At 43.1% G+C, this 144,179-nt stretch overlaps 1 protein-coding gene across 4 annotated transcripts; it reads right to left on the minus strand.

The window, feature by feature from the left end:
- Positions 1-1,873: 1,873 nt before the first annotated feature.
- Positions 1,874-82,221, minus strand: GATB (glutamyl-tRNA amidotransferase subunit B). 4 transcript variants are annotated; one of them, XM_080676529.1, is made up of 13 exons: positions 81,985-82,214; positions 79,922-80,072; positions 51,548-51,661; positions 48,953-49,151; positions 48,409-48,531; positions 38,275-38,388; positions 35,841-35,925; positions 35,115-35,159; positions 32,581-32,770; positions 21,188-21,321; positions 12,250-12,328; positions 5,817-5,951; positions 1,874-4,491 (listed from the first exon to the last, which is right to left on the minus strand). In XM_080676529.1, the coding sequence occupies exons 1-13, from the start codon at positions 82,158-82,160 to the stop codon at positions 4,363-4,365; spliced, it is 1,674 nt and encodes a 557-aa protein (XP_080532655.1). In that variant the 5' UTR covers positions 82,161-82,214; the 3' UTR covers positions 1,874-4,362. The 4 variants fall into 4 exon arrangements, with proteins under 4 accessions (XP_080532655.1, XP_080532656.1, XP_080532657.1 ...); XM_080676530.1 differs by lacking the exon at positions 38,275-38,388 and having other exon boundaries at positions 81,985-82,221; XM_080676531.1 differs by lacking the exon at positions 51,548-51,661 and having other exon boundaries at positions 2,208-4,491; positions 81,985-82,199.
- Between the last annotated feature and the right edge of the window lie 61,958 nt (positions 82,222-144,179).

Below are 144,179 nucleotides of genomic sequence, written 5' to 3' on the forward strand. Positions count from 1 at the left end.
AATTAATAGCTGAAGAATAAACTCTGTTTCATGTACTCACAACTGTAAACCCACTTTTGCCCACCCTGTGCTTTGGAAAATGCTTTGCTGTTTTGGGGTTGGCACTGCGTCTGTCACCTGGAGAGAGGATGTGTTCAGTTCGTCTAGGGCCTTCAGGACACCTCTTCCAGAGCAAGTGGCTTTCACTGTGGTAACGTGGTTGCCAGGAGGGCGTCCCATTAGGAACAGAATCTGGAAGCAGGGTGTGTGCTCAGTTGCCTGTCCCATCGGGGCAGCCCATGGTGCCCGACTGTGAGTGGTTTCGGAGGTCTCTGCATCAGCTTGGTTGCAGTGGTGTGTGGGTTGGTTTCCAGACCTGTGTAGGGGTTTGCGATACATTCTGAATCGGATCAGTGTGTCTAGGTTGCTTTCATGAGGGAAGGGCTGCCCCAGCAGGGGTGAGGAATGCCACTGGTGTGATGTTAAATGTCCACAGCATCCCCTCCAGTTCTCATTTAAGGGCAGTTCAATTTAATTGCTAATTACCTGCCCTGTGTTTACTGAACTGGCAGGCATGCTTGCTATTTTTATGAAACAGCTTACTGTAGGAAGGCTATTATTGAATGTGCCACTTCCAGTCCTTGGCCCAACCCAGTGTAATTCGTGGCTTGCTGCAAATCTCAGCTGGCTTTGCAGTACTGGCTCTTCCTGGAAACAGCGGTCCTCTGGTCGCTGATGCCACATCAGCTTTAAGTCGCTAAGTAGATATTCTCAGGCCCCTTCCTGCTGCTGCCATCATTCTATAAATCACACAACACGAATTCCCCACCAAATAACAGCTTAAAACAGAACACTGTCAAGCCAGTTTACACTCCATCCTTAAATCACATCACTGAGGAAATATTTAAAGAGAATGGAGTAGACTTTTCATTTTTTTTTTATTTGGATGACCATCATAAACCTAATGCTTTTTTAAGAAAGAGCGCCTGGAAGAAGAAGCCTTGTTTTCAGGATAATTTTGCCTCAGTAAATCCTCTCCACATCCCAGCATTTATTGGGCCATTACTTGTTCTGAAGACAGATTATCCAGGCAGCTCATTAACTGGATAAGCGGGTTTTAGTGAAAGATTTTCGGTGAGGTCCTGTAGGGAAAACACAGGCACGCGGCGGGAGGAAGCCTTCAGTTCTTCGGCCTCTGCACTTGGGATCTGAAATGAATAGTGATTTTAGGTGGGGACTGACCCTTACTGTCCCGTTGGGTCATTGTGAGTTTTGTTCCTGTTTTACATGTGAGCTGACCTAACTCGCTGTCACTCACACAAGTAGCAAGGCTGCCCTCGCAGGTTCTGCCAGCACGAGTTCGGTATGACCTACAGGCGCCTTCGGGGGCACTTAGGTTTCCTATGTCATTGCAGAGCCTGGCAAGAGTGATGGAAGCTCTTAGGCCAGATTATAAATTTTGTGGAGCTGAGACTGCAGAAGTCTGTGCTGCTTAGCGCATCAGCGGACTTTTCACTGGCACAAGTCTACACAAGGCCCACCTATAACTAGCCCCTTTTTGCCCTGGAGACATTTTAAAAGAGGGAATTTGGTACTGACGATGTTACTTAATTGATTTCTGCTAAGTTGTTTGACGAAGGCAGGCAGTGAGATTGGATTTCAGTCAGATGCTTTGCATCTCACAATCGGGGGTCAGCTGTCTTCTTAAACAATCCCCGAGTGCATTTGTCTCCAATCTGCTGAAGAAGCATGGCGGCCGTTTCCACACTGCTTCTGTAATGTGTAACATGGCCTTTCAGAGATTTAGTGTTTTTTTCCCAAACAGTCACCTTGCAGAATCCTTGAAATGATGCAGCTAAATGCAACAGAAATGAAAAATACAACAAATTGTGGGTGGTGGCCATAACCTGTATATTGAATTAACCAGCTAACTCAAAGCCCCAGGAGGATGTGTTACTTTCAAAAAATTTCATGGCCTTCTTACAATCTTCTTATTGTAAAGATTAGCAATAATTACAAAAAAGATGGGTGGTGTATGAAGCTCAGGTAATGCATCCTTAACTTGGCATAAATAATGATCAATGTGGTTTTTCCTGGGCTGCTTACACCTTGACAGGTAGGAACAGTTCACCTTGATACACAGGACTGCAGTCAGGAAACTCCTTCCTAGACGAAGAGATCCAGAGTTTATAAGCCGAGTAAGTGGGCACCAACTTCTCATACAAAGGTGCCCCACAAAAAATTTATTTCGTTTTATAAATGAATGAACTTTTACTAAGTACTTATTCTGTGCCGGGGAGCATGGTGAGAGTCCTGAGGCTGACATTCCTCCCCTCCCACCACAACCAACCAAGCAACCTCCTCCAGCAACACAACACATGGCCTGCACCTGGCCAGGCTGACCTGGGGGACAGCCTGTTTTCTAGCACATTCCCCTCCCAGCTTACAGGTGTGTGGATTCTAATGACAGATGGTAATGGCTTCACCTGTGGCACCAACTCATACATTTTAATGAGATTTGCCCCTAAATAGCAAACAAACAGACTAAATCATACTCTTGCAAAGTAGTATTGTATTTAAAACTGTATTTCACTGAGGCCTATTAGGAGCAGAGCCAGATTTCTTAGGGTACTATGTGAGCGTATCTTCGGAATATCTAGTCCGGTTCCTGTAAGGTATCTTACACAGGAAGTAAGGTATCTGAGTTGTGGTTTGATTTTCCTTTTTCTCATAAGCAGTTATAACCACATAACAGTCTGATTTTTAGGATTTCAGCAGTGGGATTTCAGGACCAGTCAGCTTGGTGAAGCTCGAGCGAGCTGACGACGGCATGTTTCTCTGAGAATGCTCAGTCCATAATACAGTGTACACTTGACATAACAGTTTAAACCAGCCCTTGATTTCCAATGGTCTGAAAAGCTCCTCCAGTGCATTCTGTCAAGTTTGATGACTAAGAAGCCAGGCTTTGCAAAATAATGATCCTGCCAGATTCCAACCTCACAATGCCCTTGCCTGTTTGGCATTAATTCTGAGACTTGTGGGGAGAGAGAGAATGGACTTGCCTTTCTCTCTTGAAAAGAGGTTCAATGAGAATACTTTACTTATAGGCCCAGTGGTAGTCAGTATTGGGACAGAATGTGGGACACATGGCTTCCTGGGTGGTAAAACATATTCTAATTTTAAATCAGCCAGAGGGTCGCTTCCCTCATTACCTAGTTAGGAAGTCCTGCGTCTGCAACCATTCCCTGCTAAACTGGTGATGGGGGAAGGTCCACTTTTCTCCAGCCACTATGGGAGCACCGTTCATGCCGGAGATGTTTATACTTTTCTCTGTAGGCTAAAGAATTCAGGGTAAAAGTAGGGCTTCCAAAATGTTTCCTCTCCCATTTATGTCACAATTTGACATGTGCTTTTAAAAACCACCACTTACAAAACTGGTCTTTAAGCACTGTGAGTCAGAGGTAAAAAGGCATAAAATGGACAAAGGGGCGTCCCAGTGCGATGGACAGAAAGAGTGTTACTGTCACGAGAACAGCGGCAAAGTCACCTGACTTCACAGAGATACTGTTAACGGCACCACAATTACCATTAAAGGTCAAAATTTTGATTTGCCAGTTTATAATCTTATTCTTTCCAGGCAAAACAGATCAATTTAATGTTACAACTTATTATTTCTCTTTTTATCTCTTTTGGCCTGAGGGGGGCAGGGGAATTGTAAACTGCGCAATCTTTAAAGAGTATGTTAATTTTTAATGTGATATTTCAGTACATATTTTATTCATTAAATTTATTTGAAAACTTCTGTTGTTTATTTTACCAAAAAAGAAAAAATCCATTTATTCTCAGAGCATGGCCTTCTAGGGCGTTGAACGGGCACCACTTCTACTCAGTGAATGGGTGACTAACATTCTCCTTCCCTGCCCTCACGAGACCAATCTAAACACACTGTCTACACTGTCAATGGATTTATCTTGCTGTTTTCCCCTTTCCTCTTATTAACCTCTTTTTAGGTCTAAAATACTTTACCCAGATTCTGGTCTCTTTCAATCACTGCTGGCCCTTAGGATGTGCTCAGAAATATTTGCTGAGAGAACTGCGTAATGAACTTTTTCTTAGGAAGGTAACAGTATCAGAAACAGCATGTTTCATTAAGCTCAGAATTATTAAGCACTAGAATGTGCTAGCTCTTAACCACCTTTGCAGCTATGATGGAGCCGTTTTGATGTCAATGATGTAAACAGGTGAGGCTGCTGGTCTGTGGAGGTGGCACCCGAGGCCCAGGGATTGCCAGCGCGTCGAGCTCACTCGCGGACTTTAGGTTCCAAGGCTCTGGTTCTGTGTCGTGGCTCCACTATCTCCCTCAGGCCGAGGGACTGAAATATCTCATGACGACAGCTGCTTCTCCAGCATCTCCTTTATCACAGTCGGGTCTGCTCGACTGAGAGTCGCTTTTCGGACCAAGCCAATCAGTTTATTTATAGCTCTGGGGTTTCCCTTCTTCAGATCCATTACCTTTCAAGACAGAAATTGTTTTAGAGGAGAAAATATAGACTCATACCTAAACATCTTAAATTAAGGTTTATATTTACTGAAATTTAAATTGCTTCTTTTTGATGAGAGAAGGAAGGGGGTGTATGAAGATCTGAGGCGTTTTCTAGGCTCCTGTCAGAGATCCTGCCACTCTGTCACCCAACTGGAAGGGACAGAGGACTGTGCTGCATCATACTGACCAGGGCGAGGCGCCTCTCTGGGCCTCCAGTGGAGGTCAGCAGGCACTGACATGCAGGTCTCCTTCTCCCTGGAAGGTTTAAACTCCTGTTTACTAGAAAACAAAGCCACGGAATGGCGACTCTCCCTGAGCATGTGAAGGGGGGGGGAGGGGGTACTGCACCGTGGTGCCAGGGCCACCGGCTCCACCCTCCTGCTCTGCAGGCCTGGATGGGCAATAACGCCTGTGAGTATCTGCACTCAGTGCTGTGGAATGAGTCTAAAACTAAAAGTGTAACTTTTAGGTCACTACGGCTAAGGCAGGAGGAGAGAGGTTCCCAAGACCCAGTGCAAGCTCATTTCCTTGTCAAGAGCACTTTCCAGAGCTGAGTGTCCCTGGCAAGCTGATGGGTAGGTGGCTGTTATTCTGAAAGAGGTACTAGTCATTTCCCCCCCTCCCCCCCCCCCCCCCCCCGCTGAAAAATATCTCTAGACAATATGATTAGACTTGGGGAGGGAGGGATGCTACTCATTGTAGCTTTTCTATTTTGTTACATACTCAGAACACAAAATGACTTGGTTTTCAGCTATGTTCCTGTTAAGGATTTCCTCCATAATTTACAAATATTTTCTTCCCACCTGTTAATGGCATGAAGCTAACGTGTTTTCCTAGCGTCTTCCCCCTCTGCAGCCACCCCTGCTGGTGTATTACTGAGGACCTCCTCATTAAGCAGGGCAGACAAAGCATGTTCAGAAGCCACATGCCTGGGAGGGCCATGTGCCCAGGAGGTCAAAACTTGGGTAGTGAGTCTGAGATCTACCCTTCCAACTGAAACGCCATGAAATTAAACTGCGGGGTGGATCTTCCTTTTCCCTGAGAAAAGCTGTATTTTTCTAATATTCACCTGCTTTCATCCCTTGACCTTACTCATCCCCTTAGCTCATCCCTTGAGCTGAAAACTGACATAAATACTTAGGGAATTACTGGTGAACTGGACCAGCCACTATTAGGAAGCGCCTCTGGGCTGCTGTTACAGGGAGCTGTGGACAGGCTCTTGGCCGTGTCCTCAGGCTGGCCCCTCCCTCCAGCTGCACGTACAGATCCTCCTCACCCTGTGGGTGGTAATTACCACTTGAGGATGTTTCTCAATCGTGGCCTGGCAGAGCTGTTCCAGGGCCTCTTGATCCTGCATCAGTTCAAGCCCCTTTTCTGAAACAATCTGTGCTGGAGTCTTCCCTCCACTCCTCCATAGTTCCTCAAACACCTGCAGGCCAGAAGCGGGGAGAGAAGTCAGCAAGCAGATGCAATGAATTCCCAGCTGCGGGCATGGCCCACACGGTGACCTGCCTCTCCTGACACATCTGGGAGGAAGCTGCTTTGTGGCGGATGCAGACACTCCTGGAGTCTCCCCATGCTGAGCTGCTCCCTCGAAGCAGAGCAGGAGGCCGCACTGCAGAGACAGGTACTCCCCAGCAGCTGACTCAGCCACCAGCAGGGAGGGGTTAGAGGAGGTGTGAGATGGTTACGCACAGGCTCCTGCTGACAGGAGCAGGAGGGCCAGGCCCAGCTGTCTCCTGTCCATTGAATTAACTGAAATCAGTGTGGTGAAGGATGGGGCTTCACAGGAGGCAAGAGTTAACCACTGCTCTTAGATGAGGTTCAGAAAACCCAGCCTGCTCAGAAACATAATTTTAGGGGAGCAAGAAAGTGGCCCCATAATGAAGATACAAAATGAAAAATAACTAAAAACAGAAATCATAATCCACAGGGACCTGGCCCCAAATCTGGCTAGGATGATCAATAGTTAATGTTTGTATTTTTCTACTTATCAAAGTTGGAAAAAGGAAAATATTTTTTAAAAGGCATTTCCGGGGGGCAGTTTTCCTCATTCCTCTCATTTTTCTAGTGAGAGCTGGAAGGGGTGGTGTCCCATGTGTCTCATGTGGCACCTCCTTAATCTTGGCCTGCAGTTAGCATTGACCACACCCAAGACCACTTGGGCCAAGGACGAACCATCCTCCCAGAAAAATAGCTGGTCAGTAATTAGCCCATAGGACTTGGGTCAAGAGGCAGATAGGTAACAGCTGTGCTTGCCTTCTCCCACACTCACATCAAAATTACAACTAAATTCTAGAACAATTATCACTGAAAACCACCTGAGGACAAGCTACAAAAAAGTCCTGTAGAGAGGCTGCATTGAAAATGGTAGGAGTGGTGGAGAGGTGGAATGGGCAGGTCCCCATATCCATGGTGTTGAGATTAAAAATCAGGAAGATTATCTCTGCTACAGAGGCCCCCCTGAGGAGCAAGGGGTCTCAGCTCAGGGCAGTGGTCGGCAAACTCATTAGTCAACAGAGCCAAATGTCAACAGTACAGCTGATTGAAATTTCTTTTGAGAGCCAAATTTTTTAAACTTCTTCTAACGCCACTTCTTCAAAATAGACTCGCACAGGCTGTGGTATTTTGTGGAAGAGCCACACTCAAGGGGCCAAACAGCTGCATGTGGCCCGTGAGCCGCAGTTTGCCGACCACTGGCCCAGGGCACCAGTACTGGGAAGAGAAGTCCCCACAATATTTTTTATATGTGAAAAACCAACAGGGATTGCATGGGAGTGAGACGGAGGGCTGCTGGAGACCCAGCATTCCTCTTTTGAGGATCCACGCACAGACTCATTTGCTTCCAAACTCACTTGCTCTGGGCTTCAGCACAGCGGCAGCAGCTTGAAAAGCACCAGGGATATAGGGTGAGGAGTTAAACTGATTGGCTTCAGGGCTGGCGGCAGCTCTCTCTGGAGACAGACGTGCTGGCAGAAGCTGCTGCTCCTCTGTGGAGCTCTTCTCCCATCCTGCCAGCCTGGTACAGGTGGGTGCCAAATCTGAGCTCTCCATCAAACTGGCTAACACCATTTCACCCTGCCCTGGTGTTATGTCCTTCCCACCCAACTTGCTTGCCCGACCTGAGCCACTTCTAGTGGTTCCTCCACACAAGTGGCCTGCCTTAGCTCATGCTATGGACTTTCCTAAAATATCTCAAAGGTCCACAAACCCCAAACAAGCAGAAGCCAGCCTGGCATACTCTGTACCTCTTGCTAAGTGCCTCCAAGCCTGGCACAAGTGACGACCAGTCTCAACCTGCACTGTAACTCCTGTCAGGTGGCCCCAAGCCTGGTATAGGCCACGGCCAGTCTTGGCTTGGAACACAGCCTCAACTAAGCAGACACATGCCCAACACAAGTGGTGGCTGGCCTCAGCACACACGGTGGTGCCCACCAAAGGGCTCAAGCCCAGCACAGGGGCAGCCAGGCTGGGTTGCAGCAGAGCGTCCAAGCCCAGCACAAGCGGCCAACCACAGGTCACTTTGTAGCCCCAAGCCTGGCAGAAGCATTGGCTGACCCTGGCCTGCACCAGAGCCAACACACCCAGTGGTTGACTTCAGACCACATGAGAGCACCACCCAACCGGCTCCACAAATGACACACTTGAAAGGCAGGCCTGGCTGGTACCAGAACCCTGCTAAAGCAACTTCTCCATGGGGTCAACGTCCACACAATAGCCTCCAAAGAGACAAAGCAATCTTGAGAAAGAACAAAGTTGGAGGTATCACGTTACCTGACTTTAGGGCTATGGTGGTCAAGGCAGTGTGGTGCTGGTATGGGGACAGATGTGTGGATTGATGGGGAAGAGTGGAGAGCCCAGAGGTAAGCACATATCTATATCATCAACTGAACTCTAACGGAAGGCAGGGGTGTATAGAGGGGTAAAGACAGTCTCTTAGGTGGATGGTGTGTTGAGAAAGCTGGACAGATATTTGCAGGAAAGTGAGGCTGGACCCATTCTTACTCTATATACAGGAATGAACTCAGAATGGACTGGGACTTGGGTGTAAGACATGAGACCATGGAGCTCCTGGAGGAAAACATAGGCAGTAAATCCTTTGACATTACTCTTAGCAATATTTTTTTTTAGGTATGTCTTCTCAGGCAAGGGAAACAAAAGAAAAGAAAAATAAATGGGACTACATAAACTGGGACTACATAAACTAAAAAGTTTTTGTGTAGAGGAGGAAGCCATCAACAGAACGAGGGGGCAAGCTACTGAATAATAAAAGACATTTGCCAACTCATATACACAGACAACAGTATAGTGATTACCAGAGGGAAGGGGGAATAAATGGTGATGGAAGGAGACTTGACTTGGGGTGATGAACATACAATACAATATACAGATGATGTATTATAGAACTGTGCACCTGAAATCTGTATAATTTTATTAACTAACTAGAGGCCTGGTGCATGAAATTTATGCACGGGTGTGGTCCCTAGACCTGGCCGGCGATCAGGAGGTAAAAGACATAAAATATTTGTATGCATGACATGTAACACTGTCTACAAAGGTTTTTGTTGATTTTTGTTTAGACACAAGGAAATGACAAAATGAAGGATAACAATCTTGATAATCTCAATAGATATATGAAAAGCACTTGACAAGATACAACATCCATTTATGACAAAACTCTCAAAATGGGTTCAGAAGGAAAGTACCACAACACAATATATGCCACATGACAAACAATAGCTAACAACTGAACACTTTCCCTCTAGGATCAGGAACAAGACAAGGATGCTCACTCTTGCCATTTCTATTCACATAGTACTGGAAGTCCTTGCCAGAGCAATTAGGCAAGAAAAAACAAAAGGGATCCAAATTGGGAAGGAAGTGAAACTCATTATTTGTGGATGACATGATTTTATATGTGGATAACCCTGAAGACCATAAAAAAACTATTAGAAGTAATAAATTTGCAGGATACAAAATCAATATGAAAAAATCTGTTGCATTTCTCTCTACTAACAATAAACTATCAGAAAGAGAAATGAGGAAAACATCCCATTTACCATAACTAAAAAAAAAAAAAAAAAAAGATACCTAGGAATAAGCTTAACCAAGGATGTGGAAGACCTATACACTAAAAACTGAAATACAATTGTGAAAGAAATGGAAGAAAACACAAGGAAATGGAAAGATATTCCGTGTTCACGGACTAGAAAAATTAACATTGTTAAAATGTCCATGTTACCTAAAGGAATCTACAGAGTCAATGAAATCCTTATCAAAATCCGAATGTCATTTTTCACAGAAATAGAACAAAAAATCCTGAAATTTGTATGGTACCACAAAAGACTCTAATAGCCAAAGCAATCCTAAGAAGAAAAAAACAAAACCGGATAAATCACATTCCCCAATTTTAAACTATTATAAAGCTATAGAAAAAAAAAGTTAAGGTAATAGAGGAAAATATAGAGATTTTTCAAATTCTAGCACCTTGAAATAACTACCATTAATACTGGATGAATACCATTCCCATGCATATACACCAGAAGGATGGATTCTTCATAAAAAATATCATTTATTTCATCAGAAATTCAGAAAACAAGTAAAATAAAGCAAAACCACCAAGGCAATCCTATATAATAAAAGGCTATTATGCAAATAGACCGAACGGCGGAACAACTAAAACAACCAAAACAACTGAACAACCAAATAAGTGGTCACTATGATGTGTGCTGACCACCAGGGGTGTATGCTGAACACGGTGGGTGTTGGCCACGGCGGGATGATGGAGCAGATGAGCAGGGGTGCCAGACCAAAGTGGGGCACCAGTCGCTGTCATCGGGGCGAGCCTCTGGTAGTTACTGAAAATTCTTTGCTCCTATACACCGAGGTCCTGCCCGGTGCTCACACCTGCTGCCAGTGCCAGCCCCGCTCGCCCCTGCAGCCGGCACTGGAGCCGCCGCTCACACCTGCTGCTGGTGCCCAGCACCAATCCCAATCACTCAGCGCCATCAGCAGGTGTGAGCAGCGGCTGCCGGCCTGATCCCCCTAAGGGCTTCTCCACCTCCCCCTGCTCCTGAGGGGTGATCGGGGCAGTAGCTGCCGTTCGCACCAGCTGATGGCGCCAGCCCCGCTAGCACCCGCTGCTGGCGCCAGCTTCAATTGCTCCATGCTATCAGCGGGTGCGAGCGGGGCCAGCACCTTCAGTGCATGGGAGTGAGGCAGCGGGAGCAGGGCTGCCAGTAGACAGGGGACCAGGGGCCATGGGGGGAGGGGCCGGGAGGGGTCACAGAGAATGGGCAGAAACCTGCCCTTGTGCCTACCGCAACCTCGCAACCCACAATTCCTTTCAAGGTGCACGAATTCGTGCACTGGGCCCCTAGTGATTAAATAAGGGAGATTTCCTTATGCAGCACACAATTCACACCTTTCTAATCAGACTTTCATTTCACTTTGCCTCCCAGAAGCCAGGATTCACCCCACCTCCTTTTTTACATGCTCCAAGTTTATTTAGAATCCAAAAGTGTCTCTATATTCGAACCCAGCTGTCAGCACCTTCCAGCATGTTCCTTGTCATCCCACTGAGCCTATAATATTCACTGCACTGGGTTTGTTTTGTTTCCTTTTCTTCTATGTGGAGGGCAAAATGAGTGGAAAGGGGAAGATTTCACCCGTCATTTCAAATGCTACAATTCATCTGCTCTTTAATGCACATACATATATTTTCTGCCCTCCAGCCATCTAATCTTTCCGCTCTAGCTGAGCATTCCCATAAATATTTGTATTCCTCTGACTTCCCAGCAACCACAATCCTTTCCTGAAGGTGGCCAGGGCCCTGCAGTGTCAGCCTCACTTGGTGGGGAAACAGCCTTTATCAGTTCCTGTCTCCAGGTTCACCCCGAATGGGCAGATGTATGCTAATTAGGTGCCTCCTAATTAGCCAAAAGCAGACACTTTCCAAAGCCTCACTCTGTAATCTGCCACCACTGTTGATGTGTGTAACTATTAAATGCAAAAGGCACCATTAAAATAACAGTAGTTTCTGGCTGCCTCATTGACAGCTTCAGATATCTGAAGTGGAGATCAGGTGGCTGCCTTGGTGTTCTTGACCATTCTGGGTACTTATTTGAGTTTTCAGAATTGCAGGAATCTTTCACTCACCTGAGATTGTTAGATGGAGGCGGAGATGAGGCACCAGGCCACTGATGATGATGATGCTATTGTTCTGCGTTTTCACACACTCTGGGCATGTGTGTAAAATTTTCTCTGAGCGTGAGGCAGTCTGTCTGACCTCACCCTCCTTGTTGAATGACTGGCTTTCAAGGGCAACCACGAGTCCCTGGTTGAAATGAGTCCCTAATCTGGGCGGCTGTGGAGGCTGTGAGAGGGAGCACCAGAGGCTGCCGGAGCCTCCACAGCCCAGGGCAAGTTCCACAGTCAGAAACCCCCAGGAACTTCAGGGCCCCAGCCTTTTATATAAGCAAACTTTGGGAAACATTCTAAGCAAGTCAAACAATAAGTATTCCCCTGGTTAGCAAAGATGAAAGCAAATCACCTGCCTAGCTCAGACTGGCTTTATTTTATTTGCTAAATAAAATATTTCTACCTTTCAGCATTCAAATAGCACTTACAAGCATTTACTACTTCAACTATGAAATTCACTGAGTAACGGCAGAAAACTTCTGCTTGGACAGCAGAGCAGGGAGAAGCTTTAGGAAGTGGGGACATACCTTTTTAGCTGCTGCTGAAGAAATTGCTTTCTGGTCCAGTAGGTTGAGAAGCTCGGCCAGTGCAGAAGGTGTGACAGGACTAGTAGCCCCCAAAAGGAGAGAAAAGAAATGCACATTTCATGTTAGCATATCCATTTACAGTTAACTCATAACTGCAAGACTTGATTTTATAGGTTTACATAATTAACCTCCTATCCAGGAAGGAAAACAACAAGCCATTTGGGCTTTATTTTATTTACTTTGTATTTTAAGATATAACAATTTTTTGTGACTAGCGTTGTTTTTCTTTGTTTTACCACCCAACAATAACAGCTGTTTGGCAGAAGTTGTAGCAACAGACAATTGCTCAGCTTAATTTGTCAAAGAAAGGAGGTGGCTGCAAAATTCATGAACCATCATGAGGAAAGAAAAAACAAAAAACCACCCTAGTAATTAAGTATTTTCAACAGAAGATCAGTCTAAAAATTACTTCAAACAAAACAGCTAACAAAGCCACATTTTGAGAGTTTCTGTGGAAATATAAATTATTTTTGATTATGAGAGCTTTTCTTTAAGGGCATGCAAAGACTACCCACCACTTCTTTAGCTATCCTCACGGGCATCTTCTTAAACTGTTCTCTCCTGAAGTCGCAAGAGCTTTCTGGACACACAGGGCTTAGAATTCATTATCTATACTTCTAGGACATGACTTATTTACCAAGATGCTGTGATACAAAAGGCCAAGGAGCAAACACATAAGTGTCATTAATTCACACTCAGGGGTAGGAGTTGGGGTGAGGGGGTGAGTGCCGAGATTACTGAAAAGACAAAACTGAATTACAGATTTCTTTTAAAATATATGGTTTTGCTACTTCCAAACACATGCAGTAACTAGGACAATTAAACCTGTCTATCTGAGGTCATTAGGGGCTAGTTTTAAATAGGTGGGACAGCTTATAAACAGCACGGTAGCCTGTCCGGGTAAATGAAAGCTTCTGAAATGCTTAACACCACTTGAAAATACCTTCTGTTTGAGTCTCGGTTGTCATCATTTGCTATTAATTTCTTTGCAAGCTCTTAGATAATAAAAAGGAAACTGCCGTTTAGCCTCTGCCAATTTCCATGAATTTCAGACCAAGTGAATGCAAGTTAACCTGATGTGCCTTACTGTGCAGTCTGATGCAAGTATAGTGAAACCTCATTAGGCTTGTTCACTGAAAACAGCTAACACATGGAGGCAGACATCAGCCTTAAAGTGTTTGTTTATCCCAAAGTACATATGGATAAAGGTGACCCCAAGTGGAAATTAGGTTTGGAGAGTGTCTGATGTTATTAGTTGGCATCTGGAACATCTGTGAAGCCCCCTGATTAAATCTCAACAGGAAGAGGAGCAGAGGACTGGGAAATAAGCTTTTGCCAACCTCCCACCCTTACTGACTGGTCATACAGAATCAGGTTTCTGGGATGCTCTGCAATCCTAGAAAATACAACAACCAATTAGACTGTGTAGAACCACAATCAGCACCGAGGTGGAACTGGATTTCTAGAGCAGTGGTCCTCAACCTTCCGGACCTCGCAGACCACCAGTGGTCTGTGGACCACCGGTTGGCGACTGCTATTCTAGAGCATGCAAAAAAAAAAAAAAAAGGGTCCCTACTCCCATATGAGTCCAGGATATAAGGGATGCTGGGACAGAGAAGGACAGAAACAGAACATAACTAAAAATACTTTGCCTTTCACCTAATGAACTTAATTCATTAGGTAAGTGATAAATTTATACTATAAAACATCTCCACTGACCTAACAGCACTTTGGATTTCTCAATCGCCTTTTTACACCCGCAATGCTTGACACATAGTAGGTCAATAATATGTGTCATAGAATTCTTCCCCACAACCGGGGTAATCTGGTATACTGCGTATACCAATTCCAGATATACCAGGGCTAACCTCGAGTAAGAGGATGACAAAGATCAGTTCCTGTCTTACCCTTAAGGACCCCACTCATCAGATAAATAAATAAACCATCAGTATGGAACATAATGACAACAGAAGCACAACTACTTAACTTGCTGCTGTCAGATAATACCAGTTTCTGGACAGTAAATGCATCTCAGGCAAGAATTAGCTGACACTGAAGGCTTAAGCTTTCTGTGCTTGCTTCCAATCCCCCAAGGCCAGGATATCTACAGAGCCGAGGACATGGGGTATGTCACCTCTCTCAACTTCATCCAGAACTTTGGAGCTCTTTTAGGATCACAAATCCATCACCAGCTTGGATTGTGGCAACAGATTCCTGACACCTCTCAACCATGATCCGGCCAAACTGTACTTGAGAAATGTGCTGACCATCTCAATCCCAAAGCTCATTTTAGGTCCAAAGTCCACCTTCTGCAGATGCAAAAGCTCCTGGAGGAAGACATGGGACTTGGACATCCAGGGGCCCTTGCTGCTCAATAGTCCTTTTATCTCTCTAACTTCATAGCAACCAGACTGTTCTCACAGTCTCCTTCCCACGACCCTCTTGGCAAAGACCCTCTACTCCCACTTCATAAGGACACCAGCTGATGCAAGATTCATCATTTTCAAGGGTGCTCTCCTCCTATTTCATCAAACAAACCCCCTCGGCCCATACTCTTAATCCCATCACCCTCCATTCCTAAGATTCAGACTCACTCAAATACTTCCTCCCTCTCTCTTGTGGCTTTAATGCTGAGATATTCCCTAACATGAAAATGCCTTTTGCCCAGCCAGTGAGGCTCAGTGGTTGAGCGTTGACCCATGAACCAGGAAGTCACGGTTCAATTCCTGGTCAGGGCACATACCCAGGTTGTGGCCTCAGACCCCCAGGTAGGGGGCACACAGCAGGCAGCCAATCAATGATTCTCATTATTGATGTTTCTATCTCTCTCCCTATCCCTTCCTCTCTGAAATCAATAAAAAATATATTTTAATTTAATAACCAGTCCTAGCTCACAGGCTATAAACTGGGCTCCCAATCCCCACAACCCCCATTATTAATGCCATCCACATATCACGCCACTGGACTAATCTTCCTGTCATTATCAGTCCCTTCTCGGCCTGAAACATTCCCTGGTTCCTTAGAGCGTAAGGAAGTACTGCCATAGCTGTCCTGGGAGTTCAGGTACTCTACTGGGCTGGACAACTGGGCTTTACCAAGAAATGCTTGCTCAGGGAATATGTCATTTCCACTTTCTTAACAAAATCCAACCTGTTATTAACAGTAATTTAGAATGAGATATTAACAACAACAACAAAAAAACTTTAAAAGTAATATACCCTAAGTAATTAAAAAGCCATGTGTAAAAAGAGCTTTTCTGGTTGGACCCTTTAAATACCATGGGCCTTAGATATCCCCTAAGAACACTGAGGTCTTCAAAGATAGATGCTAATTTACAAAATCTGTCCCTGCCACCTTATCTCTAGAGCGTTCCTTGCAGGTGTTATCATGAGACTATTGTGAGCATAGCAGTACTGCTGTTCTAAGTGTTGGGAACATTCACCCTAGTGGCTAAGGTTGTTCATTAGTGTTTGTCCCAAGGGCAGACTGGCAAACCAGACCAGCTAGCAGGTCTTTGAAAGGTATAGGAAGAGAGCTGTTTCAGCTGGGTCTGGGCTCCTCAATGTTTGTTTTCATACAAAATAAAACAGAACTGTTGTTTAGCTTCCTCTTTACCTGATTTTAGAACAACCAAATATAGTGGACCCTTGAACAATGCCTGGTTTAGGGTGCCGATTGCAAGTGCATCTAAAATCCACTTAACTAATAACCCAACTTCCCCAAAACTTAATAGCCTATTGTTGAGTGGAAGCCTTATCAATAACATGAACAGTCGGTTGGCACATATTTTATACGCTATACATATTCTTATAATAAAGTAAGCTAAATAGGATGTTATTAAGAAAATCATAAGGAAAAGAAAATACATTTACAGTATTTATTGAAAGAAATCTGTGTATAACTGGACCAGCACAGTTCAAATCTGGGTTGTTCAAGGGTCAACTGTATACTTTTATTTCTAATTGGGTACCCTTTCAGTTCTTAAAACTCTAGCACTTATGAATTGTTTGGATAAATACCAGGAGCTCCAACTTCACTAAACAGGCTCATTTATCAACCTCAGTTCCTTTTGAAGCTACCAACACATTAAGCAAACCCCTAATTTCACAGACCAACATAAAAAGAAACTGATCTGAAAGTCAGGGGATGTGGCTTCCAGTTTTAGCAGGTTGCAATGTAACCTTATGGATTAGGGCCTCCATTTCCCCATGTGCTAAATGAAGGAGCCGGACCAGAGGATATCTAAGGTCTCCACCAGGACTAAAATTCAGGGAGCATAGCCAACAATATAGAGACCATAAATTCACAGCTAAGATTTGCATTTTCTCCAAAAGCTCACACCACATCTTCTTGCAGCCCTTCTGGTGTCCCCTGGCTGACACCATCTCCCTCCTCTCTGCTCCCACTGCACTGTGCAGATGTCTAAAACAGGAAGCACCCCATTCGGCTTTGAACTAAAATATTCCCCAGGAGAAGGAAAGCTTCCTGAGGGCCCAGATGGGTCCTGTTTCTCTCACCACACACTGCAGAGATCCATGTGGAGTTTTCCTGTGAGTTCCCACACCCTACATATTCTGCTTCTGCTCCAATGATACAGTTAACTGTACTTTTCTGACATTTCTCACCCTCTGCTCCTACCAGCTATGCTCCTCCCTGGTCCAAAAACATGCCAGTTTGTTTCCATTCCCACACCTTGGCTCCCCACTGGTGTCATGCAGCCCCTCTTCCTCACCAAATCCTGTCCATCCTTTAAGGCAGGGGTGGGGAATGTCCAGCCCACGGGCCGTATAAGGTCCTGTGATATCATCTGGTCTGGCCCTGTCCAGGCAGCAGCAGGCGGGACTCATAGTTCAATGAATCTAGGAGCTTTTTTCATAGCAGCATAAATTTATATTAAGTAGATTATATTAAGAGAATGATGTTAATAAATAGCCCAATGGCCCTCGGCAGAAGAAAAGGTTCCTCACCCCTGCTTTAAGACAAAAAGGCAACAGAGGGATACGTGTGGAGGAGACTGAGGGTGGCCAATGCTTTGGCGCCTAATACACCTAGATGGCAAAGAGAAGGGAGCTATCACTGAGGGTCCACTCTGTGCCAGGAACTGTGCACTTTCTTCTCAAAACCCTTGGGGGCAGGTATGGTCTTTTTCTTTTACAGTGAGGAAACAGGGGCAGGGAGGGGAGCTCCTTTAGGATCACTGCTGACAAGTAGCTCAGGAGGGAAGTGCACTGACCCCACATTAATACATGCATATACACATGTGAGCAAAAGGCTGGACCTCAAGTTGGCATTGCAGAGAGTTCACGTCTTTGAGCAAACACCTTTTGGAATTGTATACCAATATATGCCCATCTTTCCACTGCACTTCTTCTCCACAGCAATGGATACTGAGACAATGACACACCCACCAAGACCGGGCTCCACTGGGACCGGGACCTTGCCAGGGTCCTGCCGTCTGCCTCTGTGTCCCTAATGAACTCTCCACATTTAAACCTGCTGCTCATTCTTTCCTTCTTGAAACTTTCCTTTTTGGGAGCATCTGTGACACTAGCTCTCCCCTGGCTTTTCCCCTTCTTTGCTGCCCACGCTTCTCAGTTCAAGTCCAGAGAATCTCAGACTTCTCATTGGCCACCTCCCTGACAGTTCTCATCTGCCCCCACAACTTCATGTACCTTCTCTATGCTGCTCAGTCCACGTTCCACTTACACCTAAAAGTGCCACGCTCAGACTTATTCAAGACTTTTCCACATGCTGCTCCCTGTGCCTGAACACTTTTACCCCTGGACTTTGCCTGACTAACCCTACTCATCCTTGCTCAGGTCTTGGCTTAGCTGTTAGTTTCCCTTCTCAGATCATCTAACTCACTGCTCTGTAATCACCAGCTTCTAGCCCATCAGCTCTGAAAGCAGGGAATGCGTCTGTCATGCTGACTAGTCTTCCCAGGCTTAACAGAGCCTAAGTTAACATGTGTTGAATAGTGAATGCATGAGACTGCACAGATTTATACCTCCCATATATCTGTCAGCAGCAGATCCATATGTCTGACTGCCTGTTCGTTATCCTCATGAGGCAGATGTCTGTTCTTCACCAGGTTAGGGAAGTTTTCAGTTATTATTTCTTTAAATAAATTCTTGATCCCTTGTTCTCTCTTCTCCTTCTGGTACCCCTATAATGCAGATGTAGTTACACTCCATGTTGTCCCAAAGGTCCCTTAAGCTCTCCTCATTTTTTAAAGTTATTTTATCCTTTTGCTGACTTGATAGGATGTTTTCCTCTACTGTGTCTTCCAAATAGCTGATTCAGACCTCTGCTTCATTCAACCTGTTTATTCCTTCTATTGTATTCTTCATTTCAGATATTGTATTCTTCATTTCTGACTTGTTTTTTATAACAGTTTCTATGTCCTTTTTCATGTTGTTGTATTTCTAAGTTCTTTGAGCATCCTTATAATCTTTTTTTAAAATTCTGTACCTGAAAAATTGTTTGCCTCCATTTCATTTAGCTCATTTTGCTGGAGATTTATCCTATTCTTTCATTTGGGGCATGTTTCTTTTCTCCTCATTTTGGCTGACTCTTTGTGGTTGTTTCTATATGTTAGGTAGATCTGCTATGACTCCCACTCTTGGTAGGATGGACGTAAGTAGTAGGTGTCCTGTGGGACCCTGTGGCACAATCTCTTTGATCACTTCAACTGGGTGCTCCAGGAACGTCCCTTGTATGTTTTATGCAGGCCCTCCTGTGTAATGGAGCCTGCTGTTGTGAGTCTTTGATTGCTAATGGCCCATGAGTTGGGCCAACCCTCAGGCTGGCTGACTGTGAGGACTGACCTGTACCATAGTGTATGAGCTGTTGTGCAGGTGCTGACCACAGGAAGCAGAATTCACCTTAGCAGCGTCTGGTGCCTGCCGAGATCTCCCTTGGATATGCCACTTGTGAAGCTTATTGGATCCTGCTCTGATGCTGTCTTAAGCTAGCCACTGGGTATATTGTTCTGGGACCTCTTGGGAGGGACTTTGGTGCAGGCCAATGTCAGACGCTGTTGTGACTGACCATGGGCAACCAGACTGAACTACAAAGTGATCCACAATTTGTGACTGCCTCTGCTGGGCCTGGGTATGTGTGGGAAGGATCAAGCTGTGCAAAGGCTGGCTTTTACAGCACCAGGCCCAGGGGCCCATCAGCAGAAGTCCCATTGTACCCTAAGACCCACCTCAATCTGCCTCCACCTGCTGGCTGCCTATGAGGCTCAGTTACTGAAATAGCCTCTGGTGGTACTCAAGTTGCATGAGGTAGGTTCTCAGCGAGTCATCAAGTAGGGGTAAGTGGTATTCACCAGATTGAGGTTCAAACTCGGTGCCAGTAATGGGTTTGAGGCCACTCAGGAAAGGTCCCTAGGTATACCAAGTTAAGTGTGCCACCTACTGGGTACTCGCACATCTTTGTAGTGGGGTGGGGTCTCGGAAACCAGGGTAAGGCCAGCAGAGTTTATCAGTCCCATGATTCAGCCAGGTGAAGGGAGGGCTTCCCATTGGTCGAGGGAAGAGTCCCTGTCCTAGAACTACATGGCTCAATCTGTCCAGATTCTGCCAAGAGCCCGATCTCAGCAGGGTGGGGCTGCTGGGAGTTGGAAGGATGGGGCTAGTGTATCTCTCATGAGGGGAAGGTGCCTATCAGGCTTGGGGGAAGAGAGCCACACAACTCGGTCTGTCCTAGATTCTGCCTAGATCTTGGCAGGGCGGAACCATGAGTCAGGCAGATAAGGCTGCTGGGAGCCTGGAGAGTGGGGCTAGGGGATCTCCTGTGAGGGGGAGGTGCTAGTCAGTTTCATGGAAAAGAGGGAGGAATGGCACCCTTTCAAAGCCACATCACTCAGTTACCGACACTCCCTGAGACTGCCCAGATCTCTACACCCAGGCCCAGGCAGCTGACTCCTCAGCAGAGTGCAAGCTCCACAGGGTGGGGCAACAGGTTGAGGGTGAGGCTATTCATTCCCCTAAGCTGATGCTGTAAGGAGGGGAGTATTCCACCCAAGAAAGATGGTGTGTGTGGTGTGGGAGAATAACCCAGCAAAGGAATCCTAGAGGCTATTCCTTCAGCTCTCTCCCCAGAGCCACAAACACCAGTCTCTCCTCACATAACTCTAGTCCACTCTGCCCTCACTCTTCTGGAGCCCAAGGTTGAGTGGCTGCAAATGAGATTTTGTGCATTGGCCCTTTAAGAGAGCACTTGTGTCTCTAGAAGACTGTCTCTATTTCTCCCCAGCGGACAAAATCCCTGCTGATTTTCACAGTCAGATATTATGTGGGTGCCTCTTCCTGGCTTTGGAGCCTGGACTGGGGTTGATACCCCATGCTTCTCAGTGAGAATTTTTGCAGCTGAGATATCCCTCCAGAATCTCAGCCACTGCCTGTGGGAGCAGGGCCAGCTCTTTTCACACCTCTGCTCTTCCTACCAGTCTCAATGTGGCTTCTGTAAATCCTTGGCTATAAGACTTCTCTTCAGCTAGTCTTCAGTTGGTTATTTTGGCTGACTATTCTATATTTTAGTTGTAATTCAGTTTGGTCCAGGAAGGAGGTGAGTGTAACATCCACCTACTCTGCTACCATCTTGATCTCCCACTATCTGTCTTCTTACAGTTCTGTAGCCCCTCAAACTTGCAAACTCCTTGTTCTATTCATCCACAGTACAGAGCACATTGTGGACAGTCAGAGTTTTCATAAGAAAAGCTTTAGAATTTGGAATTCCCAGGGGATGTCTGTGTCTTGTCAGGAGATATTGAGGGGAACAGGAAGAGTAAAACACTGGTCCTGCCCTATTTCAACTGCTCCTGGACAAGAGTTCATCTCAAAACAAGAAGAAATCCCTAGACCCCACTCACCTCTCACTGACAGCAAGGTTCTGTTGCTTTAAAAAACCCAGGAAAGTGTTGAGGACCCAACTAGTCACTTTTTTGGGCTCTGCCCTAGTTTCTTTCATCACATTTTGGAAGAACTCCAGTAGGCCAACTTCATTCTGTAAAGAAAAAAAAAAAAATTGTATGAAACCTCCCAAAAAGTGAAAGATCAGCATTCTGAAGACAAATCAAACTGCCACCTTCTGCATCCTCTGAGGCAACTTCCTAAATATGGAGATGTCACCAGAAAATCCTGATCACTTTCAGTAAATAGCAAGTATTCTGCTACTGTCACCCTGCATTTATATAGCATTTTCTTGAAGGAATTAACATACTTCACAGCCCTCACTTTAGGGACCGGAGGAAAGTGAAATCCCTCATCCTCCAAACTTGCTTGCCCTCTCAGTGTCAGTCTTGTGAACTCTGTATCCTTGATCCTTGGGCCCACAATGTTCGGCCTGAGTTTACTGTCATGACTTTTTCCAGTCCTTTCCTCTGCTGGAAGTCCCAGTGATTGCTAGAATAACAAGGTACGAAAAGCAAATCAAGAAGAAACAAACAGAATATTCTGCCTTTGAGAAACCAAAAGTGGACTGTATCCATCTTACATCACCCCAAGAGGTGATAGAAGTGGTTTTCAAAATGAGGAAGAACACAGGTACATGTGACCCACTTAGACCACATAACCATTGGAGGGAGCAGCAGCTTCTACGTCTTCTGAACCAAGATAGGCCCAGCTGACCCTGCCTGTCATCCTGCTCCGTGAAAGCAATCAGCTGGGTTGACTCATCAAGAAGTCTTGTTTGAAGAAGACTCTACTGTCCCCCCCACCCGCCCCTTCTGGACCGTCAACTCCATGAGTGAGGGGCCATGCTGTCCTGTTCACTCTGTAACTAGAGCTAAGTGAGTGCTGGGCCATGGCAGCTACTTGGTAAGTACTGGTGGATGGAATCAATGTCTCCCATCACCATGTGTATTTTTTCAAAATCAGATGTGAACATTCATTCTTTAGCATACCAATTCTTTAAATATTAGAATTGCCACCACTATGCATGGAATAATCCAAGGCACATATCAAGTTATACACCATGGCTAACTTCCAGCTCAGATCAATTTGGCAGGACCAAGAAACCGGGCTAAGTCCACCCCTTGTTTTTAGTAAGAAAAATAAAAACATATCCCACTCGCACAGGGGAGGCTGAAGTTTCCAAATGCAGAGGAGCCACATTTTAAGTACTAGATTTCCCCAACCTGCTGAAATTCAAATCAAACCACTCTTTCCTTGAAATATATCTTTTCAACTTCATACTACTAAGGCTCTCACCCTCACCTCTTTCACAGAACCTTCATTAAACAAAAGAACTTTCTGGAAAAAATTAGATACTAGGAAGAAGCAAGACATAGTAACAAAAGTGCTCTAGAAATTTAGTTATTGCAGATGCTGTAATATACACACAGGGACAGCTGCTAAGGTAGAAATTCCATAACAAAAAAAAAAAAATCTATGTGACCTTTGTAACAGATAAATTCTCTGGTGGTAAGCCAACTGAATAATCCCATAATCATCTCTTGAATATCTTTTCAAGCCAATGCTGTTATTCTGCTCATGCTAAAACAGGGCAGAGGCCACCTCAACAGCCAACGCTTGACTACAGATAAAGGCAAAAGCAGGCAGCATGAAGAGGAAGTTCTGCTTAACTTATGGAAAAGTATTCAAACCTCCACAATGCTACACAAATCGCTGGGGAAGTAGAAAAGCGCTTCCCAGCCCAAATCAGTTGGGTAGAACTCTCTTTGTTCTCTCCCAGACGGGCTGGCTGCTGGGGAAAAGAGCTGTCAGGAGAACTCTCTGCTTTGCCAAAGTAAGGTTTTCTAAATTCACCTAGAAATATTGTCCTTAAACTTGCAGGCTTGGCTGAGTTGCTGGGACGTGATGAATATCCCTTCCTCTCCCCTTGGGTGGTTTTTTTATTGGATGGATAACATAGCAAATCAGATTTCTGTTTGTCTTTTTGTATCAGTGCTATGATGAAGCCTCTCCAAGCTGAAACTGTACTCCACTGGGGAGTCCATGGTTTCAGCACATAATCGGAAATGCACGTGAAAATCTGCGATCATGACCGGGTGAGCTACAGACAGAGGGCTGAAGAACAATGGATCAATAAAAAGTGACATATGGGTCCCTGCTCTGGTTCTTTAGATCAGAAGCCAGCTTTTCTGAAAAAAAAAAAAAAAAAAAAAAAAGCACAAAAACAAAAACAAAAAACAACCAAAAAATCACACCAATATTCTAGGTAACATCTTCTTAGTTTTTCTGTGAGATAGGCAAATGCTAAGCCTGGCACAAATCTCAGAAGTCCCTGGTGAATGTGGCAGTGTGGCCATCTGGTTTTCTCAGAAAAACAGTGGGCCAGTAATTCCCTTACATAAGAACTGTATTAAGAGCAAGGCAGAAAGGCCACTGCATTAGGGGACTCATAAGGTCCTTTTCAAAGGCAACAAGCAAGCCTTCAACTCGGCACTACTCTCTCCTCCATCAGGCAGAGCTAAACTTCATGACACAGTGCGTCAGGTCTCCTGGCCAACTGTCCTTCAGAGATAGCTAAAGCAGCAGGAACAACTGGTCCTGTCTTTTGGATAATACCAGACTGCCTTTACAGCTCTGTGCCGGGAAGCATCCTTTTCACATTTTAATCAAATTTCCAAAGCATTCAATTACACCAGAGCCAATGCCAGGTCAGCTCTTAGACACTAGCGGGAACCCTCCACTTTAATGGGCCTATCAGCTGGTCAATGCTGGTGTGAGGCAAGGCAGGGGATCAATCACCCCGCCCTCACTGCCAGCTCTAGGAAGGAACCCCGATTTACCCTTGCAGCAGGCCCTGGAAGCAATGTGTCCCAACGCTGTCTTTTACATTCTGCCTTCAGAAATGATAAAATGTCAGAAGACCATCCAGTTGGAATAAGATGAAAGCTGATTTCTCAACTGCCACACCCAGTGAACCTGATGACAGGACTATATTTAGAAGTTGGATGAAACCAGATAAAGACAGCTGCCCAGCAGCAGATTCAGAGAAGAAAGCCCACAAAGTAAAAGTTGAGGAACAGCTGGTTATGTGGCTGGATGACCTGGCAGCACAGCGACCCCAGATTAGCAGTTCCGACCAGTTAAAAGGCTCTCAGAAGTATTTCTAGAAGACTTGGGAGACATGGAGATCAGCAGCCAGACCAGTGGGGAGATGCACATAGCTGTTGCTAGTGATAATAATAATTATTAATAATAATACATTTTAACAGCAATAATAGGTGTCAGGCACTGTTTATATTAACTCATTTAATTCCAACAACGACCCTACGAGGCAAGTAGCAGAATTCTTTTTTACAAATGGGGACACTGAGGCACTAACTTGCCAGAGGTCACACAGCATGAAAGCGGTAGAGCTGGGATTTCAACATCCATGCTCTACTGTCTCTGGTGAAGGAAAAGGCATGTCCTTGCCTTCCTGGGGACTGAGACCGAGCACCAGTGCTAGGCACAATGTGAAGCGACTTGCTCTTCAAAAGAATGAACTTTCCCCACCACTTCCATTATTTTGATACCTGCCAGCTGTTTAAAGGTTCTTAACATATTAAGAATGTTACAAAGGCCCTTGGCAATTAGCTTAGAAAATGGGAAGTTCACGTTCTGCCTTTGCCAATATATGACCACGTGGCACTCTTTGCTTTGGCATGAAGCACACCTGTTCCCAGATCACAGAGGAAGACAGTGTCCCCCACCCCAAGGCAGCCAGAGCTTCCCCAGCCTCTTTTCTGCATCCCCTCCACACCCTCTCCTGAGAGAAGTTACAGAGAGTACATCCAAACAAAGACAATGCCCTATTCTGAAATACCTCCCCACATTACAAAATAAATTCCATTTCGCTCCCATAGTTTTGATATTAAGTGTATTGTACATAATGGAATTCTAACTCCTTTACTATGGGTAACTCATATGTGGGTTTATACCTAAGTGGACAGATTGCGCCTGTGGTGGGAGCGGCTTATTGTACAGGATGCCCCACTTCTATGGACTGAGCAACAGTGGCTTCAACTGGTCAGGGCTCTCACATGGCAAGATGTATCATTCTGTGGAGGTGCAAACACGAAGTGCATAGGCCATTTGGCAGGGTGTTGGGATGAGCAGCCACTGAGCATTTCTGGAGATATCCAGCATGTACATATCAGTGGGGGCTCTGTGGTTCCTCATTTCCTTGTGAATCTGGCTATTCTTACAATGTGAGAAAAACAGAACACAGACCCACCAACTCTGTGAAGAATGGCCCAGGAAATAACACGTTAGTGTTGGGATGGAAATGGAAATTAGGTAAGGGGTCAGACAGAGTGGTGGTTCCAGGGCAGGAAGCAGAAGTCATGGCTAGATTAAGGACTGCAATGTACAGTGGGGTGGCAACTTGAATCTGTGCTGTGAACGAATCCACCCTCTGCTTTTCATGAAAATAAGAAGTGACTGCAGACATCTTTCAGCGAATGAACAGAAAAGAAACAAAACAAAACAAAACAAAAAACAAACAAAAAACTCATCCAGGAGTCTTCAGTGGGGAAAAACAAAAGGTAGTCAATTGGTGGTGTGAGGCTGGCTTAGGAGATACCATTTTCCACGTGAGTATGTAAGGAGGAAGCCAGAATCCTGAATTATCACTGCCACTTTCAAGAATATAGTGATCTCTAGTTCTGAAACTGACCCAGGAACAGGGTATGCCCTCTAGTCCAGGGGTCCTCAAACTTTTTAAACAGGTGGCCAGTTCACTGTCCCTCAGACCGTTGGAGGGCTGTACTATAGTTAAAAAAAAACCAAAAAACTATGAACAAATTCCTATGCACACTGCGGGCCCTGGATAAGTCGGCTGCTAAGCAGGACAGGCAGCGGCACCCAGCGGGCCGGATAAATGTCCTCGGTGGGCCGCATGTGGCCCAGAGCCGTAGTTTGAGGACGCCTGCTAGTCTGTCTTAAGGAATACACAGCTAGGGAGTTCTATAGTCCTCTTTTGGTCCCCACAATCTCCACCCCTGAATCATGTTCCCAGCAGGGCTTAAGGACCCCTAAAATCTGAGCAAAAAGTCTGATCCCAATATTTCACTTGTGCTCTGTTCCCAGAGAAGCTAGAATATACATATCTGAGTTCAACTCAGACCCTGGGTTCTATTCAGAGAGTGTTCTCACCTATAGCTGGCTCAGCCTAATGTGAAAATAAGTTTAAATTCTCTGAGATGCATCAACTCTAAAAGAGATGTTGAGGGAAACCAACTTGGAAATAAGACTTGCCCTTGTATAATCAAAATCTATGTAATTCAGGAAATAAAAATTGACAGCAGACAGGCATAATTAGATGACTATATCTGCAAGAATGGGACACAAAACCATGTTGTCAAGCAATCAATTCTGACTGTAATCACATTACAATGTCCTTAAAGTCACTGTTGCCCAACGGGCCCACATGGAGGGAGTCTGTGCTACTTAACAGCAGCCTTCTATTAATTGCCCCCTAAGGAAATTATCGCACCAACAGGAAATCAGGCTTCAGGATGGATTAAAGACAGAGCACCTGAGTTCCTGAGGTTGGGCACTCAGGACCTTCATTCCTCCCTGCACTTTGCCCCAGTGAGCAGTCCTTGAGGGTCAAGTGTCTTTGAGCTGAGGTCCTTATCTCTGAAATGAACTGCTGGTTTTGCAGGAGTGAAGTTAGAAGATGCATCTTTTAAAAAATATATAAATATTTTTTATTGATTTTATAGAGGAAGGAAGAGGAAGAGAGACATAGAAACATCAATTATGAGAGAGAACCACTGATCGGCTGCCTTGTGCATGCCCACACTGAGCATCGAATCCACAACCTGGGCATATGCCCTGACTGGGAATCGAACCGTGACCTCCTGGTTCATAGGTCGATGCTCAACCACTGAGCCATGCTGGCTGTGTGGAAGATACATCTTTTTATTCAACTTTACCAGAAAAAAATATTGGTTATTTTTCACAGTGCGTAGACTGTGAAAGCACCCAAAGCTGGCAAGCACTGGATGTGATGTTATAAGATGAAGAATTAAATCAATTTAGAAAATTGCACGGTGGTGAAATATGGTGGGTGACAATGTTGAGCAAATGGAGTTTCCTTCCAGGAGTTAGAGGGTGAGTATTTGCTCCTCTGTAAGTTTAGGCGGTCTAAAACCAGTCAATATGGTTTCAGATGCTTTTTCAAACTATTAGCTTTAAAGTAGTAATGCCTATGGGATATATAGATATTTACCAAGGGAAATTATTTTATAGGCAATTTATCCAGAAAGAAAACCAGGACATTTCAAGCTTACTAGAGACTCAAAACAAAACTCTTGGAAAACAATCCATTTAACAATCAACCATAGTCATGCTATCACTGCTGTTTCTTTGTCCTTTGGAGACACCTTAACCTTTTCTATGAGGTCAGAAACAAAGGATTATGACTTTAAATAGGGAATAACCAGCTGGAGAAAATGAAGTTGTTCAAAGACTCTTGCACATCTTGAGGCTGCATACAAGGACAGGCAGACATGTGTGGCAGCACAGGCCCCCGATGTGAACGGCCCCATCACATTTTTCTATAGCCTCCCTGGGCCATGCTGGGCTTTTCTTAGCATCTGTCCTGCATGGTTCTCAGTGTGTTAGCATCATTCTTTGCTCTGGCAGCAGCATATCCTTGGGAGTCTGCTTGGCTGTAATTAGACTTTTTTTTTTTTTTTTACATTCAGTGAGGTTCTGCTGTGTCTATCATCTTCGGGGGTAAGCAAGTCATACCCTTCCTCTTTCAGCTCCATTTACCTCTGCAAACCCCCCCCCAGCTCCCAGTGTCAGACAGGAGACCTGGAATCAAGATTGTTTGTCTCTTAGTTGGTGTTTTAATATACTGCCCTGTAGGACTACCCAGGAGTTAAAAGCAACATGGAAAATATAAAAGCTCTCGGTTGACAACAGCAAGGGAATGTGACGAGTATAGCAGGCTCTCAAAAAACACACTTGGGGATGTTATACCATTCCTCCCATAACAGAGAAGACTGAAATTTTTCTGCCTATCAATTTCATTCACAGCCAGTCACCCTGTGAGCTTATATCATTCCTCACATGTGCCGAGCTGCGTAACATGAGGCTCTAGGCAAGATCATCCCACAAAATCCACAAGCCCCATGCACTTGGCCCTACGTGGGCCCTTCTTGACGATACAGTCAGAAGGAGCCAAGTACCTAATGCAGAAAGTTTAGAAAACAAATAGAGCTGCAGAGGAAAGCTTGCATTTCTATTCTGACTTAAGTTTTCTACTTGAAAAGTGGACATAATTTCTGCTTTTCTTTGGAGTTGACTAATTTTCACTAAATTTAGTAGACAGCACTTTCTATTTATTATCTTGAAAAATAAGAGGGGTGGCCAAAGTTTGAAATGAACTGATATTTTATGACTGTGCTTCATGAAGCTTTGGTGGAACGGACACAGTATTAATGTTGACAAGAGTAAAATTTCTACTTTCTCTATTAAGCGATCCAAACCAGCAAACAACTTGAAACATTATCTCTATTTGCATGTGGCACATTACACATATAGGCAGGCAGTAGAGCTTACAAATGGAGAGCCTGGGCCCTGAAGTCAGCCTGGTCTGACGCTGGCTCTCCCATAGGCTTGGGAAAGTTACTTAATGCTTTATACAGAGCCACGGAGGTTATGTCTCCTCACTTGTAGAATGGGTAGAACAACTCTATGCACCTAAGAGGGATGTTGTAGGATAGATTAAAAAGTGGGCCGCTATAAATTGCAGATTGGGCTGTAAGTGAACAGCCTACTTTATGTGCAGCTTAGGCAGATGACTGCAATTGGCTTGCATTTGCTGAGTCAGGTAAGGCAGAGTTTAGGAAGAGATGACCCCATAGAGATCACCCTGGGATTATTTGCCAAGAAAAATGCACATGCATATAATCTTGATCATTCTATTAATTACACTTGGATATACTGACTCAGAAAAAGGCTTGCTATGCTATTAGAACTTTCCTTTTCTAATACCTGAATCTCAGCTTCCACATTTCTGTTCCCAAGTCCTACACATGAGGTCAGAAATCAAGGCAGTTTGACCTAAGTTAGGCAAGCAAGGTTAGCTAACTAGGGTAAAGTTTCTGGCAGAGCAAGATACTAATTTTCCCTCCAGCCACCTAAAATGTTAAGACAGGTTTCTGCTGGGAGGGGAATATCAGGAGGCTTTAAAGGAGAAAATCAGAATGTAGACTTGATTTCATGTCCCAATGAAACCAGTTCAAAAAATGAGTCAGAGAGACCAAGTGACTTGTACCTGTCTCAGGTGGCATGAAGTGGCAATCCAGGTCTCCTCACCAGAGTTCAGTGACACAGGTATCATGCCACAATTTGCTGGTTGTCAAAAGGGTGGCTTATATATCTAACCTTTGAAAACAGGTGCTTTTACCAGAAACACTACTTCTCCCGAAACTTTCATGAGCCCTGTCCTAATATCCCATGCATTTGCTCATCCATCCTCCCCTCACTGAACTAATATCCACTGAGTGCCTACTATGTGCAGCCATTGGCTGGAGGCTGAGATACAATACTGGAGTTCTATAAATATCAAGGATAAGTTAACCATAAATAATTCAGTGCTTATTTCACAATAAAATAACAAGATAAATTAAAGATTAGAGTTAAATTCTGAAGTTATTATTTGTGGGTAAGGCATGTGTGTGTGTGGGGGCAGGTATGTGCTCAATGCTTAATTTAATAAGCAATGCGAAGGCACGGAGCATGCAGCTAAAGCTCTGTAAAGCACACCTCCACCACTGCTATTTACTTAATGAATACTCCTGGGCACTCTTTAAATTGAAAGATGGTTCATTAGATTTGTGCATCTGCCCTTCTCAGCAATCTGTTGTGTTTCTGATGAAGGCAGAGAAAAACACGAACACATCACTGACGGATATGTTATGAATAACTCAGCTTCCAATGATTACAAAGTCATAAAGAGCTCAGGATGCCTAATTTGTCTGAATCATTCTCTTCCCATTCCTATCAAGTTCTCTTCTTCCCCATCTTGAAGATTTCAAGTACTAGCCCTTAAAAAACCCTAATCACCTCATGCTATTTTCAAGCTATAAAAATATGCATATTTTTAAGATATCAAAAAATGAGTCCCTTGATAAATGGCTCAAAAATCATCTTCTTCTTGAGGTTTTCCCCTTTTGTCCTAATCAAGGCAATCACCACCTCCTCCGGACTCCTTCCCACATTATATATTATATTATGTAATCTGGCCCCGGGGGTGGGTACCTGTAGTGTGTGCCTATAAATAAGCTCTTGGAAAGCAAAGAAAACATCTTTTTTTTGAAACTTTGTCCCTGGCTCAGTACTTGCTACATAGGAGATGCTAATAAAGTGTTGAACTGAATAGATCAAAGGTAAGTTTCCCTAAAGGGGACTTACACTATGAAAACAGACTTGCCACCCCTCAGCAAACATTTACTCAAGGACTCCTGGGTTCTCGTACCAGGAAGGACACATGAGGGGAGGCAGGGACACAAACAGGAGTGTGACAATGTCCCTGCCCTCGGAGAACACATAGCATGCTTCTCAGAGGCGGAGGGTAACAATCCTATGGAGGTGCTTTCTGGAGGGAGCATCTTTTCAGACAGTGCCTCAGAGAATGAGCCATATCTCGAGAGGAGATGCAGAAAGGTCCTTTCACTTCTCTCATGAAAAAGCTGATATCCACTAACAATTTCTACCATTCTACTTAGTGGATTCTTCTCCGAAATCAGTCTCGGAAAAAACATGGCCAAGTAACCCAGGTTCGTCATTCACTACCGCCATTGGTGGCCTCTGTCCACCTGGCAGGACGCCAAGTGATGAGAGGTAACTGATGTCTGCAGGTTGAGTAGCCTTGGCCCTGGTCCTCCAATCCCCTACAAAATTTGGCAATATGTCAGAAAATGCAGGATGGAAATTTAGCATTTAGTTTTTATTCTGGAATTTAGTTTTTTTTCTGGAAAGTCAAGTGATTGAGATGGTGGGGAAGATGTGAAAGACTGAATCTCAGTTCTGTTAAATCAACTCAGGAAAAATACAAGTGAAAGTTGTTCTGTATGAGATGCTGACTAACAGATTCACACACAGATGTGGCTTTAGGCACTGTTGGTGTGCTCATCTATGCTGAGGAACAGGGAGGGTAAGGATGCAACTGTCCTTGCCTTCAAGGTGCTGAACAAGACACACCAATAAATAATCAAAATACAGTGATGTAGATGCCACAGAGGTAGGAGTAAAATATACAGGCAGCCTATAGGAGACAATGCTCAACTCTGCCTAAGGAATGAAAAAAAAAAAGATCATGCCTAGTCATTGTTGGTAGTAAAAAAAGGAGTTTTCACATGACACTGTAAATACTTGTCAAATTAACTGATTTATAGAAAATAAAGAGAAAATCATTCATTCAACCAACATTCAATTGCCTACCTTGCACCAGAAATGGCTGGTTGCTGTTACTGAACTGTATAAATTTACATAGAAATGTGTATACCCTAACATCCCCAGATATTTATTATTGGTCAATTAAATTGCAAAAATCCAGAATTTCAATAGATTCTGCTGCCCCAAAAGGTAAGTGTGTGGCATACACCTGGTCCCTAAAAGCAGCAGCAATAGAATGCTCTGCTTCCTCCCCAGCACACAAGAAGACAACTGTGACAGAACGCTATATTCACTGGTGCCGGATCACTTTCATGTTGCCATGACGAAGAAGACTGCAAAGCCCCAAGCAGCCTTGAAAAGGATGGGAAAATCCCTACACAGACTTCAATGGTGTCAGATTCTCTCATGCCTCTTTCAGACGCATCCTCAAGCCTCAAAGGACCGATATTTTTAGTCAGAGTTTGCAGCATGTCGTGTAGAATAAATGTTTTCTTCTACACTTGGTAAAACAACTGGCTGGGTTTTGAGAACTAACTTCCTGCCAGGCCCTGTCATGGTTCAATACTGCTGGAAACTCTATACATAGATTTCCTCTTGTCCTACAGACACAGGGGAAAATGCTCGTCCATAACATCTGGATGTTCTTCAAGAAGCCTCCACTGCTGCTCTGAGCAGCCGCTCCTTTCTACACAGGAGACATGAGATACGAGATTATGCTTCCGGTTTTATGAGGTGCATTTATCATTAAGGGGAGTGAACGAAGGCTATCATGCCTGTTCTGCCCAGGAGCATCTTTCATACAACGGAGGCAATCGGCCCGCTCCATCAGAGCCCACGGTATAGCCTTACCCCAACTGCTGAGCTGGGCTTATTTAAGCCTCTGATCAATACCTACCAGTAAGGCGAGGCTGTGTTCTGGCAGCATCCCATACTGCTGGACGAGCTTCTCCCGTGTCACACTGGGGAGCTCGGGGAGCTGCTCTCGAAGCTGGTCAATATTGATCACTTGCTGTGGGTCTGCACCAGCAGGCAGAGACGCTGAATCGTAGAGCAGCAGGGGAGGCAGGTTGGGCTCGGGAATAAACCTAGGCAGAAAGGAGACAGGGCCTGATGCTGATGTATTTAGTTTGATAAGAAAAACCCAACTATTCATAGGAAAGTTTCTGTATAGAGAGGCCATGTCACCTGCAAATATTTTCTAATATCTTACAATATCAACATTAACCCTTTGTTTCCTGGGAACCAGTCTGTGTACATGTGTAAACCACACCTAGAAACACCAACCCTGCTGATTCCTATGCTTAGGAACTAGTGACAAGTGAAAGAGGCACAGCACCGTTCATGCCATGCTGTGATGTATACTTGTGGATAAAGTATCTATATATATAAAAGCCTAATATGTAAAGTGTCCCCTTGGGAGTTTGACCGACTGGGAGTTCCATCGCTCCCTATGACGTGCGATGACCACCAGGGGATGGCATGGAATGAAGGAAGGCCCTGACTGGCAGCATGGAAGGGAGGCCCCGGCTAGCAGTTGGCAGCCTCTAGGGACCCTACCCGTGCACGAATTTCGTGCACTGAGCTTCCAGTATATTCATGAAGACATAAGAGCAAATGAGAATAACTTATTAAGGAGAAAGATGATTTCCCCCCCTTTTAAAATTTCCACTACTTTTAGTAGTATTTGTGTTAATTAATGAAAAGCCAAAGAATAAGGAAGTATTTTCTTGAGAAGCAGAAGCAATGAATGGATTTTGCCTAAATGAAATGTAGAAGCTAGAGGGGAGAGAGGGGAGGAGGGGTGAGTTAAGTACAGACAGGTTTTTAGGACAGTGAAACTATGTATGACACTGTAAGGGTGGATACATGTCATTATACATTTGTCCAAACCCACAGAATGTCCAACATAAAGAGTGAACTCTAATGTAAACTATGAATTTTAGTTAATAATAAGGTATCAATTTCAGTTCATTGATTGTAACAAATGTACCACATTCCACATATATGCAGGAGAAAACTATGGGGAAAAGGACAAGTATATGGTATGTGGTACATACCATGGAACATACCATGGAACTCTGTAATTCCATTCAATTCTGCAATAAACCTAAGACTGTTGTAAAAATTGTTAATTTTTTTTAAAATGTGGAAGCTGCACCACTGCATAAATCCCTCTGTTTTATTCCAGCATCGATCATTTTCTCTCTGCATATACCTGTCAAAGGACTTATGCAGATGCAGGAAACGCAGAACTAATGGTGACTCCGAGGTAACCGATTGAAGTGCAAGCAACCCATCACCTTGATGCCAGATCTGTGCTATGAATCAATCCGACTTCTGAAGGTAAGAGGGACTCCCATCTATTAACCTGGAGACTGAGCTGAAGCCACTAACTAAACTCTAAGTCTATTCCATGCTCGGTCAGAAAGCAGCAGAAACAGAGTGGGGGCAACACTGGAGGACAAACGTTCTTGAGAAGAACTGACTGAACCCAGAAGGTCACAGTAATTAAAGCCATCCCCACTGTGACAGACACCATGAGAGGCGTCCTTGAGGTGAAGTTCACTCTAAGGGTTTATGAGCTGCTTCTTTCCCACATGATGCCACACTTGTCCCTCACTGACAGCAGTAGCTGCTCTTACATCTTTCTGCACATAATGAAGGAGAGGTGGGCTACCCTCAACAACTTTGATGTGTAAAACTTCAACCTTTGCAATCAGCTAAACTCTGTGGGGAAATAAATGAAAGGCTTGAGTTAGCTTAAGCGTATCTTTATTTCTTGCTTTATTTCTGAATCTCATATTAAGTCCAACTTATCAATTAAATAGCATCACCTGAAGATTGAAGGGAAATGCCAGGAACATATACATCTCTTTTTTCATTTCTTCTCAAGGAATTTCAGTGTCTTACCGAACTAGTTACTGAATGTAGGAATAAGAAGAGGCTAGGCCCCATCCTCAACTGCCATCCTCTTGGTTCAATGAGCAGGGGTGGAGAATGTCCAGCCCTCAAGGGCCATACAAGGGCCGGGAAATCATTTGGCCTGGCCCTGTCAAGGCACAAGGGGTGAGTTAATTAAAGGTTTGACCAAATATAGCAAGCTAATTTTTAAGTTGGTAATTTTGTATGGCCTGTGAATGATGTTTAAATACCCAAATGGCCCTTGGCAGAAAAAAGGTTCCCCACCCCTGAATTATAGCAACTCTCACACAGAAGTGAGTGAACAAGCATCTTCCAACAGTTGAATCCTATCTAACAAGGCACTCCAATTAAGAATCTATTCTTTCTCTCAGTATACACTAAAATAGGAAGTCTGGATTTTCCATCAGGCAACAATAACAAAAAGTGGTTCCTAAAAATTGTTAGTGGATTTGAAATATGCCCCTAACCCCGAATACATAAAACGGTTTTGATAAGGGGAGTAATCACCTGTAGTCTTGCTTTCCTTCTTTGTCTCTCATTGGCACGGTGCACCTACGATAGTTAAGAAAATGTGAAATGAATATTGCATGCGGCACTGGCTGGCTCATACACAGAGAGGGGATTCCCTGCCAATGATGGGCACAGGCAGATTCAAGCTCTTCAGCTTTCCTTGGGAGACATATTATGAATACATTAAAAATAATATTAAAAAAAAATGTTTAGAATGCTAATTAAAAAAAAGAAATTGCTTCAATGCTTCCAGCTTTTAACCAGCTCTAAGTCTAGGCTTTTGCGCTTTGTTTAATCTTCTGCTAAAAGTATAAGACTGCAAAATTTCTGATTTAGTAAATTAAAGTCATGTTATCTAAAAAAAAAAAGGAAGCTCTACGACCAGCTCTAAACTTTCTTCTACCTCTAGCTTAAATTGGTAGAGCTTTCGTCTGACAGAATTTGAGGAAATAAAAATGCTTACCACAAAGCAGGTAACCTGGAAGCAAGGGAAGGCCAGAACCTAGAACTAAGCACTATGTAACTGCTTCAGTTTAAACCTTTTACCAGCCCTGCAGGGTGTATTATAACCTCGTAGGACACAGTATTTTCCTAACTTTACTAATGAAGAAATAGAACTGCAGAGAACCTAAGCACCTTCTTCACAGTCACATGGCTTATTTGTGGTGAGCCCAGACTGGAGTCCCACCCAGCTGCACTCAAGATGCTTTCAAGCAGACTCACCCCAGCTTGTAATCAAAGGAGCGAGTTTCATTCAGAATTTCTCCTCCATTCTCAAGTTCTTGGATTTGCCTCTGAATTTCATAGTCTAAGAAAAACACAGTAATTTAGTAACATATTTTTTATTCCTTTCATCCAGCCAAGCAATATTTAAAAAAACTTATAAAATCTTTAACAAAAAACAGTCAGCAGAATCATCCTAATAAAAGAGTAATATGCAAATTAACCACCACTCTGATACACCCACAAGCCACGCCCACCAGCCAATCAGGAACGAGTATGCAAATTACCCAACCAAGATGGCTACAGCTACGGAGTGAGCAGGAGGCTTGGGTTTCCCCGGCAATGGAGGAAGCCAAGCTTTCCACACACCCTGGCAGGCCTAGGTCTCCACTCAAGGCTACAAAGTTTCAATTATAGAAGATAAATAAATCCCAACAGAAATGGCTGCCGCCACGGAGCAAGCAGAAGGCTTGGCTTCGCTACAGGCTACAAAGTTTCAATTGTAGAAGATAAATAAATTCCAGATACCAGTGCTTCCGATTGGGTCGCCGGGGGGTGTGGCTGGCCTGCAAACCACCACAGGCCCCTCGCCCAGGCCACCCCATGCCCCAATGGACCCCCCACCCTGATCTGGGACACCCTTCAGGGCAAACCAGCCGGCCCCCACCTGTGCACCAGGCCTCTATCCTATCTAATAAAAGAGTAATGTGCAAAGTTACCGTCACTCCAACACACAAGATGGCTGCCCCCATGTGGTCAAAGATGGCTGCCCCCATGTGGACACAAGATGGCCACCACAAGATGGCCAGCAGGGGAGGGTAGTTGGGAGGGACCAGGCCTGCAAGGGAGGGCAGTTAGGGGCGATCAAGCCTGCAGGGGAGAGCAATTAGGGGTGACCAGGCCGGCAGAGGAGGGAAGTTGGGGGCGACCAGGCCTGCAAGGAAGGGCAGTTGGGGGGAACCCAGGCCTGCCGGGGAGAGCAGTTGGGGGGGACCAGGCCTGCAGGGGAGGGCATTTAGGGGCAAACAGGCTGGCAGGGGAGCTGTTAGGCATCAATCAGGCTGGCAGGGGAGTAGTTAGGGGGTGATCAGGCTGGCAGGCAGAAGCGGTTAGGGGCAATCAGGAAGGCAGGCAGGTGAGCAGTTGGGAGCCAGCAGTCCTGGATTGTGAGAGGGATGTCCGACTGCCCGTTTAGGCCCGATCCACATAGGATCGGGCCTAAACGGGCAGTCGGACATCCCTTGAGGGGTCCCAGATTGGAGAGGGTGCAGGCTGGGCTGAGGGACACCCTCCCCCCGTGCATGAATTTCGTGCACCGGGCCTCTAGTATATAATAATTCTTCCTTTGTGCAACTCCCTCTTTATCCACAGTTTCATTCTCTGGTTTCAGATACCTGAATTCAACCACAGACTAAGGTTAAATTTACCCAGTCTCAATGTGTGCTCCTGACATCCAACCATCAACATCATGACCCAGGATGACTCAAAGCAGAGGATTCTCCTTCTGATATATCCTCAGAAGGTCAACAGTAGCCTAAGACTACATCACAGTGCCTACATCATTCACCTCCTTCACTGTACTAGGCATTGTATCATCTCACATGATCACGAGTCAAGGGCGCGTACAGTACTGTATAAGATATTTTAAGAAAGACAGACAGACTGACACCACATCCACATAACTTATCATAGTATAGTGTTATAATTATTCTGTTTTAGTATTACTTATTATATTGTTAATCTCTTACTGTGCCTAATCTATAAATTAAATTTGATCATAGGTATATAGAGAAAAAAAATAATATCTATAGGGTTGGTACTATCCACAGCTACAGGCATCCATGGGGAGTCTTGGAATATACCCTCTGTGGATAAAGGGGGGACTACTGTACACTATATTTTCTTCTTGTTGCCATCATAGAATTATGGTGCTTAAAAGGGTCTTTTATTAAACTCTACTCTCTCCCTTTTTGAGAAAACTTGGGTTCAGAGAGATTAAGTGACCCAGTGCAGGTTACACAACTTAGTAGAAGAAGGGCTGGGGCCACTATCTAAGCCCAGTGACCACAGATCTAGAACTGCTGCCTATCAAGAGTTCTTTCCTGGAATCCCAATGCCACACAAGAAGGCCCAGGCTAGGCAAGCAAATGAAGAAAGACCAAGTGGGTAGAGAAGCCTAGCATACATCCAGCACCAAGGCCCCATGGTGTGAGTGAGGTCATCTCAGACTCCTTGTTTCAGCTGGGCTGCCAGCTTCCACAGTCACATCAAGGAGCTGAGGCAGGACAGCAGCAAAACCACCCAGCGCATAAGTGCAAAAAACCGTGGAAACTGAAAGTTACTGTACAAGCCACTAAGGTTTGGGGTAGCTTGTTACACAGCAATAGATAATGGACACAGAGAGGTACAATTAGGAGTAACAGCTGACATTCACCTATTGCTTTGGCCAAGAACCTGGCACTGTTGAGATTCTTCACTTCAGTTCGAACACCCAAAGGCTCCCCAGGGTGATGCACAGATATATTGGCATCCACCCTCAACTGGCCCTCTGAAAAAGAGAAAAAAAAAAGACAATTCTTTAGAAATTATCGGAGGCAACATGGTCTTTTAAAGGCAGGAGTGTCCAGGCAAGCAATATCGAACTCTACTTGCTCTTTAGTGATAGCAACCTAACCTTAGAGAAGGAACGTTGGTTCTGAAGTACACGACTGGCATTTCTGTCTGCTTAAGAGAATCCTGGCCTCAAAGCATCTCAAGTGTGTGCATGTATGTGTATGTATTTGTGTGCACTTGTGCACACGCAGAGAGAGGAGAAATTCTGGATACACCAGCTGGGTACATCTCATTCCTTTTGTGCCAAGTAAGAAAAACAACACTGTTAAAATGGATATTTACTCAGCAGTTTTATTTTCAAGCTTTTTTTAAAGTGTCAGAGCTGGGTTGTCAGGAAGGCCTCAGAAATGACTATCTGATAACCCTACACACTCTCCAAAGGAATAGGAATTTACAACAGTGATTCTGGGAGATTAATAAGAGAGTCCTTGAGAATTTATAGCTCAAGGGCGAGAGCAGAACTTAGGCATTCTCCTCCAGCACTGTAACAATCCCCTTCTTCCACAGACAGGACTCTGTATCCTCTCTGGCTTCTGTAAGGATCTACTGCAGCGGACAGAGCTGTCCTGACGTGGCGTCTGTTGTGAGACTCAGAGGGAGGCGTCCCCAGCCTGGGAGGACCTTCTCTGACCCCGAAAGCCCCTTTAGATTAGGAGCAATCACCCTTAAGGAAGCAGGTGCTTTGTGGAGAGGACTAAGAGGCTCTTGAGGAGGAGAGGGAGGCAAAGTTCCAAGACAAATAGGGAAGTGAAGTTAAGAAACACTTAGGTCTTATATCCTATAAAGTAAAGCTCAAATTCTGTTTCCCAATTTCACTTAAAATATTTAAAATGGGACAGAATTAGAAGACAAAATGCTGAAGTTTATTTTTCAATTTAAAAACCTGCCTACGAAAATAAATCTGTCAAATCTAAGTGTTCTGATAGGCTAAATAAATTAATTTCCCCAGATTCCATAGCAAATGCATATTAAAATAATAAAATGGTGTAAACAAATTCCATGCCAAGAAAGGAGACCCTAGGCACTGGTCTCTGCCACTGCCCCAGTGCTGGGCTGTGGGGCTCACTCTCCAAGCTGGAGACCGAGGGCAGGCTGCTGCCTGCCCTGCTCTTCACTCATTCCCACAGGAAAGGGAAGAGGTTCACCTTCCTTGCTAATGCAACTCCCCCCCATGCTGACAGTCAGGGGAAAGGTGCCTTTCAGCTTGGAAATTACTCTATGTCTCCAGTCTGGACATCTCAAGACTTTTACAAAATCCTGTAGCTCCTTTTGGACAATTTGTGCTTACCCAAAACTCAAAAAATCCCAACTATTCCTGAGATCATCAGACTCTCAGTCTGGGGACCCTGAAGTCATCTTCTGCTTTTGTTTCCTTTGTCCATTATATCCAAACTGATAACTAGATCCTATCAGTTCTTCCCTCAAAATATTCCTCATACGTGTCACTACCTCTCCATTTCCACTGTTGCCACCCTCGCCTAAGGCCTCAGAACTTCAAGCCCAGATGACACAATCGCATCTTGATTTTTAATACAGCAACCAACCCCTCAACTCCTCCTTGTCCAGCCACCCGGGTGCGGCTCTGACTTTCATCTTTCCACAAGGTCATGTTCAGCATTCCCTTTGTTTGCTCAAGTGCACAGCCAGCTTCTATTGGATTGACTCGTCTCCTCTGCTTGGTATTCAAGAGCCCTCATCTGGTCTTGGTTGAAACTACCCACATTGTCCCACTAGGCATTCCATGAGAAAGCTCTCCTCCAATCAGGGGAGCTCTCTTTATACAAGTCCCTGTCTGCACCTCTGGCTCCCATGCACTCTCTTCATCAGTGTGACTGTCCCTTCTCAAACTCTGCTCATCCTTCAAGGTCCCACTTGAGTGCTAACACCTTTTCCTCCTTAAAACCCCTTATCAATAAGCTGGCCTCTACTGCTGGCTCCCCTGCATTATTAGAACGTACATAACCAATACTACAGGATCTAGCACATGTCTACAGCCTATTTTGAATTAATCTTATCTTTAAGACCAAAATGGCAGGCCTTTGAAAAATGGGCCTAGCTTTTATATATCCCCACTACTCTTGCCTTCCCCAAGGACATCACTCTTTCCGTCACCTCCTCCTCACATCAGTCATTAACCTCCCTTTCTCAGCACTACTTCTGATATATACATATGTAATATTTCTCATTAAAAAAACAAAACCCAAAACCAAAGCCCTACTTTCCTGAACCCAATTCTCCCTCCATCATTCAGCTACCGTTTCTCTACTTTCCTATTCAACAAATCGTCGCAAACAGTTTTGTTTTTTGCACATATTGTCTCCATGCTCTCACCTCCCATTTACTTCTAAACCCAATTCATCTTGGCTTCTATCCCTTCCCCTAGGAAAATGCCTACACAACATCACCAACAACCTCCTTCTGCCAAATCCAGTGGACAGAGGACATGTTCTCTCTTCCCCTGATGGGATACCTCAGCCACACATGACATACTGATTAATCCTTCCTTCCTGAAATATCGTCCTCTCTCAGCTCCTGCGGCCTTAAGCTCTCTTGGTTTCCCTCCGATCTCTCTAGGGCAGTGGTGGGCAAACTCATTAGTCAACAGAGCGGCAAACCACGGCTCTCGCGGTTTGCCGACCACTGCCCTAGGAGACTCCATTTCCACTTATTCGCTGGTGCTTTCTTTCCCATTCAAACTTAGGACTGTCTTCTTTCCTTATACTCGTGCTGTAGGGGTATATGTTTTATATATCATCTATTGCTGATGACTTCTAAATTGATCTCCTCAGCCCAGACCTCTACTCGGGGCTCCTCATTGATATCCAACGTCTACTTGACACCTCCACTTGGAGTTCTCATAGGTATTTCAATTTCTAAAACTAAATCCTGACTTGACCCCCCACCCCACAAAGCCATTCTTGTCTTCATCTTTGTAATTTCAATAAATAGCACCACCACCGAGCTCCTCAGCCTTCCTAAAAGGCATCTTTGATTTCTTCTTATCCCTTGACTTCCATACCAGCCTGTTAACAAATCCTCTTATTTCTAAAAACCATCTTGAATCTATCTGTCTTGATCTTTCCATCTTCACTGATACCAGCCCTGTCCACAAAGTATCATCTTCCATCTGAACAATGACAAGAGCTTTTTACCTGGTCTTGCTTCCTCTTACCCTTCTGAGTCTACTTTCCAAAGCAGACAGAGTGGTTTTTCTAAAATGTTACATAGACTAAGTCATTCCCTTACTTCAAAGTCCTTCGAGGGCATCCCACTGCACTTGGAATGAAACCCAAATAACTTCCTGCCATTATCAGTAATCTAGCCCAAGCCTCACTTGATGCCACATTTGCCTGCTCATTATGCTTTCCCTGCAGTGGCTGTTAACTATGCTAACTCTGAACATATCCTGAGATTTTTCTCATGCAGGGACTTTGCCTTAGCTTTCTCCTAGAATGCTCATTCCCTCCCTCTATGCTGCCTGGGCCTGGGGTCATTCTTCAGGACTCAAATAAATGCTGCCTCCCCTGAGGCCTTCAATTTCCTTGACACCCTATTTATTTCCTTCATGCACTTATCACTATAACTGTTTTTGCTTTATTTGTTAATGAATTTTCCTCCCTCATGAACATAAGCTTGTGAATATCCTTTGCATGGCTATATTCAGAACCCAGATCTGGGTCTGGAACATAGTAACTGTTCAATAAATTAATACCTTATTGAACAAGCCACAACTCTGGTGTTTTCCTGAGCAATGAGTAAGTGGACTGGTTACTGTCTCATAGCAGGTTCCTATTCTGAAGTTCCATCTAAGTAAGACTAAACTACAGCTGGAATAATCTGAAAGGCCCAAATAGCTCAAAGAAAAACTTCCAAAGTATGCTGAGCTCTACTCAACCAAATTTCAATACTTGAGAGACAACTTTGTTGGAACTCAGGGAACCCTGAATTGGACCTCACTTGCTTTTAAGAATGAAACCATCTTTCACAATTTAGAACTCTTATTTGGAAATGGAATAAAAGCATGAATTTCAGTCTCTCCCAGAGATGACCATGCTATAGAAAAATCTGAGAGGAATCACTTAGTATCCTGCAGTGTTGAAAGAGCGTTCCCTAGCCTGGATTCAAATATGGCATAAACATTAACAAAAGACAGTCTATCCAACGAAGACAAAATACCTTTTAAACAAATTAAGTTAAATCGCCTCAAATGCACAAAAGCCTTACCAGTCAGGTTCTGCAACACCAAAGGAGGGCCTTTATTCACATATCATGAGAATGCTATCAAGCTCAATTTCTACCCTCTAGAAGTAGAGATTTGTAACAGAAAAACCAAAGAACTACACCACTGAGCACAGTGATATGGTACAGTTACATTATTTTTTCCTGAAACACATTCGCACATCAGAAATATAACATCAGGACAGAAAGCTGTTTCTGTAAGCAGCAGGGGCCTGAGGATTTAGTGAGAAGTCTATTAAACTATCTCATTCTGATCACTGAATACTCTCCAGAACTTAAATAACAAGGTTCGACAATGAGAAAAAGTGACATTTCACAAAGTGTATTCATCTAAAATGAGCGGTGATTCTGTAAAAGTAACACTACTTACTATTGTTAAAAATACCTACGATAGCGAGCACAGGTTATTTATCGGGGCCTGTGATAAGTTTTATACACATAATCACATTCATTCCCTACAATCTAGTTCAATGACAAAGTCACTTAGACACCCTTTAGGCATTTCAAACTTAATATCAAAATGATTTTCTCCCACAAAAGTATTCCTCTCCCAATCGTCCCTGTCTCAGTAAATCATCTCCCTATCTCAGGGACACCATCCAGCTACCCCAACTATCTGAAGACTTGGATGGTTTCTTTGTTCTTTGGTTTCTTCCTTTCCCTTTCCATACACAATTATTTGGGGACTCATTTTCTAAGTGTGGAAAGTGAGGTTCAGAGAAATCAAATACCGTGCTCAGGTTCCTACAGCTAGAAGTGGTAGGACAGGACTCCATCCCAGATCTGGGACCTTAGTGCCATCAGCAGCCATGGTACCCATGCTCTGTTATACTATCTTTCGAAGTTATCTATGGCAATTATGATAGACTAGAGGCCCGGTGCATGAATTCATACACCTTGGCCTGGCCTGTGGGATTGGGCCGAAACTGCCTCTCTGACATCCCCCGAGGGGTCCCTGATTGCAAAAGGGTGCAGTCCAGGCTGAGGGACCCCACTGGTGCATGATCGGGGCCAGGGAGGGATGCAGGAGGTTGGCCAGCTGGGGAGGGACCACGGGAGGGCTCCAGGGTGTTTCCGGCCTGTCTCGCTCAGTCCCGATTGGCTGGACCCCAGCAGCAAGCTAACTTACCGGTAGGAGCATCTGCCCCCTGGTGGTCAGTGCACATCATAGTCACTGGTCGACCAGTCGACTATCTGCCCCCTTGTGGTTAGTGCATGTCCTAGCAAGCGGTTGAGCAGCCTTAGTATATCATTAGCATATTATGCTTTGATTTGTTGACCGGACAACTGGACACTTAGCATATTAGGCTTTTATAATATAGGATAGCTATCTATCGTGATTGCCACTAGGAGGCAGTGTGATCAGTGAGTGATTAAAGAAAAGGTTCCTGGAGTCAGACACACCTGGGCTCAAATCCTAGCTCAGTCACTTCTTGTGAGCTTTGGGCAAATAACCCAACCTCCTTAAGCCTCACTTTCCTCACCTGTACAACAGGCATAAAAACATCTCTCAGGAATTGTCATAAAGTTTAAATGAGATAAATGAATTTTAAAAATGCTTAGTGAACCAATGAGCACATGCCACATGTTCAAACTGAACATTATTATTGCCACTGAAACATTTTGTATGTCTACATAGGTACACATCAACTCAACAGACTGTTTTAAAGATCTCACAGTGGCAGACATCCTGAGAAGGAAATGACTTTTGGAACCCAGGCTGAGCTGGTCTATGCTCATCAGCAAAACAATCAGGAACTCATTGAATCACAGCCTAGAGGAATTTAAGAGTCATTCCCAAAGCACCCTGGGGATCCACTGGTCCTCCCCAGAATGGCCCTCCCCAGAATGGCCCTCAGTTCCTAGGCTGCAGTCTCCAGTGCCAACACAGTGGTCCCACGGTGGTGGGAGTAAAAGGGTCAGGGCTGACCCCTTGAGACACTACAGATTTTGAGACCCTCCCCACAGCACTTTGGGACCACCACAGCCACTCTGCTGCTATGCTACGGGCAAAACTTTGGCTTTGTTTTTAAAAGCAACAAAAAATATCACACCAAATGCCATTTAATGAATCCTCTCAGCTGTCACTGTCACTGAATTGATGTGTTCTTACCGATATGGTTTATCTTTTGGCAAGGACCCAGATGGGCTTAATTCTCAGCTAACAGGTGGCCTGTTTATTATTCCATAAGTTTGGTAGAAATCAGTTATTTTAAAGAAGAATGGAATAATAAAAACTTTTTAAAAAGCAACAGAGAATCAACACTTAGTGCATGAATGAATAACCATCCAACCTGCCCATATTTCACTTATGTTCTGTGGGTAAAAGCAGCATGAGCCATAAATCTAAAATGGAGAGTTTTATTATTCTAAAACAAAGCCTTGTTTCTCTAAAGCAAACTTGCAGGCAGCTAACCTTTAAGGCACTCACTCATGTGGCTAGTGTTTTTCCAATCATTAGCCTAAGGAAGATAGCAAATAGGCAAGTTCTGTCTTCAGGTTCAACTTGTACCAGGGCTCTGAAGTAACAATTTATTGCTTGTAAGATGTCCTATGTGACAAATGTGGCATTACAAATTAAGAAGTCTTTTTGTAGAATACAACTATATTGCATGACATGAAAAGGTTGGTAAATAGCATCACAAACTGGCAGGGAGACGAATCATCACCATTAGAGGTATTTATGGGCACCCACTGTGACCATTCGTGTTGGCTGATGTTACATGTCAACTTGACTGGGTCATGGGGTGCCCAGATATTTGATTAAACATTATTCTGGTTGTGTCTGCAAGGGTGCTTCTGGATGAGATTACCATTTGAATCCACAGACTGAGTAGACTGCTTCCCCACTGTGAATGGGCACCATTCAATTCATGGGAGGCCTAAATAGAACAAAAGGCAGAGTGGGGGGATTCAGTCTCTCTGCCTGACTGCCTTTGAGCTGGGATATTGGTCTCTTGCCTTTGGACTTGGGCTCAGACTGGAAATTACACCATCAGCTCTCCGGTCCTCAGGCCTGCGGACCTGAACTGGACTGCGCTATCCGCTCCCCTGGAGCTTGCACTCTTGCAGGAGCTCTCCCACCACTTCCTGACTAGATCTTGGAACTTTTCAGCCTCCGTGATCATATAAGCCAGTTCCTTACAATAAATGTCATTAGATGCAAACATACATGCATAACATATACACATTCCACTGGTCCTGTTTCTCTGGAGAATCCTACTACACCACTGTAGTGATCTCAGATGAACAACTGTACGTGCAGAATCTGTATCCTCTCTCTACTCTGTCAGCGAGTGCTCTGTGGGTGGCAGAAGATTTTTAAAAAGCCCCTGGGAACAGAAAATAGGGAGAAAACCACGGGAGAGACTAGCTTTCAGGGACTTCCGGACCAGCAAAGCAGCACTAGAAAGGGGCCAAGGCAGCGAGCCGTGAAGAAACTGAACTTGACAGGTACTTGTAATCTTATGTCAAATGTACAAATACTTAAAATGCATAGTTTGTTTGGTCCCAAGGATTCAAGTGGGTTTTCTTGTTTACCTTAATTTCCTACTATATTTCTATTGAATTTAAGATTTTATCTCAAAGTTAAAGTTTAGTGAACTTTTTTGGCTTATCCTATCCTATCTAATAAAAGAGTAATATGCAAATTAACCATACCTCCACCATACCCACAGGCCACGCCCACAAGCCAATCAGGAGCGAATATGCAAATAAACCCAACCAAGATGGCTACGGCCACAGAGAGCAGGAGGGAGGCTTGGGTTTCCCCGGCAATGGAGGAAGCCAAGCTTTTCGCCTGCCCTTGCAGGCCTAGGCCTCCACTCAAGGCTACAAAGTTTCAATGATAGAAGATACATAAACCCAAACAGAAATGGTGGCAGCCACCGAGCTGGAAAGAGCAGGAGGCTAGGGTTGCCCCTGGCAATGGAGGAAGCTAAGCTTTCCACACACCCTGGCAGGCCCAGGCCTCCGCTTAAGGCTACAAAGTTTCAATTATAGAAGATACATAAATCCCAAGAGAAATGACTGCCGCCATGGAGCAAGCAGAAGGCTTGGCTCCGCTCCAGGCTACAAAGTTTCAACTGTAGAAGATAAATAAACCCCAGATACCAGGGCCTCTGTTTGGGTCACCAGGGGGCGTGGCCGGCCTGCAAACCACCAGAGGCCCCTTGCCCAGGCCGCTCCACGCCCCAAGGGAACCCCCACCCTGATCCGGGACACCCTTCAGGGCAAAATAGCTGGCCCCCACCCGTGCACCAGGCTTCTATCCTATCTAATAAAAGAGTAATATGCAGATTGACCATCACTCCAACACACAAGATGGCTGCCCCCATGTGGTCAAAGATCCTGCCTCCATGTGGACACAAGATGGCCACCACAAGATGGCCAGCAAGGGAGGGCAGTTGTGAGGGGATAAGGCCTGCAAGGGAGGGCAGTTGTGGGCGATCGGGCCAGCAGGGGAGGGCAGTTGGGAGGGGCAAGGCCTGCAAGGGAGGGCAGTTGGGGGCAATCAAGCCTGCAGGGGAGGACAGTTAGGGGTGACCAAGCCGGCAGAGGAGGGAAGTTGGGGGCGACCAAGCCTGCAGGGAAAGGCAGTTGGGAGGGACCAAGGCCTGCAGGGGAGAGCAGTTAGGGGTAACCAGGCCTGCAGGGGAGGGCAGTCGGGGGGGACCCAGGCCTGCAGGGGAGGGCAGTTGGGGGGGACCCAGGCCTGCAGGGGAGAGCAGTTGGGGGCGACCAGGCCTGCAGGGGAGGGCAGTTAGGGGTGACCAGGCCTGCAGGAGGGGGGCAGTTAGGGGTGACCAAGCCTGCAGGGGAGGGCAGTTAGGGGTGACCAGGCCTGCAGGAGGGGGGCAGTTAGGGGTGACCAGGCCTGCAGGGGAGGGCAGTTTGGGGAAAACAGGCTGGCAGGGGAGCAGTTAGGCATCTATCAGGCTGGCAGGGGAGTGGTTAGGGGGTGATCAGGCTGGCAGGCAGAAGTGGTTAGGGGCAATCAGGAAGGCAGGCAGGTGAGCAGTTGGGAGTCAGCAGTCCTGGATTGTGAGAAGGATGTCCGACTGCCCATTTAGGCCCGATCCCAGTGGGCAGTCGGACATCCCTCGAGGGGTCCTAGATTGGAGAGGGTGCAGGCTGGGCTGAGGGACACCCCCCGCCCACCCCCCCCGCCCCCCCGCCACCCCGTGCATGAATTTTGTGTACTGTGCCTCTAGTAGTTTATATAATTTGGCTTCAGCTGCACATGGATGAAAATTCTCCAAAAGAAGGAAAAGAAAGACCAAAAGGAAGGGCATCAACTAACAATGAAGTGCCACCCACACAGCTCTCACAAACTGAGTTATTCTGGATAAACAGTGTCCTCTCACTGAGAAAGGTGAAACCATTCAAACACATTATTTCATCAACCCTCACAACATTCTGATGCACGAAGCCAGACAGAGCATCTACTCCTGCAACTCCTAATCTCACAAGCTTGGGCCCAGGGCCTCTGTACCCTTGTTGTTAGTGTGTTTATTCTGGTTAAGGGCTGAGAAAAGAATCCAAGGAAAATTCTAAAAACAACAACACATAAACAATTAGGAATGTATAAAGCTGAAAAAAAGATGTAAACTACCTCAAAGCAGCTGATGCAGAGAATAAAACTTAAGTGCAAAGAGACCCGAGAAGCAGAAAGGGAGGAGGTGTAGAAGGAGGGACACTGCTTGTGAGCTTGTACCTGCCATGTTTGCCTGGCTGGTCCCCAGGGCTTGAAGTATCAGCTGCAGCTCCCTGACAGCTGTTGCTGCCTCTTCTCCACAGGACATATCAGGCTCCAGGACCACTTCCAGAAGGCCAATTCCTACCAAACAAGAGGCAGAGTCAACCTGACTGAGCTCTCCAATCTGACCAGCAGATAAATTAGGCTGAAATCTTTGGAAAACCATGCATCACTAAAGGACTCTCAAAGTAGGTCCTAGCCTCAGAATTACTTCTCTTTTCCCTCACTTTTTAATCTTTAACTTTGGATCATTTCTTTTAAAGTCAGCTTAAGATATCAAGCTGTTGGGTCTGATGAGGCAGCTACGTTTGTCTCATGTTAGGGGTGGGTTGTTAGCAAGCCCAATAGTAATCACAGTTCTCTGAGCAGCTGGGCCAGTACCAATGCGGATATTCTGATCTCCACTGTCAGGCTTCTGGGCCTGCGTCCTCAATTTGTTTGGGGAAACTGGAGGGGAGAGGGGAGGCTGAGAGGAAAACTAATGGAGAATCTCTAAGCCTACCCGCCCTGTTCAAGTCAATGAGCGTCTGGGACCGCAGGTCATCGTGAAGGCTCTTGCCACTGTCTTGCTCCAGCTGGATCTGCTTGATCCTCACTGTCTTGTTGATCACCTGACTCCGCTTCTTCCCCACACAGACACTGTACGCCAAGCTGCCCTTCACAGCGATCGGGAGCCTCTGCTGGGTAATTTGGTAGCCTGCCTGCACACAAACAGGAATTATATAGTCACCAGTCCACAAATAAAAGCCCAGGGTCCAGTTCACTATTCCTTTTAAGGTCACAAACCTAAAGACTTACCTAAAAATACAACATAACAAAACAAAACCAAAAAAAACAAAAAGGAGAAGAAAAATTATTTTATGCCTTTCAGCCATAATTTAGCCTGGCCTCTTCTGGCTTTTCCTATCCCCCTTTACCCTCCCTGGATATCCCCTGCCCCAAATAATGGTGCAATAAACGACCCGAATCCTGTCTTCCCTACTGAAGTACCATTTGGGGGAATAACAGTAATCTCATTGTCAGAGGCCTCTAAGGGAATGTATTGTGTCCACTTACTTCATTAGCCTAACCCTACATCTGATTACTGCTCCTGACAGACCCTCCTTACTGGGAAGTGCGCCTAAGCTTTTTGCTATCTACTTTCAGCACGGTTGACAGCAGTTGCTAGTATGCATAAGCTTGTTTTGTTCCTGTTCTTTAAGCTAACCAATTGTGCCAGCTGCCCCCCCTTGACCCAACTTTCCTTATTCTTCTAGCCAGAAAATGCTCATATGCAGTTAATGGAAAGTACGCGGTACTAAAATGCTGATGGATATCACAAGGACTTCCTCACCTCCCTCTAAGTAGAGAGGAAGAACTGCTTTCAAATACACACATGCATCGACACACGCTAGAGACAGCAGGTCAATAGGGAGAACTGGAGAAGAACAGAGAGCAACAGCTGAAGCATCTGCTTCAGCTTGCTGGGGTCCCTGATACTGTGTTCTCAGTTCGGTACACCTCTTGATCCTCTCAACAATCCTAGCAAGAGGTACAGGGCACAGAAGGAATTAAGGGCCTTGTCCCAAGTCATCGAGCTAGTAAGCATCAATGTTAGGATTTGAACTTGGAAGGTCAGGCTCCACAGTCTGTGCTCCTAGCCACCCAGCCAGCGTTTTCCAAACTTTAGCTGCTTCGGAATCACCTGGCAGGCTGGTCAAAACACAGACTAGCTCCACCTGAAGAGTTTCTGACTGCAGGTTTGTGATGGCAGGTTTGGGATGGTACCTGAGAATTTATATTTCTAACAAGTTCCTAGGAAATGCTGATGCTAGTGGTCTGGGGAACCACACTTTCAGAATCACTGCTTTAGGCCAACTCATTCTCTGTGCAAAAAGGAAGTCTCAATTTATAAAAATTAAACTCTGAGTAGGGCTGCCAAATAAAATGCAGGATGCTTAAATTCAAATTAGAATAATTTAAATAAACTGCTTATTCGGATAAAGAATTTTTTTAGTGTATGTCCCATGTAATATTTGACAACACTAACTCTGGATCATCTGAGCTGCCTGGGCCAGAAAGAATAGAAAGACGCACATAATCAAAACTTCTCATTTTAGTCCCATAGTACTAAGTCCCCCACCTTAACCAAACTGGTTATCACTCTTAAAAGGTGTAAAAATGCCAGTTCATGCTCTCCATTCTCTGAAAAAGGAGGATCTGCTAAAAGGCTGCAACCAGAGGGTCCAAGCAGCAGCTGGAGAATTCAGGTTCTAGTTGTATTTTTTATTTAATTCTCCCCTCGCTCTCACCCACTAAAAACCAGCTCACCCCAGTCTCCAGTTCAAGGAGAATGGGAAGCAATATCCTCACCCCCATTTTTTTTTCTTTTTTTTAATCTGAAGAAGGGCCATATACTTAGTATCAGAGGCTCCAATCAAATGAAACATGATTTGGGGAAACTCATTCAACACTGCAGTTTTGGTTCTGTTCAATGTTATAAAAAAAAACTGGCTCCAGTTCACACTGGCTTCTCTAAAAGAAAAACACTTCCTAATTTTAAGGAAAAAGCAGGTTAACATTGGCTTTACTGCTCAACCGATTCCTGTTGTGAGTCTAGGCTGCAGGTGCATGGTTCTGCTTACTACCGTCCACTTACTTGCTCCTTGTGAGATGACAGAAATGTCTCCAAAGGTGACGGTCCTATTATTGGGAACATCAACTTGAAAGAGGGAAGCTCTCGCTGTGTCTACAGAGCTACAGTACGCATTTACCGCATTTACCGTTACATCAGCCCCAGAGTTAGCTTTTGTCCTAACAGGCAATTAGCGCCAAACACCACGGCTGGGCTGAGCCTGGGAACACTGGCTTCTTCTACTCCCCATTCAATTATGAGCGAGCCACCAGAAGCATGAGGGTAAGCAAGGAGTCAGCAATCAGGACAATTGCATCCAATCTAGTAAACATCAGGGGGCACCTGCCTTCATCAGGTCGGGCAGAACTTCCTGCTGTGATGGACAGACCTCTGATGGGAAACATGTGAGGCACAGCCCTCCTCCCCAGCTCCAACCCCCCCAGCTCTGAGAACTTACAGAGGGCGATCACAAAGCATACTTACAGGGAGGTCTGCATAGAAGTAGTGCTTCCTGTCAAACAAGGACTTCTTGTTTATGTGGCAGTTCAGTGCCAGGCCTGTCATTACTGCCGCCTCTACGCACCTCCTGTTGAGAACCTATGGAAACACGACACACAGCTCCAGTCTGAACAAATGCTTCTCCCACACACTGACATCCTCCCTGAATATTCAATTTGGCCCTTCAACAGGCATTCTCTCTGGTTCTCTGAGTGGGCAGCTCCAGTTCATAAGCTGACTCTGTTAGTCTGGAACCGTGAAAACTTTATATATAAAAGAAAATGCATGCGGCAGTGGGTTCCACTGGGCAGGTAATGAACTGCCACCTCGGGATCCTTTCCTCTATTCCTGGCATCAAAGTTAACAGGAGGGTCCCAGAAAAGCTCAGCAGAGTGGTTACTACATGGAATAAATTTAACCTCACTCCCTCTGCAAGCAGAGCAAGGAGCCGGTCAGAATGCACGAGAAGCACTGATTCCTGGGAGAAGGACCCAAGAAGCAGCTCACCAAACAACCTGCATGAGGTTGAAACACGCTTTGACAGATGAACTCTGGAAATTACAGGACTACAGCCATTTCCTCAAGGGCTGGGAAAGGGGCATACCTGCCTCCAGTCCAGGTCTGGCCAACTGTGCCCTACACCCCGACTCTCTCCGAATTGCTGGTCCCCACAGGGTCTCTTAGAGCTCAGGGCCTCTGGATCAGCCCTGCCACACCTACAGGTGTGGACGGCCAAGAAATGGCAATTTCCTAGCCCCAAAGGACATGAACAGCTTTTAAGAACTTTGGAGGAGGGAGGGATGGAATAATACAGACAATTAGAGAGAAGGAGAAGGAGCACTAAGTTCTGGAGCCAGGCCCACATCCCACCTGTGCTACGTGGATATACTGCTGAGACCAGAAGCTATTTCCTCATCTCTAAAACAGAGATTTCATGTGAGCTCGTGGAGTGGCTAGAGTAACAGCCAGAACATCTACTCTACAGTAGGAATTCAATTTTAGTTCGTTTTCCCCATTGTACTTTGGGGAAATTTTTGAGGACACTGTGCTTGCTGATGAAACATTTCTATTTTTATTAGAATATTTATCATGTGCTTTAGTATCTGTAGTATACTCTTATGCATATAGGGCTTCCCAGTTCAGCATTTTCACATCCAGCATTGTATTCCAGCCTCACAGCAACCCTTGTAAAGAAGGAACTTATATTATTCCAATATTTCAGAAAAAGAAAAACTAAGACCCAGAGATACCAAGAGACTCACCCAAAATCACAGAGTTGGCAAATGGTAAAGCTAGCTCTAAAATCCACCTGTGCCCTTGCCTAGAGGGTGACAAACAATTCCTGTGTTTTGGGGACTGCCTCTCCAGGCTTGGACAATGAGTGAGGCTCCCTGACACAGGCATAACTTGATCAAACACAGACTTGAAAACCAAATCTGTACAATGAAACTAAGAGACATCTCTACTTACAGCAATATACAACTCCCACATGCCTTTTCTCCCGGAAGCCAGGTAACAGAATGGAGTCAGTCATCTCATAGCCTCTATTTGGAGTTCTGCACTCTGGGCCAAATCATATTGCCAGCTCTGCACTAATAATGGTTTCACGAGAAGATGTGTGAGTGTGGGGAACAGGATGCTCTAATTATTAATGTTTTCACTTGCTGTTTGGCATTTTACTGAACAGTTGTTACTGTAATACAAATATAACTGGTAGACACTGCTGCCAAGTTCAGGCCTGATGATTCCGGTCAAGGCACACAAGACTGCGAAGCTGCCTCAGGCCCTAGCGTGAGCTCGCTTGTAAACTGCCTATCTCGTTAGTCTGTACCAGTTCTTGCCTTAGTACTCCCACTATATTTCCAACTACTGCCTCCTCTCTCATCTCTGTCCAGTCTGCCCCTTTGGGGCGAACCTGCTTCCTCCTAGGAAAGAAGAAAACCTGGGTTTGTTTTGCTTGTCTATTTCTAGGCACACATTGCCAATAAACACTCTGTGCCTGGCAGGGACTAGGAGAGAGAGCAGAGTTGGGGGTGACCATGGACTCTTGCTGTGCCTACGTGCAACTGAGTACACAGGCACATGATAAACCATTAATTTCCAAAGAATAAGAATGCAGTAAAACACACAAACACTGCAGTGATATTGAATATACTTTAATCTGATTTTGATGATTTAGAAGTCTTGAAGTACTTCAGGGTCAGAATTACAAGCATCAATCATCACCACACTACAGTTGCACAGAGGGGCTAGTAAATAGAGAGTGCCAGTTAAAAGAATGCCAACCAAAAATAATTTATTATGATCTTAGTCAAGCTGCTTATGACAGATGGAGGTCTAGGTCAGCATGTTCTGAGGATAGGATGCAGAATTGGGAAATTCAACTTAGGCTGTTTTTATTCTACAACATTTCTTAAATGTCTAAAAAATATTAGGCTTCAAGGATACAGAAGTAAAGAGGGCTCTGTCACTGGCCTTAATAAATCTGCAGTGGGAACAGGAACCTGCCAGCATCTCTAACATCCTTCTCAAGTTCACCATCCACACAAGGATGATTCTGCTAAAATGCAAATCTTATAGCATTCTGTTGCCTAAAATCACTCAACAGCCCCCAATGTCTACATGATAAAGGCCAAGCTCTTACATGATCCTGCCTGCATTTTCACTTTCATCTCCAATCACACCCCTACACACCCACACATATGGTCCAGTTCCCCTATATCAGTGGTCGGCAAACTCATTAGTCAACAGAGCCAAATATCAACAGTACAACAATTGAAATTTCTTTTGAGAGCCAATTTTTTAAAACTTAAACTTCTTCTAACGCCACTTCTTCAAAATAGACTCGCTCAGGCCGTGGTATTTTGTGGAAGAGCCACACTCACGGGGCCAAAGAGCACAAACCATGCTGACCCTCCCTATTCTTAATCCATTTAAGATCTACTGAGATGTCACCAAATCTCTGAAACTTTCCTTATATTCTTCTCAGCTACTGCTCTGACCTTCCACACCCTTCCATTTGTGTTTGCATCACGGTCCATTGAATTGGTTTACATATATTTCCATTACACTAAGTTTCATGAGAATGGGAATTGTCTGTTCATCCTGTATCCCTGAAGCCCAATACAGAACTAAAAAATAGTGGTGCTCAATTAATAGGTGTGAAACTCAAATGAGGAGGGAGGTGATGGATATTAACGGAAGTTTTTGGAGAGGCAGCGATACCTGAATCTCCTTAAGGTATTACCTGCCACAAAGGTCTTACCTGCCTCAAACTTGTTTCTGGAAGTGCCCTGAAGCAACAACCAATCATGTATGATGTGATTAAAGAGGTGACTTGAAAATTCAAGACTAACTAGTCCTGAAGAAAGCATGGTCCAGAATTGTCTTTGCAATTGAAATAAGGTGACTACAAGGATCTCGGGATTAGCCACAACAGCCTTCATGTGGAAGGAAAGCAATGAACCTTGTAACTCACACAACACACCTTTCTCAACTGAGCCTTAGGAGACTTTGCTCTGGCTGCAGGAACACGTATTTATCATGCTCATGCACTGCACTGTGTCAGCAGGTGTGCCATGCACATCATATACCTTTTGCCATTTAATCCTAGGGCAGGCACTATTATGATCCTCATCTTATAGATAGTGACGGGAATTATAGAGATTAATTCATTTGGCCAAGGTGACACTTATAATAAGAGGCAGAGCCAGGAAGTAAGAGCCCCAGAACCCAGGCTAGTACATTCCATCTTAAATCTTCAAAGAATAAAGAGTGCTAGTGTAAGCTTTCAAGACTACTAACACCTGGCCATAACTCAGGAGCAGCAACACAAACCAAACCCTACAGGAGAAAAGTTAAGGTAGATATTGTTTCTAACATTTTTTTCTTGCCAGTTTCTATCTCTATAGGTTTGTTTTCAGATGGTGAGCACCTAGAGGGCAAACACTATGTTCTTTTAACTTTGCAGAACACTCAACATACAGTCTCTGGCATGTGGAGGTTTGATAATGAGTGGACCTACAGGCTTTCTCCATTAGCAGGGGAATGTTTTATTGCTAGACTTCTGAAATCCCTAGACACAAACACTCATGAAATGCCTTATCAAATAAGTAAATGGCTTCAAGGATACAGAAAGAGGCCAGTTCTTTTATTTAATCAGAAGATAAGGAAGGTATGATAGGTAGAGGCAGGAGATGAGATAGTCAATAAATTTCATGACTACAGAGACAGACTAGGCAGATCATGGTCAAAAAAGGATATGAGGGTGGATGTCCCATCACTACCCTAGTCTAGTCCTCCTCCACTCCCACTTACTCTGCTAAGCACTGTCTCCCCAGCCAGACTGAGCTCCCTGAGGGCAGTCATTTTATCTTATTATTCTTTGCCCCATTATCTACATCTGATTAACTGAGGTAATGGATAATTTATCATTCCCTTTATCAACATTCATAAGCTATGAAATGAAAGCAAAATTGTTCTATAATATATATGTGTCAGGAAAAAGAAACCACTTAGTATGTAAAATAGGACACATTTAATGCAGAGACTTTACACTGGTGATAGAAGAGCTGAGATGTCAGAGGGCACAGGAAGGCCACTTAGGAGATTCTCAACAGCAGGAAGCCAGTCCTACCCCAGGGCTAAGGACGAGGCACTCGGAGAACACTGAACACATGGTAGATTTGACTCCTACTAGCTGGAGCCCTGGTAGAGGCCCACCCACTACCAGAGATGTTATCAGAAGAGAAGAGGGAAGGAGTAAGACCCTGTAGCTGCTTTCCTCCCACCTCCAGTCTTTCATCAGATCCTGCTCTTGGCCTCACCAGTCAGAAGCCAGGTAACTAGAAACTGGAGGTGGAGGTAGAGAATGCACAGATGCAATAGGGACCAGAGCATTCTGAGCCCATAAAGATGTCAAAAAATAAAAAGATAAATACCGGTAAGCGATTGTCTTACTCTGTAAAATTCAAACTGAATGTAATCAGCTACGCAAAAAAGCATGGAAATAGAGCTGCAGAGAGACAATTTGGGCCTCCTCCCACTGAGTGTATGATCAGACAGTGGAGAAAACAGAAAGAACAACTTCTTAAGATGCCAAAGAAGAAGGCCTTAAGAGGAAAACCAGCAAAATGGGCAAACTTGGAGCAGAGGCTTAAGACTTGGATTATGGAGCAGCACCAGAGTGGCTTATGTGTGTCAACCAAGCTTACTCAATGTCAGGCAAGAATGTATGCAATGAAATGAACATTGTTGATTTTATAGGAAAGGCAAAATGGTGCTTCAATTTCATGAGGAGAAAAGGGCTGGCCATGAAAACATGAACAAAGTTAGCTCAGAAAATGCCACCAGTTTATGAGGATGATCTCACATACACAGACAGTGACTCAGAAGACAGCAGTGATACAACAGAAGTTGGAGAAATTGATATGTCTGGAACTAATAGTGATGAAGAAGAGAGCAGGGATGCAACAGAGGCTGAATAAAGTGATATGCTGCATAAATCATAGTACTGGTATATAAACATTACCTGTGGTAATTACTAAATAAAAATGTGTTCTGTTTTATGTTTAAAATATTGATTTCTTAATTTTGGGTTGGAAAAGTGGGGGGGGGCATCTTATACACAGAAAAATACAGTATGTCAAATTCTACTAATTACAAATAAACCTATTCACTAAAGCCAGTCTCTGGAACCTATAACAGGAAATAGTTTGTGATGTACTTCAAAGGAATAAAACTACATGTCTCTCAAAATAGTCTGTAATTCACACCATTTCTCACCTCTTCCTAGTTTACCCTCAACTCGTGAGCTTATGATGCTATGACACCCAGAGTTAGTCCAACTGGTATCAGTACCTCCTTTAAAAACTGTGACAGTATGATAAGACTACTGTGCTCACTGAGAATCCAGTCAGCAATTCCTCTGGAGCATTAAAACAAAAACTATAAGTTGATGTTTTGCAAAAAGCCCAAAAGGAATTATTCTGTGAAACTAATGCTACATATGACAAATCTGATGACTGAGATATAATATGATAAATGCCTTAATTTATGAAGAGAAGGTAATTAAGATTTACTAAGTAAAAATAAGGCAGTAAAATGGGCCTTTATGTTACTGTTAACCATAAATATGTCTCAAAGCATGCACTCCCTCTAATTCATATTCAAAGCAAAAGTTGCCACACAGATAAATTTTCATTATGGTAGAGAAAAGTGTTCCCCCATTTCCTCACCCCCCACATCCCTTTTCACCACTGAGCTCTTTATTCATCAGCCAAAACAAATACAAATACTCTTGAGCTATGATAATTAAGCTTGCTAAAACTGGTCCGTTAATTTTTCTAAAGTGGAATTTTACCATCAAAAGTTACTAGTTTTATGGAAATATTAAATATTTACATAAATATACCCACATAAATATGTATGCTCTTTATGCCTAAACATGGGCATTGCCTAGGGGAAAAGGAGAAAGAGAATGTTATATGTTCTCTTGTTTAAACCCCTTTTTCACAATGGAGAAAAACATAAATATACATTTCACAGGAAACAATTTGTGTTCAAAAGAAGAGTGTCATTCGTGCTGTCCTTGAGCTGCAGTGCTCCTCTCCATTCCCAGTCCTATCGCACCATTTCCACTACCCAGGCTAATCAGGATCAAGGGCAAGGATATTTCCTTGCTCCTAAGTATCAGAGACCCATTCTTCTCATTTGGGATTCCGCTCTCCTCCTGTGTCTGCCTACCTCCTGGGCAGTGGTCGGCAAACTCATTAGTCAACAGAGCCAAATATCAACAGTACAACGATTGAAATTTCTTTTGAGAGCCAAATTTTTTAAACTTCTTCTAACGCCACTTCTTCAAAATAGACTCGCCCAGGCCGTGGTATTTTGTGGCAGAGCCACACTCTAGGGGCCAAAGAGCCACATGTGGCTCGCAAGCCGCAGTTTGCTGACCACGAGCCTATGGCACTGGAACAATCTCTCTTGTTTTTCCAGGGACCATTGGAATACTGAGATCTGGCATTCATCTCTGGGCTTGAAAGAAAAAAGAAAAGCCCTTGACCTTGGCAGTGCTAGGCCTGCCTCTGTGCTAGGTGAAAAGAGTTCTCACATGACACAGACTGATTTGCTTAGACTTCACTTTGGGGTTGGAGGCCAATGGCCCAACTACTAGAGCGTTCATTTGAGGAGCCTCATACTCAGCCAGTTAGCCAAGTTAGATAAGAAAGTTTGAGTTGCTGGCAGCCAGTAAAAAACAAGATTGGTTGTGCAGGTTAACTGGTCTCTATTCCTTTTTCCTACAACATTCCCAACAGTTACTAATTTGGCATTACTCATTGGCAATTAACCTGATCACCAAGAAGACCTCTACTATTTGACAAACTGGGTCAAAATTGAATCAGAAAGACCTGAGTTGAAATCTCATCTCTATTACTTGTTAGCTGTGTGACCTTGCACAAATTACCTAACCTCTCTCGGCCTCAATTTCTTTATCTGTTAGGTAAAAAAACACACCTTATTTTTCAGGATTGTTCTGTGAATTAAATAAAATTACTCAACAGACTAGTATTTAGTAAATACTAGTTGCAGAATGGAAGTGTTATTAAATGCAAGATGCCCATCTCAATCGAATCTTACATAAGCAAGCTTTTCTAGGAGACAAGGGAATCCGATGTGGAAAGGTCCGTCAGTCTGGATTTACAACCCAAAGGCACAACAGATGCTAAAATTACGCACTATGTCAACATAATATTTCCCCATTAAATGATAACTAACACCTTTTGTGATCATTAGTGTGTTATCTCCAGTGGAATAGGGATCATATTTGTTAATGTCTCAGGAAGTTTATATTATTGCATTTTCCATGTTATAGTAAAGCAAAATTTTCCTGGATAACAATGTATGCTTGCCTGTGGCTGACAAAAGCCCCCATTCTCAAGTGAAAGAAATGACCTTCTAACAAGTTGACAGTTATAAAACAGTTAACTTGAGTCAATGTTCACCCCCATCTCACTGTTGCCCCCACATATCTATGACTTCCTTGTTTTCTAAGACAGCAGTTACTTTTGAAATTCAACTAGCGTCTGTGGAGAAGAGATGTATAAAGACATGAAATAGACATAGGGATCAAGTTTTTAGAAAAATCAGTTCTTTTGAATACTTTTTGAATAAAACTTTGGGATGGATTCAGGATTGTTAAAACTTGGAACATTTGTTTTTCTCTTGTTTAGTTTTTTTTTTTTTTTTTAATAAATCTTTATTCAGATTATTACAATTATTTCTCCTTTTTCCCCCCATAGCTCCCCTCCACCCATTTCCCACCCCACCTTCTGCCCTTACCTCCCCCTCACTGTCCTCATCCAAAGGTGTATGATTTTTGTCCAGTCTCTTCCTGAACCCCCCATACCCCTTTCCCCCTGAGAATTATCAGTCCACTCCCTTTCTATGCCCCTGATTCTATTATATTCACCAGATTATTCTGTCCCTCAGGTTTTTAATTCACTTGATTTTTAGGTTCACTTGTTGATAGATATGTATTTGTTGTTCATAATTTTTATCTTTACTTTTTTCTTCTTCCTCTTCTTTAAGAATATCTTTCAGCATTTCATATAATACTGGTTTGGTGGTGATGAACTCCTTTAGCTTTTTCTTGTCTGTGAAACTCTTTATCTGCCCTTCAATTCTGAATGATAGCTTTGCTGGGTAGAGTAATCTTGGTTGTAGGTTCTTGCTATTCATCACATTGAAAATTTCTTGCCACTCCCGTCTGGCCTGCATAGTTTCTGTTGAAAAGTCAGCTGACAATCGTATGGGTGCTCCCTTGTAGGTAACTAACTGTTTTTCTCTTGCTGCTTTTAATATTCTCTCTTTGTCTTTTGCTCTTGGCATTTTAATTATGATGTGTCTTGGTGTGGTCCTCTTTGGATTCCTTTTGTTTGGGGTTCTGTGGGCTTCCTGGACTTGTAAGTCTATTTCTTTCACCAGGTGGGAGAAGTTTTCAGTCATTATTTCTTCAAATAGGTTTTCAGTATCTTGCTCTCTCTCTTCTTCTGGCACCCCCATAATTCTGATGTTGGTATGCTTGAAGTTGTCCCAGAGTCTTCTTACATTATCTTCAACTTTTTGGATTTTTTTTTTGCTTTTTGCTTTTTCGGTTGAGTGTTTTTTGCTTCTTTGTAATTCAATTCTTTGACTTGATTTTTGTGTTCCTCTTGTCTGTTTTTGGGTCTCTGTATAATATTTTTTATTTCAGTCAGTGTATGTTTAATTTCTAGTTGGTCCTTTTTCATATCTTCGAGGGTCTCGTTATATTTATCGGCCTTTTCTAGGATATTCTTAAAAAGCCTTATAACCGTGGTTTTGAATTCTATATCCAGTCGTTTGTTTTCCTCCATTTCTTTCGTTTGTGGTCTGATTCTTTGACGCCGCATTTTCACTGCTTCCCTGAGTTGGTAAGGTAGATTTGTGTGCTAGGTTTCCAATATGGCCCAGTGGGTCTGCCTCCCCAGTTAACTTGAGGTGGACACTCTTGGTGCACCCCTTTGTGGACTGTGTGTACAGCCTTGTTGTAATTAAGTCTTGATTGTTGTTGGTATCACTGGGAAGAATTGACCTCCAGGCCAGTTGGCTGTAAGGATCAGCTGTGTCTATGCTGGGAGAAGTTCGGTGCTGGAGACAGCCTTATAGGATTAGACTTGCCAAATTGCAATAGCCTCTGTGCTCAGCTTGGATGGGGTGGAGTCTCAGTCTTGGCTTCCCTGTCAGCCTTGCCCTTGCGCGCACTTGCGTGCCTTCAGACCTCTGCCTTCCCGGCTCCCGAGTCTCCGCCCGAGAGTCCAGACTCCCCCCACAAGAGCGTGGGTCCCCAGGGGCTCGCCTGGAACTGGGGTTCACTGCAGTCAGAACTGGGGCTCAGTGCGGTCAGGCGCCTCTGACTCCCTTCCACTAGGGAAAGCCTGTGGCAACCTCCGCAGCCTTTGTGCGCACTGGCACGTGTGCGCTTTCAGTCCTCCGCCTTCCCCGGCTCCCGAGTCTCTGCCCGAGAGTCCAGACTCCCCCCACAAGAGCGTGAGTCCCCAGGGGCTCGCCTGGAACTGGGGTTCACTGCAGTCAGAACTGGGGCTCAGTGCATTCAGGAGCCTCTGACTCCCTTCCACTAGGGAAAGCCTGTGGCAACCTCTGCAGCCTTTGTGCGCACTGGCGCGTGCGCGCTTTCAGTCCTCCGCCTTCCCCGGCTCCCGAGTCTCCACCCGAGAGTCCAGACTCCCCCCACAAGAGCGTGAGTCCCCAGGGGCTCGCCTGGAACTGGGGTTCACTGCAGTCAGAACTGGGGCTCAGTGCGGTCAGGCGCCTCTGATTCCCTTCCACTAGGGAAAGCCTGTGGCAACCTCCGCAGCCTTTGTGCGCACTGGCGCGTGCGTGCTTTCAGTCCTCCGCCTTCCCCGGCTCCCGAGTCTCCACCCGAGAGTCCAGACTCCCCCCACAAGAGCGTGAGTCCCCAGGGGCTCGCCTGGAACTGGGGTTCACTGCAGTCAGAACTGGGGCTCAGTGCATTCAGGAGCCTCTGACTCCCTTCCACTAGGGAAAGCCTGTGGCAACCTCCGCAGCCTTTGTGCGCACTGGCGTGCGCACGCTCTCAGTCCTCCGCCTTCCCCGGCTCCCGAGTCTCTGCCCGAGAGTCCAGACTCCCCCCGTAAGAGCGTGGGTCCCCAGGGGTTTGCCCGGAACTGGGGTTCAGTGCGGTCGGGGGCTTCTTTCCCCCTTCCGCCAGAGAAAGTCAGCCAGGCTCTCAGCCGCCCTTCCTCTCTGCGCGCACAAAGACCCTTTGCCGTACCTCCAATTCTATGTGAGCTTTTCTATTTCCTTCTAGTTGTAGAATTTTCACTCAGCCAGCTTTCCTGTGGTTCTGGATGGTGTCTGTTCTGTCTTTTAGTTGTAGTTTTGAAATTGTTGTGCAAGGCAGCAGTTTAGGTGTTTGCCTATGCCGCCATCTTGGTTTCTTGTTTACAGTTTTTAAGAAAAGTATATTAATATTAAAAAAGCTAAACCATACAAATCTAAAATTCATTTTAGATTGCCAAGTCTTTCCTAACCAATCCTAAAATTCAACTAATAGGGTTCTACACTTGGAGAGATTTAAGGGAATGACAAACTATTTCATATTACTGAAACCTCAAGAATAATCAATGAAAGAGATAAGAAACATTAATTTCATGAGTGAAAAGCTCTAATGATCCCAAATAAGAGCTTTCATCTTTATATAAAAGATCAGAAGCAACTGACTTGAACCAGAGGACCTCTAAGAAATGCTAGCTAGGTACTCACTATTGGTACAGATAGCGAATTTGGTGGGACAAGCCTGTGAATGTCAGAAGCAAATTTCTAGAGACACATGCCATTCTGTCTAAAGTACTCCTACTATGTTCATCAGTTCCAGGAATGTCCCGAGGACAGCCTTTTAAAGAGTCTATCAGGAAACAGATATTTAGGAAGAAAAACCTACCTTTTTTTTACCCCCCCACAAACACATACAATTTATTTCAAGGAATCAGCTTACATGATTGTGGAGTCTAGCAAGTCTGAAGTCTATGTGGCAAGCTGGAAACTAGGACAGAAGCTGCTCTTGAGATTTTGAGGCAGAATTTCTTCAGAAAAACCTATCTTGAATTTTACATATCTAATAGGAATCCTATATAATAACAGCCTATTATGCAAATTGTCCTGTCGACCAGGAGTCTGACCAGGAGTTTGACCAGAGGGCCGGGCTGGCTGGCCAAACGCCCATGGCCCCTCCCCCTGGCTGGCAGCGGTGACAGGCAGCCGGGGAAAGGGAGGCCCTGGCTGGCAGCTGCTAGGGACCCTACCCGTGCATGAATTTCGTGCACTGGGCCTCTAGTATATCCAGTAAGAAACTTCACAGCAAACCACGAAATCATGGACGTTAAAAGGAAAAATAAAAAAACCAAGCCAAACACTCACAGGGCAAAAGCCCTGTATATAATATATATATATATATATATATATATATATATATATATATATATATATATTAAAGAACATGAAAGGAAGATTTGTTCTTTTACCTGGTAGAAAAATAATTTTCCCCAATGATATCTTTTCTACTTAAAAATATTTTTATTTTCCCCTAAAGTTGTCTATTTTGTTTTCTGTTAATGCTTTCATTCTGTTGTCTTACCCTCTACATGTAATTTCTCAATGTGTGCTTCTTTGAAAGACTTCTATGACTGAGAACTTCATATTATTGTTACTCATGCTGTTGTGATATGTGTCATTTTAAGTTATTTCAGGTGAGTGTTACACAAGTAACACTCCCTGCCCAACCCTATTGGTCACTATGAAATGGAAATAGCTTGATTTATCTTTTAATGATGCTAAGTCAAGAATATGACTTTCATCATAATAATAAATACCATTTATGCGCCACTTGAGAGTTTATGAAGTGCTTGAATATATATTTCACTTCTTTGCATAAATGTAGCAATGGAAGAGAACAAGCAAGAAGACAGATAAGAGAACTTACTGGCGTGATGACGTAAACAAAGGTTATGAGTGACTACAGGCATCTTGAACATTTACAACCAGCTATAAAGGAAAAATTCCCTGTTGTGTTTTGTTGGAAATGAACAATTAGCACATATTGCAGAAGGAAATGCAATCTGGTGCTTTAAGCTAACAACGGGAACCAGACAAGTCTTACTTCTTTTTTTAACTAGGCCCTGAGCTCCCTGTGTTCTTGGGCAAATCAATAGGCCCACAGTTTCTTCTATCAATTGGGGTTGGAGCCCCTGACCTTGCTCACTGGGGTGGCCTATGAGTTGGCAAACATCACTGAAAATTCAAGACACTATTGATAATCACATATTACTGCCTGTCTGCATCTCCTAAGAAAGCTGCAGAGTATGACAAATTGATTGATTGACTGATTGATTGATTGATTATGCTTCTTGCTTTTATACTTGTGAAAGGATATTCATGCATCAAAATCTGGAATACAATACTTTAAAGGCTCCAGAGGAAACTAATGTCTTTTGATTCTCCCTTATGCTCCTTGCCCCAACTCCAGGCCTATAATAAGGATGTAACCAGTGGTGGAAAGCTGGGAAACATGAAAGCTCGAAACAAGAACCCTCTGCCTCAAGTAACAGAATGCTCTGCAGAGGGGCCCAGCCTGATTACACTAACTATGCCAATATCACCAAGCCTACGCTTGTCATTTCTGGGATGCCAATGGCAAAATGACTTCTTAACTTTGCCAAGATTTTAAAGAGCTAAGGAAAAAAAATTCTCCAAGATGCTGCAGTGGAGAGAACAGCCAACTCCTCCCCCCATACTAAATGTGAAGCTGAAAATACATATCAAAGTGACGACGTAAGAAAGGCCTATACCAATGGCCTCAGAGGACAAGTATATACTTGTGGTGTGGAGAAAGAATCCCACAGAATCCACTTAAAAAAAAAAAAGTGTCTCACCTCTACTCGCAGACACAGTAAAACTGGTATTCAAGGGCACAACTGGGCATTCTCCATCCTCCTGCCCCCATGGCTGGACTTTGCTCTTGACTCCATATTGTTTTGTCTCCCAATGAGAAGTGGCTTTTCTGACTAGTGACTTTGAGAAAAGGAACATGTGGGCCAGTATCTTCTGGCTGAGCATTTTTATTATAGCCTCTAGTACAAATTATCAGAACAAAGTCTGCATGAGCGCCTTCTGATCAGCATGCCCGCAGAGATGGTACATGCTGGTCTACTCTGGCCACATGATAAGCTTTTTCCAAGTGGAAGGCTTACAGTTTTGGGTAGCTGAGTTCAACTCAGGTAGAAAGCACTAGAAGCTATTTGCTATTTATCAAGTTGCAGTTTTAAATCAAGCCATTATTGATAATAAAGTTGATAAGTTCATCTCCATCTGTCTGATTTCTCAATTAGTTCCGACTCAAAAGGGGAAGGAAGTATTATTTTCATACTTCCTTTCTAGCACTCATAAACCAAAACTAGAAACCCCACAGCATCACCAATGACTCCACAAAAAAGAAGAAACCCAAGAGGGCCAGCTGCCATGGCCGGGCATGCATTTCCTGTGAGGATACAGCTTTTACAGGTCTGCTGCAGTTCTGTATGTTCTGAAACTGTCTGTGGAAGAAAAATGAATGGTGCCCAGCTGCATGATTTGAGGCTGCATTTTTATTATAGGCATCTAGTATAAATCACCAGAACAAAGCCTTTATGAGCTGCCTGAATGTCAGAGACAAACACAGTGTTAGGCAATTTTTTTAACTACTACATATTTATATCAACAAAAGATCCCTAAGCTTTCATCCTCCTAGGCATCTTTGGCCATGGCCATGTGTTTATATTTTATTTTCTACACATTCCCACCTCACTTTCTAGCATTTCAGACTTTTGGGAGCAGTAGTGTACCACATCTATTTTAAAGAGTTGAGAGTTCTAAGTATAGCACTGTCTCCTCTAACAATGGCTCGTTGTTGTGCTCAATCGCATCCAAGCACATATTTTGAGGGGAAAACAAACCTGCATGAGGGGATGTGGAAATGTGAGAAAAGCCCTTTCCAAACACAACACTGAAGGTTTCTTGCTCAGAAATGAATCTCTAGGGAGAGGAAATGCTGCCTTGAGACGTTCCCTCACCAGGAAGGAGCACAGGGCCAGGTGAGAGAGATGCTCTGCAGGCCCATGGGAGTCACTGGGAAGAAGGCAGAAGAGGTCCCTCAGTTCCCCATAGGTTCTTCCACCACAGGTGCTCCTCTCAGTTCAACACTATTGTTTTTTGTTGTTCCTTGACAGGACCGAGATGGTATCATCATTTCCACACAAAGTAAAGGGAATGATTCATGAAGGATGAAATTGGGGGCGGGGGGGGGGGGCGAGAAATGATAACCTTTCAAGGCCATGGGTGAGAGTGTGCAACTCTGCACAAGTTAGGGGAATTTGGAAAGAGCTCAATCACGAGAGGCAAGATGAACCGAGATACGTACAGATCTCAGCCTCAATCAGTGTGCAGAAGTGCAATACACAAAAAATCACCATAGAAGAACTGCAATCAGAAGAGAGGGATATCCTGGTGGCAGAGGAAAGGAAGTCAGAGAGATGTAAACATGCCTCTCCTGGCCCATTCTGAATCTCTGGGTCATGACCATTCATAATCTTGGCCACAGTCCCAACTATGTTGTCACATTCTCTGTTCCTTTTTATAACATTTCAATCTTAATAAAGTCTCAGCCCAGACTAAGTTAAAACAAGACTCTAGAATTGACTGTCTTAAGTTTACTCTCAGGAGGGATTGGGGTTCAATTTTATTAACTCTTTGGTCCAAGAACCCCAAAGCTAAGAGATAAAGATGAAAAAAATGGCCCTGGCTTTGACCTAGGGCAGTGGTCAGCAAACTGCGGCTCGTGAGTTCACGGTTTGCCACTCTGTTGACTAATGAGTTTGCCGACCACTGTCATATACTCCCCTTTACCTCTTTGCACACAATGTGCCACAATTGCCTAATCCTCACAGCTTCCAACTACTCGGTAACATTTAGTCTAGTCCAGTGGTCGGCAAACTCATTAGTCAACAGAGCGGCAAACCGCGGCTTGCGAGCCATGTGGCTCGCAAGCCGCGATTTGCCGACCACTGACCTAGGGCATCTGGCAAAGGCCAATGTAAAAGCTCTTTGGAGAGACTTGCTTTCAACCCAGCCACAAGATTCCCACTAATGAATCCCTGTCAAATATGGCTTCATAATCCAAAATTACAAAATACACAAGAAGATCGCATATCATTAGCCAGAATCAGCAGACACACAAAAAAGCAGAACAGAGAGCCCAAGAACTTCAGGCAATAGAATTATTAAACACAGACTATAAAATAAGTAGATTCAAAATTGTTAAGGAAATAAAGAACTAAATACATGAAAAAGGATGAAGATATTTTTAAAAATACAGAAAAGATTTACAACAGAAAAATAGGATTTCTATAAATGAAAGGTACTCTCAGTGAAATAAAAAAACTCAGTGGGTAAAGAGCAGAGTAGACTTAATGAAGAGAGAATTAGTGAACGGGAAGAAAGTGCAGAGAAGACTTTTCAGAATGAAGCATAGAGAAAAAAAAATCTTAAAAGAATTTTCCATTAGCTAAGAAATGCCCACAGGCAGAGCTGCTCTTTTAATAGTGGGTCTGGGGAAATCCAGTGCCTGGTGCTCTGAACTGGAGGCTAATTAGGTTACATCTCCTTTTGCCCATCTCTTTTTCTGAATCAGCACTTTTCCCTCTCCCCAGGTTTAGATCTCTCACCTAGTAGATCCTATATAATAAAAGCCTAGGTGGCATCACGCCCTTGCGCAATGTTGCCACAAGATGGCCGCCCTCACGTAGTCACAAGATGGCCACGACAAGATGGCCATCACAAGATGACCACCGCAAGATGGCTGCCACAAGATGGCTGGCAGGGGAGGGCAGTTGTTGATGATTAGGCCGGCAAGGGAGGGCAGTTGGGAGCAAACAGGCCTGCAGGGGAGGGCATTAGGGGCCATTGAGCCGGCAGGGGAGGGCAGTTGAGTGTGACCAGGCTGGCAGGGGAGGGCAGTTGGGGGTGATTAGGCCTGTAGGGGAGGGCAGTTGGAGGGGACCAGGTCTGCAGGGGAGAGCAGCTGGGAGCAACCGGGCCAGCAGGGGAGGACAGTTAGGGGCAACCAGGCTGTCAGGGGAGGGCAGTTGGGGGCGACCAGACTGGCAGGGGAGGGTAGTTGGGGGCCATCAGGCTGGCAGGGGAGGGCAGTTGGGGGCGAGATCAGGCCAGCAGGGGAGGGCAGTTGGGAGCGATCGGGCCGGCAGGGGAGCGGTTAGGGGGTGATCAGGCTGGTAGGAAGAAGCAGTTAGGGGCAATCAGGCAGGCAGGCAAGCAGTTAGGAGCCAGCAGTCCCGGATTGTGAGAGGGATGTCTGACTGCAGGTTTAGGGAAAATCCCGTAGGCAGTCGGACATCCCCCAAGGGGTCCCAGATTGGAGAGGGTGCAGGCCGGGCTGAGGGATCCCCCACCCTCGTGCACGAATTTAATGCACCAGGCCTCTAGTATTGTAATAAACAGCACACACAATCAGTGTCAATACTGAATAGCCAATGCCTCTGTGTGTGTATAAGCATGTGAATGTACACCTATAAACAAACAGGGGTGGGCAAAAGTAGAATTACACTTGTGAGTACATGAAACATAGAGTTCATTCTTGTATTACTATTAATTACTGTATTATTTATTTGTATTACAACTGTAAACTTAATTTTGCCCACGCCTGTGTTATATATACATTTAGGTATTAATGTTCTGAAATATATACAAACACATATACATGCAACTATGGTGAAAACATAGACTGGAAGCTGAGCATTAAACTGGGAGTGAGGAACCCAAATTCTCAATCTAACTGGGACTATAAGTAATTGTATGACCGTTGTCAAATTACAATAGCTATCCTCTCATCTGTTATTTAAAAGGACTAAACTAAATTATTTCCAGGATCTCTTCCTACTGTATCGGATATGGTTTCTAACTTCAAGAAGCTAAACAGCTTTCATACCATCTATGTACTTTATTTTGTAGGACAGGTCTCTACTAAGAGCCTTGTTCTTATTTACATTAACAAATGTGATAATCTGACTTTCTGGGCCAGAGCAGATAGAAATAATAATTGAGTAGTGAAAAATGAGCAAGGGATTCCTAGAATCAAATATACTGACAATAGCTTTAAAAAGGAGAAGAGAGATAGATGAGGAAACTTTAAAAGAATGGCCATCATTAGCCATTTACTGTAGGATCAGATAGCTTTCCACACCTCAATCACCCTTGAAGGCACCATTATATTACAACACTAAACCACACTGATGTTGCTGATAACCTTGAGTAATTAAGAAAAGATTAGCTTATGTTCAATATACTCTATTTAAAAAGCAGGCAAGTATAAAATGTATTTTAGAAAGATTCCTGTAAAGAGATTAAAAAATATCAAAAGTGTTTCAGACTCCTGGAAAATTCTTTCAGATGGACTCCCCATATGTGCATATGTAAGTATGTGCAATTACATAGAGAAATATTTATTAAGGGTGTTACATACATGTTTTTATGCAAAGTACTGTCAAGTGGCCCAGAAAAGATCCAGGAATTGCTTTTTAGAACTTTATAACCAAACACAGAAATTGTGAAATTGCTATAAACATCATACATGAAGGATGGTCCATCAACTATATAAAGCAAACATATAGGGTCCCCCTAAAATGTATACACACACTTTGAATTATTACAAAGGTAGTGTTTATTAAAATACATTTCATTTTCAAAATTGAAATAGCTATAAGCTATTAAAGTGTGTATACATTTTTTTTGGATGCCCTGAAGTGTTATAATTAATATAGTTTGGGGGAGATAAGGACACATATGTAATACTTTAATCAATAAATAAATTTTAAAAAATATATAGCTAGTTTTCATGTGGGAAATTTTGTATGTAAGTCTGGCAGAGAGGTGGGGGGAGTGAAGATGGTTGTGAAGAGGGAGGCCTTCAAGAATTCACTGAAAGCTGGAAAAAGATTGTGACAGGGAAGGAGTCAGACACTTCCTACATGAGGGGAGGGGAAGCCATGCTGCCTACTGAATGTGAAAGTTCATCATTGTCATGAGTCATTGAGTTCATGGGAAACATCCAGTTAATGACATCATAAGGCAAGTCTGGATCATCAGAGAGTTTAAGAGCTGAGAGGGAACCTTCCCACATTTGTGTGTATGAGCTCACAGACTCAGCTCTTTTAAAGAGGCAAAACCCATCACCCCTGGACACTCTACAAATGAATTAAGAACAACATAAAAGCACCTTGGAGAGTAACTGGCAAGACTAAAGTCTGAGAACACAAAATAATTATAAGTTCTACAGGTTACATTAAAGCAAATCATTGAAATGGAAAAAAACTTAATAGAAAACTGTCATATTTGTCTTCTTAAATAACAAAACATTATCTAAGTGTGAATAGACCAGTGGTTCTCAACCTTTCTAATGCCGCGACCCTTTAATACAGTTCCTCATGTTGTGGTGACCCCCAACCATAAAATTATTTTCGTTGCTACTTCATAACTGTAATTTTGCTACTGTTATGAACCGTAATGTAAATATCTATGTTTTCCGATGGTCTTAGGCAACCTTGCTAGGGTTCTCAACCTGTGGGTCGCGACCCACAGGTTGAGAACCGCTGCTGTAGAGCCTAAGACCATGGGAAAACACAGATATTTACATTACGGTTCATAACAGTAGCAAAATTACAGTTATGAAGTAGCAACGAAAATAATTTTATGGTTGGGGGTCACCACAACATGAGGAACTGTATTAAAGGGTCGCGGCATTAGAAAGGTTGAGAACCACTGGAATAGACAGGTAAATATAAATCTTATCATAATGTATACATTAAATACTTTTTCCTATTGCTGTTTTCTTGAATTTCTATTCTGCGTAGAAGCTTTGAGTTAAAAATAACTTTTATAATAACATTTAGAATTAAGGGTCAGGAAAGCGTTTCAGCCTGATGTTCTCTAGAACCAAGTCAAGTATTTCTAAATCTATTAGGTCCTTCAAAACAAAAGTTATTAACGATATCTTCTCTGTTCAGAGCTAGAATATTGCAGATTTACCTAGCTTTAAATAAATCTGTCAAAAGAAATTTTAAAAATAAATTAATCGCAAAGTACTTTACAAAAGCATTCACATTATTATTTAAGGGACAAGATCCCTGATGGTACAATCCACAGAACACATCTCCAGCATGAAGCATGCTGTTTGTTAGTTCCCAGAGGGCAGGCATCACATCAGATTTATTCACATCGCATTTTCCCGTCTATTCCCCTTCTTCTTGCTAATAGTGCTATATACTCTTGTGAATAAAAGAAAGTTTTATACAATGCGGTAAACAATGTTTCAGTTTCCATTCCACAGCTGCCAGGGCCAATTCCAAACACCTTTGATATGGAAAGCCCTGAATACTTTTTAAGACAGGCTGATCCTAAGACAAGAGGAGAATATTCTAGTTTATGTATGTGGAAAACAGCTTTTAGAGCCCTTTCCCCAGGAAATAAGCAGCATTCATAATTAGTAGAGGGTTCTGTGTTACGTGTAGATAAGAGCTACCAGACAAGCAAAACAAGGGCAGAGTCACTAGTTTCTAATTAATCGCATTGTGGCACAGCCTGACATGATCAGAAGTTACCTACTGACCACAGGTGAACCACCTATCAGTGGGCATCGGCAACCATGTTCTCTTTGCTTTCTCCTGCACTGGGATTGGCACCAACAAGGGGCAAGGATTTCAAATAATGAAGCTTGTGTGTGTGTGTGTGTGTGTGTGTGTGTGTGTGTGTGTGTGTGTGTGTGCGCAATGCATAAATTTCAAACAAACTGGATGCCTTGCTAAAACTGCAACATTACTGGAAACATTGGCAAATTATGACACAAATAGACTTGTAAATCCCATGACATTTTATCAAACAGATATATTTTCTTCCTATTTCACATCCATATACCAAGTATTGTAAGTAGAGAAATTAAAATGACATGACAAATAGGAAATAACTAAGTCTAAGCAAATAGCCGAGGATCTTGTCTATACCTGTATAGACAACTAATTATTTAATAAATTAAAGAAAACTGTGTATCAGAGTAAGAGATTCTTGTTTTATTTTAAACTAGGGCAAAATAATGAGTGAGGCTGAATCCCTGCCATAAAAACAAAGAATGCTGTCCTTAGTTTAGCTGTAATCCTGCCTATAAGCAGGGAAATGGGCTGAATGACCTTTTCAGTCTGAAGATTTATGATGGGATTCCATATAATTCTAAAACTAAAGGTAAAATAAGAAGATAAAATGCCTGTGGTCCTAAGAAATATTCAGAAGAAGTGCCACAAATCAGAATGGGGGGTGGAGATGGGGGATAAAAATGAGTATTACATCTAGAAACATAGACATTTATATATGCACTAGGGGCCCAGTGCATGAATTTGTGCACCTTGAAAGGAACTGTTGGCCGCGGTGGGCACAGGGGCGGGTTTAGGTCCATCCTCTGCGCCCCCACATGGCCCCTCCTGCCACAGACCCCGGTCCCCTATCTGCCGGCAGCCCCGCTCCCCACCGCCGCTGATGGCGCCGGCCCCGCTCACACCTGCCGCTGCCGTGGAGTGATTGGGGCCGGCACCAGCAGTGGGTGCGAGTGGGGCCAGCACCGTCAGCTGGTGTGAGAGGCGGCTGCTGGCCCCAATTGCCCCTTAGGAGCAGGGGGAGGTGGAGAAGCCCTGAGGGGTGACTGGGACCGGCAGCCGCCACTTGCACCTGCTGACAGCACCAAGCAATTGGGGCTGGCGCCAGGCGCCATCAGCAGGTACGAGCGGTGGCTCCGGCGCTGGCAGCGGGTGCAAGTGGGGCCGGCGCAGGCAGCGGGTGCAAGCGCCAGGCAGGACGGCAGCGCGTGGGAGCAAAGAATTTTCAGTAACCACCAGAGGCTCGCCCCGATGACAGTGACCGGCACCCTGCCTTGGTCTGGAGCCCCTGCTCACCTGCTCCACCATCCCACTGCGGCCGCCGGCTGCCATGTTCCGCGCTCTGCCACCTATTGCCAATGCCCGCCATGTTCTGCACGTGCCCCCTGGTGGTCAGCGCACGTCATAGCAACCAGTTGTTCCACCATTCGGTCTATTTGCATATTAGGGTTTTATACATATAAATTTACAAATAAACACACATAGCCAAGCTCAAAAGCAAAAGAGGAAATCTCTGAAGCTCACAGCAATTGGCTTCAGGAGGCAGGACCTGCAAAGAGGTTAAGACTGTGAACTTGGAAGCCAGACCACACACACCTCAGAGACAATGTAGGTTCAGTTCCACAGCACCGCAACAAAGCGAGCAAATAATATCTTTGCTGGTGAAGGATATTGCCTTCAATTTGTGAAAAACAACAAAAACCCTGCAACATCTGTGAAGCTTAATAAAGTGAAGCACAATAAAACGACGTATGCCTGTACTGGGTTTGTCCAGCCTCACCACTTACTTTCTAATTGGGATGATAGGAACTGTGCCTCACAGAGTTGTTATGAGGTTAAAATAAGTGAATACATATAAGGAAAGCACCTGAACAGTGCCTGGCACATAACAAGCTCTCAGTAAATATTAGTTGATTTTGCTGCTATCATTACTGTTAATCAGGCTGAAGGGACACCAGATGATGTTAATTTAAAGCACCTTAGGAAAAGAAGTCAAGCTGTGAGCCCATTGGGGTAGGCAGGTGGGAACCACAAACTCCCGGGACAGTCAGAATATCTCCCACCAGCTGCAGGAGCCAACCTGGAGAAGGCTGCCCACCTCAAGCATGGGTGAAAAGAGACTTGAAAAATCAGAGCCCCTGGCCCTGCACTTGGCTTGGGTGTGGGCTTGGATGTTGGCACTATCCAATCTGTGTGACAGCCGGGGATGAAGAAATTAACATAGAACCTTTTGTTCAATAAAGCCTAGTGGGCCCTGGCAGCGGCCACCATGAATTCATGCCACAGAGACACCTCCACAGTCCAGGGGAGAGTCTTCAAGTGGAAAAATCACACTGAGCTCTGGGCCAAATAAATAAAAACAAATCCACACCTGGACATATTCTGGGTAAAACTATCAGAGAAAAAAACCAGATTACCTACAAAGGATGCAGACTTCTCATCAGCAGTAATAGATGCCTGAGGACAATGGAATCATGTCTTCGAAGTGCTGAGGGAAATACTGTCAACTTAGAATTCTATACCATCACTCAAGAGCTAGAGAGAAAGAGAAACGATTGGGGGCACAAGAAAACGAAGCAAGGGCATCACCAAAGACCCAGAAGCAAGAGATACTAATATAGGCAGGAAAAAGTGCCAAAAAGGAGAGTAAGATGTAAGAAATAGTGTTTGCTAGAAAAGGAAGAAATCAGATGAGAGCTTCCTCAACCCTCCACAATCCAACCTAAAAAGTTGCCTTTACCAGTGGGCAGAGGGGCACACCTTCCCTCAGGTTACAGTGGGAGAGCTGTCTGTGCTCTGGAGACATTCCCTCTCTTTCCCTCCCGCCCCCTCCCCTCCTCTCCTCTTCCCTTGTAACTTACACAAGAGATCATTTGTATAAGTTACAAGGTGAGATATTTTGCAATACTTTTATATCTTACTCTGTCTCATAAGGATTTACTCATGCTTGCTACTTTACAATATTTCTATTTAAGAAAGAAATACACTGCCCCTCAGTGCATCTCCGAGATAAGCTGAATTACACTTTAAGTCCAAAAAGTTGGGTCACTTCACCCTCAGGGGAAATGGGAAACTTCACCCTCAGGGGAAAAGGGAAACGCAAGACATGCATGAGCTTGGGTGTAAATGATCTATAACAGTGGTCAGCAAACTCATTAGTCAACAGAGCGGCAAACCGCGGCTCACGAGCCGCATGTGGCTCGCAAGCCGCAGTTTGCCGACCACTGATCTAGAATGTGGATGAACTTATTCCTCCTAAGAACAGGGTAGGGTAAGCAGATGGGTGCATCTGTCACTGTTTGGACTCTGGGAAGAAAAAAGACAAGTTTCACCTGCAGAAGGCTGAGGAACCAGTTGAGGTAGTATTTGATGATTAATATTATCTTCATACTAGAGGCCTGATGCACGAAGATTCGTGCAAGAATGGGCCTTCCTTCCCCTGGCTGCCGGCACCGCCTTCACTCCGGCCAGAGCTGCCTTTCCGCCTTCCCACACTGCCCAGAGGCCCAGAGCAGCTGGGGTGGTGCGGAACGCCTGCGTTGTCACCATGGCGACGACGCAAGCATCCCACACTGCCCCTGGCTGTTCGGCGCCTGCGTATGCAAATTAACCCACCATCTTTGTTGGGTTAATTTGCCTACTCACTCCTGACTGGCTGGTGGGCATCGCGAAGGTATGGTCAATTTGCATCTTACTCTTTTATTAGTGTAAAGTTTTTTAAAACTTTGTTGAAAACACCGTTGACTCCTGAGAGTTCTAAACCTTTCACTCATTGCTTTGTTTAAAAAAAAAAAGTAAAACGCAAAAAGAAATAATAGCTAAAAAAAGAAAACAAAAACCATCCGACCAATTTAGGATTTAAAAAGAATTGGCCTCCCCTCATATGGCCAAAAATGTTCCAAAAGTATAGTCTTACAATCCTTTTTTCTTGCTTTATCAATATAGACCATGACTTCCAGTTATGGTAGAAAAGAATTTAGTTCTTTCATTTTTCAATATCCCAGTTATATCAGTTTTTGTTAAATCAGTAGTTGGTGCCTTTATTATTATTATTATTAGTTTATGTAAGTATGTTTCTCTGCTGAACTGTTGAGTATACTATGGCTACGTTTCCTTTCTTAAACATTTAGTTTTTCTTGGAGTTAACAGGTCTCTTTCATTTGCTTCACTTTTTATTACCTATTGCTTATTCTTCTCAAAGACTCTATATGTAAAATCTCTTTTCCACACAAACATTAGGTATCTGCTGTTCCCAGTCCACCTCTCTTTTTTCTTAAATCCTCTCTGTTCTGGAGTCCTCCATCCTCCCTTTCCATCGGGCCCTCTGTGCCTGCTGCAGAGCTGGCAGTCTGGAACCTCTCCATTACTCCAGCAGCTTCCCAGGACAATGGAAATTTTTGGAGAATCTGCCTGTCTGAAAATACCATTATTTTACTGTCACACTTGATTTATAGTGCTGGGTACCTAGGTTAGAATGACTTTTTTTTTTTTTCCTAAGATTTTTTTAAGGCACTGTTCCCTTCTCTTCGAACTTTAAGCGTTGCTTTTAAAAAGTCCAACGCCTTTCTGATTCCTCATCCTTTGCACATGACCTTTTGTAGGGAGCAGCTATAGGGTAAAGCCTTGGATTGACCTGTGGCAGAGCCACATACAAGTCCCAGCTTGGAAGGCAGAGCCCTCCTAGCACAATTAAGCTTGATCTTATAGTCCTCCCTTTTTCCTAGGTAGCTAATGGGCTGTGGGAGGTGCAACAAGTGCTGCCAAAACAAGGCTTCACTAATGAAATAGATTTGAAACTTGAAAGAACATTGTAAATATGTTGACCACTCCCCTTGTTTTGCTTTGTGTGATCTGACAATAAAATAAAGCTTCAGTTTACAGGCTGTGTCACTGTTTCCTCATCCAGGCACAGTTACCCTACCTAGATTAAATGTATCTGTCTTCTTTAATCCTTCACTGGTCCTCCTCAGGTTCACCCCTGGCCATGCTGGACACAGTTCAACCTTTTATTTATTCTCTGTAAGTTTTAGTATCTAATCTTTACCCCTGGCATTCCTACACTTTGGGATGATGTGCCTGGCCTGGGAGACTATTTTTACTCCTTGCTCTGGGTTGTTGGCAGGCCCTTTCCCTTTGGAGACATGTCCTTCAGTTCTGGGAAATTAATCCGTGTTATTTGTTTAATAGTTTTCTCTTGTCTATTTTCTCTCTTCTGGAACTCTTATTAATCAAATGTTGGACAAAATGAGATTGATCCTCTCATTTTCTCCCCCCCCCCCACATTGTCTAATTCCTTGTATGTGTATTATACTTTTTTACTGAGAAACCTCTGCCCCTGACCTCCAATTCTTCCCTAGGGACATGTCCTTTCCAAACAAGTTTCTGCAGATTCCTGCTTGGGAGAGGAGGAGAGATAGCAGTTCCAGGTCACTTGAGGTCCTCAAACAGGGTAGGTAAGACTGAGTAGCCCGCAGAGTTCAGTAAGTGTCTGACCCCAGTGCCTTTTGCCTACCTGAGGTCTTCAGGAGGAGTGTGTCGCCAGCTGACTTTCTCCCTACCTAAACTATACATTTCTGTGGAGGTGTATAGCTGCAGAAGGTCAGGGAGAGGACCTTAGGTCTAACTGCTCTGTGTGCTGACTGAATTGACCCCTTTGTTTTCACCTCCCTCTGCAGTTCCCATCCTGACCCTTTCTGAAGCTGCATAGGACACACATCTCATTTCTCACTAGTGTCTCTTTCTGCAGGCTTTCTGTCCCTTTCTTCTGGAAGAGTGAAGCCTGCTCTGCTACTCAGATCCTTCTCCATCTACCATCTCCCATGCACTTTGGTCTTCTCTACTATTCTCTTGGAGGTTTATAACTTTTAAATTATTTTACCATTATTTCCGTAGGATTTCTTTGGGGTGGACAGAGAGGCAGATTAAATGTATATGTTCAATATGCCATATTAATCAAATGCCTCTTTAACTGCCCTTTCTTCATTGGCTCATCAGCATTTTAAGAAAATTATTTTACTGCAGTAAGAACATGTAACATAAAATCTTCCCTCTTAAAACACATTTTTAAGTATATAATACAGTACTGTAGACTGTAACTCACTTAAACATTTAAATATTCTCAAGCCTCTTCCATATTAAGGAAATCAGGACTAATAAAAATTTTCCCTTGATGCCATGTCTTCTTGCACCTACTGCATTCTCTTTTCCTTCATAGCCAAACTTCTTTAAAGAGTTGTCTCACCTCTTCTTTCACTCTCACCTCTTTTTCAACACTCGCCAATTTTCCAATCTATTGCCACTACCTTCTATCCCCATCACTCCACTGAACTCATGTATTTGTAGCTGAAAAACTGCATCTTTTCAGACAAAAATAATCTCTCCATAGACAAATACTCTAAGCTGGAGGGAGGAGCAGACAGACACCCTATACTTGTCTTCCCCCAGTGACCCAACATCAAATGAAGATGACCTTCAATACTGTTTGCAGGGACAAAAAGCACAAGTAAGGAAAATGTTCTGAGATAAACTGCCCCAATACAACGAAAGCCTGGAAGAGCAGGCACATTGGAGGCACTGCTCACAACCTGCCACTCTGGGCAGTGACCCTAAGAAAAGTAAACCTCTGTGCCGACATGCCTTCCAGCACTCAGTTCAACCAGCGTCCACTTGGATTTAAATGTGAGAGTATGGAATTCACCTACGATAATCCTCCCACCCCTCTTCACCACCATATATCCATATTCTCTAAGGATGACAGGAAACGCCACCTCCGAAACCCTATGTTCTAGACAGACTATGAGCCATTTATTAGCACCAATAGTCACAATGTTCCTTCCATCCTAGAGTTGGTTGAAATTCAGCAAATTCTATGAAAGTATATGCTAAAATTTTGCTGATGAGTACGCTAGACCCAGTCATTCCTTGGGCTTAAGTGAAAATAAGTAGATAAATGAGTAGTTAATGTATACTGTGGTTGAATTTTTTTCCCATTTTGACCACTTCTTAATTTTCAACAACCACAATCATTACTGACTTTATACTGTAATATCATGTGATATATATGCTGCTGTTTCCTTTAACTGAAGTTTCCGGAAGCCAATTCCAGCATGTCAGCAGGGCTGAATCATCTGGAAATGGCTGAGGGCATTTCCCCAAACCTGAAAAGGAGGCATAAATGATTGCTTGCTGCCAGACAGCTGAGGGCATTTCAATCTACATGTTATTGCCTCCTGCTGGCCAAACACCTGAACAGCCTTAGGCAGTTCCCTCAATCTGACAATGGATTCTGTGTACTAAACCCTGGCTTTTGATATGTATATCTACCTTGCTTTAGGACAATTTGTGTTAATAAAAAGCAAGGGGTCCAGAGAGACAGAAGAACTTGGTTCCTTTAGCTAAGTCTTCTCTGGCCCCCCATAATGCCTTCCAAAATTATGTTTCATCTCTGGACTCTTGATTAATTTACACACAGCACCTTCTCCAGATTCCTAAAACCCTTCTAGATGCTGGATCAAGACCCCCGGCATGAAGTCCTCTTCTTTCATTTATCTGCCTAACTCTTACCTGGCCTCTCAGATACCACCTCTTCCAACACCCTTTCTTAACCAACTATACCCTACTCTAATTTCTCATAATAGTCCTTCTCTTACTGATTACCTGTCCCATGCTCTGCCTATTACCCTCCCAGGAGTAATCACACAGCACTCTACTTGTTTATAAGACACACTTCCCCAAATAGTCTTTGAACTCAAAAGCAAGGATCATTGCTCATCTTTATTTTCCAGTTTATAGCACAGTGTCTGGTATTTAGTAGACATTCTAAAATGCATGTGAAATGAGTGAATAAATGGATGAATAAACAAGCTATTTAGACTTAAAAAAATTATAGAGATGGGTCTTTAGAAAACATTTAGTCCATCCTATTTCATCCAAAATTCCCTAAGCAAATATTTCTTAAGAGCTGTGCCAAGATATTAAAACAAAGAAATCATGATCTATGTTCAATAAAACATAAACACTTTCTAATGTAAAGAGTATTAGATAAAAATCTTACTGGCAAAGTTCCAGGCAGAGATGCATCAAAAAAAGATACTGAAGAATTTGGAGGTGCTGCAAAGTGGACTTGAGATCCAGAGAAGAGTTTCGAGTTGGAGGAAATCTGGGCATGAATTTCCAAACCCACCACGGCTGCCCACTGGTGTTCACTAAAGAGAAAGATATAATGGTTAAGCAATAGTTAGATCTGTCACCATACATAAATTTCTATGAGCCTAAGCCACAAATGTTAATTTCCTATTTGTTTTTAACTTATTAACATTATATTTCCTTACATTTAAAAATGTGTCATCTTGTGTTAGTGATTAAATCAAAAGCAATTCATGATAAACACCTACAAGAATAGCAAAATAAAATTCATTTACATCGTGGCATAGAGTTCACTGTACAAACAGTAGGCCACAGAGAAAGGAACAATTTGACATCTTAATTTAGAAATGGGTATCAGGTAGCGTCTGCTTGGCTGACTTCAGTGAAAAGCAGCCTTTTCTAAATTAACTGTTCTTTATGAATTAATCACTCAGCAAATGAAGAAAGCTGACCTTGTACACATTTTTAGAGTTAACATAGGGATTCTACTACTAGAGAAATAATGGTAAATAGCTGCACATCTCATTATTTAAAAAGAGAAATTCTGTATTTTTCAATTCCTTTTTATAACAATGGCTCACAAGTAAAATGATCAGTGACATGGATGTAATCGATCACTACTAAATAATACTCCTGGAAATTTTGTGCACAGGAAAACATTAAACCATCAGATTTGGCTCCCCCCCCCCCCCCCCCCCCGCCAAATCACTTTCAGTTACCCAGATCTAGGTTCAAGTTCTTTTGCTTATTTGCTTATGCTTGACTGCTATAAAATCTAAGAAGCTGTTAAAAGCTATAATTTCTCTTATCTGGCCACCCCTCTGTTGGATCTTTGAATGTTCCATATACAGGTCTCTCCAGGTTCTTTAAGTGTCCCTCTGAAACCCAATTTGCAGATAGTCTATTCACCATACTCTTCTCATATTTTGTCTGTTCCTATCCTGCTCTTTTCCCAAGCAATTTTCTATTATTATCTAGATTTTTGTTTACATGTTTTGGATTTTGTTTCAATCATTCCAACATATGAAGTTCTGTAAATAAAATACTGTGAGATTAATTCCTTCTTTTTACAATTTGGAAGCATCGCCTATAATTGAGAGGAATTAAATGAAGACTTCGTTAGAAATTCTGCATTTCCCTAAAACATTATTCAAAGTATTTTTTCGGTTTCATTACGTGAGAGAAAAAAACAACAACTTTCCATTCACAGTGAGGTGATCTAACAGAAATCAATCTTCTGGACACTTTCCCCTCTGTTCCTCCAACTGAGAAGCACAAGCAATGCCAACCTAACTATCTCATAGGGTTAACAGAATATTAGACATGTGCCTTATATTTACGTATTTAAAAAGAAACTGTTTTAAGTCTTATGTAGTCAAGAATTAACAGCTGTTCAGGGGCTATCTAGCAAAATAAAGCTCTCTACACAACCAAAGCGAAGATTTCGTGTATTGGCTGCATCCTCTTGTGTCTAGACATACATGTGCACCATGAAAGGCCTCCACAGAAGGTGGTGCTTCCTGACTGCGGACATGAAGCCACCACTATCCAGCGCTTGTAGGTAAAGGCTCCCTTTCTACCTTTAGAACACTGCCGGCCCAGAGTAATGCTCAATGTCAGCTAAATAAGATCCCGCTTCTAGCGTCACAGGCCCCACTGCTGGGACGATTAGTAAGGTGACTGAATCCACTCTTCTGTCTGTGGAGCTTTCGACTTAAGAATTAACACCTGCGACTTTACACTTGCGAATCCCCCCAATACACCGTCTATCTATTTGAGGAGAGCGGTTTCTGTGCGGAGGCGGGGCTCACAGAGGACAAATTTTGTGCTTTCAAGGCTGCAAGTTACAGCCCAACGCCCTCCCAGTCAACAGAATGTCCAAACTGACTGCTGAGCGGAGTGGCCATCATCTTCCCAGCCCCACAGTTGCACCTCACACTGGATTGGGCAGTATGGTATGAAATCGTATACCCTTTCCTCGGCTTCTGGGCCGTGACGAGGGGCTGCTGAGCCACTGAGCTCTGTCCCCTTTTTCCGCTGGACCTGGACCCAGTCGGAGCCCCTCTTCCGTGGCGAGGACCGCGGTCAATGTTGGCTAAAATCCAACGTCTTGCAGGACAGCACCAGCGCAGCACGGGCGCCGCCATTGCCCCTCAGCCGTCCGTCAGTTGACGCGGTCGCCCTCTGCCGCGAGGGTCTCTGGGAAGTGTAGTTCTGGAAACGTGTAAAACTCTATAGGCTCCAACGGGAAGACTTCTATTCCCGGCGAGCACTGCGAATCGAAGGCTGCTGGCACCCTGGCGGGGAGGGGAGGGGAGGGAAAGAGAAATAGAGGAGAGCGAGTGAGGGTTTCCGGGTCAGAAGGGGTGACTCCTAGCGGGGAGTTGGAGAGGTTTGTGACTGGGAGCATGTGTAAGAGTTTGAGTGAGAGCAGGTGGTGGGGAGGATCCAAGGCTGAGAAACATGGCCGGGATTCTATACCACAGTTAACGTTTCCAATTGAAGTCAATGACCTTGACTTATCTCGAAGACTTCCTGAACCCCCAAGCCCGCTCAATTATTTTCTCTGTCTACTGTCCCACTTCACACACCAATTTGTACATTAATGCAACAAATACTTATTTGCGAGTCTCCTCAATACCAGGCACACTTCTTAGGCACTGGGGATGCAGCAGTGAACAAGACAGTATGCTCATGGAGCTTACATACTTGGGAGGGAAGACATACAGAAAAGTTAACAAAAACTGGATACTTTCATGCAGGTGAAAAGTGTTAATATTTAAGCCGAGTTGCTTGGAGACAAACAGACCTAGGTTGAGCCTTCTAGTGCATTTTAACTTACAGGCATAACTCGTTTTATTGCATTTTGCTCCACTGTACTTCACAGGTGTTGCATTTTTTTATAAAATGGAACTCAAGACCCTCCAAGAGTAAAAAGATGATGGCTCACTGAAATACTGTACTTTATTATGGTGGTCTGGAACCCAAACCCACAATATTTCTGAGGTGTGCCTATACTTGCTTTATTATGGTGGTCTGGAACTAAACCTGCGATGTCTCCAGGGTATGCCTGTATTCTCCTTTATATTCTTGGCCAGTATTCGAAACAGTCTTCTTATATGAGAGGAAGCCTTGATAGCAGATGCCATCATTCCAGTGGACTTCCTTTATTTTTCCTGCTTGAAAACTCATACCCCTCGTTGAAACTATCATTGATTTCCTGCATTTGCACACACAACTTAGAATAGTCATTCAGCTATTCTCTATTATGTCTCCCTATTTTAATTCACCACATAGTACTTATGAAGATCTGATGTTTATGGAGAATTTGTCTTATTCAACACAGTATTACCAGAGTACAAAATAGGCCCCTCACAAATATTTGTTGAATGAAGGAGGGCAGTGTGGATAATGCATTTGACAAAGGATGGCATGGATGTCCTCTTTTTAGGAGGGAGGTGATGAAATAGTGTCGTGGTGGAGGCAAAGAGAAATTGACCTATGTGAGACAGCTTTAGAAAGTATGAGTGAAGGATTTGGTGATGGGTTGGATATGATGGTGGAAGCTAACACCTAGATTTCTGGCTTGTACAACTGGATGAGTGATAGAGCTAGTCACTGAGATAAGGGAACTAGAAGAGAAGAGCGTTTGCAGAAAAATATGAGTTTGGTTGCCTTAGAGACTTACAAGAGGAGAAGTGAAGTAGGCATCTTTGGTGCCTAACTGAATATGGAAAAGGGGAAAAGTCACATAGTCTGCATACTTCACACTGATAGATTTTCAGTTATTGATCAATAAGTAATCTATGAATTAGACAGCTATTACCTACAACTATTCCCATTAATACTCCGTACAAATATGATATGAAATTTAATTCATTTATGTAGCCAATTTCAGTTACTCTCCTTAAAATTGTCATTATTTACTTTTTCTATCCATTTTATTTTTTCACCCACTACCATTGATCCAAATTGCTACACCAGAAGTATTTTCACATGATCAAAAAAGAAAACGAGAGACATGACAGAGATTGCAAAGTAGAATTAGAGATTTGTTCTGAAGTTTATCTCTAATTATTCTTCTATCATGTTCAGATCACTCTTTAGACCCTTCAATAGTTTCTCTCCTCTGAGTTTCTATATTTCCCACCTTTACTCTAGAATAGCTTGGTTTCTCTTTTTCATGTGGCTCCTCAGGTCTTTCTGGCCCAGACTTGGGGTCAGGAGAGTTCCACCTCTGATAGGCCTGCAGAGGAGAGGGAACCCGGTATCTCAGAAGTGAGCATGGGCATCCTTTAGCCAAAAGGAAAGGGATCACCTTGCTACCTTACCATTGCTAATCAGCATGCTTAGGAGGCAATTCACTCCCTAACAAGAAGAGCTGGGGATGTTTTTGAAAAACCCTGTAAGAGATAGCAGCACACCTGATGCAAATCCTAATTTTATGGGCAAAATGCACTATAATGGAAACATCTTATGCAGTGATAGCATATCACTTCAAAGACTACCACCCCACCACTAGAGGGAGAGAAAATCCTATGCATGAAAGTGGATTTGATTCCTTTTACAAATGGAAACCTTCCCGTTCCTTGCATATTGCACAGCCTTTTCAAAATCCCAGAAGAGCTAATGGCTCTATTCTCCCCTCTAGGTTACCTGTCATTTTCCGGAATGCCCACTGGTTTCCTTGTGCTTGATCTAGTGTCTAGGAGTGCATTGTTTTCTAAGCATCCCTCCTCTCTTTCTCCTTAGCTCATCAGGTGCTGCCACTGAGCCTCCTACCATGGGACCATTTCTTGCCTTCCTCCTGCATGCCAAATCAGATATCTGTCAGAACTCTTACTGACAGACAGCTTTCTACCTGAGAGAGCTATTTTGGTTCCACCAAAAAGGTAGCTGTCATCTGGAAGACACAGAGATTTTCATTTTCAAGAAGCTCGAAGAGGTAGCAGGACAGGGTTTCAAGCAAAAAACATTTTCTTAGGGAGAGTTTCTCAGCTTTTATTTTATTCATGTAATCGACATCGTACAAATAAATTTAGAACAAGTTGTTGTTGTTTTTTTAAAAAGAGATGTAAACCAGAGCTGAATTTCAAGTTGTTACTTATAAAGTATACCTCAAGTAGTTAGAAAGTATATCTAAAACACTATGCTTGGTTTTATTTAGTATTCTTCAGAGAGCCTTTGAATATCAGAGTTGGAACGCATTGGCTTGCCTCTCTGTGTTTGACTTAAAATCCCCAGGTATCTAAAGGAACACATTGACTTCTGAACACAAATCATTTGCCCCCAAATCTAAGTTGTGTTTAATTGTCGTCACTTTCTTTCTCATCCTTTCACTGGTTTGGGAATGGGGGTATGGTGTGAAAACATGGGATTCTAGGGCTTATAACATCCTCAGTAACCTGAGTATAATGTGAAGGAATGATGTAAGTGGTTCTAAGTTTTCTTTTTTAAAAAAATGAAGTAAACAATTTTAATACAAACATTAAAATTTCAAGTAAAATTAAAAGATCATTTCTATTATTTTTTTAATAATGTGTCATGGCAGTGTGTCTAAAAATCTATTAATATACAACTTTGAATCTTAAAATTAATGTATTCTTTAATAAACTATTTTTGTCCTGTGGCAACAAAGGCTTTAAAGATGGTTAGCAGACTAATAAACAGAATGCCCCTTGCAGTCTAACAGAGCTGGATGTGAATGCTTATCATAGTATTTCTTTTTAAAAAAAATATTTTTATTGATTTTAGAGAGGAAGTGAGAGGGAAGGATAGATAGAAACATCAATGATGAGGGGGAATCATTGATCGGCTGCCTCCTGCATGCCCCCTACTGGAGATCGAGCACAACCCGAGCATGTGCCCTTGACCTGAATCAAACCTGGGACCCATCAGTCTATAGGCCTACGCTCTATCCATTGAGCCAAACCAGCTAGGGCCATCGTAGTATTTCTTAACACAATTGTGAGTTTGGTCCCTCTGTGGGACTGGTAGTTTCTTTCTGTTTTATAGCTGTAGCACCCAGCCTGCTGTCTTGACATTTTATGACATGTAGGGAGGGAGGGAGGGTAGCTGGGTCAGTATAAATTCTCTTTAAAAAAGGAGGGGAAAAAAACCTCACTTAAGGTGATGTACATATGAGAAAAAGTGACAGCAAAAATTTTCACATAGGAAGAAGTGGTACTAGAGGAAGTCCTATTTTTGAAAAAGTCCTATTTTCTGAAAACATAAAGTTCCTTCTTAGAAAAGCCACATTTAAGACCAAGTTAAGTGCCATTATGGGAAGAAGAAAGACAGGGAATATGTGCATGCCGGGCAGCCGAGAGAACAGGATTCATTTCCTTTTATTTAACCATTAAGTCTTGATTCTGATAAAATACTGATGTGGAGGGAACAATTCCTTTCTCTAGAAGATTGCTTTGAGGCAAAGAAATCTATAACTTTTTCTTCCTTTCCAGGGCAAGGAATAGGACAGCCCTGTCCAATGTCTTTGTAGAGATGAAGTGCCATCTGGGGGAGATAGGCCAGTGCACTGCTGCCATTAGGTTTGCCCAGCCCATAAACTGTAATCTCTCCATGTCTAGCTTCTTCGGTCTGGTCTCAAGTAATGGTTTGCTGTTTTCCCAGATCCTTTCTTTTCTAGAAATCTGCATAGTCCTGGAAGCAAACCAGAATTATGTGTCAGAAATAAGTTCTACTTCTACACATCCCTGTGACTCACCACTTATTTGAAAGAAGATACTCCTCAGTCAAAAGAAGTGAGTCCCAGAACATGTTAAGCTTTGTGTCTCTGTAAGCTATGTTTAGCATGTGGTCAGATCCTTTCTATGCACTAAGAAGCTCTAACATTTGTATTAGGGAATTGGGGATTTGGCCTTGAAAGTTAAGGAGCTTTTAACACACACACACACACACACACACACACACACACACACACACACACTTCTAAGCAGGATCTTATTTCAGAATAGTACACAAATAATGATCGAGAGCTTTTAGATGCTGTTTTTGTATGTCAGATGGTTCTGTTGGTTTTAAGTTTAAAGATTTTGAGGAGCAAAAAGTCTGATATTAAAGACCTAGGCCACCAAGAACCATGGGCTTTGATGACACCTTTCCCTCACTGAATGAACAATGAACTCCTACTTGATAAGTGAGGGGACAATATATCAGAATCCACCAGGTGGTCCAGAGAGAACAGAAAGGTGTATCTTACACATCATGCCAGGTAATCCATGTCCTTACCTGTGAGTTTCTGAACTGGGATCTTCCCTTGAACCAAGAATGGATGGGCTGCACAAAGCTATAAAGGCTGAAATCTCATGGGTGGCAGAGCCTTCAGGGCTCACTACCATTTAACGTATGGCTGTTGAGAGGAAATTTTTCCATAAAGAGGTGCCAGGTTGAATCAAAAATCAAGCAGCTCAATTCAAACACATTGGCAATTAAACATTACAACTACTGAGATAAATGCAAAGAGAGAGACAGAAAGAAGTTCCCAGTGACTTATGAATACTCATGTTAGAGGGAAAGACCAGCACAGACATTATTCATGTCTCCTTGGAGTCTGACTCTAGATTCTAATTCAATAAGATTTGGTAACTTGACCCAACAGTGATTTCAAGTTGATGTTGATTTTACACTTAGACCAGCTTTGCTACTAAAAGGCATTTTCACTTCTCTCACATGTAATAAAAATGAAAATAAATGATGTTAAGAGTGGGACTGAATACCGTGTTTTTCAAAAGCCAAAAGTAAGATTACATAAAATGCCACCCTAGCAAGTAAGAGCCCATCTAGCCTAATATCCTATCTGTGTTCATTCTCTAAAGCTGTTATCATTTTTTTTTTTTTGCCATAGTACATTGGTATCAGTGGGAAACATTTTGCAGTGATTCAGAAACCATGACTCTTAACATTTTGTATAGATTCATTAAGTAAATGCAATATGTTTTGTTTGCCACACCCAAATTCACATCATCTGATGAAATGTTCTCACAATTTATGAGGGTCAGTTTGACATTTCACAATCTCTCAGTTTAGTGTCCTTAGTAGATGTCAACATGAAGAATCTTGAGTTTAGGAAAGAAAATATCTGTCTTGCTTAGTTTTCTAGACCAGCAACCAATTTAGATGCCTGGGGCCTTTCTCTTGGGATCTATGACAAGAGAACATTAGCTGCTGTGTAACAACCTCTCTTATAAAAATTCTGTTTACTGTAGCTCACTTCCCCAAGGAAGACCAAAAATATTTTGCCATCAGTCTACATTGTTTATTATCTCCTTCTGGAAATGTCAACTAGACTTATCCTTATGCCCTTGTGTTCTCTTTACCCAACAGAGATCTAAGGTGTTACTTATTTCAAAGTGATAATATCCCTTTGCACTGGTTCTGTTGGGCAATGGATCATATGAACTGCGCTCTCACTGTGTAAGTTAGTTGTTGTCCATGGAGTTGAAAAATATAACTGAGTATGTGTGTGTTTTGTTGGATTTCTATGACTCAAATACTGTGTTTACTCTTTCTTTTTTCAAAAAATGCTATTACTTATTTTCAGTTGTCAAGAAACAGCAGGCTTGGAAGTGGTCATTTTTACTCTATCTGGAATGTAATGTGGCAGGACAGGCCAAATTATGGAAAATTAATTAGTTTCTGTTATAAGACTCACGTATCTGAGGTCCTGTTCTGCCTCCAGTTCTGTCTATAGCTAAAGTCTGCTCCTTTTCAAGGGGATTCTTAGCAGACAACCACCCAAAGGTTATTTTTCTATAGCAAAAACCAGATAAGACATAGAATTTAATCTTTGTTAATTAAGATAGAGGCAGAAAGGATCACTTCACTTCCTATATTTTTAAACCACATACTCTTGAAAGATCAGTTAACATTTACTGTCTGAGGCCTCACATTGCCCGATAGTACTTCTACATTATACTACCTGTGCCTTTTGATATAAGATAAAAACTATAATATTCCCCAGGTATGTGGTCTCACATAAGTCTTATCTACATCAAGAACTCCTCTCTGTTATCCCCTGGTATAAAATCAACTAATAAGTTCAATTGAACAAATATATATAGGCCTGACATTTTCATAATTTTATTTTTTTCATAGATTTATAGTTGAACATGCTTTTCTTTCAAGGTAAACATTTGCCCCCCCCCACCCCAAATTTCCTTGCTTTTCTTTTTTATATGCTTTTAAATGGAAGGCTTTTGTTTCAAAGATTCATTTTGGTGTCAGATAACTTCTTACATTACACCTAGAGAAACCACAAAAATCCAAAGACCAAATGTGTATTTTTATTTTATTTTACTTACTTTTATTTTTCAAAGCTTTTTAAAAATTGATTTCAGGGAGGAAGAGGGAGAGAGAGATAGAAACATCAGTGATGAGAGAGAATCTGTGATTAGCTGCCTCCTGCATGGCCCACACTGGGGATTGAGCCCGCAACCTGAGCAACCCTGACTGGGAATCGAACTGTGACCTCCTGGTTCATAGGTTGACACTCAACCACTGAGCCATGCTAGCCAAGCTCAAGTGTGTATTTTTAAAGGTAAACAACATTTTTTGCTGATTTCAGAATATTAGTGATTTTATTTTCCCTACGACAGAACAGGGCAACCATAATAATAAAAAAAAATCTTCAATTAACATTGACTTACATTCAAAATAAAGCACAGATGTAGAAGAATTGGTTTAAAGAGTTATTGAGCAACATAAAACTTACAGTAAGCCAAGATATAACTAACTCCTGTGTTATCTGGGGTCTATAATTAAATTTTAAAAAATCAAACCACTTAAAAAATAGCCTTCTGTATTGAATTCTAGTGTGATGCTGCTTTTTGTAGAATCATTTCTATAAAATGTGAGTGTAGTTATAGATTGCAAGTGACTCAAAGATGTTACAATATGAAAGAAAATGACACTCTGGAGTCTTTGTTCAGGGCTGTTTGGGGCTCTTTTAGAATGCTCAGTTTACTCAGAGGACTGCTTTTAATCGTCCGAAGCAAAAGGAATTTCATAAATTAAAACTGTTGGCCAGATGGAATTTCCTGATTAATTTTTTAGTGTTTGGTGTTAAACATAATAATAAAAAGAAGAGTTCTGAGAGTAAACCCAATTAACATTTCATAAAATTTATTGCTCTAGATATGGTTTACCCTTTATTTTTATGGTTTCCGCCCACCATCTTCCCGGAGAACCTGACTAGCTTGAGAAACAGAGCATTGCCCAGTTGTTCCTTCCTTTTCTCCTTAGCTCAGCTTCCTTTTGTTTGTTCTCCATCCATTCACTAGTCCTTACTAGGCTTCAGACACCATTCCAGGGCTTACTTTATCCTGTTCTTTATGGATATTCATGGGAAGAATAAATCACTGCCGCTAGAATGTACAGGAGACTCTTAATTCCATTTGTGATCATAGACTAGCTAATCATGTTATGAAAACTAGTTTTTGTGATGTTGAAGCAAAGGTGGATGTTCTTAATATACTTTCTTTTCTTTTTAAAAAAACATTTTCAGCTTCATTGCTGTGTAATTAACGAGTAGATTATAAGATTTTTAAAGTGTACAACATGACTATTTGATCTATGTATACATTGTAAAAAAATCACACCATCACTTTAATTAACACACCCATTACCTCTTTGGGGGAGGGCAGGGAAGAACATTTAAGTTCTATTCTCATAGCAAATTTCAATAATACAATAGAGTGTTATCAGCTATGGTTCTACGTTAGATGCTCAGATTTATTTATTTTATAACTCAAAGTTTGTACCCTTTTACCAACCTCTCCCTACTTCCCCCCCTGGCAATCACTTTTCTACTCTGTTTTTATGAGTTTTGCTTTTTTTTTTTTAATTTAGATTCCACATTTAAGTGGTACCGTGCAGTGCTTGTCTTTCTCTGAATGGCTTACTTACTTAGCATAATGCCCTCAAGATTCACCTGTATTGTCATAGATCACAGGATTTTCTTGTTTTAAAGGCTGAATATATTCCATTATATATATATATATATATATATATATATATACACACACACACACACATATATATATATATATATATATATATATATATATATATATATATAACATTTTCTTTATCCATTAATTCATCAATGGGCACTTGGTTGATTCCATGCCATAGCTATTGTGAATAATGCTGCAATGCACATGTGAGTACAGATATTTTCAAGGTAATGATCTTGGGGTTGTTTTTCTTTGTCAGATATATCCAGAAGTAAGATGACTGGATCATATGGTAGTTCTATTTTTAATTTCTTGAGGAACTTCCATTTTCCTACAGTTTTTGGATGTCCCCATTTGCATTCAAGATAAATATATTCATTTGGATATGATGGTATTGCGACAAACGTTTGGAAAGAGACCTTGTCCTATTAGACTGAGATTTTTGAGGACAAGAACCATATCTTTTATGTATCATGTCCCTTCCATTTTCAAAAGTAGGCTAATCATACTGGCTACCATCTACCCACTGCTTCTGGGAATTATTTACCCTTCCCACTCACCCCATCTACGTGATTGCCAAGTGGAGTTAGGACTCCATGCCAGGTCTGGCTCCATAGTTTAGGGGATCTGGTGCAAAATTAAAATGCAGAATCCCTTGTTCAAAATGTTTTAAGAATTTCTAGATGGCCACAGCAGAGCATTAAGCCAAGCATGCCATCCTTCGAAGCATAGGTCTCCGTGTGACAGCACAGGTTGTATGCCCATGAAGTTGGGCCTGCTCTACACACACACACACACACACACACACACACACAGAGAGAGAGAGAGAGAGAGAGAGAGAGAGAGAGAGAGAGAGAGAGAGAGAGAGAGAGAGCGCCATGGCTTATTGGGTCCTGGGCGGGGGGGAGACTATTTGACTCACATGAGATCAATTAGAACCCTTTTCTGGTTTATGTATTTGTACCAGAACTAAGAAAAGAAGCTTTTCCAACTGGGTAAAACTAGGGCCTATCAGCAATCTTGTTTCCAGCCATGTGAAGAAAGCAATCAACGTGCTCAACAATCCCTCCATTGAATCTCAGACATGTGCAAGGAGTTTTGTTCATGCCCCCAATATCATCTAAGGTCCTGAGAGCCTCCTAGTATTCCTGCACCCTTGCAAGTTACCCTCCAATCGCCTAGAGGCTGGACCAGATGACCTTGTGAGCATTTTCAGGATCTGTAATTCTCTGAGTATATAATCAGGTTCTGTAAGACAGACTTTATCTATAACTGTAATGTGTAGGAACACAGAAGAGTGCATAATTACTTATTTCAATTAGTCAAGGTGTAAAGAACAGTCATTTGCTTAGTCCTTGATAGTGTAGTGACCACTGAAATTTAAAAAAACCTGTTTCTTTAAGGTGGCCATCAGCCAAGCAATTTTTTAGCAAGGTGATTCTGAGAGCTTCCTTAGGGGGAAAATTTAGGTCCAAGCAAAGAAGACCTCATACTCCAGGACACCTCCATCTATCTCCATAGTTTCAGTCACTTTCTCCGTTTCCCATAGTACAACTCCAAACAATTTTCTCAAAGAGGATTCAGAAAACACCGGTAAATGAATAGAGATTGGCTCCTGGCAGACCTCTTAACTGGCGTTCTTCTGGGAGCTAGTTTTAAAGCATAACTTTAGGGGCAAAGCACAGTCAGTTTCCATGGACTGGGGTCTGGGCTTTGGTATTTTCTGAGTTTTTTTGTTTGTTTGTGTTTTTAATTATCACATTAGTCAGACTCTTCAAGGGAAGAAACAAGGATCAGGATTAAATAAAGGTCATAACTGAAGTTTAAATTGAACAAGTAGTTACTTCCTAAATATACACAGAAATTTAGGGAAAACTTAGCTGGATTTATTGTGCTATCTCAACTATTTTTAAATAAAAAATGTATATAGATTAGAATCTGTCCCAATGAGAAATAAGTAATGCCTCAAATTCATGAAAAAAAGAACAGTTTGTCACAGAATAATATTTAAGCAAGTTATCATTCCTAGGAAGACTCTTTTGTTTAGGTCAACTCTTTGTAAGTTTATAGATGAAGATGCTAGGTCCCAGGCTGGTGAAAACTCATATCTGCACAGTGTGTACCAAGATCCACCCAGACCTCTTTTTCCCTAACTCGGGCTGGGTTAATATCCAGAGCCCGGCTCTGCCCTGCCTCGGAAGTGAGAAATTGATATGTGTCATAATGATGACTTGCTCTTACATTAATATTTTTAGTTCTTCAAATTGAATAAAATTTAGCTTTTAATCTCCTATGTAAAAACAGAATAAAGCTAAGGTGAGAGCCATACGACTTAGAAGGGAAAGAAAGCCTACGGAGACAATCCCTAAGGGAAGGTCTTCTACAAATGTCCCGAAGATTAGGTCCATATGTCTTTCTGGAACTTCTGCCAAGATAGTCACAGGATCAAAATTACTTCTTCATGGCCATTATGCAGTGTCACATCTTACAGAGCCAGAGGAATACATTCCAGACATGCAGGATACACATCCCTTCAGCTTCTGTCTCAAGCAGGCTGTCAGCTAACTCCACAGCACAAATCACCACGGGCAGCCGGAGCCTTAGAACTGGTCCTGCTAACCTGTTCCTTACTGTCCTAATGCAGGGGAGCCAGGCCCCCGTTCTGCATGTTGCCTTCCCCATGCAGCCACTCCCAGACTAGAACAAACAGGGTAAGAGAGGGAGCAGGAAAGAGAGGGAAGAGGTTTTGCCAGGCAGAGGAGAGGAAATAAGTCATATATCCAAGAACTCTGTAGCACATAAATTTCGACTTGTGCTGCCAGTCCTATGACTGGCCAGAAAGCACACTCCAAATGCCACGCCTCCTCAATGTTCTCCTCTCTCTCTCTTCCTCCCTATGGTCTGTCCTCCACAGCTGAATGCTTCTGAGTGCTTCCACTCTTAGAAACAGTATGATTGCTGTCAAACCACAGCTTCAACTTTTCAGAAAAGCTCTTGAGCTTTCATTTCTGTAACCGAGACCAGCAATCTGTCATGTATAGTGTCATTTCCAACTGACTGTTGGAAATCTCCACCTGGATGCCCTGCCAACACCTTGAAATCAACATGTCCACAAGCCCAGCATCTTCCTTCCTGAATGCAGTGTTCCTTTCCTGAACGTTTTCCTGTTAATAATAAACCACTCTCAGTGATTCCGGCTACCGACATTGAAATTACACGTGAATCTTGCCTCTCCTGTACTGTCACACATGTTTGGTGATTGCCAGGTTTCTAGCCTTGGTGACTAAGCAGAGATGTTGCCTCCATAGAAGAATAAGCTGGTGTGTGGGACAGGATATTAAGTGCATCCTGGGACACATTGAGTTTGAGATGTCAGACATCTGAGTATATGTATTACAGTCTGGAAAATAACAGTCTGAAAAACAAAGTCTAGCCTGGGCATCATAAGAAGATAAGACCATGAGAGTGATGGAGCTACCAGAAAGGGGTAGAACTTGGCCTCTGATCTTTTATTCCTGAGAGCACACATGAGGTTCCTGGATCAGAGGCAGAGATACTATAACTGCATGGGTTGCTCACAACCCTGCCCTTTCAGGATGATGTTATGAAAGCCAACTGTCACCCTCTGTGTGCAAAAGGGCTTTTGCATTATAGCAGAGGAACTCAGAATTATGAATCTGAAACCTGTCACAAAATTTTCTCAAATATTTTCCTCTGAACATGTTATTGTTTTAGGCTTTACATTTAGGTTTATGATACATTCTAAGTTATTTTTTTAATGGTTCAAGTTATGGATAAAATTTCTCTTTTTAAAAGTGGATATTCAATTATTCCAGCACCATTTATGGAAAAGACTACCATTTCTCTACTGCGTTGCCTTTGCAACATTGTAAAACAATCAGTTGTTCATGTATATGTATTTCTATTACTGGACTCTCCACTTTGTTCTGTTTATTTCTATGTCTGTGTTTACTCCAGTACAATACTGTGTTGATTATTATAGCTTTATAATAAATCTTGAAATTGGTTAGTGTTGTCCAATTTTGTTCTTCTTTTTCAAAGTTGTTTGGCTATTTGATTTCATATAAATTTTAGAATCAATTTGTCAGTTTCTACAAAAAATAATTGCTGGTATTTTGATTGAAATTTCATTGAAATTAATTTGAGGAAAGCTGATATGTTAACAATATTGAGTCTTATTTAGTTTATTTAGCTCTTCTTTAATTTCTCTCAGCAATGTTAATTTTCAGTGTACATGTATGGCATAATTTTGTCAGATTTATGCCTAAGTACATTAGATTTTTGATGCTATTATAAATAGTATTATTTTAAAATTTTAATTTCTGATTGTCTCTAGTATATAGAAAAACAACTTATTTTTTGCTTATTATTTTCCATTCTTTTATCTGTTTCCTCTAGCATTCACCTTTATATTCAGAAAACAATCTTACTGAAAATCACTTATTAGCTTTTTTGTAGATTTCAATAGATTTTTCTACATCAATAATTATGTTGTATGCAAATAAAATCAGTTTTATTTTTAAATCCAGATGCATTTTTTTCTTGCATTATTTACTAACTAGAACTTCTGGGACAAGTTCGAATAGAAGTCATGAGAATGTACATTCTTGCTTTGTTCTTAATCTTAAAAGGCATATGCTCTTCTAAATTGGGATTCTATTACCAAGAGAAAAGGGGAAAATGGTAGGTAATGCCATTTCTGTCCTAGCTCCTAAGAGAAACAATATTTTCTAAGATGAAAACCAGATTTCACTTTTTGGGTCTGATTCTCCTACTTCTCGACCTTTGTTTCAGGATGTTATTTACACAAAGTAGAAACAAAAGCAAGTCAACAAAAGCAGAGCAGGGCCGGGTGCAAGCCCCTTGGGCATGTTATTCACTCTCTCCTATATTATTCTCCTTTATTTCACTCCAGAAATAAAGGACAATAATATCTTTTATAGCTCATGATTGTTGTGATGATCAAATGAGGGCATGTAAAGGAACACTACTAGAAAGATATATAGTACTATGTGAATGTGAAAGATTATAACTCTCAGAAAGGAGCACAGAATGTCCTAATAAACCCTCAACTAGAACTTGTTGCTATTTTTGACCAGAAAAAAAATGAAATAAAGCAAGAATAGAAAAAGCAAGAATGAGGTAAGATACTGTTCAAGTTGAGCAGAAAGGAAGGTCATGGAGAAAGCTCTGGGCAGTGGAAGGAGCAGAGGCCTCTGAGACAGACAGAGTTCACACCCTGATTTCAGAACTTATTGGGCCATTCAAAATGTGGAAAATGCCTACCTTGTAGTGTTGCTGTGAGAAACAGACTCACAGAAATAAAAATAAAGCCCCTGGAACATAGCTGGTATTCAATAAATGACAGCAATTAACAGTGGTTAGGGGTTTGCTGCCTCTGGGGCCAGGTTATCTGGGTTCTATCACCCTACCATTTACTAGTATGAGTTGTATGATTTGGGACAAATTATTCAGCCTCTCTGGGCCTGTTTCCTCATCTGTAATGGGATGGTAACGGTAGCTACTATATAGGGCAAGCATGACAAACTCTCGGCCTGCATGCTGCATGCGGCCCACAATGAATATTTTTGCCGCCCAGCCAATATAACAGTATGTAAGAAATGTTTTAATAAAAATTTTGTAACTTAATTTTTACACTATCCCGTTATACATAATCCCATATAATAAAAGGGTAATATGCAAATAGACCAAATGGCAGAACAATTGAACAACAAAGCGTAATATGCTAATGATATGTATGCTAAGGCTGCTCAACCACTTGCTATGACATGCACTGACCACCAGGGGGCAGATGCTCCAACCAGTAGGTTAGCTTGCTGCTGGGGTCCAGCCGATTGATGGGGACTGAGCGAGATGGGCCGGACATGCCCTAGAGACCTTCCGTGGTCCCTCCCTGGCCCAATTGTGCACCGGTGAGGTCCCTCAGCCTGGCCTGTGCCCTCTTGCAATCCAGGACCCTCGGGACATGTTGGAGAGCCGGTTTCAGCCTGATCCCACAGGCCACTCCCCTTGGGAAGGCGCCAAATGCAGGTCTCATGGCTGGTGAGCGCTGCTATGGCAGCACAAGCCTCTCCTGATTAGGACTGATTGGGCACAAGCCCACAGCAGGCACAGTGGGGCCGGGATGAGCAGGAGCGGCAGGTAGGAGCTGCAGGCGGAGTTGGACTGCAGGTTTCGGCCCCATCCCTGCAGGCCACCCAGAGGGACCCCACCCGTGCACGAATTTGTGCACCAGGCCTCTAGTTAATAACAAACTATAACATTCACTAATGACTGATTACTATAATAGTGTTGCGTTCATTTCCCTTACATGCCTTACACGCAGGCGCACCATTTCTCTCCACTAATACTAGCAGCGAATATTTTAGCAGTCGATTGCCACATCATTAGTCTTGGACTGACTTGTTTGGTGTGCACAACAGGAAATACTTTGCTTTCAGAGAACACGAAAAATAGGTTTATTTGCATTACCCTTATTAATTTGTGCAGTTATTCAGTGTCTGGTAAGTTAATGTTCAAGAAAAAATATTAATTTTTATTAAAATGTTCTGTTATTTTGTGTTAACGATTACTCATTTATTTCAGCCCTTTGTATTCAGTATGTCTCTATCAAAATAAACTTATGTTTCTATGAAAATTGAAGCTTTTGTTTTTTTTTGTGGCCCACATAAACTTAAACCTTGTTTATTTGGCCCATGTTAGCCTTTGAGTTTGACATGCTTGATATAGGGTGTTTATGAATAATAAATAGGTTAGTCAATAGGAAATGTATACAATGAAGCCCTGATACATAATCACTGCTCAATAAATATTAGCTGTTATTATTGTTATTAGCTACCAAACAACAAAGCAACTGTTTCAGTCATGCATTGGGTCATCATTCAGAGTCCGAAGTCACAGATGTAATTTAATTTCTGTGTTAATAAATTTGCGCATTAGAAATAAATAGAGACAACTTGTCCTGGTACCAGGTGGCTAATTATTTAAAGGGCCTCCAGCCTTGTGTCCCAGGTACCCTATGTCCTTAAACCAGGAGCAATAACATTTGAAGAAATCCTCATGTAAGGGCTCTGGGCCAAGTCCTGATACTATCCTGAAAAATAGAAGCCCTAAATTGGGAAACAACAAGGGAAGAAGGTTGAACTCTCCTACCTGATTCATGAGCATCCCTGAAAAGCTCAAATATCATGGCCTTTCCATTTAATGCAAGAACTGAGAACTTACAGAACTTATTGAACTTTACCCACCTGTACCAGTTGCCTACCTGAACCAATGACTAGATTGACTGTAGTGAGCTTCCAAGACACTCACCAGCCCTGACTTTACCCCGGCTTGCCTTTGACTCTGAGTTGCCTCTACCCTGGGACTGCCAGCTTCATACTCTGGCATGGTTCCAAATATAAGCATGGCAGCATTGCCCAAGTGCTCAATGAATATTTGTTAAATGAATAATCAGTGTGGGGGATAATATAGCAAATATGTCTGTGTGTGCATCATCCCATATTTATGACACATGAAGATAATATGTAACTTATATTACCTAGTGTTTGCTGTGCTCCCCTAGTCTTATGTCTTACCTTGTAGTGGTTTAATGTTTGTGTCTCCTCTAAAAGCCTATAAACCTCTTCAAGGAAGGGGACTTATTTTTCTTACCTGTAATAATTGAGGCATGGATGAATAAATGAATTATCCATTCAACAAATACTTGTTGAGCTCTGAGCAATGATCTGGAGATATAGCAGTTCTCAAGACAGAGGAGGTCTGTGATCTCTCATGGAGCTTACATTTTAGAGGAGACAATCTATAAATGAGAATGAACAAGGTAATTTCAGAAAGTGGATGCGATAACCCTTCTTAAATCCCATCAGTTCAATTATTTATTTCTTTTGCATTTTCCCGCAAGGAAAATGTAGAGAGTAATTTGGCCCTGAGTGCCTTCTCTGTGCAACAGATTAGTGCAGAGGGAAGAAGTATAGACTGAAAAGATTTCTCTAGATTAGTAAACTGTAATGATCTAGTCCTCCAAAATGAGACAAGCAGCAGCCTTGCTCAAGTGTTTTAGCGTGGCCTGCAATTGGCTAATCAGAGGCTGGAGGTGACATGCCACGAAACCACGCAGGCTTTTGACTGATAGACTCACCGAAGGTTCAGCAGCAAATCCGTGCTCTGTAATTGGAAGTTTAAAGGCACAAATCTCAGGTCACTTAAATAAAAAGCTTAATATTCCTTCTACCTTCTCCCTCTTCTAAAGATTGAAGGAAAACATTTCTGTCAGAAATAATCTGATGTTGGTCTATCACTCCCAGTGAAGTGGAAATTGGCAGCTATTCACAATGAAGCCCTTACCCCACAGCAATTTTAACTTATAAGTGTATGTAAGAAGAATTCTTTCTTAAAAACATGATAAAGGTATTGGGAAATACTACTCTACTGTCTAAATGATAAAAGGAAAACAAATTCAATTAGCCTAGACCAAATTTCACCCTTTGATACACACAGGTAACTCCTGCCAAGATAATTCTACAAAAGCCAGACCTGTATTTGGGTCTCAGAATAATGTGTGTTTTTCCAAGAGCAGAAGTTAACTTTTAGGGTGTGCACATGCATTCTGTGTCCATATGCAGTGTTTGTACATATGTGCAGAGTTTTAGTGTCTCTATCCACTACCTTGAAAAAAAAAGGTGTTGAGAACTGAATGACTGGGTAGAAATTAGTGCCAAGAGGATGAGTATTCACTTTTCTTCTTCTTAAAATATCTTCACTTGTCACTTTCAGAAAAGCTTATGTTATAGGAGTGTGTATTTGCATGGAGATCCACTTCTGTCTGACCCTCTGTGATTAGTACCCAGGTGGCCAAGAAATGGGATAAGTAGGAAATGGGGCCATGAAACAGAAATGCCACCAACCAGGGTACATTCTGCCAGTGCTTCTCTCCCCAGCATTCCCTGGTTTCCTTTCTGATCCTTGTTTGGCAGATGGCTGAGCCGAGGAGGGGGCAGAAGGAAAATAAGAAGGGCTGCTATTTTTCTTCCATAGCTATATCCGTCATGGTTAAAATTAAGCTGCAGCATCTTAGGATGAAAAGCATTGACATTTGTGCGGATGGGTGTACCTTTAAGTTTGTATTAAGTCAAATTCTATAATATGATAAAAATAAATTACATATTTCATTCGAGGCATCCCTGAAAATAGTGAGAATAAATTATTCCAAAGAGATTACTCTGTAGAAAAGAGCTATTATCCAATTTCTACTCTTGCCCTTAATGTTTCACTTAGATTTATATTCATAATGTTATCAGAACACATTAAACCAAGCGAGATACTTACCAAGAATGTGGGTTATTATTTACTCTCCTTATATACCTCCACATGCATTTTTGAAGGCAAAGGAAGCACATGCATACAAATAGACAGACAGACACACGAACATGATGCTTCATCTCCTATGGTGCAGTTGTTTTTGACAGGCTAATTTCTAGTGGGTGCCCAGTCATTTGGTTTCACAGCTTAGCTATTCATTGTCAGACAGGGTGTCTGTGTTTCCCCCATGCACTTCCAGTTTGCAGAACAGTGCCAGACTGGCGTGTTGTCTTGTGACTTGATAACAGATTCCACTAGTAGTGCATCCAGTGGTACTGTAACATCCAGTCCCTCTCTGCTGGGGGGAATCTGGCAATTGGTGCCAGCCTGAAGAGCTGCAAGAATTGGGGTGCACATGTGCCAGGTCATGCATAAAAGGGTAACAGTGAATCTACATTGTCTATATCCATAGGGAATTGCAAAAGGGGAGCTTTGAAACTAGAAATATGAGGAGGGCACAGTGTGTGAAGACTTTTCTGCTATCTGCCATCCTCACTCTGTGAAATCAGGGGTGAAACAAAATCGCCATTGTTCCACTAGGTTGGGTCCATGCCTAGTTCTTGTGCTCCATTTAGCCCTCAACACATTGCTACTTCTCAGTGATTATCATTATCATTATTAATGATGGTAATAATTGACAGCATGGTAAATAACTGGAAAAGAACTGGTTTCCTGAAGAAAAAAAAATAAGTCATGTAATAATGGCTCTTTTACACAGTAATAAATAGCACATTTGTGTCATCGTATTTTAAATTATGTCTTTGTTTGCCGAGGCTGGAGGGCATAGGGTGCAGTTTTGAAATCCAATAAATGAACAAATGAATTCGCATTAGGAAAAGGGTACATGTTAATCAAAACCAGGCATTTGAACATTGGGTCCTTAATTGCATGTAAAATTTCTGTTTTGCCTCTTTCTTCTAGTATCGCTTATTCCTGGGTTTGCAGAGCTGGCCTCACCCATCTGAAGAGGAGAATGTTGCTTACTGGGTGCTGAGATTTTACATTAGGCCGCATAAAATAGCTCTTTCTGAAAGAAATAGAGGTAATGCTTAAAATGCAAATATACCAGAAGTGAGGACTGGATAGGACCTAGGAATGCAAATATACTAGAAGTGAAGACTGGTTAGGACATGGGAAGCTCCATACTCACCCAGTTCCTCTCCCTGACTTTGATCAGTCAATGTAGGAGAAAACAGACTTGGATAACCAATCTCTGAAAAATAGAACATTAACATTTTTTTTTTTCTGCAAGACTTGCCAAAGATCTTGCTCAATACTAGTCTGATATGTGTTTCTTCCTACCTAAATCTAAAACATTTTCCTTCAAGGTAAATATATTTATCTTTGTAAATAATTTCAATTAAACTGGAATTAGAACAAAATAACATTTCCTGCAATGTGAAACAATAGCTCAAGCTTTTTCACCTCTCCTGTTTATGTGATTTACAATGAGATATAATATTGGAATGCAAACTCAAATATGATCTATGGAGCTTAAAATGCATTTCTTTTAGAAATGGTGTGGCATGAACGTATTTGTGCAACCAAACTCATTTGTTTTGAAAGATGGCAGAGTAGATTTTACCTAGAAAACCCCTTGGAATTCCAAACACACATTCTCTGAGGTATCCATATATTTACGGAATCTGGTAGAAGAAGATAGGAATCCATTTCAACTAAGAAAGCCTCTCATGAAATATTAGCTTGGTAGATAAAGTGTCAACTTGGTGGAAGTAATAATAAAGATGATCATATCTCATTGAGAAACAGAATGAGCAACATTTCACTCCCTTTTGTTCCACAACATCAGTGACCAGCAGTACTGCATCTACAGATTGTGAATTTTCATTGCTCCCTGATGCCTCATTTCCTAGGGATCCTTTACTTAGGGCCCAAAGCAACTCAGACACACTTGGAGAATCATCGTTCTGTCTCCTGTTTCAAGCTTTGTCATGGATTCCTCACTTCCTCTATCTATACAGTTGGAAAGCTTCTTGCCCCACTCTTTAAGATTAGGTTCCATATTGATCCACTTGGTTTCCTCTTAGAACTACTGAACAGTTTCTGAGTATGGGGAAGTGACTTTTCTCAGTCTCCTACATTATTCTGGATGAGCTAACATCTTTCATGCAGCTGCTGCCTCCAACCACTTCTGCCTCACTCTTCCAGCCAGAGCCTCCCACTTTCTGCATGGGGGTCTTTGCTTCCTCCACTGTAGTTCCCAGTACTGTGAGTGTTCTATTGAAGCATTCACTCCTCGCATGGTACTTATGCTAGTTTCCCTGGGCTGCTGTAAAAAATCACCACAAATGGGGTGGTTTAAAACAACAGGAATTTATTCTTGAATAGTTCTGGAGACTAGAAGTCCCCAAATCAAGGTGTCATTGGGGTTGTTTTTCCAGTTCTGCCCATTGCTGGCACTTTCTGCCTCATTGTCCTTGTTCTGCCCATGTTTGTCTGTCTACCAAAATTCCAAATGCATGTTATCATAGATGCAAGAGAACAATAGACAGGCTCAGTCAAGGGAAAGATCGACCTTTGTTAAGGAAGATACTAGCCTAGGACATGACTACCCGCCATGACTCGTTTTTAGCTAGAAACTTAATTTCAGAGCATCCTATGTGGTTACCTTAGGTCTCTGAGTTTGTAAGGCCCTCCATGCAGGCCACTCCTGAGTTTGTCAGGTTTAGTGTGTGGCCCCTTTTTCATCCATCACAATTATAATCTTTATTTACGTTGTCACCATTTCCTACTGCATTGTGACCTCCTTGAGGACAGTTCTGTCCATCACAGTGCTCAATAAATAATGACTGGTTAATTAATAAGCAAACTTATGTATATTTATAATTACTGGGTTGGGAATTTGGGAAATGTTGCTACCTGATAGAAAAGGACCCCCAATTCCTGCTTGGGTGTCTAGAATTTATTCTCTTTCAGAATATTACTGGAGTGGGTATAAACACTACAGTTTTATTTTGCAAAACTAGTTTCAATATTTCAATAAGCCCAACAGAAATGGTGCATATATCCACATAAAGGCTACAACGGGCTAACCAAAATGTCAAGTTTCTTTGCTCTCAACTCAGAATTTTATTAAATAGGTACTGAGAGTGGCTCAGAAAAGCCAGAGCTCAGAGCTCTGTGACATTTCAGGGCTAATTTTCAGGAGCTAAGTTCTAAATTGGGTGGTCTCTTTCAAAACCCTAAACAGAAGGGGGAAGCAAGGGCCCACATTTGCCCCTGGTGTTACTCTCACTGTCTTCATTTGTCTACTGCCCTTCTCTGGTTCAAAGCTGGTCTACCAAATCTCTTCTTTCTCTCCACTCCACCAACAGTGCCTGGCTTTTGTATTTCTGTATTTGTTCTTTTTTTTTTTTTTAAAATATATTTTATTGATTTCTTACAGAGAGGAAAGGGAGAGGATAGATAGTTAGAAACATCGATGAGAGAGAAACATCGATCAGCTGCCTCCTGCACACCTCCCACTGGGGATGTGCCTGCAACCCAGGTACATGCCCTTGACCGGAATCGAACCCGGGACCCTTCAGTCCGCAGGCTGACGCTCTATCCATTGAGCCAAACCGGTCAGGGCTGTATTTGTTCTTTAACTTTCCTTGCATTACACCCCCCTCCCATGGAACAACAAGCCTCATCAGCTTCCTGTCTGAGGGGCAAAGGGATAACTTCTCAGCACAGAAGACAAGCTCTGTGACTAGCCCCTTACTAAAGTGAATACAGAGGACTTTAGAGAATCCTCAATACAAATGTCTGGCTAGTAAAACTATTGTTTTGCTGCATAATCCTATTTTGTATGTCCAAAGTGAATACCACACTCATCCTTTTCTTTGTTACTTTTACAACTAATCTCCCCATGGCAGACAGCCACCTTGGGCCTGCTAGCACAAAAGCAAACAGGAAAAGCTAATTAAATCATTTAAAAAAGATCACTTCTGATATACTAATTACAAGCTACTCACTGATAAGAGGAAATCAACAGGGTGATGAGATAGAGAAACTTGGTGGGGAGATCACAGAGGGCTTTCCAACTCATCAAACAGCCTTGAAGCAGTGTGAGAGTTCAGAGTATGCCACCCTAAAATATACCACTCTGGCATAAAGATTATTTAGAGCTGGAAGGCCAAAATGAGCATTAAACACTGGAGATAACTGTAGACTCTTATCAACCCGGAGATGACAGCACCAGAGGAATCTGCATTACACACCTTGTCAGAGTAATTCTTATCTTCCATTAGTATCCCCCGTATGTTTACCTTCCCACAGTCCGCCACCCCTAAAAGTCTAAAGCCCCTTTCTTTTGTCTTGTCACTTCTCTATAAAATTTATTGTTCTTTGTTGAGATGCTATATAAGCCCAAGTTCTAACCACTGCTTTGGGTTAGTTACTGTTGAGTAATTCCTGTGTGTGTGTACAATGCATGTGTTAATAAACGTCTGTTTTGTTTCCTCTTGTTAAAAATCTGTTTTTTTGTCAGTCTAATTTGCAGGACTCAGCCAATGACTTTAAGATGGATAACGGGAAAATTTTTTCCCTCCCCTACAGGGGAAAAAAAACTTAGGGGAAGAGCCCCAAAGAGATCATATTATTCTCCTTATTAGGACATGGGACACATCTCACCACTGCCTTAACTAGCCAACCACTTAATTTTCCTCTGCACTTTCCCCCATTTATTTCAGATCAATAAGCATGTTCCTAAGCATTTAGTCTTGGGCAAGTCTTGTGATACTCTCAGATATGCTTATCTAATGACTTTTTTAAAATGTATTGAGAACCTGTTATTTTCATGATGGAGTCTGGGGAAGGCAGGAGGAAGAACTAGAAGCTTTTGTTGCTTGGCTGCTCATGAAGCACCTGGGGAGTCTTTAAAAATGTAGACATATTAGTATACAAGAAGTTATTATTATTACTTAAGCCCTGGCTTCTGGGACAGCATTGATTAGGCAGTGCATTCCGGAAGAATGCCTTTTGGATTTCCATAATGAAGTTGGGTCCATGCTCCTTCTTTTCCAGGTGTTGGTGCTGGCCTGTGTGTGAGTGATATTCTTAAGGCTGTGGTACTCCCTGGCCTCTCTTCTCAGGGTATAGCATGAGCCTGTGCTATACCCTGGACAGCTGGGACAGCTGTGTCAAGACCTGCAATGTCACCCCACCCAGTGTCACAGATGCCTAAGTGATCACATCAATGCACAGTGCGTATCTTATTACAGCAGAAAGGTGTGGTGCTGAGTGACTCAAGTCAGGGGCACTTCTCTTTATGAGAGACTAAAGCTACCCAATGAAGATATCCACTGTCTCTGTGGTATTTGACAACATAATGCTCATATTTCCATTTTGTCCTTGAGAAACAGAATGAAGAATAAGATCATTAATCTTATTTGTAGGAATTCTACAGCCTGCCTTTATTCAGATCCCTCAAAATTAATAGACCAGATTCACTTGGTTTCACTTGAAACCAACTTCACCATGAAAGTCTGAAGTTATGGCAACTGGGATTTAGCTGTCTTTATTAATGGGTAGGTGAGAAGAAGTCCACACAAGCTAAGGAACCCAAGGGATAAGGAAGCACCCAGCAGAGGCTGTGGTGCTAAAGGACATGTGGACTTGCTGTAGCATTGGCTTGACCATTATTTTCTTGTTTTATTTACGTCTAGAAAACATTTAATGTACACTATTGAGTTGGATAGGCTCTGTGAGTGCCTGGCTCATGGAGTAGGTCCACCTTGAATGTTTGTGGAATGAATAAATAAGATAATGATTTATAGAAGGAGCTCGTTGCGAATGGCCCCGACCTGTAACTTGGTTGTAGACTTCCTGACTGGTCACTTCTGTAATGAATGTGGGTCAAATGCTCCTGCTTACTGATTTCTCCAGCCACCTTTTCTCCTTGGATATTTGTAGGAATGGACATCATCTCTGTCTTACTTCTACATCCTCTCCACGTAAGTCTATCATGACACTCAAATTTGTAAATCTATTTCTATATCTTTTAATCTACTAGGAAAAATTGGGCTTAATTTCAATATTGTTCATAAATAAATTATATTCTGCTTTTCTATTTGCATCTTAATTTTCTATGTACTTTCCTTTTGCTTTTGGCCTAGTGTCTGTCCTTGCTCCCTTTTCGCCAGCTGCTATTTTCTTCTTCATACAAAGATAGGATTAAGAATGAGAGCTAGTGGAAAACTCGATTTTAGAGAAGAATTGTGACAAGGATGTCCATATTTACTAAGGGCATTTTTTCCTTTTTATTAATTCTAACTGAGGCTATGCACTTTGCTGAGGGGATAAAAGGAAAGGACTGAAAGGGACTGTGGTGTTATTAGGGTTGCGGTCAGTCCCTTGGCCCTGGTCTCTTTCTCCTGGATGCCCTGTGGAGGGCCTGGCATATAGAGGCCCTTCATAAATGTTTATTTAATGACTAGAAAGGAAACAGAGAAGCTTTTAAAAACTCAAATTAGTGTAATAAAAAGATTGAAATAGAAATGGGGGGAAAGATTGAAATGGAAATGAGATTTCAGAGTTCTCTGTGGATCTTGTTTCTCATTTCTGCCTTCTCTCTATTAGCATTGAAAATTAAAAATTGACTCCATTTAATTTTAAATTTATTAATCGATATTCAATTTATTTTTTTTCTGAAAAAAAAATCAGTTGTTGGAGCCCTAGTCTAATTGATTTATTCAATTAATTTTCAAACCTTTGAATCTTATAAGCTTGTTCTATACCTTCGAATGGTTCAAATATATTACACCACTAAAAACTACTGGAGAGTTAGTAGTAAAGCTTAATGTAACAAAAATCTCGATTTATGGACCCAATTTTCCTGGGATGTAGGTTTTATGAAATGGAAATGATGGTTCCAATCCACAGTGTAAAATTTGCCTTCTGCTCAAGGTGATGGCAGAGGCATCGTGTTAATGTCTCAGTGAATTGTCCTTTAAGCACTCTCGGTCATATGTAGTACTTGGGATTTTTGTCTCCAGAGCTTGTCCATTTCATATAGTTTCCTGTTCTTCTCAGCTTCTTTGACCCTCACACCATCAAGTGGGTGTGGACAGCCTGAGATTTCCTTCTCACCTCAAACTTCCCAGTCACCTCCCCTTCCTCAGTTTCAAGAACTGTGCAGGTTTCTGTGTGAGGATGAGTCTTTCCTTCCCAGGTTCGCTTTTCTCCTTTTCTGTGTTGGGCAATGGTTGATGTGGTCCCTGGCAGTCAGCAGGAAATTGTTTCTAGTGGAAATGTCAATGTCTGTAAGTTTCTTCTTTGCTCTCACATTTCTTGAAGATAGTGAGCTGATTTCCATGTTTATAGGATATTATTTTTAATGGGAGTGCCCTTGACCCTGATCTGTCCTGTAAAAATGAAATTTTGTTTTATTTTCTCTCATTTTGTGCCAGGTCTTGGAACCAATACTTTCAGTTGAAAGCTATGTTTTCTAGCTCCTCCATACCTCCTACCCCCCAACTTATATTGACAGTTGCACTTGGATCTTCAGTTTACTTTAGTGTGAAACTAGCATAACAAAGTACAATCAATTAGCTAGGTGATTGCCACTAGTGCCTATGGATTTTTATCTATAAAATCAATGAGTTGCTTCAGCTCACAGTCCTAATTTAAAAATTAACTCTTATTGCTTAGAAGCCTGGAATTTGCCTATTGGATGCCAGTAGTAACTTATAAATAATTTAATGATCAAAGGAATAGGGATTAGAGGTGGAAAAACCACTGCAGGCCCGTGATTGCCCTTGAATAGGAAACACCGTTACAGAATTAAATATATATGCAGCTTCTTCTAGTTGCAATCATTGAACCACATCTTAGCCGGATATTTACCAAACATCCCAGTGAAGTTTGAGTATCCCTCCCTTTGACTTGACTTTCACAACCCAGGAAAGGGGCATAAGAATTTAATGCAAGATTCTCTTCATCTCCTGCTGATGTGGATGAGATTTCAGACCTGCTTCATAGTCCTCTGTGATTTCTAGCTCTCAGGAAACAGTTATTGTGTCTTCATTTCCTCTGCATCTACCTCTCAAAAGGTTTTTAAAAAATTGTGATACCAGGCAGGTATCACAGTGGTTCTAAGTATCCTTTTTTTTTTTTTTTTTTTTTTTTGGAAAGAAATTAGACTTTGAACTCAAAGTATACTGGCCCATAGTATACTATGGTTACGTTTCCTTTCTTAAACATTTAGTTTTTCTATTCTAAGTATAGAAATTTTCTATCTGCCAGCAGCTGGTATGCCATTGAAAATAGATATCTACCTTGACCGTAGAAGAAAGAAAATAAGTCTGTAACATTCTGCATAAAGGCCAATGTGAACATTGGTCTCAGGCACCTGTAGTTGACCTGGTGGCCCCTGGTGAGTCCTAACCACTCTGCTTTCCAGACGGAAATCTGGACCAAATTCTGGTTGACCTGAATTTGATGCAAGGTCAGCTTAGAGGACAAAAGACAAATGAATGCATTTCAAGGAAGCCACGCTGCTCTTTCTCCAACCGCTACACTTTCCCCTGAGGGTCTTCAATGGGAGTGCGCCATAGTTACAAGACAATGCCACAGATCAATGCATACCAAATACTGGGGCTGACTGAGTAGCTGTCACCCAACTCTAGATCCCAGTGAGGGGCTTCATAGTGTTCATTTTCTCAGATTTAAAGTGTGCATCTTTCTCCCCCTTGGCACTACAAGCCTTTAAAGGATATTCAATACTAATCCAATAACCTAGTGTTTTCAGTGCAAATGGACAAATGTGGTTGTCTCAAAGTTGTCTTCTTATAGGGAACTAGTCCCCTCAGATTTCACTTAAGAATGACTTACTCTGCAGAAAGCCAGAGACACTCTTAGGGAAGAAAGGGCAGTAAATAGGACATCTGGGGGGGCCCTTTGCAGGCCAGATGCCCCCCCCCCGCTTGCCATGCAGACTCAAGGTACTGAGGGGGCTTGAGGCTGAGCAAACAAGAACACAGTGCTTGCCTGAGCTAGAGCAAGTTTTAGTATTTTAGATAAGAGTCAGCGATGGCAACGTTGCAACTCTGTAGAGAGAGAGATTTCACAGTGTGCATTAGAGTATTTATCTTTTGATGAATACTCGAATGTGATTTATGACAATTCAGAGAGACATTCATCTGGAATGGTGTTCTTTGCAGATTAATGCTGATGACAAAAAATGGTGTGCCCAGATCTTTTGAGAATTTGGGCACACCATTGTTGTTTGGAAAATATTTGTCATAAAGCGTTAAAGAGGATTTCACAAAATTATTCATTCAGACACGCCCTTTTTTAGAAAACGAAAGCAAACCAGCAGCACACTTAACACACACACACACACACACACACACACAAACACACACACACAGAAAAAAGATCTGAAGGAAATGCATTGAAATGTTCATAATGCTAACTTGAAATGGCAGCATCCTTTTTCATACTAATAGGTATATTCTAAATTTTCTACAAAGTGCATACAATAAAATTATTAAAAATTAAATATCATTGTATGTCTGCATCTGGTTTTGAGGGCATTAAAAAAGAAAAATGCAACCTTCCCCGCGTTCCAGGCACTGAAATGGCGATGGGCAGCACGGTTGGATGGGAAGCCCCAGTAGGTCAGTCCGTGGCTCCGCCCTCTCCACATGCCCCAGAATAAGGAGTGGCCAGGACAGCTAACCCTGGTTCAGATAACAAGTCAAAGAGAGAGAGAGGCTTCTATTTGAAATGTCAGCCTTAGCCTTGAGATATAGCACAAGTGGTTTTAACAGCCAAATCACATCTTTGTGAACAAAGTCACAAAGATAGAAAAGGAGAGCTATATTTTTTATCTCACAGACGTCCTGAATAAAGTACACTGGGTTCCAGTTTCATCTTGATAGTGCATCACAGATCACAGTGACAGCCTTGCTGGAAAATTGCTGATACTGGGGTCAGCTTGGCTTTTTCCACTCTGGGTGGAGAAGCTCTACATTTTCATTGGCACAGATCCATTATTGTTACTCACCATTTTACTTTTTTAAAAATATATATATTGTTATTGATTTCAGAGAGGAAAGGAGAGGGAGAGATAGAGACATCAATGATGAGAGAGAGTCATTGATTGGCTGCCTCCTGCATGTCCCCTACTGGGGATCAAGCACGCAACCCAAGCATGTGCCCTGATCAGGAATCGAACTGTGACCTCCTGGTTCACAGGATGATGCTCAACCACCGAGCCACACTGTCTGGGCAGTTACTTACCATTTTAAAAAGTCTTCTTGGTTTTGATGGATTTCTTAGCACTAGTACTAGAAGTTCTGGCAGAACAGGTGAACTTTAGCAAGGAACTCATCTAGCCAAACACAACATGGTGTCACCTACCATCTGCCACAGTGTATGCTTAAAAACATGATTTACAGATTAAACAGACAGTAACACTCAGGCTTCCTAGACTCACATGATCTCTACTACAAAACCTTAGCTATGTTTTCAAAGGCATCAGGAACCAAAACAATAATGACCTCCTGTAAGTCTCTGGCACTGGGAGAGCACATTTACCAAAAGGTCTAGGTAACCTGGAAGATGGTACACAGCTATATAGAAGGGATGAGCTGCTCTCCCTTCTCCCTGGTGGGAGCAGATCTGTGAGTATCTAAGTTAAAGGCCCCAAAGAAGGTCACACACTGTTAATAATCTTAGGTTGATCCTGGAGTTTATATGGCTGGGTCCTGTTTTGTTTGGGACTTTGCCTGAACTGGGAGCCACTAGAAGAAATAGAAGAAAGTCAGATGAGACCACATCACTCCAGAGAGGAAAGCTATACATAAGTAGGCGTCAGGCAGCAGATAAGAATACAAAACAACAGAGATACCTGACAGAGGCAGAGGGGGAGGGAAAAGACAGAGAGGAGGAAGAGCAGAAGATAGGAGGAGGTGGCTTCCTATGCCACCCTAACTAGACTTGGAATTGTACCCCATGGCTCGATTGTCCACAGCCCCCAGCATGGTGATGGGTTGGTGAGAGAATGGATGGGGTGACTAGATGAGAAAGACAGAGTAATCCCCACCCCCGCAACATGAACAACCAAGCAGCAGAGACATGACACCTTCAATTGGCCCAGAAACCCTTTAACTCTAACATGGTTCTTAATTTCTGAACTAGCCTTCAAATTTGAATAACACTGCCATGGACCTAGTTGGGAGAGGATCACAAGTACATACTTCAAGTGGCCACATGAATCTATGGGAGTGGCCCAATCTGTTGTCCCCATCCTAGTTTATATATCTTCAAAATATGTTTGGAATCTGACCACATTGTATCATCCACATGGCTACTACTTTGGTCCAAGGGTGGGAGCCATCCTCTCCTAACTGCACCCATGCTATAGCTTTCTGATAGGTCTCTCTGCTTCTACTTTTGCCCTCACTACCTATGCCCCACCTCCAACAGGTATCCTCGACCAAGCAACCAGAGTGATGCTTTGAAAACATTGGTCATATCATGTCACAACTCTGCTCCATATGTCCATATGTCTTATCTCCATAGTTCCCCGCACGGGGGGGGAAACCCAGCACCATTGCAGAATATGGCCCCCACTTCCATGACCTCATTCCCTGCTCCCCTCATTCACTCTGCTCCAGGCACATGCTTCCACCTCGGGATCTCTGCACTTGTCGTCTTCTCTGCTTGGAAGACTCTTCTTGATATTGGTGTCTATCAAGTCTTTACTTAAATGTCTCCTTCTTAGTGAACTCTACCCTAATTCTATGTAGAATTGTATCCTCACCCCACCTTCCCTGGCGCTTCCCCACTTGATTTTGTCATTATAGCACACAGTAGTTATCACCTTAAAATATAATTTTGCTTACTGTCATTCCACCCCCTTGCCTCCCCCACAGACACCACAAGAATAGAAGCTTCATGAAGGCAGGATTTTTAAGTTTACTTTGTTCACAACTGTATCCTCAGTGCCTAGAATGGTGTTTCACCCATCGTACGTGCTCAAAAATATCTGAGTTGAATTTACTGAATTTTTCTAGCAGTCTTGTGGGCAGTTTTCTTGTGTACAGTTTTATATATTTGAAAGGTCATGTCTGAATGGAACAAGAAAAGCATTTGTAACATCTTACACCCATCACCTGAAGGCTGTTCTGCAGCCTGTATATGAAATAGGTTGTAAGTGGCAGCCAAATGTCCTGTGAATAGAAATCAGCACCAAGAGAACCTGCTAGATCCTCTGTGTTCCTTTTCAAATGAAGTTGTAGCTCATTGGCTGCAGAGAGGGTATATGATATCTTTATCTAGGTTGTGTCTGGTGTATAGAAAATGCCACCCCCCCCCCACCGTGTTTCTTTCTCACAAACCACTTTTGATTACCTTAAATGGTTTTAAAATAAAATAAAGAAACACAAAAGGTAAAGTTGATGCTAGAGATCTCCAAGTCCATCTGTATACTCGTTTATTTTTCATGAGGTTTGTTTCACTAGAAATTTGGACATAAATAATAAAGGCTTACTAGATTGTATTTGGTTTGTGTAGTTGAAACAGCTGGGGTGGGACAATAACTTTAGAAGCCTTTTAAAGATGTTATCCAATACCTTCACTGATCTTGTTTACATATTATCATTCCTATTGGCTAAAAGCCATAATTATTTTCTTGACTTTTCTTTGTGAATTGATAGTGTTATTGAAAATGACATCCCTGAAGACAGAGCAAGGTAATATTCATTTTTTACAAAAGCTATCTTATTATGTTTACCTTGCTGTTAAGTGTATTTCTTATTTAGCCTGGAAGTGCCGTAGTGTGGCAAAATAGTGTATCTTACATAATGATTGTAATTTAAAAACTGCAAAACCACTAGGTATCTTTTCTTCTTTGCTTTGGTTTCACTAGCTGGGTGACTTGGGGGCTCTATCTGTAAACATACACAAAATGAATGAAGTAACTGAATTACAGAGGTATGATTCCATTGAGGGTACTGCTACTGGAAACAGTTTTTAGCCTCAAGAGGCAAGTTCTTACACTCTATTGGATTAGAATTGCAAGACAGAATTATAGCTCTGTTGTATTCAAGGTTTGCTTGTTGCTAATTTTATGAGATCATAAAAGCTAATGTAAAGCATCTATCACATTCTTGACCCTTTAAGAAACCTGTCTTCACAACAGCTGATAGCAGGTAGGAGGAAGAGGAGACCCTGAAACTTCACAGGGCATTTCAAGAAAAAAAAAAAAAAAAGAATGCCTTATCCCTTGAATATCTCTTTGACACTGAATCCATGTGGTGGTTAGGTTGGGGTAAATTATAGTTTATTTAGTTAACACATATTTATTGAGCTCATACTATATGGTATGGCTTGTTTGAATGCTGGGGTTACAGAAGGGAAGAAATCAGGTGAGAAAACCTCCTGCCCTCATGGAGCTTACATATACTACAACTAAACAAGCAGAATGTGAGATCTGTTATAGGTGTCAATCGATTTAACACAAAATCAGTTAAGGAAAAAAAGTTGAAGGAGGATAGGGCCTCAGAGCTGCGGACAAGAATTGCTCTGAAAACAGAACGGATAAGAAAGACCTCCCTGATATCATGGTATTTGAACAGAGAGCTGAAGGAGGCATGGGAGCAAGGCCTGATGCTGATGTCTGGGGAGGAGCCTTCCAGACAGGGAGGATAGTCAGTGCAAAGGACCTGAGGTGGAAGGCATGGCAGAGGGAGCAGTGATGTTAGTGTGACCACAGCCAAGTGGGTGAGGAAGGGAGCAATGGGGGATGATGCCCTAGGAGTTTCAGAGGGCTGTATCCTCCAAACTTTCTAGGTCATGGGAAGGCCTTGAGAGTCTTTGAGTAGGATGGGAAACCACTGGAGAGATTTGGTTAGAGAAATTATTACATTTCAAGAGGATCATTCTGGGTACTTCATAGAAAATAGATGATCAGGAGGCAAGGGTTTAGATAGGAGCAATTAGGAGACTGCTGCAAAAATCCAGGCAAGTGATTGGAGTGGTTTGGAGACACAGCTGGTGGAGGTGGTAAGGTGTATTCTACCTTTGGTTATAGGTTGAAGTTTAGAGCCAGCAGAATTTGCTGACAGGTTGGGTGTGGCGTCACCCCACAGGCCCATTCCACTGGAACTGCTGCAAAGGTGCCATTGAGATCTTTGAGATTCCTCCTCCCTCCTGCTTTGGCTCTGATGATGAGTTCTCAACATTACATCATCCGTTCGTATTGCTTCCTCCAATGCTTTTTGCCCTGATATATAGCATTTGCTAGTGCACAAGAACATTATTCTGCTGTCTTCTGATTTCTGAAACTCAGCTTCTTGTTGCCATTGCAAGGACTTCCTGCTATCAGCAATTCTCCTGGATCCAAGACCAACAAGGATCTCCGTCTTCCCCACACCATCATCTCCTTGTGCCAATCATTCCTCTGCCAGAATTCTCTTTCCTTCAGACTCTGCTCCAAGCCTTAGCTGCTTCGTGTTAGGCCGATGCAATAATTTTCACCCTGGCAACAAAAATGGTCCTTGTCCAGCTTCATTCCCATCATTCACAGTTCCTTTCAGATTTCTGTCTTGGCTTCCAATTCTCCCTCACCTCCAACTCCCCCTTCCCAATTTTCTTTGGGAAACATTCTCACCACATCCTTTTCATCTTCAGCACACAGTTATATAATCTTGGGTTCACTCTGGCAAACCACTTTGAGGACTGTGAGCAAATAAAGCAAACTCAAGGTCTGGACCGGGGAGAGGTTTTCCTTGTTTTTATTGTCTGCACATCTCTGCTCAGCTCTACAGAACTGACCACAGTTAAGTTTCACTGCTCTAGTGAATACCCCTGGGAGGAGTAACTCTTTTCTCTGTGGATCTTTGTTCTTATTAGTGTAAATTAATTAATTGGTGTGTAAGTCATTTATGTAGTCCACTAAATAATTCTATTGTTCTGATGCACAAAAGAGGATTGTACTTCCTGGCCTCTTTTTGGTCAAATAGCACAGTGTGACTAACTCTGGCCAATGACTGAGTGGAAGTAATATTTATAATTTCTCAGGCAATGCACTTAATTGCCAGGAAAACACTGGAACCTTCTTTCCCTTAGGGATGATGATTGCAATTCCTGAGATGTCAGCCTGGGTCACTGAATGACTCTGAGGAGCAGAGCCCCTTGACAACTTACGATGGATATGTAACACGAGGGAGAAATCTTCATTTTGGTCACTGAAATTTGAGGATTTTTTTTTTTTTTACTGCAGCAGAACCTAGTCTATCCTGCCTGATATATTTAGGTCATCTCTCTTGATAGTTACTTGAGAACAATACCTCAGGCAAAGGAAGGTTTGGACGAATGCCAAGGGCAAGCCTAGGTTAGGTGCCAGGGTGGCCTATGCTGGCCGTAGGGTTCCGAAGGATGCTGGCTCTAGAAAGGGAAACAAGGTTGCAGATGGAGGACTAGGAGAACCCTGCAGGCAAAATGGAGAAAAATCTCAGGCTCGTCTAAGGTTGATACCATGGTCTCTATGGCTTCTCCGTGGCAACAGAAAAATGATTTAGTGAATTTCTGCCCAGCAACACACAGCCTATGCTAGTTTCCTTGCAGCTGGGGTCCATGTGGTCAGGAGGAAACTTCTCTTACACGCGATGACAAGAAGGCAAGGCCAGAGGTATGCCTGTCTCCTCTTATAGCCTCCAAAGGGGATGGCTAATGTGGCCCAGGTCCGTCCCGGTTATTCAAATGAGTGATCACAGACAATGTCCAGAAGGAGGTACCCAAGGTCAGAAGAACACAACGAGGCATGATGCTATCTAAGTACCACAGTGTGTCAGAGGAGTGATTTCTAGCTTCCTGTAGATACCATTAGCTAAATTGCAGAATTTAGAATCACTGTTCCTTGCTTTGAACTTCGGTGGAAGGAGGAGGGAGAAGCAGGTGCCCTCTGCTTCCCTCCCGTCTGGGGGAAGCCTGGAAAAGGAGTTTGCTGTTTAGAAAGTTGCTCTGTTTTTAAATGGTGGGAGGAGGCTTGTGGGAGCCTCCAGCGTTCTGCTTGTGTTATGATTTGGTGACAGTGTGAAGTCAGTCTTAGAGCACTTAGAGTTCTCCTGAGCTGTCAGGAACTCAGAGACTTCCACTCTGATTAAAACCCATGACTACACAAATTACCATAATCCAGTGACAGGCATGAAGAGAAGGCCATAATACTGATAACAATGTGCCAGTTAAGAGGCTATTATATTTAGCGCCTTACTTCATCAGCACAAGGAAATCTCCTCAGGGTTGCTGTTGATATAACCAGTAGCTTGTTAATGGATGCATCCAGGGGAAGGCAGGGTCCGCCTGAGATAGGGGCTACACACCTGAGGGAGGAAGAGGGAAGAGGTGCGGCCACCCAGAATAATGTGTTTGCTGGGAGTTCTTTTGGTGGCAGGGAATAGAGGCTGCCCATGTGTTCTCTGCTCTGAACCAGTGTGGTTAAGAGGCCAGCAGGGAATGGGACTCTAGTTTCAATCCAACAAATCAATTAATTGTCTGCACCCCACTGAACAAGGTGGAAAGCCTCTCACCTCTGGGTCCTCAAAAACACCCTATGTTGTCCTTTTTGCCACCAGAGCTGCCCTTCTGTTCTTTGATCACCCAGGACATTTCTTTGTTCCCCAACCTGTGCTGATTTGGGCCCCTGCATACTGTCACACACTCTGGTCTCATTTCCTTTCTGGTAGGTGACTCCAGCTACTGCATGATAAGCTCATTTGAGCTAAGTTGTTAATGCCGCTAATGGTTTCAGGTGTTAGCCATTCTAGCTCATTTATTTGCATTTTAACAGGGACTTTTCAGCTTAAAGCCAAAGGTGTTACTACTTAGAATTTAGGGCACACAAGGAAAGGTTGGTGGGGGGTGGCATTTGGGAGCATGAGTCTGTAAAACTTTTCAATAGGTCCTTGTCATACTGAGTGAGCCATGGCATTTGCAGCAGGTCAGAACAGGGGCCCGACCCTTCCATTTTAGCTCCATCTCCAATTATTCCTTACTTTTTCTCACCCTCTCTTCTTAGCCTCCCTTGCTAATAATATTCTTTCCTCTGCCCCCATCTGCTCGGCAAAGCAAATGCTGCTCATTCTTTCTGGCCTGGCTCAAAACTGATGGCTCCTATGAAGTCTTCTCCCCAGGCAGAACTAATTGTATGCTTGTCTGGGAATTATAGGTCACTGGTTCTTAACGCTTGTTGCATATTAGAATCACCTGGTGTATTGCAAGGTTCCCCAGAGATACAGAACCAAAAATATATACAAGGTAACATATATATTTACATACATACAATAAGGAATTGGCTCACACGATTATGGAGCCTGACAAGACCCAAGATCTGCAAGGTGGGTTAGCAGGCTGGAGACCCAGAAAGAGCTAATATTTCAGTTTAAGTTTAAAGATAGCGGGCAAACCCCAATGAAGGCAGTCAGGCAGGAGGCATTCTCTCTCATTTGTTCCATTGCCCCCGCCCCCTCGCCCAAGATATGTTGAAGCCTTAACCCCCTGTACCTGAGAATGCAACCTGGGGACCGCCTTTGGTTTTAGGGTCCTTGCAGATGTAATTAGTTAAAATGAGGTGCAGTGGATTACGGTGGGCTCCTAATTCAATACAATTGGGGTCCTTAAAGAGATGGACACAGAGACAGACACAGAGAAGAGGCCACATGAAGACAGGCAGAGCTTGGAGTGATGCAGCTGCAGGCCAGGGAACGCCGAGGACTGCCAGCAAAGCGGCAGAGAGAAGCGAGGAGGCAGCAAGGCAGAATGCCCCTGCAGTTCTCAGAGGACGCACAGTCCTGCCACACCTTGGTTTCTGACTTCTGGCCTCCAGAACTGCAAAATAATACATTTCTGTTTTTAAGTCACTCCATTTGTGCGTCCTTATTATGGCAGACCTCGGAAACCCATGCAATAACCAGTTAAAGAACAGGTGTTAGGAGAACCGTCTGCATTACATTTATGGGAGGGTGGAGGGGAGTAGACAAGAATTGGTCTGTCAGGATAGGTTAAGGAGTGTTTTGAGAATTGCTTTCTTTTCTTTTCTTTCTTTCTCTCCTCCCCCCGCCCCAAGCTTTAATGTTTGGGATATTTCAAATCCAAGAGATTTTGTGAGAAATGATTGAGTCTTTTGAACGCACCAACTTTCCAGAAAGAATCATCTGAACTGGTCTCATTTCCCTAGCCACCCATAGAGCCATTAGAAATGAATCTGCAGGCACCTGGCTTATCAATTTATCCTTTCCCCCTACAGCTGGATCTATTCGGGATTCATTCATCAGATCACATTTCTGGATGTGTGACATTCAGGAGGAGTCCATGGGCTTGGGAGCCCATCAAGGTCACCGAGAGGCACTGCCTGCCTAGCCATCTGCCCCTCGCTCTTTGACGTCCCTTCAAATTAAACACCACACCCTGTGGCAAAATTGCTGCTGCTCTATAAATAGCGGACTTGGCTTGAGTTGCACTGAAAATGTTACAGAGGAAGGGTGTCAGAGAGAAGAAAAAGGAAGGCCACAGACTCAAGGGCAAATTTCTTAGTCAGATGACTCCAGTCTCTGAGGAAGCCCAAGAATTCTCTGTGTAAAGGAGGCATCCTGGGCTTCTCCCCCACTTCCTTGTGACCTCCTATCGTGAGCTCCCATCCACCAAAGTGAACATTTCCCTTTTCTTTCCCCAATTATTTTTTTATATTTGAATTTAAATACTTTTTATATTTCAATTTATCAGGAAATTGCTACGAGGTTGCTTTAAGAAAAATACACAGGCCCCTTTCTGTGGCCTCATGGCACACTCTAATTTCAATCATATTGTTACTTGAATTAAAATGGACATTGTCCATAGGCAACACATTGTTACTGATGCTTTCTGCAGCCACATCGTTATAATATCATCATATTATTTTAGGACCGATTGGCCTACACTTTTATAGGGCTGCTACAAGCATCACATTTGCTCCCAGAGAAGGGCCCTGAGAGCTTCCCAATTTCTGTCTCCTGTTCTCTGTACTGTTGTCTCTTGCTTTTCTGTTCTAGCCCTGATTGTGTGCTCTTTCCTCCCATTGGCCATCCCACTTGGGTCTCCTCCTCATGGCTGACACACACACACACACACACACGCACACACACACACACACACACACACACACACTCACACACACACACACACACACACACACACTTCCTGCCCTCTATAGTTAGTCCACTCCCTGGCCCTCAATCCTGGCCACTTGCCAGACTTCAGGTCCAGTTCCTCCCTTGTGCCCCATGGTGTGAAGACAGAGACGCGAGGCTGTGCCTGGGGACAGGGGTTCTCAGATGCACAGAGAGGTTCACATTTCGGTTCCTGAGCCTTCCCTTTCTGAAAAAGCTGCACCTCGAAGTCCCTCATGTTGAGGGGCCATGGATTGCTCTAGAGCAGTGGTCGGCAAACTGCGGCTCGCGAGCCACATGCGGCTCGCGAGCCGCGGTTTGCCGCTCTGTTGACTAATGAGTTTGCCAACCACTGCACTAGAGGATTTCCCCTACCAGCAGGTGCAAAATACAGAGGACCTGAGCGTGGAGATATTCCTGGACTCGTCTTTCTCAGAAGCTGGTTTTTCTTTCCACTCCTTTCAATAGATTAGGCTTCCAGAATCTGCCATGACTTTGAGGTTAACTTTGTTCCGGGTCTGCATAATCTACTACTTGCTTATGTCTTCTCATCTCTGGTTCCCTTGGGTTTAGAAAAGCAGGTAGGAGGCCAGCCTATTAGGAAGGCACTGGATAGTTTGTGTGGCTCTCACTGTCCCGCACTCGGACCACCCCACCTTGGGTATATTTCTAGGGCTTCTGTTCAACATTGCTTCTCTCAGTGGTCTGGGGATAGCAGCCTTGGCATCATCAGGGGGCCTATTAGAAAGGCAGACTCTCAGGCCTCACCCCAAACCTACTGAATCAAAATCCCACTCTAACAAGATCTCCAGGTGGTTCAGTATGAGGAACTGAGTGGGGTTACCCCTATGTGTGCAGATACCCTGGCCCCATAGGAGTCAGCTCAGCACCTGTGGTTTCAGCTGAAGGAATCCCCTCCAGGATGTTAGCAGCCTCAGTGCATTTAGAGGTCATGAATGTGTCAGCACAACAACCTTTTATGGGGATTGTTTAATTCATGTTAATTGCTCTTGGCCTATTGTATGGCTCAGCCAGGATTTACAGTAAATCGCCATAATCTAAAACCCTATGAAAGAGTCATTGCTTTTACAGGCCTTGTAACTCATGCAGGGAGACACCTTCTGATCCTTGTTGTAGCACCCAGATGTATAAATACTGCCTACATTTGCATAATTCTCCGAGGAATCCGGACACTTTGTTTTTAGCGGGGGCAGGTGCATCTGGGTGAAGAGCAATCTTCCTCATATGTTATGATCTGGGTGGTAATTGGTGAGAACCTGCTTTATAAAAGAGAGATGATTTATCCAGTTTTACTACCCAATTCTGGGCTTTCATGGAGTCCATAAATTGTGTTGTTGCCTTCAGCCCAGTGGATTTCTATAAAGTTGTTTCCATATCACTACGGACCCCTGTCCTTGCTCCTGAGTGTCCCACAGGATCAGGGAGAGGAAGAGGCAGACTGGAGATAAAAGTGGTCACAGTGATGGCTCATGGAGAGCCGAGGCACAATCGGAGGAAAGCTGGTGGAGCATGTCTGGTGGCTGGTGCCTGGGAAAATACCACTGCTAAGTTAGAATAGAAAGGGAATACGTGGAGAGGGGACACACCAGTCTGTGCTAACCCATGCCTGAGCTCACAACCACCTGAGAAAGAGAATATGTGTTTTAGCATTGATCTTCGGCCTCTTCTCACCCCCACCCCCGCCCGTTTTCTTAATCCTTCTGTTCCCTTTCATTAGAAAGGGATGTAGGTATAGGTTGGACTCATTCACACTCTGCTTCAATTATCTTCAACACTAACTTATTTCTCATGTTTATTACCCTCCTGAGAGGAGTTGGACCTCTGAAACTTGCATGTTTTAAGCTTTGAAGAACCATCCCTCACAGTCATTTTCCTAAGTGAAGCCTGTCTTCCTTTTCACTTTGAAAACACTTTCTTTCATGGATCTGAAATTTTCTTTCCTCCCCTGCATCCCACCCCTCCCTGACACAGAGCATCACAGCTTGCTCACGATGAGACCCACTCCTACTCCTCTTCCCTGAGCTGGCCTTATTTTGGTTTTATTTTTACACTTGCTCTTTCTTCCAATCTCACTCGAATCCTGTGATGTAAGTAGGGCGATTCTGGAGAGCCTGTGTCACAGATGAAGAGACCAAGGTGGGGAGCTTTCTCAGGAAGCAGAGCTGGGCTGGAATGTAGACCTCTGGCTGCCCCGCGGGAGCAGGCGTGGCCCTGGGGCTGCAGCGGCAGGCTGGTGGCAGCAGCACTGTGCCCAGGGCCAGCCTCCCCACGCCTTCTCCGCTGTGTGATGGGGTCATCCTCAGTCTACCCAGGGACAGACCAAAGTTTAGAAACTCCCTGAGCACGGCACTCCCTCTACAGGTTGTTGTGGCCATCCTGCCGTGGGCACAGACCCGGAACAGCGCTGGAGTCTCCGCAGACCCACCCAACGGCTCCCCAACCCGCCTGTGGCCCGGATGCTCTGCTGCTCTCCCAGGCCTCCCAGGCTGTGCAGTAATTGGTCTGGGAGCAATGACCCATTTTCTATACTGAGCAGCAAGTGCCATCTGCGGGCTCTCTCACCCAAATGATTCAAATTCTCCTAAATCCAGTTTCACTGTCACTTGTCATTTGTTCTGCATCCCAGCTTTGCATTGTCTGCGGATACAGAGATCTGAATGTCTGTCATTTCACTGCCTCCAGTCTGTAGATGAATTGATGGAGATTTAGTGATTCCCAGAAAAGAGAGACAGAAAATGCCACATTCCCTCCCCCACCCCCATCCTTGCCCAAAGCCCAGAGCTGGGTACTGGGGGGCATAAAGCTGGCCAGATGATTCCTGCCTTCTAGGAGCAAACATGCCAACAGCCTCATCCCCAGTGAAACAAACCAACGTGGACAAGAACGAGGTGGCACTGAATATCAAATCCTTTCCACCTCCCACTAGAATCAAGCTCCCAAAGCAGGGACCATAGTCTTGTTTTATGATAGATCCCCAGCGCCCGGTAGGGTGCCTGGGACACGTTCCTGCTCTGTAAGCACTGAATCGAATTTCCACTTGCATTATTGACCCCAGCTCTCCACCCTCCCTCATTCACATCCTGGCTGCCAGAGCAGGCGGCTCCTCTGAGGGAGGAGAATCCTTCCTGCTGCTTTACCTGGGCTGGGGCACGCAGCTTGCTTCGACCAGTGGCCTGCGGGGAAGTCCGTGACACTGTGCTAGTTCCAAGCCGAGGCCCCTAGGAGCCCACCGCACTTTCCCACTCTCCTTTGGCCTCTGTCCCTGCCATGAGAAGAGCATGTCCTGGTGAGCTCCCCTCCCTCCTTACCCCCGCCCCTTGGTCTAAGGAGGAGGGAGACAGCAGTGCAGAGCTAGACCTGCAGACTTCCAGCATCCAGCCAGCTGTTCCCACCTCACCTTCAATCGTCACAAAGTTTAAAATATGTAGTATCTGGAGCTTTACAGAAAAAGTATGCTGACCCCTGACCTAATCACAAATGATCAATACTTTGATCATTTGAAATTTGATGACAGGTGTCTATAGTCAGCACATATTTTCCTTCTGAGAATTAAGGAATTTCCCAAGTGTTTCACCTGAAATCTTCTGATTGGGCCAATACACTGTAATTCAAAATAAAAGAGAAAGCAGATTCTTTCATCTTATTTGAAATCTAAAAGCCAAGCCGAAGGAATTATCAGAAGTTATTTAAAATTTCAATCAAAACTAGACTTACTAATGGATTGGAGTGAATAACTTCCTAACTTTTCTTGTAAGCATGGTCTTAATTTAGAAATTAGCGATACATTAGCCAATAAAATATGAAAAAGAGTTTCGCAGTATTAAAGGGAACCTTGTTTCGGTTCCTTTCATTCTCAGAGATGACTCTAACAGGGTAGCAAATGGCCTTTCTCAGGGATGGAGCCAAATAGAATTGTTCAGAGACAGCAAATCCTTACTCATGTGTTATTTAGGGATGCACCATGGCTAATAGTGTTGTTGCACTTAACATTTCAAGATGAAAATATTGTATATATAAGAAATGGAGTTTCCCTCATTTTTTGCAAATTAGTAATATAAATATTTACAGTTATTTGCGGCCAAGGGTCTCAAAGTGCCCCCTCAAATAAATAACATCAGAATCTTTGAGAAAGCCCAAGCAAAAGCATGAATCACTTCAATCGTGAGGAAATTAGTATTTCAGATCACATATCTATTCTAACAATGGTGAAAAGTATTAAATGAAGGAGACAATTGTAACCAACAAGAAATACAGCTAGAAAAGAACAAATTCTGAGCAGCCCCACTCATCTTCGACTAGCCTTTCAGCACTGGATGGAAGAGTGGCAGATGGAAACTGAGAACAGGAGGGTGGTAGAGAAGAGAGGAAGAGTAGTCCACATTCTGGAAAGCTGTTGACCTGCAAACTTAAGAGCTATCACCTGCCCTAGCCAGTTTGGCTCAGTGGATAGAGCGTCGGCCTGCGAACTGAAAGGTTCCAGGTTCGATTTTGGGTCAAGGGCACATGCCCGGGTTGTGGGCTCGATCCTCAGTGGGGGACTTGCAGGAGGCATCCGATCCATGATTCTCTTTCATCATGGATGTTTCCATCTCTCTCTCCCTCTTCCTTCCTCTCTGAAATCAATAAAAACATATTAAAAAAAAAAAGATCTGTCACCTATGAATTGTGTCATCAAGCCCCTAGTGATCAATATTTGCTGCTATGTGAAGTTATGAGGGAGTACGCAATCTAAGTGCACTTGTCCTTCTAAGAAAAAAGGAAACTGAGAACAGAGAGATTTGTGCTCAAAGCTGAAACCATTTCAAAAACAGTTAACCAGCAATGCAGGTTTCTTCTTCAATCATATATTGATAGCCTCCTATGTCCAGATCATTCAGCCAGGCCTAGCAGGACAGAAAGACACATAAAATAGGGACCTTGCCTGGGACCCTATAATGCAGTGGAAATAGAATCTAAGCCACCAGATCACTCTTGGTAATGTCATCTGCGATGCTGGCTGAATGACCCTAAGAAAGACTTGTGGAAGTTAAGCACATGAAAAGCTAATTTAACATTTTATGTTCATTAAATGAAAGAGAAGGGTTTCCAGTTGGGGGTCAAATGAAAAATTAAGTGTGGGGCATATGGGTATGGTTCCAAGGGGTAGGGAGGTAAGCCTCTCCAGTATTTCCAGAACTGGAGGAAATGCCATTGTAAAGCCTACAGCCCTTAGATTCACCCCCCTTTCAGGGTGTGATGGGCACAGTGGGACATATACTTTTGCACAGATTGATTTCTTTTAAAATCTTTGATATAATTGGAATTTATTTTGGCAAACTGCAGATTTTTTTCCCCCTCCCAAATAGCTAATGTTCCTTTCTCCCACTGGTTTGGGAAAATATTCATAGTCACCGTTTACTGAATGCCTGTAATATGTCAGGAGCCTTGATCATTTTTGTAAAGGACTTAACGCATTTTCTGGGTGACCCAAACTCTGAAGTTCCTTCCTTTGGTAAATTCTCCATCTTAATGAATCTTGCTGGGAGAGAGCTTGCTTTGACTTTAAAACTTAAAAATCCCAACAACTCATTTTCCCAGCCTCTTTTGCACATATGTTGGGAGCATATGATCCAGGCTCAGCCAATCAATAAACCCACTCAGTCTTTACAACTGAATCTATTGCTCCAAAGAGGTGGGCCAAGCCTTTGGAGCAATAGATGTGTGATGTCAACAGTTCCTGCTGGAAGTCTTCACATGCTCTCTGGTGCCATGAATTTCTGGGGTCCTGGCTGCTGCCCAGCCCTCCTCAGTCCCTCCTTTTCCAAAGTCTGCTTCTCCAACCTTCTCAGAAAATTTGTAAGCAACACAATAGCCTTGAATAAATTCCTCTTCTGCCTAAATTAGCCAGAGTATATCTCTGTTGTTTGTATCTAAAGATGTTAGCTGATACATGTAGGATATCATTTAATTCTCAAGTCCTCACACCTTTCAAAAAATATATTGTCACCCCCATTATAGATGTAGCTGGTTAAATTTATTCAGTTAGAGAATTAACTTGGTTAAGAGCACACAGCTAGGAACTGGTAGAACTGGAATTCAAACCTAGGTTTGAATTTGCCTGATTCTGAAGTTCATAGTCTTTCTCCTCTGTCACATAATGCCAACATTATCATACCCTACAGTATATACACAAATCCTCTATCTATGCATCTATCATCTATCTATATGTAAAAAAATATAGTGATAGATATAGAGGCAGAAGCCATGGATAGTTTATTTATCCACGATTATGCTCCATTGGTCTAGCTATTTATTCTTGTGCTGGCATCATAGTTCTACTTATTGCAGCTTTCTAATAAGTTTTAAAATCTAGCAAGTTCTTTATTCTTTTTAGCCCTTCTTGGGTTTTTATTTTTCTAGATGAGCAACTGGACAACTCTCAAGTTTTTCTGCAATCACGGGCAAATTAGCAGCTTTAATTTAAGATGTTTAAACCTTCATGTTATCTTCACTTAACAGGGTTATGTGAGGTAGTCACAGCTCTCATGTGTGCATGTGGGCACACGCCCACACCCACACTCACAAATATGTCCCTAGATGAAGGTTTGTGGTACCTTTATAAGGAGGCTTTGTTTGTTAGCTTCGATGTATTTGTAGTTCCAGGAGCAGAAACTATGGCAGTGTTGGCCCGAGCAGCTGTCACATTCAGGCTAGCCAACAAACTGAAAGGAGACAGCTCTGATCAGAGATAGCAGCGAGGAGCAAACTAGTGCATCACAGGCTTTATTTTTACGCTGCTTTGTTCCTGCCGAAAGCAGCGTGGTTCACTTTGAGCCTTCCATTTTTTTTTTTTTCTTCTCTAAGCATAGTTTTGATGCTGTGGGATTTCTCACCAAGCAACATCCAGCAAATAAGTCCCAGGAGAATGTCTGATTTGTGTCTGCACATTATTTTCCTGGTGTGGATCCTAGTTAATAGAAAGGCTAAATAATAGCTATGGTCCTGGAAGAATTTCTTCAATTATGGAGTTGTTGAGGCTCTGTTAAGAACTGATGAGATGGATGGCCCCTGCCTGGTCCAATAAACCAAGAGGGTAATTCCCACCTCCTTAAGTGGATGTGGGTTTGATACATATGTATCCATCACAAGTTAATGAAAAGCCCGTGCTTTTGATCCGGGCAGACACCAGACTCTTCGTTTTCTCTTGCAGAAAAACATTCAAGTAAAAACATCCTTGTGAGAATTCCCCACAGGAAATTTCATGCATCTGCTCAGATTAAAAAGGCATCAACTTATTTATTTCCTTTAATGGAGAGGGACTCCTCTGAACACTGAGTTCTCTCCTGAAAGGCCGATGCTGGGGTTCTGAGAATTGTGAGATACTGGAAGATGGGAATGATGTTATTAATAGTGGATTCCGAGGGTGTAGAGATGCCCATGGCCACATGTAAATCGTGCTGCGGAATCCAGCTGCTTTTGTTGCCAGCACAGATTCGGTGCCAGGAAACTTCTGAGATTTTGCACTTTTTGTCCAGATCCAAGGTTATTCTTTGGTACCACAGATCACGCAGGTAGTTCTAGCCTATCTCAGAACTGTGGATAACACCAGAAATGGAACTGGGCTCGTAGTAAGCCCGAGAGCTAACTTCTTCTAAAATTAAATTAGGATTAGCCACAGTGCCTCATATTTCTGAAAGATGTGCTGCGTAATAAGGTGGAACCAACCGAATGCTGTGCCCGGGAAATTGATGCCACATTTGCAGCAACATTTCCAATTAAAAAAACAAACAAAAAAACAGTGAATTGATGAGCAGAGAGTTAATCATGCTGTAACTATAGAATCTCATGACCCCCACACCACTGGAGTCAGAATTAACTATTGGTGTGCACTGAGCGACCAGTAATGTGCGGTCCCTTGACTTTCTGTCAGCAAGGACCCAGCAACCAGGCCCAATGGCTTCCAAGGAAAGCCAGTGAAGAAACTGGATTTTCCTATGAAAAGCCAGCGCTTTAGCTTGTCCTGATTTGGAACAGAGCTGTCTTCCTGGCTGAAGGTGTGGTGACGAATGGAAAACAAATTTCTCTTGTAGGCACATTCTGAAAGGTCAGTTCTGGGCATCCATAGAGAATAAACCCTCGTAGTGAATCAAAAAGGACAAAAACGATAGTTACTCTGGTCCTGCTGTCTGTGCACGGGAGCCTGTAAGCCGGCACAATTAGGCATGAACTGTCCTGCCTCACTGCGGCAGTGAAAAAAGAACTAGCTTGAGCTTCAGAGAAACCTGATTTTGCTATTCATTCAAACAAATTGAAAGTACATATTTGATACCCTTTTAGGTTTCTGAAGTTTTAGTACTGACTATTTTGTAACCAGGGCACTTTGGATTCCCCTGCTGATCAGGAGCTCTGTCTGGTATTAATATGCATACACAGCGCTTTAAAAATCAGCTCGCAGTGCAATCTCCTATTGTGTTTGGAGTGAATGACTCGTGACTACAAGTTCAATGGCAGCTACAGAGAAAAGTCATCTGAGTTTGTTGTTGTTGTCAAACGATCTTTAATTGAAATGTTTTCCTTTATAGTTCTTAACTGGCCAGGCATTCCACTGCACGGCTGCTGATGTCACGAGGGCAACGGCCATCAACATTGCAGCTCTCAAATAGGGCAGTCTCCAGCATCTAATAGTTCCAGAGCGTTCTCCAGCTAAAGATTGGTGCCACATTGTCCGGCAATGTTGACAATCTCATTGAAGTCATGTTTTCATTGTGCTTAATATATATATATTTTTTTCTTCTTTCTGTCTCTTGGTGGCTTTTTGAGGGCTTTGATGATGAGGGCAGAGGCAGAAGGCACTGCCTCCACCTGGGCCTGTCTGTTTTGAATGGTCAGTTTCACTGTAATCCTTAGACCCCCTCCAATCACCAGTTGCTTTGGCAATGTCATCTCCAGCCTTTTTTGGAGATAGGCTCAGGGGGCGGATCTTGGGGGCCACGGCAGACATGGCACTCACTTTTCCACCAATGCAGCGCAGGTATACAACTTTGATCTCATCGAGGTCAAACTTTAGTGACTTGGTGGAGGCAGCTGGTGTCAGATGAACCCGAAGAAAGTTGCACCTAAGCCTCCTCTGAGCCGAAAGCCAAAAAGCTCATCAGAGTTTTTAATGATGTCCCCTTTCCAGGTAAAGTGTCAAAATAAGTCTTCCATTTAATTTGTCTGGAATCCAGGGAAAATGTATCACTCTATTTTTCTCCTCCCTCAAGTGAACAATACACTTTGCTCAAGAACTAATGCAACAATCTGAAATCTTAGTCGAATAAAATCATTTGCCTACCCCAAATTTAAATTCCAAACTTAAAAAGATTGACATTCAAAATGGCTTATAATAGTGGTTACCAAAGCCGGAAAAAAAGGTCCAAGGGACCACAAGTTATTTATTTCATAAATAAAGCACATTTGGTGGCTTCATAGTATTGGTGGGAGTCTAGCAGTGTTGTAAAATTATGATTCTCCTAGCATGGCGAATGTTCTCTAGGGGTGTGTGTCTGTCTCTCCTGGGTGAAATGGAGGCCCAGTCATTTCATTTCAAATGTGTGTTATAATCATGAGAACTGTCTGGGTTTTTTAAAAGTTAATGAACATCCAGATGTGGACAGTTTGCTAAAACAATGTCAAATTAGTGAGCCCTAAAATATGTTATTCATATTTTAGGGCTCACTAAAAGAAAATGAAAAACACTCATTAATCCTAGATGCTGAAGACACAGAACAGTTATTGAGAGCTCTATTAAAACTTGCTATTTATGTAATTCCCCCATAGGGCTTCTGAAACATAAGGAGGCTCAGGACGTAACTTGTGCTGTCCAATTATAGTAGCCAGTAGCACTACATGGCTATTTAAATGTAAGTTAATTAAAGTTATATAAAAATTTAAAAAGTCAATGCCTCAGTGGAACTAGTCCTATTTCAAGTGTTCAATATCCACGTGTGGCTGGCGATTGCCATATTAGACAGTGCGATATGAAACATTTCCATCATTGCAGAAAGTAATGTTGGATAGTGCCAACTTAAGTGAAGAGGAAAATAAAAGAAATATTTATTGAGAAATTATAGTGTGATAGGCATCCTATTTGATCTGTATTTTTTCCATTTCACAGTGAGGAAGCTTAGCCTCAGAGAGCTCAAGTCACTTGTCCAAGTCACATATCTGGTAGCAGAGTTAGAACTTCAACCAATGGCTCTTGACTCCAAACCCAGTGCCATTTCCAATACACGGTTCAGTGTTTGCTCCCCACTCTTCCATCTAACACATACCTAATGAGAGAGTGACTGTATATTTAAATAATTCTTATAGGAAAATGGGTAAAAACTTATACTGAGCAAACTGGGCTCTCTATTTACTGAGAACCTATTGTAGCAATGGGGACTACTAGTATAAGGTTAAAAGGATGAATACAGTTCCTGACTTCATAGCACTTATCGCCCATGGGGGAGTCAAACATTAAATAGATCATCACAAAACTAATTATCAGGCACACTTGTGATAAGTATCAAAGAGGAAATTCCATCTGTTTTGGGAGAGGCTTTCCAAACCCCATGAAATAACAACAAAAAACAATAATAATTAGCCATAAAACTTTAGCTTTCAATGCCAGTGAAGTTCAAATTAGTAAGATAAATCTATGATACTGCTGGCCTCCTGACTGATGAGTCTCACTGTAATCTTTATGCCTGGTAAACAGAGAGATCTATTTCATGCAAGGTCATCCTGGGTTGGCATAACCAACTTCAATTTCACCCTATTCTCTTTGGGTAGAAGCATTTTTGAAACAAAGAGCTGAGATCAGCTAATTTGTCAACATTACAAAGCAGGAGCCTCATCCTCGTAACTCTTCTCCCTCATTGAACCTTCCCAGCAACAGCAGCTGACACATGAGCCTTGCAGATGAAGATGCCGTAGCACGGTTATTTCTCAACCACACCGTTGAGGGTAAGATAGTGGGAAAATGCTTCTTCTTGGCCCTTTCTTTGTCATTTTTAACAGGGTCAGACTCAAATACCCATAAAAGGAGGTTGAGAGCCAATATTCTATACCGTCAAATTTAAAAGGCTAGAAAAAAAGTCAAAGCCATAAACTTCTCATTTTCAGTATTTTATTCCTTTACATGCTAGTCTATTAGTTTCAATAAAAGGACAACAGAATGTCCATTACACCGGAATTTGACATGCCTATTATGCCGATACGATTAGTTTTTGCAACATACTCATGTACTGGTTATAGTTTATAGAAAAATTGATTTCACAGAATCAGAAATTAGAATTGGAAACATTCTATTAGGTTACTAGATACCTCCCCTGAGACAAGTATAGAATTGATCCCTAGTTCACAGTGTATTTTTTCTATCAGGTTTTGATAGGCTTATATATTTATTATAGGCTGGAAATATGTACCACTAAAAATTATACCAATCCATCTGAGAAATAACATTCTAGAAAAATAAGCATTTGCTGAGGGCTAATTTTACTTTGGTGGATTCATTTTTAATATACGTACCAGTGTTTATAGCCTCTCATCTTATAAGAGGCAGGGTAGTAGCGCAGATCATGGGTTGGCATTACAATCAAATAGTGAATTTGCATAGCTTAAGTTGCGGAAATTTCCCCAGACATAATTTCCCATCAGATTTCTACAAAATGTGGTATGAATTTTTGATTCCCAAGAATGGATCAGTTTCCGTACAGGAAATTGAGCCCTGTACCTTGAGCAAGTGCCCACATCAAATGCTTGACTATACGCGATTTTCTTCTCTTTGGGCAGTGTGTACCAAGCTGCGACTCTGGGAGAGACATTTGCCAGGGGAACTCTGAGCTGGAGGGCTGGAGAGGGCTGCAGCAAGGGAGTGAGCTGATGACACATACACGTTCTGTGTTCTTTCTTCCTTGTAGTGACCCAGAGAGGGGAAAGAAGGGAAGAAGGAGGTGGCTGCACCAGGCAAAATTTACACATAATACAATTAGCCATTAATACATAATACAAAATTTACACATAATACAATCCCACCCATGTGACTTGGATCTCCCAGGTCACATGGGTGGTCTTGCTTCTCTCTGCTTCAATGCATTCTGGTCAGGAATTCTCTTCTCCATTAAGACCATTCTTGCAGTTCATTTTCACTTGAATTAATTTATTAAAGACGAGTCCTGTTAGGTTTTTCCTTCACCCCTTGCTCCTTCAGGAAGATAGGAAATGGAGTGTTGGATGTGGGCTAAATTGGGGGCAGGGGAAGGAGGGGAATCAAGGCTATGTCTGGAAAAGGGCAGAGAGGGAAGCACAGAAATGTAGCATTCAGCTAAATAATGCCTGGTTCCCCATTATTGGTGTTCACATTCTCACGTCTCTGTTCAAAAGCCCAGATGAAATTCTTGTTTGTTCAGGATGCAGCTGATGAGTATTATGTCTGGAGAGCGTCCCGGAGAAGAGATCATACATCTTTTATACACCTGCACGCTAAATGAGCAAGAGCACCCAGGTGCTGAGTAAGACTTATGAATTTGTTGTAAATTATGCACACAAGTAATTTGGCATGTCCAGAAAGTAGTGCTATCAGTGGAACAGTTTTCCTAAACTCTATAATTTAGGAGCATGCACTCTAAAAGGCATGAAACAGTGGCAAGGCCTAATTACTCAACACAGTGTCTCTGCTTCAACATGTGCCAGTCACAGAGGGCACTAGCCCACCAGGGACTGTTTTACACCCAAAGCAGAAGCCAGTACACCTGTGCCAGGAGACTAAAAAAGGCAGGGATCTTGACCTTGTTAGCTCCTGGGTGGCAGCAGTAATGACGGCTTTATCCATGGGCTGTGTCAAAGTGGTGATGATGGAACAACTCCGAAGAAAGACAGGGAGCTGAGCTCTTGAGGTCAAACAGACTTTGCGTAGCAATTGAGGGTCTACCCTTCTACTATTCAAAGTGTGGTCCATGGGCCAGCAGCATTGACATGACCTAGGCCTGGGCCTTACCCCAGACCTACTGAATCAGAATCTGTATTTTAATAAAACACCAGGTGATCTGTATGCACATTAGAGTTTCAGAAGCACTAGTACCGTACATGCCACCAGCTTCCTAGGGGTTCTTCCACTGTAGTGGCCCGGACTTGCTAAGAAGGGACATAGCTTTTTCAGCCCAGTAATAAATTGATCTCATCTTCATTTCAGCAAAAGCCAATGAATGATAATCTTCCCTTCATGAGTACACATTCATTTTTTTCCCTTTTGTGTTCTGTGTGTGTGTGTATGTGTGTGTGTGTGTGTGTGTGTGTGTGTGTGTGATGTCCTCCCCCAACCCCCCACCCCTGCCATTGGTTTCTTTTGGGAACTATTCCTTCCTAACTGCATGTAATATTCTGGCAAATCTGTCAACTAATAGGCTGGGCACCCTACTGAGGGTTGATGTGGAAAGAGAGGGCCTGGTAATTCTTCTGAGAATATAAGAGGCAAGGACGCTATTCGCTTGGGACTGGCAGGGGGTATCTTGTTACCACATGTAAAGGGCATCTGTTCGAGAATGAAGCCAGAGGAGTCAGAGCAGAAAGGTTCCAGAGAAATCATTTATACCCAAAGTCAGACAACCCCTTGGATTTCTGAATTGAGTGAGCCAATAAATTCACAATAGAGCTTAAAACAGTTTTAGGTTAGTTTTCTGTCATATGTAATTAAAAGTGGTCCTGACCAATACATTCCTGAAACTGTATTATCATTTCTTCTGAAATGGAGACTTTACATCTGTCTAACAGAATAAATTCATTGTGAAGTTCATAACCTATAGTTTGACAACTGTGTGAGTATATGTGTAAGTATAATCTGAGTATAATTAAGTGTAGAACATTTAAAACTTTTAGGCATGCATGTGTCCTAAATACTGGTTATCTGTGTAATTGAGCAGGCTGTATTTATTTTTTAGATTTAGAGGCAGTGAAATTAATATTGAAATTTAAGCCAACTAATATGCAAATCAGCACAGCTTTGGTATTTTAAAAAATAAGAGATGGGATTGCAGCACTGGTGTTTTCAATGGTGCTGATGCTTTGACGAAAGACAAAGATGGCAAGAATGCAGATGAAACATGTTCCCTTGGAAGACCCCATGCAAATGAGAAATTCATGCCTGTGTAAACTGTCTTAAAATAGAAAACAATCCCTCAATTTAATATAGTAGTTTAACCATTCATTAATTTATTCTGGGCAAACACTGCAAATTTTCAGAAATGATGTCAACCATAAATAAAATCTACAACCACAAAAGAAAATCTATAATTGTTCCAGTTGAAACATTGAAGTTTGCCTCTCTTCAATGACCACTTGATACCTGCTTTTGGACATAGATTTCACTATTATGTATCTAATTCAACATTATGTAGAGTGTGTGTATATATATTTTAAAATTATCAGTTGGGATAGGCTAAGTTATGAGTGAAACTTAAAAAGTAGTAGCTTGAATAAAATAGAAATTTCTTTCTTTTCTAAGCAAAAAAAAAAAAAAAAAAGTCTGGAGGTGGACAGTACAGGGCCGGTATGGTGCCTCCATGGATATTGAGAAGTAAAGATTTGTGGCTTTGAGAAGCTCCACTCCACTCCTCTAGGTTCAGTATGGCTGCTGTGGCTCTAGCCATTATATCCAGTTTCCCAGCAGCAAGATGGAGGAAAGAGGAGGAAGGATTTGCCATCTCTCCTTTAAGGAAACTTTCTGGAACGCCTGTAACATATGCCTGCTTACATATCACTGATCAGAACTTATGAGGGAGCCTGGAAAATACAGTCTTTTAACTGGGAGGCCATGTGTCTAAATAAAGATCATTATTCTGTTAATTTGGAAGAGAAGCAAAAAATAAAATAAAAAATTGAAGGCAACTCTCAAACTCAGCTCCAAATATTAAATATATGAAATTCATACACTCTGGGGGGTCCCTCAGCCTGGCCTGTGCCCTCTCGAAGTCTGGGAAGCCTTGGGGGATGTCTGACTGACAGCTTAGGCCTGGTCCTCTTGGGGAGCGGGCCTAAGCCGTCAGTTGGACATCCTTAGCGCTGCCTCAGAGGTGGGAGAGACTCCTGCCACCACCACTGCGCTCACTAGATGTGAGCCCCCGGCTCAGGGCTTCTGGCTGAGTGGTGCTCCCCCTGTGGGAGTGCACTGACCACCAGGGGCAGGCGCTCAAGGCAGGAGCTGCCCCCCTGGTGGTCAGTGCATGTCATAGTGACCAGTTGTTCTGCCGTTCAGTCAATTTGCATATTAGTCTTTTATTATATAGGATTGTTTGACTTATTGTGTATTTCACTCATAAGGAGCTAGCTCTGGGAAAACAAGGGCACTATTTTGTTCATAATTGTTTCCTTGAAGCTATTCTATGCTTGTTTTTCCTGATTTTCTTCCATCAGTTTAAGAACCTTGGTCAACTATTGAAAAGAATTCAGAAATTGCTTCCAGATTTGGTGAGACGAGTGCTGTGACCAACTAATAATGTCTGCAGGGGACAGGCCATGTATGCCAGGCTTACAGAATCCCCTCCAACCACTAGCTTTCTACTAACATGCTTTCAAATATGTGGCTCCTGTGAAGCCAGTTTAAATCTAAATGCCCAAAGATTTCTTTACATTTGTGCTTTAAAATGTTTTATTCTGAGTAGAGAGATGAATATTCTCTGCAACTTGTTTTTTCCTACGTGGTGTTCCCGTGTGCAGTTGTAAATCTGGCAGGTTTCCAGAGAGTTGCTAAAGGAATTATATGCAAATTCCAAGTTACACTTAGTTGGCAAATTCTAATGAGAAAGTTGCTGGAAATGGTATTTTTACTGTTCTTTAAAAAACAAAATGGAAAAACAGGTCACAAATTTTATGCTGTCAGAGTAGAGGCACAGTGCTGTGACATGTTCATCTTTGGATTCATTGAGAATGCAGCGGGGCCTGGAGGAGCGATAAGGACTTTCCAAGTTAAACACAAGTGCTAGAAAGAAAGCTTCGGCTTTGTCTCCATTTCGTTCCAACAATCTAAGCATGAGGACAAGAAGACAAAAGTTAAATTAAACTGTAATGAACAATAGCTCAGACTATTGAGTAATGTACTAAATTGCATCTAAAAAATGTTGTCTTTGAAAAGGTATCACTACAGCAACCTTCTTCTCCTGCCCAGTGCAACACATCTCATCAGTTAGTGGTGATAAGAGAGTGACATGGTGATTCTTCCAGGGGGAGGGAATTATGCAATGCCCCTTAAAAATAAGTCAGACTTTCAGGGATATAGTTTGCAAAGCCCCTTGATGACTCTTACACACTGACCCTAGGACACAGTCCCTCCTTCTTTCCACTTTCCCACTTGTAAGTCAAGAATCACTGACTTATTGGAATGACGTACTTTGCTATTTAGTTTTTGTTTTGTTTAGCCATTTCCATGGAAAATGGATTATTTTTTTTTTAACTTAAAAATTTTTTTTCAATTATAGTTGCCATTCAATATTATACTAGTTTCAGGTATATAGCATAGTAGTTACACATTTATAAAACTTACAAAGTGATCTCCCCATTAAACCTAGTACCTCCCTGACACCATGCATAGTTATTACAACACTAGAGGCCCTGGTGCACGAAATTCGTGCCCTGGTGGGGGGTGTCCCTCAGCCCAACCTGCACCCTCTCCAATCTGGGACCCCACGGGAAATGTCCAACTGCCTGTTTAGGCCCGATCCCTGTGGGACATCCCTTTCACAATCTAGGACTGCTGGCTCCCAACTGCTCGCCTGCCTGCCTGATTGCCCCTAACCGCTTCTGCCTGCCAGCCTGATCATCCCCTAACCACTCCCCTGCCAGCCTGATCAACGACTAACTGCTCCCCTGCCAGGCCGATCATCCCCAACTACCCTCCCCTGACAACCCGGTCACCCCCAAATGCTCTCCCCTGCATATTCCCTCTTTATTAGATAGGGTTTTTTCTTTAGCATATTGGACAGCCCTAACTGGTTTGGCTCAGTTGATGGAGCATCAGCCTGCAGACTCAAGGGTCCCAGGTTCGATTCCGGTCAAGGGAGTGTACCTTGGTTGGGGGCACATACCCAGTGGGGAGTGTGCAGGAGGCAGCTGATCGATGTTTCTCTCTCATAGATGTTTCTACCTCTCTATCCCTTTCCCTACCTCTCTGTAAAAATCAATAAAATATACATATATAAAAAAGAAACATTTAAGATTCCTCCATATCTGCCTGGCTGGTGTGACTCAGTGGTTGAAATCCCAGGCTGCCACCGCTGGAAGGGGATCGTGCCCCAGCCAGGGTGAGACCCCAGCCCGGGCTTCCATCTCAGCTTGGCTGGGGATCATGCCACAGGGGGTGCACGCCCCGGCCAGGCTGAGACCCCAGTCCAGACTGCTGCCCCTGGCCAGGGATCGCGCCACAGGGGGTGCACGCCCCGGCCAGGCTGAGACCCCAGCTCAGGCTGCCGTGGCCGTGAGGGGGATTGCGCGGCTTGGGTGCGCGGCCCTGCTGGCCTGAGACCCCAGCCCAGGCTGCCGCCACGGCCGGGAGATCGTGCAGCTTGGGCGCATGGCCCTGCCGGCCTGAGACCCCAGGCCAGGCTGATGCCACTGGCCGGGAATCGCGCCAGGCGCTGGCACCTCCCAGCAGGACACCCCGGGCTGCTGCTGCTGTGCAGAAATCCCTGCGTGGGGGGCGGGTGCCTCCCAGCTGGACACCCTGGACTGCTGCCGCTGGGCGGACTGGGGGACTCCAGCGGGGCTAAGAGGTCTGGCCGCTGCCGTCTTGTGGCTATGTGTGCCGCCATTTTTGTTGCTGAGTGATGGTTAATTTGCATATTACTTTTTTTATTAGATAGGACTAGAGGCCCAATGCACGAAATTCGAGGAAGGGGCTTGACCCTCACAGCCCCGGCTTTGTCTGGAAGGTCGTTTGGCTGTCCAGTCTAATTAGCATATTACGCTTTTATTATTATAGATTATTGACTATATTCCCTTTGCTGTACTTTACAACCCCATGACAATTTTATAACTGCCCATTTTTATTTCTTAATCCCTTCATCTATTTCACCCATTCTCTCCCCCTGGCAACCATCAGTTTGTTCTCTGTATCTATGAGTTTGTTTCTGTTCTGTTTGTTGCTTTCATATCTTGGCTATTGTAAGTAATGCTACAATGAAAGTGGGGGTGCATATGTCTTCAAATTAGTGTTTTGGAGTTACTTTTTGGATGCAATGATGGTTTGAATATGTTTTTGTTCATTCACCTTCAGTAGTCAGGCAAGCCACAATATTCATCTCCTTATCTCCAGAGCCAAACATGAAGAGATTTACTGGATGAATGAATGAATGAATGAGTGGAATTCCACAGATCGGAAATTTGCCTTCTGGATGTACCATGGCTTGGAATTCCCCCCAAATGGGCTGAGGCTGTTACATAAAGAGAGGGAGAAGATTACATTTTTTTCTAATCCATTAAGAGAGAAATCTCAGTGATTAAAGTATCTGCAGGCTGGTGAGGGATGCTGATTTAAAAACTCCTTTGTGCTGCAGTGGAAAAGATGGATTCAGAGAGAACCCTGATGTCCTGCACAGACCCGCTCCATTCCCCCCATGGGTTTTAAAATTCACCCATTTCTTATCAGTTTCAGATCTCTCCACATCCCAGGATAGACTAGAAGAGTGGGCATCTATGACATGCCTTTGGGGAAAATAGATTCCAGATACAGCCAGTAAGTCCAGCAACACAGAACAGCTCCCTTTAACAAAGAGAATGGCTGGTAGAAGGGAAATAATCCTGCAGAAAACAAACCATCCGAAAGGCCACAGGAAGTCGGCACTCCATGCTCCTGACAGCCCAAAGGAGGGCACTGCTTGTCCCTTCCCTCAGCCTCTCATGATGCTCTAGCCCTCGGGGGGATGCTGGGTGACCCAAATGACCCGCTGTTTTTCTAACAAGAAGGATGACTGGGACACAGAAAGTGAGACTCTGGAGGATGAGGCTGATCTCTCCTGGTCTGTGCACACCGAGACGCTGCGGGTGTCAGGTGGAGGTAGCTGACCGAAGCTCTGAGGTTCAGCATGGCTGCCCCTTCCTCCATCAGGAATCAGTTTTACTGTCTCCAGTCAAAGCAAATAGCCAACAGAGGAGTGCCTGCCACTGAGCAAAGCGTATTTCCCCTTCTCAGTGTGGTCAGCATCACACCAGGGGCCTGGATTCATCTTTAAAACTTGCTTGTGGAAACCCCCTTCTGGGTTTACCTCTGGTTCTCACCACATTCTTATCCACTTGGTTCAACAAGGAGGAGGAGGGAGGTACAGAAGAGATGGTATTTACAGATCATCCCCATTATTTTCTCCTGTCTTTCCCCTGCCATGGCCCACCATGTGTCAGTCTTCATAGCAGGCTCTGTCACTCTCTGTCCACACTGCTGCCCAGCATGGAAGGAGCCAGGTTTGGAGGAGCCAATGGAGGAGGGCAAAAGTGGGCAAAAGTGTGGCTGCTCTTGCCTACAAGGGCATCCGTGGAGCCTGCCTGGGAAGAGAGAGGAGCCATCCATGGGTGGGCCACTTAATTCAGAGTCACGGCACAGCTGTGGGCTTAGCTTTAGAGCTGGAATGACATAGACTTAACTCCTAAGTCTTCACGCCTCACTCTGACAATCAACCAATTGAAATCTTATGCATCAGAGTGCAAGGAGCTATCTCCGTGGTTTGATTTCAGATATGGCCACTCCATCTAAACCTAATTTCCCTTGGCCCACCTTCGAGGCCGAAATCCCACTGTTTGTAGCTTGTTCCTTAGAGGGAAGCAATGCTCTCCTCCCTGGGTCTCTTATAAAATGGAAATCTTCCTCAGAGGAAGAACTCAAGCCACCCCACACCTTCCAGTACAGGAATGAGTTCCCCATCAAATGCCTCAGGCTTGGGCTGGAATGAAAGAGGGCAGGAAGGGATTGGGGTATCTGTGAGTGACAGTAACAGGTAGAGAATTACCCAGGTTCTATAGCTTTTGGGAGAGTAGACCTGGAGTGTGGCCTTAGGCGAGAATACTAGAAATATTTCCTAAGAAGCAACAGCAAACTTTGGATGTACCATACACAGCCGATTTCTCAACCACTCAGACCCTGACCTGCACGGGTAATTCCATCACAGGCCCCAGTAACTGATTTTTAGCAGAAGGGCTGGTACTGGGAGTTAGCACTACTGTCTCTGTACCTGGGAAGACAGAGCACGGGAGGGACGCTATAGGTGAGCCAGCAGTGGGGGCTCTAAGCTTCAGGCCCTGGCTGGGGACTCTGCTCAGCAGGCATTCACTCCCAGATGCACATCCAGGCCCCTGTTTGCCCACAATCACTAGGTTCAGAGAGCCCAGAGAGCCACATGCTTCCACAACTCAGCCTGCCTCACTAACCATCTGCTCCGCTGAATGGGCCAGGCTCACAGGGCGGCCTGTCAGCCAGGAACCAGTGCCTGATTCTCCCTCTGTGGCTATGCGCTGATGCAGAGGGCGCTAGTGTTGGCCCTGACTCTTGTTTTAGGGCCACTGATGTCTGCTTATTCTATGCAGTGTGCAGACAGGGCCAGGAGGCCAGATCCCAGCCACTGCTGGATTGCTGAGAGGCCCTGCTTGTTGCCAGGTACATGACCACCTGTGTCTGATGGGGAGGGCTCTAATCCCTGAGTCATGTCCACTGCCTTCTGTAAAGGCCATCTTAATGCAATGCTTTTCTGCATTCATGTGGTAAGCTTAAAGTCAGTATTCTGTTGGAGGAAAAATAAACAGAAACCAAACAGAACCAGTTTCCAGAATAATCCCCTGCTTTCTGCCACCAAGATTATACCTCAATTATTTGTGATACATAAAAAAGAAGTGGAAATGAGCTGACATGCCAATCAACAACTTATTCTCTCATCATCCGACCTGGGGGGCAGCAGGTACCATTATGCTGTGAATAGAGAGATACCCACAGAGTACCACGAGCCAATAAATGCAAATCCACACTTGCCCCTCTCCTCCGCTCCCCAGCACAGTGCCCAGCGCACAGTAAGGACTGAATTAATGAGTCCTTCCATGGGATCAACTCTGAACTGGGCTGACTTGTCAACAACTGGAAAACCAGGAGGGAGTGGTCCACTCATTGACCTCACATGAACATTGGATAAACTGCTGCTTCCTCTGGTTATTTATGAGTTATAACATGCATGTAAATCAGCATGCTTTATCAGTTGGCACAAATATTAAATTTTCTCTATGTCAAACATGCATTTCATTCTATAGGCAGCTAACCTGGGTTAAACACCAGCTTCTGGAATGCTGTTAGAGCTCGTGTTCCTGAATGCATATCTGCCCCATCAAAGGGCGCTCCTTCCAGTCCTAGGCTCTGGCATTGCAGAGCTCATCCAAGCCACCTTGTTTCATAGAGAAAGAAACAGAGGCCCGGAGCAGTAAAGCAGCTGCGAGTGGTTACCCAGCATGAGATGGGGAGGCAGAACCGGTACTCGGATTCATGCCTTTCCTGCCCGCACCTTTCTCTCTGCCATGCCCCATCGAATCAGAGTTTCTAAGAGCCTCCCAAGCCAGGAAACCTGGCTTGTTGTCATTCTCTTTGAAGCATGCTTTAATAAACAATCGGCAGTGGTTTATTTATTTCTCTCTATAATTCCACGTGGGGGTTATAAACCAGCCTATGCCCTTCTGTTGTTGTACTATGCTAGCTCCTTATGCTATTGAAATGTTTTCTTTAACTCTATTGGAGTCATCTAGGATTTACTCTAAACAGAGGAGAACTACTAGCCTCTAGGACCGTGGTCGGCAAACTGCGGCTCACAAGCCACATGAGGTTCTTTGGCCCCTTGAGTGTGGCTCTTCCACAAAATACCACGGCCTGGGCGAGTCTATTTTGAAGAAGTTGCGTTAGAAGAAGTTTAAGTTTAAAAAATGTGGCTCTCAAAAGAAATTTCAATCGTTGTACTGTTGATATTTGGCTCTGTTGACTGATGAGTTTGCCGACCACTGCTTTAGGAGATGAGGCAGTTCCTAGATCAGGAGCTCAGACACTTTAAATTAGGACAGAAGACCCTAGGCAAAACTGTGAAAGAGGCCAGCAAGCTTGGTGCGCACAAGGGGGAACTTACTGCAAGGTGTCAATAGATTCATGAGAACTCTAACCACTGATTATAGACTCAACAAATACTGCTTCTGACACTATATCTCCTCCAGGCCCACAGCATGAATTTCAAACCTCCCGGCTGAATGTGCTTTGGAAGTCAGATATATCGGGTTTTAGAAGTCAGGTAATAGGGTGTATAAACCATGTATTAATAACATTCCCAGCAGAGTGCAGGGTAGCACCCTGTAATCAAACACTAAAAGTTCTGCAATTAAATATGGGAACATTCACTACTAATGGGGTAAAGAAGGACTATAAATAGCCTTCTGTCAATTCAAGTCAGGTTGTGCCACCCAAATTAGTTTGTCACAAACATACCCCAAAATGGTTTCCAGTGCTTTATAAAGTTCAGGATTGTAGATAAGGAATTGTAGATCTATCTTAAAGATATGAATGTACTGATCAATAAGAGAAATTTATTAAATAAGTTTCAATATTTAATAATATGCCATTTGCCATTATCTGTTTTCTCAGTCAGTAGCTAGATACAAAGACAACCAAATCTCATGCCAGAATTCGCAAAATTTTAAGGCCTCCTGACTGTCCTTGGTGGAGCTCTAAGGCTCGGTGTGCCCATGGAGAACCCCCCTCAAGGGACCACCTTTCTTCCTAGTACACAGCCACTCCTGAGGGTGGGAGGACCAGTGAGGACCTAAGGCAGGAGCCTGATTAGGAAATGCTCTATCCTTTAGGGTAGGAATCCTCAGTCTTATTAAGTAGGATGACCCTTTTTAAATTGTATGGGCTCCAGAGCTAGATTGCTGAGTTAAAACCCTTGCTCTGCTGTTTTTTGTAAAATCTCAAGCAAGTCATTTTACCTCTTCATGCTACATCCTTCTCCTCAGTTATCAATGGGAGTAAGACTAGTTCCTATATCGCAGGACAACTGTAGGGATTGAATAAGTTAATTCAAGTAGCACTTTTAGAGGGGTACCAAGGACACAGTAATCTCTCAATAAATGTTGGATATTATTATTACTATCACGGTTTGTTTATATGTCTATGGTAGGCAGAATAATGCCCGCCCCTCCAATGTTCATGCCCTAATTCCCATAACTTGTTACAGAATATGCTGGAACATAACCCAGAATATGGTTATAAATGTGATTAAGTTAAGGACCTGGATTATCCAAGTGTTCCCAACCCAATCACAGAATCCCTATAAAGGGAAAACTTTTCCTGGCTGTGGTAGGGGAAAGAGAGATGACAAAGGATGCAGAGTCTGAGAGAATTGACTTTGAAGATGAGCAAAGGGGCCAGAAACAAAATGTGGTAATGATGCTTGGGTCCTAAAAGGAATGAAGTTCTGGTACACACAGTGTTTGCTGTTCCTTAGTTCCACTCCCACTGCATCTTGATTGCTCTCTGCTTACACTTTCCCCTGTGAGGTCCTCGAATGCCAAGGCTCTGCCTCGTCCACTGCTCCACTCATATCCCGGACTTGGCACAGAGCCTATCTTAGAGTGGCTGCTTATTGGAGCTTTGGTGAATGAATGAATATTAAATGAGTTATCCATCTTTCTCTCCTGGTCCCTTTGATCATCAGATACATACATATGTGAGAACAAATGACTAGGATAAATGAATCTGTCTTATTCTCACAAGATCATGTGATGCTGAAAACACTGAACAAAAATCAGTCCTGTTACCACACTCATCACTAAAGGTACGCATGGCTCCCCTACTCCCTAACCAAATTCAATTGTATGTTTCAGAGGCAACAAAGAACCCAAAGAAGGCTTGAGTAAGAGCAATGGTTCTGGAATCATCCTACATGAGAACCAGTAGAATAACACCTGGTAAGCACTGACTTGGGAACTGTTCATACTGTTCCATACCACAGAAGCCTCAGACTTCCCTTATACCTGCCAGAGAAGGCTAATTGTTTACAGAGTTACTTGGCAAATAGCAACAGACATATATCAGCAAAAGAAATACTTTGATTTCTTCATTTCCATTTGAGGTAGACTTGGCCCTTTCAAAGTATAGGACCCCTAATTCCCAATAGGTCAGGTCACAAAGACCTTGTGTTGAGTGTGGTTGAATTAATGGACCAGGCCAATTAGCTGCTTATTGTCCCACATTAGTCAGAAGCAAGTGGGGACCAATGCCAAGGAGATGTGCACAAGTCAGGTACACAGAGCGCTGATTCTGGATGGCCTTCAGACAGTGGTTTCTTCCTAATATTTAGACCACGATGCAGACAGGATTTTTGGAGGATGGAAATAAAGAAGAAGAAGAAAAAAGGACAGAACAAAAAGGAACTCCATAAAAATACCCAAACTATAGTGTTTCCTGACTAGTATCCAAATTTAAGTCATGAGATGTCTCTACATCCTGCCCCTTGGGGAGGGAAGGCCAGCTGGTACACTGCAACCTACTTCCAAGTTTTAAATCGATCATTTAGAGATGGACTCACTTTCACTCAGACCTTGGTCCTGTTTCTCTTAC

The sequence above is a fragment of the Plecotus auritus genome, assembly GCF_963455305.1.
Source record: "Plecotus auritus genome assembly, chromosome: 6".
NCBI classification, from domain to species: Eukaryota; Metazoa; Chordata; class Mammalia; order Chiroptera; family Vespertilionidae; genus Plecotus; species Plecotus auritus.

What these genes read in the sequence shown, in the direction of transcription:
- GATB (XM_080676529.1), bottom strand. Translation starts at nt 82,160, where the DNA reads ATGGCGGCGCCCGTGCTGCGCTGGTGCTGTCCTGCAAGACGTTGGATT. An exon ending in ACTTCTATGCAGACCTCCCT is followed by an intron (nt 49,152 to 51,547) that starts GTAAGTATGCTT and finishes GTTTGTGTGCAG; the next exon opens with GCAGGCTACCAAATTACCCA. An exon ending in AACCTTGCTGTCAGTGAGAG is followed by an intron (nt 12,329 to 21,187) that starts GTGAGTGGGGTC and finishes GGGGGCTACTAG; the next exon opens with TCCTGTCACACCTTCTGCAC.